The sequence below is a fragment of the Passer montanus genome, unplaced genomic scaffold (genome assembly GCF_014805655.1).
Source record: "Passer montanus isolate IOZ18808 unplaced genomic scaffold, ASM1480565v1 scaffold45, whole genome shotgun sequence".
In the NCBI taxonomy this organism is placed as follows: Eukaryota; Metazoa; Chordata; class Aves; order Passeriformes; family Passeridae; genus Passer; species Passer montanus.
In genome coordinates this window covers 6,981,652-7,125,830 of record NW_024369373.1, presented here as the reverse complement: position 1 = coordinate 7,125,830, position 144,179 = coordinate 6,981,652, and the positions used below count along the sequence as shown (strand labels likewise).

The following is a 144,179-nucleotide window of genomic DNA, read 5'->3' as shown; positions in this document are numbered from 1 at the left end:
TGCCACTCTCCCAGATGTCCCCATGGAATTGTGTGCATATTCTGTTGGATTAGACAGCCCACTTTTTAAAGAAGATAATTTTTGGTACAATTCCAGAATCATCTGCTTGCCAATTATGTTGTATGTTTGGGTAACAATCCCATGGGAAGAGTTCAGGGAAGCAGTTAAAGATCTCATTTGACAGTTCTAGAAAATATTTCCTCAAAAGCCTTTTCTTAATCTGATAAAGGAAGCAGCTGTCATATATCAGTATCTCTCTTCTGACCTTTCTTTTGACCAGTGAAAAACCTGCCTGTGATCCATAATGTTTCATCAATCCACAGAAAGTTAGTTAAGACCAAGGAAAGAGACCCTTCATTCTCTCTTTGTACCCTTCCCTGCCATCATTCAGGCACATAATTCTTCACATCCTTGGAACTATTCTAAAGCTACATCACTAAAACTCCACAGATTTAAATTTCTGGAAGAAGCAGTGGGCCTTTCAAGGCAATAGTCCAAAAAGCACTAGTACTATTTATTATTGTGCCCCTGTTTGACCAATATCTTTTTTATCAGTCCTTCTTGTGTTCAATTATGACCTGAGACATACACCCTGGCAACACTTGAAAGACACCTAACCATAGTGAGGGATTCTGCAGGATATCCAGGATCAAACATGATATTTTAAATTTAGAATGCAGGAGAATTACTTGGCTGTTACTACTGTGCATGTTCCCTGGCTGCACGTGCAGTGTGTGTTGTATGTACTTTTCCCAGAGGAAATTTCCTGTACTTGGTCAGTTCTCCTCAGCAATATACCATTTAAGTGTTAGTATTTAAAAGGGGCAAGCCCAAACACTTTGTATATACATTTACTTCTCATGCTATTGTTTTGATATTGATTGAGTTTATTTTGTACAGTTAGGTTGTAGGAGGCCACATCAAAGTTATTTTGCTTTTAATGTTTCTTTTGCAGTTCTTTCAATTCATACAGCATTAATTAGCAGATACTTGCTTTTATGGGAGTAGATAGCTTTCATTCATATCCTGGACTGCTTCACTAAATTTCATGAGGAATTGGCAAATGCTTATAAGAACCAAACTAAAACTGTAGTTCAACTATTTCAAAAGAGGTGGGACTTAAACATATTTTATTTGCAGTGTCATGTTCAAACATTTTAAAATGAGCCTGAAGGACCCAGACATTAGAAAGCTGCTACAGTTCAACAAAGGTCAATGTATAGCCCTACCTGCAGAAATTGTGTGAACTCTGAGCCTCTTGGAGCAGTAAACTAGGAATTTTTTGTTCTAACACAGTTTATTTTCTCAATACTGGGAATATTTGTGGTCCACAGATCACCTCATGTAAGAACCCAATTTTCTTAATGTGAAGGCTAACATGGTGTTTCAGATTAAATCCCTGAACTACTTGGGAGACTTTCTCAGCTACCTTCCTCTGACTTATGTCCACATTCCTGTTGGTGATTGTGAGCTTACCTAGCTAATCAGTGGAAAATTATTAATTTGTACAGTGGTACTGGTCAAATTTAGACCAAATTTAGGTGCATCTAAATTCATCAGAGACTACTACAGAGAGCTACGTGGGCAATAAAAGTATTCAATCAGTAAAAACATAACAGGGTAATACAGTCACTTTTAAGTACAGCATTTGCTTGGTTTCCATCACCATTAAAAACCAGAAAGTGCTTAGACAGATTGCAGTCACTGTGTGGCTGAGGAGCAGAAGCAGCCAAGGAAATGAAGACACCAGAAGAATATAAATGACACAGATATGATTGCGTCACAGATATGGTTGTGCTCAGTGAAATTGTGCTCTTTGAAGGACATGGAGGTCTCTAGGTCTGAGTGGCTGGGAAGAGCAGGGGATAAATGGAGAGATTTAACCCTTGTGTACATTTACCATGACTGCATTAATTCCCATAAGAACTGGGGGCCTTTCCTGTCCAAGCACTCACAGCCAGATTGAATCACCCATGTGCTTTTTGCTTTCCTCCTTTAAGGTGTTTCTTTAGTTGCTGTACTAAACATGAGTTGCCTAATTTCATTATAAGGAAACAGAATAAATTCAGTGAATTAAGAGAATTACTAAGCCTTAAGCTGGCTTTCTTTTGTAGGTGTCATGTTGTTTCTTGGTCACTGCCAAGAGGCATTAAGCTTGAAGGTGACCTGCATTTGTAATTTACCTTGCACTCTCTGTGAACCTTTCTGCAAGACTTAGCTCTCCTTTGCTATGGGCAATATCACTTACAAAGGGAGAACCTCCAAACAATACATTTTGAAAATAAATCCTAATAGGTCTAATGAAGATTTGCCTTACAAATAAAAGCTTTACAGTGAGCATTTACTTGGTTTACACCAGTGTTTTACTTAATTTTTAATGCCTTTTTATAGCAGTGACTAGAATTTACCTTAGATAAGGGTACCTCTGTATAGGAAATATTTTAATATTTTTACCAGTTTTTTTAATTTTCATAGAATATATGTGTATTGTAAGGCGAGAAATTCAACTTTGATGTAACAAGGTTATCACACAAGACCTATCTCTTCATTATAAGATTTTGTAGTCAGCCAGTCTAGTTCAATAATACGTTGGCCTTTGATTATAAATGTAAAAATGTGATACAGGAGAATAGAACATTACCTACAGCTAACGCATATTGTAGCACAATATTCTCCATTGCTGCCTTAATCTCATGGAATGAAGTCATGTGTTTTTAATTTATATTCTAAAAGAAAACCAAAAAATTCAGAGTATCTTTTGGCTGCAATTTTGTGTTGTTAGATGACTTAACATTGAACCAAATGTGTTAGTGTCCAGTAGATCTACTTCCAAAGCAAGAGAACACTTTGCAGTTTTCAGGAATAAGTCTTCATAGGAGCTCAAAACTTGCCACTAGTAAAAATACTTTCCAAAGTGCCCCAGTGACCAAAAGTGTCCAAACACAGCCACCATGTTTCCATGCCTGATTCCATTAATTGTGCAATCTGCAGGTGAATTTTGCCTTTTTTTTTTTAAAGTCTTTGGTTATCTGGGGGAAATGGCATTTCAAATTTTTTCATTAATTTTTGGTTTTTTCAAAGGGAGACACCTACATGCCCATGTGTATAGTTAGAAACAACTACATTTCTTATGAATATGGATATGGATGTGTGTGATGTGTGCTGGTTAACTATACTTAAAATGCTGATAAAGATGGTGAATGTAAAGTATTTGTCCTCATACCTCTGTCTTTCTGTGATCAGTGTAAATAAGAACTGTTTTAAGCTGTGCATTAATGTAACAGATTATCCCAATATTGTGTATAAAATTATTTAAATAAAATCTGACAAATATGCACATAAAGAGTATAAAGAAAAGGATTATGTACCAAGAATTTACTTCTGTCAATTAAAAGCTGAAATGAAATTTTTGGTTTTTCTTCAATACTTTTGAGTTAAAGCTTTGCAGGGGCAGCTGGTCCTTGGCTTGGCAGACAGCTGAAAACAAAATCCCAAAAGCTGGAAACCTGCATAGTTCTCAACCTTCAGGAGATTGTTCACTCCTTTTGGTGTCCAGTGGATGCAGTGGGCAGATTAATTTCTACATTTGAACTCCTTTCTTTCAGCAAAATAATTACAGTAATGCAAGGAAGCTTTCCCAACCACACATTGAAAGGAAATAATGAAGACCTTCTAGGAACATGAACCATGGTGCATATCAGACAGCCTAATTCTCCAAGCCTACATTGTTCTCCTTTTTACAAGATATTCTTTCTGCCTTGCTAATTTTGCCATAAGTAGTAACAGCCACAAGCACATTATTCTTAATTTACAGATCAGCCAGGAAAAAGTGACCCTTAACCCAACATAAATGAAGAATGGGTAACAATTATTTTATTTAACTGTTTTTACTAGAACTAAAACCACTTTCTTATATTTCCAGATCAATTTCTTACATTTCCACACCAATAATGAAAAGCACTATTTCCAAAGGTACATTTAGTTAGACTATCTCACTTGTCTCTATACAAATTTTATACTTGGAACATACAGAACCTGATGACCTTCCTTGGTGCTGTTTTCTTTAAGCAGATCTCAATATTATTAAGGTACAGCCTCCAATTGTTTATATTTCTCTACTGCCTTCAAGTAAGAAATGCATGGTTTAAACTATTTTAATACATCTGAAAGACTGAATAACAAAATTTTCATATGCCAGTTTTTAATCATGTCAAACACTTAAATCCACAAATTAGTATTAAAACAATTAAAATTTGAATGATTTCATGATACTCCAAAACAAATTTCTCTGAAACACTGAATCTATTCTACTGTTCAACAACAGCCTGTTTACAATATTTTAATTTTACCACTACTCTTCATTCTCCCATCAACTGTTTTAACCAAGCTTTAATCAATTGGCAAGTCTTTAGGACTCATTAACTTGCATTAACAGATTATTATGGAAGTAAAACTAGATAAGATTTACTTAAAATAACAGAATCATTCTGTCCTCCTGGAAGTATTATTGAAACCAAGTTTTCTATCAGTTTTTGGATACCTATGTTAGCTCTTCTGATAGCTCCCTAATTTACTCTAAAAGCAGGAATTTAAGTAGCACCATATTTCAACACCCAAAGCAGAAGAGGCAGATGAGGTACTGGATGCTACCAGCAGATCCAACAACTGTGTCAGCACCCCTGATTCTTCAGCATCTCAGATTCATACAAGTAAACATGAAATTTCTATTTGCTTTCTTACCTGGGCTAATATTTATAATCTAAGACAATTTAAAATTCAGAAGCACAACAAAAATTATCTTTGAAAAGAAAATTGAAGGCTTGGAAAACTCAGAAAACCTCTGGCTCTTTTTTATTAAAAGAGAAATCAACAATGCTGCCAAAAACCTGAAATATCCCATTCTTGTACAAGCAAAGAGAAAGAAGGGAAAACTGATAGGATGTGTTTAAGAGTAATAACTAAAGTAACAAGGAGCTCTTTCTAAGAGTTCCACAAGAAACCAGTTTTAAAAACTAAGAGTGAACTGCTAGAATTGAAAGAGATCCAGAAACGCCTACTTGCATAATCCACCAATGTGTAATTCCAGCAATAAATCAAAAGCAATTCCTAGAGAACAGAAAGGCCCTCTCCTTCCTCAGCTGTAAAAACAGTGATAACTCTGTTAATCTTTGTGAAGTTTTGAAGTATCTGGGACAGGCCAGAGCAATGGCATTGCACAAGCCAGATATTAGAGCCCTTCACTCCTACAATTATTAAAACTCTTTAAACAGCTTCTCTCCTTCCTGTGGTTTGCAAAAAAGAACTAAAATAAGTCAATAATTTTCTTTCTAGATGTCTACAAAGTGTGTGTGGAAACATTTGCACATTTTAATGAAAGCTGTTCTACATTACATAAATCCACATTGGACCAAACTGGAAAGTTTGACATCTGCTGGTCTTGATTTCTCCTTATGCACACACGCAGACTCAAAGTTCAACCACCCATTAATTATTTTCTGCAGGGTCAGGTTACAATCAAATTGTGAAATTTACTGTCATTTCAAGCAAAAATGTGTGATCAAACCATAGATTTCTCTTCCAGCAAAGATTTCGTTCTCAACTTACACAGAGAGAAATCAACTTTAACCAAAATATGACACTGCATACATTTTCAGAAGGCACCAGTGTCAGGGGTTCATTACTTTTAGCTACTGAGACTCAGAAAAAAAAAACCAACATAATTTAAGATACTTACATGCTGCTGAAACATTTTGAAGTGAAAATCCATTTTTTAATTTCCTTTCTCTCTGTCAAATCCAGAAAACAATCAAATAGGGAGTACTGTTGGTCAATACTGTTTTTCTAAATCCCTGATTACAAATTCTCCAAAGACAGGATTGGGAAATACTTGAAGTTCAAGTTGTCTTAACTAATTGACACACAGTATGATTTCTGATAAATTCATGAGATGAATGTTCAGAATTGTGTCTTCAGTTCTATCAAAAAGAAGCATTTGCTTCTCACGAATATCAATGTGAATGTTATTTTGTCTAGATAAATTTCTGCAAGCAGCACTTCACAACAGTATTAACCAATGTGAGCATGACAGTTCACAAACAGAACAAAATTGTTAAGTGGTTTCGTTACCTTTTAACAAAACCTTCACAAACCACTACAGAAAAAATAAAGCACATGTAGGTAATTGAGCATGACAGTTCACAAACAGAACAAAATTGTCAAGTGGTTTCACTCATTACCTTTTAACAAAACTTTCGCAAACCACCACAGAAAAAATAAAGCACATGTAGGCAGTAAAAAAAAAAGTGGTAATTTCTGGCAGAGAAAAAGTTCTGCCACCTTTCAAAGAAGAGATGCTTGATGCATCATTCAGTGGTGCTCATGAAAGCAAATCTTTAAAGAAATTTGATATTTTGACGTCGACCATGAACAGAAATTATCACAGTTGCAGCTATTCAATTGCAAAATTGAAAGTATCATAATGGATATTCCATATTTTTACCCATTTCTTTAACTTGTAAAAGTGAAAAAAAATTATAGGCAGGAAACATTCTGCTGACTCAGAATGACTGTGATGGAAAGGGAGATCCAGTCATGTTCAGGTGCAATTTCCTGTCCCTCACTTCCTGCCCATTTCTTCTTGTCCTCTTGCTTGCCCCACTGAGCAGAGCCTGCTCCATCCTCTGACACCTCCTGCAGGCACTGACAGACATTGAGGAGGTCCCCCTCAGTCACCTCCTGAGACAAATAAGGCTAATTCCCCCCTCCCCAAGAAGGGAAGTTTATCCTAAATCACACTTTAAGGTAAATATGGATGATTTGCTTGTGACCAAATGCACATTTATCTAAACTATTTCCTGACTTCTTTCCAGAACACACATTAAAGGAACCACAGAGCAGAATTTTAAGCCTGAGGTGAAACAGACACTGACTGCTAGATAATGGATCTTGTCCTGGCTTTAGTTCCTAGAACTGATTTATTTTTCTGCCACCTACTGTCTCCATTAGAACTCTGGTCCTGAGTTGAACAACATTCAGTCTTCCATGTTCTGAGGTCACTGACAGCTTCCCTTAAGCTTCTGCTTTCAAATGTCAAAGTTAATTAAGCCTGATTGTAAAGAGTATATAGATTGAACTTTATGGCCAATTTTGAATTCTTCCTCACATAGCTTTCACCATCAGTAATGACAAATCTGAAGGGGACAAAGGCCTTGTAGGGCTGTGTGGTGAAGAGCAGAGATCACCAGGAGTTTCACAAAGCAAAAGGAGAGCCCTGTAAATGAGCTCTCAGCATTAATGCAGTAAGGCCATGGCACACAAGGACTGCCATCAGCTCTGCCAGGGGACTCCAATGCTGTCACCAAGCTGCAGGTCTCTGTCTTGCCTCAGGTTTGCCACCTACACACCCTGTGCATGGGTTTCCTGGTCCTCATTGCTCAAAACAACTCAACTCAGCTATGGCTTTGAAACCATCTACTGCACATTTGGTGTAGGCCAAGCAATAGAAATACAGGAGTTGTACAAGAAATAGGAAACTCACAAACCTTTTAAAAGAACAGAATGAAGCATGGAGTTTTCCATAAAACATTCTATACTCTAAGAATACATAGATAAGTGTCTGAAGCTGACAAATGAATTTTCAAAATTAGAAAGAGCTGATTTTATATTATTTATTTTGTAAATACTATGTTTTTCTTCCCGCTGGGCTTCAATGGCCCCACTTCTATTGGGATAGCAAATAAGGCGGAGAATTAACCGTGAAAGAACTTTGATTTCTCATTTTTAGAAAAGAACAAACTGTCTTTCAGTTTAGTTGTCTCATCCAAAACAATGGCAAGAAAAGCTTGGGTGCTCGTGGAGTGCCACTGCAACCACCTAGAAAGGACAGCAACCCATATCAGCCTTGCTTCTGGTTTGGAATACTTAGGCAGCCTAGGAATTTCGAAAACAATTTTTAAATTACTATTTTGCTCTTTTGCTATTTCTTAAGTATGTTGCATTTACCTACTGAACTGACCTTGAAACCCCTGAACTATTTTGTTCTCTTTTTTTAAAATCTGTTTTATTCAGAAATTAAACCTGAAATATTATTCTCCCTCTAGGCATATAGAATATTCTTGGTTATTCAAGAAAAAATGACCTGTTTTCTACTCATCTGATCTGATGTTTTTGTCCTTGTAATATGCCAGTTCAGTAGTTCACATTTTCCATTGACTTTTCAATGCTTTCTGAAGCCAAAATGACATTACCCTTTAAGTACATGAGGTTGTTGTCATCAAGAAAGAGGCAGCACAGAAAAGTCACTGTATACAAAGCTAAGATACAATTAAGCAACTAAAAAGAGGAAAAACAAATGATTGACCATTTCTGCTCCCATTTACCCTTTCCATGCAGAGCCCACCTGGAGATACATCAGCTCTGACATTCCTCACAGTACAATGAAGGTAGGCAGGCAAGTTCAGGTCAGGAAGAGTTCAGTTCAGGCTTCCAGCTGTGGGTTGCTCTTCTATTTGGGTTTTTTAGGAGGGGTGATTCAGACACAGGAGTCCCATGTATGACAAAACTTCAAAGACACCACCTTTTGTAGATGTTCTGATGTAAGCAACAGCCCTTGAAAGACTCTTTTAGGCACTATGCAGGACCTGACCTAAAGAATTCTGAGACATTTCAGTTTCCTGTACTCTAAAGACATAGTTAATTTTCCCCTGAATTATGTTCTAGTCCATAATAACCAAGTGATCAGTGGGATTTTTCATTTGCCATCATAAGCACTTTCCAGCAGCACCAGCCTGGCTTCCAGGAATAATTTCAACCCCCCTACACAGACTATAGCTGCACCGGAATAGACTTTTTGGACTATTTTTTAAAGAACCTCTGTGAAAATGAGTATCTCAATCAAACAGAAAGCTTATGAGATAAATATTTTGTTAAAGAGACTGTATTTTTAGGCAAGAAGTTAGAATCTCTGTCAAAAAACCTAAGCTAACTTTCAATATTTTGCCTCAGAAATTATTTTTTTTACGAAGCAGGGGAGCTATTATTTACTGCTTTGTTCTTCAAAGCAGTTTGCTACAGTTTAAGAAAGATATCATCTTTTAATCTCTATCGAATAGCTAACTTTTGCTCACCTATTTATTAAGACCAAAGTATGTTTTACAGAATAAATACAGATGATATAGAAAGTTAGACAATTTTACTGGATCCTGAGCTCCTTTAGCTCATGCTATATTCCCCTTCCAGGGCCAAATACAGAATTATGACCCATAAGGATATTTAGTGGATTACATATACAAAACATTGTTCCATGAACATCATCAGTAGAAAGTTATTACTAGTACCTTCATTGATTTTTCTGCTGCTTGTGTTGGGCTTGAAACAATTCTGTACTCACAATGTAAGTTTGCAAAATCCTCATTTAAATCTATACCTGCTCTACTTCCATTTTAAGAAAAAATCCTAGAAAAGAATGCCACAGAGATTGTCAGACACTCCCAGGGATTTTCCTCCTTAATTTATGATATATTCTTTCCTTTATTTCTGATATTTATTATGCTTTGTATGCAAGCAAAATAAGCCATTATTAACTGGCTAGAAAAATGCATCAAGGTGGTAACAAATACCACCCAGTATTTCTTAATTTTCAAGACTTCATTTACAACACAGAAATTAAAAAAAAGTGATGTGAACCAAACACTAAAAATTAGAAAAATATCCCTTAGAATTATTCAAGAGCTTTCAAAGGTCTTCTGGAGTTTTAGCATAATCCATTCTCAAAAATGATCATATACTTGAGAAAATCTGGCTTTTAAACAGTTCTTTAGCCAGCTGATTTCCTTCCAAACACCTGCTGCTATCTGGTGTGACAAAAGGTCAAACTTACAAAATTCCTTAAAATTTATTTCAATAATGAAAGTCAGTAAACTTCCCATAAACCACAGCACAATTGCTGTGACTATGACAGTTTAATCCAATTCAAGAGGAAAAAACCCACTTTGGTTAGATGTCTGGTAACAAACTCATTCAGACAATTTGGACTCTAATCTAATTCACAAAACATTAATCTGTCTGGTTCCTGATCTAAAAGCTACCATTCTCAAAAACTCCCATCTGCTCTTGTTTGAATTTTTTCAAGATGTATAAAAACATGTCAAACATCTTCCAGCAGGAAAAATTATAATCAATCACACTATTTTGATCCTTGTACAAGTCTTTTCTATGATTTATGAATATTAAACACCACACCAAATTTCAGGCAGTTAAATATTCAAGCAAGAAAATTTATTCCTGATGCTAAAGTTCCTACTGTTTTTTCCTATATATATCATTATTAATAGAGCTTATATTATATAGTAATACATTATATCCTATATATAAAATATACAACATACCAAAAAAAACAAGAGTAGCCTGATGTCAAGCAATGCAATATTCTGATTTATAGGAAATTTCTTTATGAGAGGACTTCCATAAAAAATAACTTTGTAAATAAATCTCAGCTGCTGCTCCAGCTATCTCCTGCTCTTGGAAACAATTTATTCCAATTCTATCTCTATTGTGAATCAAGTGTGTAGAGTAAAACCTGCCCCTTAGTTCTTGTTTATTTACTTTCTGTGCCCAACCAGTGCCAGCTAGATTGATGAATGCTTCTGCCAAGAGAAAACTCTTGTATTAAACCTGGTTATAATAAACTACAAACTCAAATCCATCAATCATAGTTTGTATAATCCCAAAGAGGGCACTTCCATCTTTTCCTACAGTTTCCACAGCAGCAATAATTTCATTTACTATGAAAAGGTAAAGGTTCAACTGTGTGAGCATACATGGATTTGTCTGGTGAAGGCATTCAGAGGATCTGCAGAAAATTCTCTGCTTGGGCATTGCCCAAACAGCCAATCTCCCCTGAAGGGATCACACAGACAAATAAAATGAGGGCAGAGGAAATGCAGGGAAACAGCTTGCATGAATATCCATTGGAATTCAACATGCAACTTCAGATTTACAAACCTCTGCAAAATGAAAGTTGGGAGTTTCTGGCTCAAAGACTGGAAAAAGGCCCTGAAGGGAGAATTTCCCTTCTACCAATGGCATATGTTACAGTACTACAGAACAATTTAGGACCACCAAAGAAAAAGCACATATAAACTCCCAGAAAATGTCTCCTGGTCTATACAAGCACCAGGTTATTGACATACAATTGTGGTAACAAGGAGATGAAAGTTTATTAGTTTTTGATAGAGTAATTTTATGGTGAGTTTATTCCCTTTTCCATTTAATCTGGAACAGCACTATTAGAATTCTAAAAGGAAGCCTTCCTTTCCCCATTTAGGAATATTAGACTGCATTCTCTAAGAAGAAAGCCTGAACCATTTATAAATAAGGTTAATGATGGACAATGCAGTATATTTTCTAAAATTAGTGCTTTTCTTGTCAAATATGTATCAAAATTTAATACCAAAACATTATTAATTGTTCCCTAGTCAACAGATTAAAATGTTTAAAGGGTTTAGAAACACAGAAAGAAAATGTACTTCTGCTATACATGGGCAAAGAATTTCAAGCCTCTGACCTGGCAAGCAAATCTGAAGCACAAGAACAACTAAAACCTGTAAAAGTGACCAATCTCCCCTGGAAAAATAAAATGCAGACATGAAGACAACTGAACTACTAAGGGCTGCCCTGAGCTGCAGAATGGTTTTACTGCCCCAAAAAAGGAGCACTGGCAGTAATCCTGGCTTTGAAATCAGATGCTGTCACAAGCTGTTGTGGGGCACAGCTGGCATGGCAAGAAGGAAGAAGAGCAGTAACTTAGGGCTGCTGCTGAACCCAGTCTCACAGCACCTCTTTATCACTCGATGTTGATGTGAAAGGTACACAAACATTGTGACTTGTGCCTCCTGAGACTCAGCATCACAGCTGTGTAAGAAACACCCACATGGCAAAAATAACACCAGAGACAGCTCTACTTGAGCTCATCTTTTTCTCCGTGTTTTGCCAGGCCACGCGTTATTTCTTACACAGCAAAATATTTTTAAAAGTTGCAGCTGCACCACAGAGTGGGATTCCCAAAAGAAAAGTCATGGCTGAAAAGTTGGTGTTTATGCTAGGGGTAAGCTGTTAGGCACATGCTTTTGGTGCATAACATGACAATAAACAAAGCCTGCTCTATATATTTTCTGGCTCACAGACAAATACCATGCAATTAAATGTCAAATTAACTTGTGCAGCAGCTGCTAATAGTTTTCACATATTTGGAAAATAGAGCATTGGTTGTCTGTTACAAATTATTTAAGGCTGACTCATTTTCAAGGTTCCTAAGCACCATAGGGTTCCACAGCTTTTTGTGACACTGGCTGGCTTTCATGAAAATAACAACCAAGAAATTTTAGGAGTAATGATAATAAACAAGCCTGACATGACCTACTGGAGCTTTTTATTACAGAAACTATTTAGACAACAATATCTAGAGGCAAAGAGGTTTTGAGCAATAAAAATTAAGTACTTTTACCCTTAGTCCATTCCTTTCTAACATAACCCAGCCATACCAAAATCAGGTGGTAAATAAAACTCAAATACCTAACAATAAAAAGATTTTTTAGATTTGTTTATTTTTTTTAAACATGGTGTAAGTATTATGCAATTTTTAGTCCACATCACCACAGTCCAAATGTTACTGGAAGGAACATTCAGGCTCATGGTATAGCTTTAGGTAATCCTGCCATGTCTTATTCTTCACCTATAAAGCAAATGCAGTGATATTTAATTCCCTAACAGAAATCAGCATATTCATAGAAGACATATGAAACTTCCAAAGGGAAAAAACCCAGTGAATTTAATACAACTGCTTAGTTTTTCTGACAAATATGCGGTACCCCGTTGCTATTCTTGATTCATTTCAGTTGCTACCCTCTGCTTGGGTAACACTGCTCTTCTCTCACATACAATTGAAGATGATAAACTTAATATTGTCCATATACTTGTGAATATATTAACCTATAATAAGTTTAAGCTCATTCAAATTCCAAAGATTAAAAAGGAAAAGGATGCACACACTTATGTGTCTGAACTTAGAGGTGTCTAGTAAAGAATCAAGAGGTGTTTAGTAAAGAATCAGTGCACATCACCCCACCCAGATCTAACATTCCTACAGCACAGCTTCTTCATGTGTGCACAAGACTCAGATGGTCCCTTGCTGGGCCTGAAACAGGGGAGAGTTTAATTAATTTGAAAGATAGCACTATAAATCATTTTTTCCAGCGATTTAGACATCTCACTTAGGGTATAAATAAGGTACAAAAAGCATGTGTACAAATAAATCATTTTTTGAAAGTTGCCATAGAGCCACACTGCTTACTGTTGACCAGAATGACAGATCCTGTGGAAGTAAACAGAGCTGAGAAGACAAGAAGATAATGGAGCATTGGATTTAAAAGCTAAAGCTGTGTTAATCTACCTCTTTAATAAAACTCATTAGCTACACAGAAATTAATTTTGCGCTGAACGTTCCTGGGCCTGTTGTAACTCACTGACTTCAATGAAGTCACCTCATGGGTGAATTTCCCTCTCAGTTAAACTGAGCTTCTCAATCCCTGATAAACTTATCTGCCACTGTGGAGCTGACCAGGAGGACTGGGTCAATAAGAAGACATCTCCCAACTTCAACTATGGGAACAACTCTCCTGGCCTTAACAGGGCCTCAGAACACATCCCCACAAACCTCATTGTCAGAGCTGCTAAAATATAAGTGGGTGCCAGAGTTCCCTTGAGTTCTAACATTTTAAATGCCTCTTGCAATTCAGCAGATAATTTTGTGTTCAAGCAAGAAGTTTTTTACAAGCTTCAACTCCTATCTTCAATTTCTTCACTCTGCCTTTTCTGCTAACTCTGATGGTCACTTATACATCTGTTTACTCAAGATTATTCTCACATCTTATCAGTGCCTTTCTCTTGGTGGATTATTCAAAAACTCTACCCAGCATTGCTGACACCCTTAACAGGCTGGGAACAGTGCATCTTCAGGAAAAGAGACCAGGATCATTCTATTCAAGGTTTAAATTGATACCTCTAATAATGTAAAAGCCCAAAGCACCAGGAAGACATTTTACCACCACCTCAGAAATTTAATGTGATTGGGTTCAGACCAGTTAAGTTCCTCATATTTAAGGAAGGGATGCACTGACATCCAAGAGAAGAGCACATTCAGATAAGAAAGCTTCCACTTCAGTCTGTTTTAAAACTATCAGAGCTAAAGGTACTTTTCTAAAAGCAAAAACCACAGGTATTCCTGCTGGCTCCAGTTGAAATTATTCCCCAAACAAATGTGACTTCAAAACGGAGTTGTACTTATTAACAACAAGACCACAGCTGGGCTGCCTGTTCACACAAGAGTGTGCCCACTACCAGCCAAAGAGACTTTAGACAAACACCAGACACCCAGCAGTGCAGTCAGCAGAAGATAGTGGTGAGAGGACATCAGCAAGCAAGGAAATCCTTTTAGATGTCTGCAATCTTGCTACAGGAATTTCCTCCCATCTCCCAAAATTTTGAAGTCTTCACAACTAAATATGTATTTTATATAAACGGAAAAATTCTAATATGTTGCCGTTATCAAGAAAGGACCCACAGCACCAGTCACAAAAAATACAATATTTTGTTTTGAAAAGAACTTTATATCCATAAAGGCAGACAAAATCTAATCAAGTGATATTACAAGATTTGCAGACACATGATGTTTTAAAATGGAAACAGTCTGTATCCTTCAAATGTTTTATAATATTTTTTTGAATGAATAAAGGATTTTAAAACAAATAAGGCTAATTTTAAAGTGAAGATAAACACTTCTGCACCAAACAAATTAGATGGCTATAAAATTGCACATAAAACTAAGCAAAAACCTTCCTACTTCAGACTGATTATATTCAAACTGAAGTAAAAAAATTAATAATGCAAAAAGATATGGCTTTACAGAAGTGTGCTGAAAATGAAAACACCTTTTCAACATTTAGTCCCTTCATACCAAACTCTCCTCAGTTCTGTGAGTCTTTATAAGCAGAACTTTGGCTCTAGAGGGTTTGGTCTGATTCAGGCTTTTGGAAAACGTAAGAGGAGTCCATTACAGCTGCTGTATTCACTTTCTGGCTGGGGGATTAGGCTGGCTCTCCCTTTTCCCTGTCATCAGTAGGTTATGTTGGTGTTGATGTCACCAGGAACTTTCCTTTATGAAGGTCTTTCTGCTCTCCTTCTAGACCTTATAACCAAAGACAAAAAGGAGCCTTGCCTCAGTGATCCACCATAGCAGTAGCAATAATCTTCCAACTCTAAGTCCCTACTGAAAGCTGCCTCACATCGAAGACATTGCCATAAAAGGACACCATTTTAGCCCCTCTGCATTGCTGAGAAGTCACTGCACTATTTGCAGGATCCTGCAAGAAGATAATTGCTCATTAAAAACAAGAAAGCCGGAGAGCAAGCTTATCTACCAATTCCAAAAGCCATCATGGGGCACACGAGGCCAGCTTATACTCTTATGTCATGAGTCTCACAGCATTAATCTTTCCATGACACAGACTGAAGCTGCTGGGAAAACCTGCAGGCACCACAGCGTCTCCTGCAGCATTTCAAGGCCACTCACACAGCACAATTACTCAGCGTGTGCAAAAGCATGCTCCACAGAAGTTATTTAAGTCCATCTATATCTTTCCTTTCATAAGCATATACTCACACCTCCAGTGCAGCACAACTGCACTGGCTTCCCAACAGCTGGGAAAGGTGAGGGACAGCATCAACAAGGGGGAACAGAAAGAATAGGTTCAGTTACAGCTTTTTCCTGGGGAATGGCTGTGCATGACCTTCCTCTCCTGACGCTGTACACACAGAGACAGCCCCTTGCTCATCCCTGAGTGTCTCTGCCAGCTCCTCTTCCCCCTGAGGTGTGTGCAGGGGCCATGCCACAAGCTCTGATTTTCCTTTAAGAAAGAGCCACACTGATTGAGTTTGCCAGAGTTTCACAGCTTTCACTTCAGGGATCTCATGCAAGTTACACACCATTTCAAACAGAACTAGAATTATGACATGGCACGAGAATGTATCTATAGACTTCTGAGATTATTCTAGAGCCAGAGGCCACAATGTTTGTAGTTGCATGGAAGAGTAGGGAAGGTACAAACCCTGCTTTCCTTCTCTTCTGAAGAAATTAAAGGATGAATTCCAAAACCTGTTTCTGATGCCCCACACGGATTTCACTTGGGGAGGTGACTCCCCTTCGGTGTGATTCTACCCTGCACATCCAGTTGGCCAAATCAGTCATTGCCACTTTCATCTAATGCCCACAGAGTTCTCCCAACAGCCTCCTCTGGGGACATTGGTGCCCCACTTCAGTTCTTGCTTCACCTTCTTTAGCCCTTTCAAGATTCGTGTGTAAATACAAATTTTTGTTACCCTATGAGGTAAAAACTATTCAATGTATTTGTCTACTGCTATACTAATTTTGCTTTCCCATTCAGATCTCTCCATTACATTTTCCTTCTCATCCACCATATTCTACCACACACAAACCCTTCTGTTTTGCCAATCACTTTTAGCACTCTTGTGATGCTAAGTCCTGAAACATTCAACTTCCAGAGTGCATCTTCCCTCTATTACCTCTGTATCTAGACAACAATTCAGGCAACAGACTACTTCTCCAATGAGATCATTTAGCAGGACCTATAGGAAATACCTCATTTTGATCCCAGTTACATAAATGGCAAGCTTCACATCTCTGAACATTTTGGGGTTTTGGTCACCAAAGGAAGATGTTTCATACTGAACTATTTATATCAGAGGGTCGTAAATTCTTTTATATAATTAGTACTGGAACCAGCTACACGTCCATTTGTAATAGTACTTTGTATCCCAACAACAGCAAAGAAACTATGCCAAGACAAAGGATTTTAAACTCTTATCTTGTAACTTACCAGACAAAATTAAGAAGTCTTCAAAACACAGATATTCATCTATGCATCAAGGTTTGGTAAATGCTGCTTTAAAGTCATCATCACAGCTGAGTCAGAGATAATAGCCTTTCATGTGGTGTCTTAACTCACAAAAGATTATTTAAAGAAATATGCCCATAAATGTGCAATATATCTTATTAATGTCAACTGAAATTATACTTGTGGAATACAGATCTTTGACTCCTTAACCTTGAATCAAAATTACAAGTCATATAATTTATAAGATCATTAAAAAAAAATCTTAATGCATTTAATTTGGTAGAACAGGAAAGACAGAAATAAAACACCAAACTGGATTTTGGTAGAGGTCTTTTATTGTACATAACAGCTCTCTACATCAGGATAAGACCACAGTAAAGCCAAACTATTTCTTGCCCTTTTCATACATAATCCTTTCATAGTGCAGCTGGTATTTTGCAGGGGCAAAATCATCAGTAATTATTAATTTTATTACCATTCTGCCATAGCCAATGCATTTGGGTTAAGTGGAATGTTTGTCCCTGATGATAGAAAAGAAATAAAGACCTCAAAACAAATGGGTGGTACTTTCTGACCAGCCCAGCCTTCAGAACACCACTGCTGCCATTTTCCTTAGAGCTCCTCTTTGTGGAAGTGGCAGAAGAGAGGAGACTGAACCATCTTCCATGGCACTGAATGGAAGGAACTGGTTCAACATTTTGGGTTACAAGAGTTTCTCTTGGTCTGAGTAGGAAAACAGACAGCTGCTGCCCTTCAGTTCCTCCCCTTTGCTGGCAGCATCCAATGGTGAAATTGAACCACCAGGTTTATTTTATCATTCACACACCTTTTAATTCAAGCTTTTTGTGCAATGTTTAAGATATGCAGTGAAATCATACCCAGAGAATACAAACCAGAACAAATCCTTCTGTCCATGAAAATAGAGACAGATTTGGCACAGGCCCCTTATTGAAGAGCTTTTACCTCATAGGGTAAAAAGCATCACCTTAAATTTCATGAGGGATTTCCTTCTAAAGACTGAAATACTGTAAGATCCAATATAAACCTATTTGTTGAGAACAAGTAAAGAACAACACATATTCCACTTAAGTGAAGCAAATAAGGTCATTTGGCAGTGTCCCAGTAATGACTCCCAATGCCTTAGCAAGCTCTGAATAAAACTCTAAATTAAAGCAAAGGTGATAAAATCTCCAGAAAAAGGTTTGGTTTTTTTTAAAGTGAAGCAAATAAGGTCATTTGGCAGTGTCCCAGTAATGACTCCCAATGCCTTAGCAAGCTCTGAATAAAACTCTAAATTAAAGCAAAGGTGATAAAATCTCCAGAAAAAGGTTTGTTTTTTTTTTTTTAAACCATATTTAAGAAAAACCACAAATGCTTAAACTTAAATTTAGCATTTTGGAAGTTATGTGTGGAACCTAATTGGTTTTTTATACTAGTTCTACATCAATGAACTTTAACAGGCATTTTTAAATTAAAGACAGATTTGCCATTATCAGCTTTTGTTCTGCTGCAATGATAAATTTTTGGATTAAAAACTCTTCAACACTATGGCATAGGGTCACAAAACACTTTTATAAATAGCAGTAATAGCTTATGGTGTTTCTTTTATGAAGAAAGCCAAGAATAGCAACAACCAAAATATACTATGCATTCACAGAAATTCCTCATTCTACACAAAAAGCTGCAAGCCAGCAGAATTTCATGGAGAATAAGTATATTTTGGCAAGACATGCTATGCAGTTTTCTTCAGCCAAAAGGCATTCACATGTACTTGTTTCACTTCACCCTATGAAACTGAGGATGGGGATTCCTTTTACTGTGCACATGGTGTAGATGTGAAACTTTGTGAATGGATCCTCACACCAGACATTTTACTTAGTTCAGCTAAAACAAGCACACAGGAAACACTGCAGAAACTGTATTAGAAGTATATGCAAAACAAGCATATGCACTGGAAGTGAGAATGGAACAAAATTAATTATTTTTGTGTCTCCCTAACAGAAAGGTTAGCTAAGTGTCATAATATAGAAAAACTTTCAATATGAGTCCTTCATTAGTGCTCATAAAACACTGAATAACTGAGTATAGATTAAGTTCTCAATAGGGAAACCATTGAGAACTGATGATAACTGTCATCTTTTAAAAGAGTTTGAGAAGACTCTACAGTCTCAATAAACATCATTAATTTCTCCCTATCACTGATGTCAAGATTCATTTTAAATATCATTATAGAAAGGTTTTCATCCCCATTACATTTTCAGAGAGGAAAAAAAATATTACCTCTTACTCAGTTCTCTTACCTGCCCAGAACAAAATGCAAATGCAAGCAGTAGGAAATAAGCGCCCATCATTGGCTGACCTCATTTCACTGAGTATAACCAAAAATTAAGAGCTCTGTTTCTCCAATAGCTCTAGCCCTAAAAGAGGATGCCACTTCTCAGAGATGACCAGATTACCAATAATTTGCTAAAAGAATTTAAGTGAGGCATTTGCAACAAATAAAAGCTCAAATGGTCACTATTAAAATGTCAGAACTTTGGTCAACACCAAAGCTATTGACATTTTAAATGTCAACTATTTTGTCTTTTCAACCCTATAAGCAAAGCCCTTTATCATTTAAAAGGCACTGTCCATTTCTCAAAATTTATTTGTGGAATTTCTTTTTAATTTTCATCAGTTCATTCAGAACAACATTACATCCTACTTAATTTAAGTATGTATGTCCCAAACATAGATAATTTCATTTCACCTTTTATGGCAGCCAGAACAAGTCACTGCAAAGCCTTTTTGGTACCTTTTCTTACACTGCCACCACTTGCCTTCCTTCTGTGTAGAATACATCATTGCTGATGTGCAGAATTCCAACTGTGCATGACTAATACCAGGATGCTAATAATCTCACCAGCTCCTGGTGCAGTGATATTTCCAAAGGATTAATTCCAAACTCAGCCTCTGTTTTCCTTCAGATTGTTTTAATGAGAAACAGAGGACAATGCTGACTATGCCTGGATGGAACAAACAGGGTTAGTAAAGAAGCTTGTTATCTCTGCATCCTTGCTCAGTCTTCACAGCCCACATTGTTAAACACCTTAAAATATCCTAAAAAGTGTCAGTGACTGTAGTTGGTCACTACTAAAAAAACAGATGTGTTCCTATTGACTGTATTGCCTTCGATTTTAGCTGTCACTTCTGTAATCTTTCAAGTGTGCAGCTTAAATGCTAAAATTATTTAAACAGCTTAAAGGTTGGATGTTTTAAGAATTTTGCTTCTGCAACAGGGAAATTTTAGTTACAGCTGAATCAATGTTTCTGTTAACAGTCTTCCTTCATGGAGAATCCTTTATCGGAAGATGAACATTTCCATGGAGCCAAAAATGAAATGCTCATGTTCTGTACACCACCTTGGTTTTACCCACAGTAGGAGGACAGCTGATTGAAACTTTTAAAACTCAAGATGCTGACTAGCAGCAGGAAACTGAGAATTTATGGGTTCATTGATATTTCAAGTTCTTCCCAGAAGCAGAACTCCAATCCCACCCTTGATTTTAAGGCCCAGTGAGCAGAATCCTCCACAGCATACTGTGACTGAGTCCCAAACAGATCAGCATGCATTGCTAATGATGAATAAAACCTCTGATTTTAGCAATGCACCATACACCTCATGTACATTTTCACATATAGAACCTGTGAGTCCTGTTATTTTCTGAAGCATATGGTCATTTTCAGTCTGTGTAAGTAGTGCTGGATTGTTTTCAAGGTGCGGAAGGCCATGAGTTATGCTTCAAGTGTTTCACCTCTCAGAGCTGAGAGATCTCCAGCTGGAAGAAGGAAAAGTCACCTTTTTGTGGTCACCAGAATTAGACCTGCTGTGTCTCAGCAGACTGAAATCAAAAGACCACAGAATCATAGAATGCTTTGGGTTGGAAGGGACCTTTGAAGCTCACCTAGCTCCAAGCCCCCTGCAATGAGCAGGAATATCTTCAACTAGATCAGGTTCCTCAGAGCCCCATGCAACCTGACTTTGAATTTTCCCAACCACAGCTTCTCTTAACAATCTGTAAAGACCCCTTTATTCAAGTCAGCAGGCACTCATATTTCTCTCCTGTGACATGTAGCAATGGTTCATTCCCAAAGAGCCTTCTCTAGAAAGATTTTGTCCTGCTGTAGGTTTTGATGTCAATTTTGCATCTTCTGAAAAAATCTCCAAGGAATTATCATTGAATCTCTTTGGGGCTAACTGGTTTACCTTACAGAGAAATGTAGAGACACATGTAACTATTTTTCATGTTCCTTTAAACAAAACTTGAATTTTACTTCTCCAGCAGAACCTCATTATCATCTTCAGGTATAAGTCAAGCAAGGGACCAGTATGCAGACCTTCATTATTTGCAACAAAAACCATCCCAGTTGCCACCACCTCTGGTTATCTTGCAAATCTGGAGTTCCAAATTAAATACAACACAGATCTCAAATGGAGACCAAACATGCACAGCCTGACCACATTTGGAATGGAGATGACAAGGTCTGAAGTGAGTGAAAGGGTAAATTCTCAAGCTTACAGTGCTGGACTGGCACCAAAGCCAGGAAACACTTTCAGATCTCAGCATCACCATCCCCTTCTGACCTTCAAATGACTATAAAAGGAGAGCTTTCCAGTAGGCCAGGCTCCATATAGGAGCTCCCATTGTAAGGGGAGAGATTCTCAAGAGATGATAAACATGATTAGATGCTGGCTCAAAATCTCTGGTGGTTCATCTGCATGCATAAAGTTAAATATCATCTCCCCGTTAAAATATCATCTTCCTGCCAGGTCTGGTTTGTCAGAATGCTTCATGCTGTAAACTTCAGATGTTCTCATTACACATTTGTAGCTCTGCACAGCACAGTGGAACTAAGATTTATTAGGGCTTCTGGCCATAACACACAGAAATATTCCAAATAAACTCCCTTTCCCCCTTCAAGTGGTTCTTTTACTTCACTCACTGACAATACAACCCCAGGAGAGAGGTAACAGACAAAGGAGAACAAACACAAAAATATTTGCCTTACCCTTTCAAAGCAGTAACCAGTGTCCCACTGTTTTCATAATCTTTGCTATGTCAAAGGCCACTTATGTTTAACTAATTAAAAATAAAGCCAAGAAAGAGCAAACCAGCAGGGAAAAAGAAAATGAGAAAAATAAAATAGATTTAGGAAGTACAAATAAAATGGACTAAATGTGAAAAAGAAAGGGCTAGCATGACTCAACAATAGAACTCCCAGATGGTATAAAGAGACATTTTTGGATAGAAACGTATGAATGAAATCACATTAAACAAATATTACCCTTGACATTTCTCAGTCATCATTTTACACCTTTTCCTGGAATTTTCCATAGCAGCTACAATTCAGTCAGTAGCCCAACAATTTGAAAAAAGCTTAATTTTTTTGGAAGTAAAACATATTCCTGGTAAGAGTAAGTAATTGCCCAATTGATTGCTTTTAATAATGTTATTTCTAAGTAAACATTATTTCTACATGTCCAAATATGAATTTTAACCAAGCATTTAAAACAAAACTTCAGAAAATCCATAAAAGTTTGATATTTAAAGAACAACTAACTCCTTAGCTGGATCATGATGAGCACTAGAAAATCTATTACTTCCCACAAAAACTATTGATACCACTTGAGAGAGAGCAGAGAATGCAAGAGATTCATTTATTCCAATAGACAAACTGCTTTCCAGGTGAAATGTTGACAGTAAAGTCAGCACAGCAAGTAATGCCATAGACCATAGACCCGTGCATAGCAGCCTGCAATGGGAATACACAAAGAGAGCTAACACTACTTGAAAAGGCACTGCAGCAGAAGATGCCCACACTTCTCCTAAATCAAGATATGCCCATAGTCTGAGCTGTGGCAAAAGCTGCCATAGCCTTCACACAGACAGTCAGGGGATTTGTTTATTCCCACTAACCTCTGTCATCTATTTTTTTTTCTGTAAGAGGATTTCTGTTTTCCTGTAACCATCTAATTCACACATATTCTGACCACACTGCAGTTCAGACGGGGGCTTTCCTCTAAACCAGACTTCTGCACCTTTCTGCATCGAGTTCCACAGACAGGAAAGACTGACTCCACTTCCACAAGGAGTTAAAGTATTTGCTTATTGGGATTGAGAGCACAGGTGACACCCTTTGGAGGCTTTGCTGTGCCTTCTTGCTATAGCTGCAGTCATAACAAGGCTAACTTTATTCAGTGCCTTAGAACAAATGCAAAAGCTGCCCTGTGAGCGTTCCGTCAGTGCCCAGCAGGGAATCCAGGCCACATTCCAGCATTTGTTATTTCGGCAGAGGCAGCTTGCAGGTCATTGTCTCACACATCCTCCATAGATGCAGCTCTCCAACAATTTCAGGGGTTTTTTAACTCTGATGACATCAGCAATCTGGCTTCAAGAGTGTTTCCAGAAAAATAGCCTCAATGGAAAACTACAGCAGTAGGGGCATGGAGGGGTGGGAAACTGCAGCCTGTGAGGGGGGTGGAACCATGGCAGCATTTCACAATCCACTCCTCTGAACTATTGAAGTACCACATCAACACAACAGGTATTTAGGAAAAAAATAATCCAAGCCACTAAAAGAAGCTTCTGCAATACTTCTGATTAATCTGGCTGTTGTAGCACATAGCACAGTTCAGATGGCCACAAGACACAGAAAATCACCACATAATTTCAGAAGGCTTTAAGCACTTTAAGCACTTTAATCATTCCCCCAAACAGATAACACCTTATCACATCAGCAGGCTTCAGGTAGCTGCCCATACAGCGTAATACCATGTCACACAGTTTGTGTTTGAAGCCACCTAATATTTGAAATGAGCTTATCTGGAAGTCCTGTGCCATAACAAATTATAGATAAAGGTTTTGAGCTCAATTTTTCAACTGTGGTGAAACTTCCAAACTAATATTAGCTAAATAAAGGCCTACTGACACAAGCCTGTGCATTGTCAGCACACAGAACACATGGGGGCACCCATGTTCAACGTGTCACAAAATGCTCTCCTCAAAGGAGCTGCTTTGGTAGCAGGTCTTGAGTCCTTCCATCTCCCTTCCTGAGAAAAACATAATTGCTTTGTTCCATTTTATCATTTTATGCCCTCTTCAAACCACTACAAGAAGTTTTTCTATAAACCATAACATTATCACAATGTCATACTTAAAAGTTTTTAGATCCAGATTTAAAAGCAACTTAAATAGTCAAGAAAATAAGAGCTGAGACTGTCAACAGCAATCTCTTTAAATTCACCTGTTCACCTGCTGTTCACAGTTGTAGCCATTCCCAATTACCACAAACTGTGTGCCTACACACGTGAACAACTAGAACTAACAAAAATCTGCATTTGTTGGGGGTTTCGTGTTTAGTCTCAAAACACATTTCGTGATAAAATATGACAAGTGTTCTCAAAGAATGAACACTGCAAGAAAAATTGAGATTGAATTTATTCCTACACAGATACCTTTTAATTTGATTGCTCTTTGGAAAAGCTTTTTAAGAAAGTCTGCAGCCAGCAGAGCCACAGCTCCATACAAGCTGTCAGAGAGATCAAAGCTCTGTGCTCAAAGGGCACCATATAGCACCTACACATGGATGATCCTTTTTACAGTGTCACAAGGATATTTGCAACTATTTGCTCAAGCAAGCTACATCCAAACTCAAACATTGCTTCCTGACATGCCGACAACTTGTTGTTCTCTTCTGAAACTATGGAACAGTTTTGCTTTCACATATCACAGAAGGAAATATTTGTCTGTCCAATAAGCAGCAGAAACAAGGTGAATACTCTGTGCATGGCCTGCAGACATGCACCACATTGAAGAGTGCATAGCTTACCACTTTCATTAATCTTGAGATTAGCTTTCTAATTGCTAGAAAATTTCATAGATGAAGTGTAGTTTTGTTGGGTTCTTCTAGAATTTACATTCAATTCACAAGATCTACTCCATAGAAGTGTTAACAATAGCGATTAAAGTCTCTTTAGCTCACCATGAATAGAAAATATAACTTTGTAAGAGGAAGTAATACCAAATTATAACTGATATATTCTGCAGTTTTCCCTTTTTCTTCCACACACAGTGAAAAGCTTGAGTCTTCTACTTCTGAAGCAGATCTTTCCCTGTGCTTTTCATCTGCTCTGCTTCAGCTGAGGGAACTGAGCTCCATTTTCTTTTAATCACATGCACCAAGGACAAACAAGATTGTTTATACAGTTTACTCACTGTTGGAAAAGCAGTTGAAGTTTGTTTGTTGTTGTAGTGTTTTTAAGACAAACTAGAACTTGAGTATTTAACCAGAAGTTGCTGCCTTTTCTTTCCTTAGTGTTGCACATGATCTAACGAGGGAACAGATTATGCAATAATTGTCTGGAAGTCAGTCAAGCAAAAGACTGCTGGTTACTACATTATCAAATTATAGGGCCTGTTGTAGGAATTGAAAGCAGCAATTTCCTGTTCTAGATTTGTTTCCTTCTAGACTTGGTGTGTGAGTTAAATCATCTTTAACTCAGCAGATACTTCTTGTGATCCTGGCTGCTCAAGAAGTCACAAAGGAGTCAGCTAGACAACTGAGACAGCACATCTCTAATCAGCAGCTGTCAGCTGAAGGCACTCTCAGCAGCACCCACAGGTGTTTTGGTTTGAAAGACAGGTGTCTGCCAAGGGAGGCAGGAACTTCCTTTGCAAAAGGAAATATGATCCCCATCCCTCCGAATTATTATAACTTCAAAATCACAGGGCTTTCAGGAAAATATATAGGAAAAAGAATAACAGTTTTTTCTTGTGTGTATATATATATGTATAACAAGGCAAACAAACAGCAACAACAAACAGAATCAGAAACCCAGTAACAGCCTTTTCCCAGCTCCTGGCACCTTCTCCTTTGCTGTAGTAATATGAAATAAAAGATGGGCTTACAGACTGTTACTGTCTGCTTTGTTTTCAGTTGTAAAACAAGCAGTATCAAGTAACAAGCAAGATCATGTATTTGTGCTGCCAAGTGAAGTTTCTAATCACGGTGAGGAGTTCAAACAAGAAAAACTCCAGCATCTTCCTTTGATTTAACAGTGGTACCTGTACAATGTTAGGGTTTCTTTTTGTTTGTTTGTTTTATTTGTGGTACAAATAACCTATAAAGAGTACCCCAGTTTTCATCCAAGTTCCATTTTAGTCCAGTAACTCAGACTCGCAGTAGTGCATTTGGAGTAATTTCTGATTTTAAGCTGATCATCAAGTGTTCATTTTAAAACCCAACATTTAACTGAAAAGTTGGCCCAGACTAGGATGATGACACCTGAGTTTTGTATCCTGAGGAGTTCAATGATTTCTGTGAACTATCTCCAGGAAATGTATAGATGTCACAGAGCAGATACCTGAATGCAGTAGATTTGCAGTTGCAGTCTCTTTGTAAGTATTGGACATGGCTTTGATGATGCCAATATACAAAATGGCTTGGTCATGTGGGGTTGAAGCGTGTCTAATTATTTAGTTACAAAGGTGAGATAAATCTCCTGGCTAATTTTAGTACCTTAAAGCAAAAGAAATATCAGCATCAACAGAAGGTCAATCTTGCTAAAATATGTGAATTTTTCTCCTTTGTACATCTTACCTATAGGACTATCGACTTCTAAATTTTTTTTTTTCTAAGATGCCTTCTCTGCTTTTTAGAAGATTTGCCACTGTATGCCCACTTTAAAGACATTATTGAGTTTCCCTAAAAATACTGACGGGCAAGTTGCAATACCCAGGATTTGACTGTGGGCATATGGTTAGTAATGACATTCTAATTAGATTTTGATACTTAAGCCTGGTGTGAGGAGGGTCAGTCTCTTAATCGTGTTAGACTTTGAAGAGATTATGAGTGACTTTTTCCTCTTCACAGACTCTGCACTAAAATCTGCCTCTCTTTAACTGGATTGCAACACTAAATGTAACTTGATAAAACACTGGCACATCGCTGTATTAGCCAAAAAATCATACAGGCAAATTTAGTCATTTCACAACCCCACAACACTGAATTGCAATATGAAAAGACACCCCACACATAGTCCTGCTGAAATAAACTTGGCATAATCACAGATGTCCAGTTGAACAACTACTGTGAATTCTAACAGGATTTGTTCTCTCTGCAGCCTTCACTGACAGAGGTGAATTTACACAGAAATAAGACTACTTCTAACTTCAGTCTCCCAACAGGTTTTCTGTAACTTGTTCCTTCTGTGTCAGTGAGAAATAATAGTAAAAAGCATCTCTGTCACTTCCACTGTAATTTTTGTTCTGACTTGGTGCAAAATTGGTGTTTCAGGAAAACAAAGGCCATTCTTATTATCAGAGGAAACCTAAAGGGGAGGGGAAAATGGGGAAACATAAATGCAATTCTTTAGAGTGCACATGGTCTAGAATGTAGGACTTGGTATTCTTATATCACATACCTATCCTTCCTCCACTTCCTCTCCAAAAGCACTCATCTTTGAGACACATTTCAAGTGACTAGATCTGAAAATCTGAAGATTTTATGCATGAGACAACAGAAGATGAAAAAATCAGATGTGGACTTCACCACTTAAGGCTGTACTGAGTTCCAAGACAATGTTATCCACTCTCAGTGTGCTTTCTTGGCCTGACTGTAGACACTGAAGTGAAATACTTCTGGTTTGTCCAATGATGTGGGGCTTATACCAGTTTTCATTAATTACTGACACAACAGGTGGCAGAAAGAATAAACAAGATGAAACGTGGGTTCTGTCTCCAGACACAAGAAATAAATCAGCCCTGTTTGAAGTAGCTGATTTTAAAATCTGAGAAAAAAAAAACAGCATTGTAGAAATTATGCACTACTCTGATACTTGCATACCTACTACGATTTGCTCACAGCAGAGTCTTACACAGCTTTAACTTTAGTGGGTTAAAAACTGGGCATGAAACCAGGCATAAACAGAATCACCTAAGAGACAGGCTAGAGAAAAGCCAGTCTCTCTCTTTCTCTCTGCTTTTTATTTTCAGTTTGTTCATTTAGTTCACTGACCACATTTTAGTTCACTGACCACTTCAATAGGCTCTTTTGAGGTGAGAAATATCTCCATAAATGCAAGCAATTTGTTGAAAATGGCAACGAGTAGAGCCCAACTAAACACACTGTTATGGAAAACAGAGCTGAAGCCACTCTGACAAGAGTTGTGCTAGTTTAAAGTCCACAAACAATGAGCAGGGCCACGCTTCACCCCAGCACAGCTGGCCTCTGAGGAGGCTGATTGTACTTGTCCCTGAAAGAGAAAAGAGCAGATAAGCCACAAAGAATTATATTGTGGGGACAGCTTGTGTGGATCCTGGTGAAGGACATGAAAGCAGCCAAATAAAAATATATTCAGTCCTGATTGCAGCCAGCTTATTTTGATGGGAACTATTTACATATTCCACTTAGATCTATAATGTTTCTGGAGAGAGTTTCTTTTCTTTTTTTTTAAAGCCTCAGCAATTGATTTCTTATTAACCAGTTTGGGGAGAGGGGGATATTTGTTTAAGAGAAAGCAAATCAAAATTTTAATCATAACTGTAAATTTAAGAGCAGGATCAAATTAATTGCTACATTTAGCAAATGGTTTCAGACATGTAACAGGAAAATCTATGTCTTTGGATAAGTAGAGGAGGTAAGTTTGACAATTACTGCTTTTATAGGACTTGCTACCTTGTTACCTGTAAAAAGACTTGTATTTAGAATTTATGTATCTTGGTTTTAAGCTGTGATTCTTATAATCTTTGTTGATTGCAGATTGAGAGTGGGTCTTCTGTAGAAGTAACTGCCTGACCCAAGCAAAACTAAACTCTCAAAAACCAATTATGAGAAACTGAGGAGCAATAACAAGAGTGGTCCATAAGCTTCTTGATTTTGACTTCTTTCTTTTTTAATTTCTACAAACTATTTTATACTCACGTGCTCTGCTGGCTACTGGTTTTTCCTCTTGTTTACACACAGTGCAGAGGACTGAATTGTCAGAGAGGAACTGCTCATCTTTAGCACTGACAGCACCAAATACATCATAAGTATATGTGATATAAATCACAGTCTGTACAATACAGGCACTCTTGTATGAAGGCACATGGAAATCAGCATTTGTTGGTGGAGGCTCACCTCAACTATTAAATAATATTTCAGTTTGTTGAAGAGAGAGCTTTTCAAAGGTACTGCTTTTTGAAACTCAGATGTCTGGGTTGTGTTGGACTTTCAGTCAGATCCACTGCCCTGACCTCCTGCAGACATACCAAGGACAGGCCAATCCCATCTTGCAAAAGACAAAGCTGGTGTTTCCCTTGAATCCTCCCTCTGAGTGTGATCCATCCCCTGCACTGTGACAGCTATGGTTCAAATCCCTCAGATTCTTTGCTGTGCTTGAACCATGGAGAGTTCTTTATGTCTGGAGGTGTATGGACAATATTGGCTTCTCCCAGCAGTACAATTTTATTGGCAAGAGAAGAAGTTACATTAAAAGGACATGGCCCAGCTTGGAGCTGGCAGGCAAAATATGTGCTGGATTGTCTCTTTGGTTCTTAAAAAGCATCAGTTTATGAGGACTGACATTGCCAGACATTTAAGTTCTATCTCACATCCAGTGCTGCAGTTTAAATAGGCAAAACATGACCCTGCTGCCAAGAAGCATGGCCTCAACCATTGCTACATGGCTGGACAGCTGCTTGTGCCTGCACGGAACAGGCAGGGGTTTGGAGGAAGGGATGTGCCCTTAATGATGCTGCTCCCAGCAGCAAGAGCCCTACCTGCACTATTTCAAGTGTGGAGAGAGAATTTTGGGCAGACATTGCCAACCACGGACTCCATTTTAGTCAGCTGTCCACTAGCAGGGTGTATTCTGTTCAGAGAGCAGAGTACAGACTGTGACTCCAGTGGGCAATTTTCTTCCAAACCCACCACCTGCTGTGGGTCTGCCTATGCTGGGTGTATTCTGTTCAGAGAGCAGAGTACAGACTGTGACTCCAGTGGGGAATTTTCTTCCAAAACCCACCACCTGCTGGGGGTCTGCCTATGCCGTCTGACAAATCCAGAGCAGGGGGAACCACTGCCCAGGGAAAAGCAGCACTTTGTATTGGCAGCACCTGCCTACAGATGCCCCACCTGAGCCGAGCCAGGGGCTCTGCAGGGGATCGTTACTCCAGAGCGGAATGAGAACCTAGGACCGCCCGAGCACAGCACGAGGCAGTTTTCCCCTTCCCGGGGGAACTACTGAAGAAGCAAACATTACTGCGGATGACGCAGATGAGAAAATGGGAAACGGGGACGGGGGAGGAGGAAAGTAGAAGTGGAACTTTTTTAACCTCGCACGTTTCGTAGGCTCTCAGCGCACGCAGCAGGGAAAAGCGCTCCCGGGGACAAGCGGGGCCGTCCGCACACGCGGAATGCGCGGAGCGCTCCCGGAGCGAAGCGGGGCCGTCCGCACACGCGGAACGCGGGGAGCGCTCCCGGGGACAAGCGGGGCCGTCCGCACACGCGGAACGCGGGGAGCGCTCCCGGGGCCAAGCGGGGCCGTCCGCACACGCGGAACGCGGGGAGCGCTCCCGGGGCCAAGCGGAGCTGTCCGCACACGCGGAACGCGGGGAGCGCTCCCGGGGCCAGGCGCGGATCCCGGCCGGAGCCGCTCCGGGAGCGGCGGCCAGCGCCCCCTGGCGCGCACGGTGGGAACGGCAGAGCCGCGCGGGGTGAGCGCTTCCCGCAGGGAAACGGACTGGAAAGGGAACTCTGACCCTGCACAGGGAACTCTGGCACTGCACAGGGAACTCTGGCCCTGCACAGGGATCTCTGGCACTGCAAAGGGATCCTGACACTGCACAGGGATCCTGACACTGCACAGGGATCTCTCACACTGAAAAGTGATCTCTCGCACTGCAGAGTGATCTCCGTGCTTCCACAGGACTGTTTGTAATGACTCACCAAACTCTTTTAAACTGCACCCTTCATGTTTTAAGCGTAATTCCCCAAGAGGTGAAGAGTTTAAATCAGCTCTGTCACGCTGTATTTTAGTTGCTGTGTTCTCATCTCCTTAACAAAAAAGGTCCTAGCATAGGAACAAAAATGGAAGATGACCATTTAGGTACCCTCACACAAGATGACTCGGATAGAAATTACCTTTTTTTTTTCCGCAATCGTCTCTTACACAACCTTTTCCATGCTACTTTGTTTCCACTGCTGTGAACAAAGTCTCAGAGGAGCTTATTATGAACCTTCTTGTGGATGTAATGAAGGCTTACGTAATTGGAAACTATAAAATCCTTAGGGTCCCCACAATGCTGAATTAATGTGAAGGTTTTTAGTCCCCATGGTCTGTATTCACCTCTGAAAACCCAATATACTGTATTTGTAAAGAGATTCACTTGGTTTCTTTGATGTTAAAACACAATGAGCCACAAACAGATTACTTGGGTCAGGTAACAGATGGCACTGAAATCCTTTTGTGAGGTGGAGTCATCATCCAGTTGCATGAAACTTCATAAGAAAAAGGTGGATATATTTCTCAGAGTGCCTGAATGAGATCACATTTGGTAAAAGGCTAAGGAACAAAAGATTTCATATTATTACTTCTATAAAAGAACGTTTGCAAATAGGTATGAACTATCAAAATTGCTGTACACTTGCAGACCATTACTTAGTGCTCTGAAGAGGTAAAAGTAATCTGTACAAATAGCACAGTAGTTGCAAATAATAAAGCTTTATTCTTTTCATTGGTTTGAAAGCGTGATATTAATTTTGGCTTTCAAAATCAAAAAAGCAAAGACTTGTTAAAATAAAAAAATACCCAATAGAGAGCACACCCCAGAGGTATTTCCTGGCTGTTGTCTCTAAGGGATCCTGGCACAGATAAATACCATCCTGATCCCATCAGGTATGTCCTTTACCGAGAGAACAAACAGGCTTTAACTATAAACTCCCATGAACTGCATTGTTATTAAGTTATTCAAGATAAAAGCCTGGATATTTTCTCAGATTTGCATCTCTCAGACAAATGGTCATGCTGTGATCAGTGAAACACCCAGGAGTACCACCACAGCAGAACTAGCACAGCACCTGGCCAGAGCCCATGGGACAGAAGTGTGTCAATCCCTTCCTTTTTTCCAGGTCCCTGGGATGTTAGTTCACCTGCCCCTGGTTTGGATCACCACTCTCCCAGACACAGAACTCTTGAGGGGGTACAGCTTGTGTGTGTGTTCAATATTCTACAATAGCAGAGTTCTGTGTGGCTGGGGGCTCTGGCAGTGCCCCAGAGCCTTCACTCCTCACACCCACACCCAGCTGCTCTGAAGTCCAAGCTGGCAGCTGCCCCTTGCAGCCCTTGTGCCATCTGGGTGAGCACCAACACAGCCCCAGCCCCTTGGCCCTCACCTGGAGGGGCAGCAGTGCCAGTGTTGGACCAGGGCAGGGCAGAGGCTCCTCTGCACAACCCACCCCACACACAGAACAGAGAGCGGGTTCAAAGTGTATGCAACATTTTATTGAAAAAATACGAATGTTCTGTACATAAAGTACAATTGAATGGGCTTGATAAAATCTCCAGAGACTTAATGGTTAATATAGGTCTTCTTTTTTTTTTTTCTTCTTTTCCCTCTAAGGGCATAAAGCATACAATGCAGCAGCAGGTCCCTGTACCTGTGCAAGTGCAATCCCCTCGCTGTGCGTGCAGCTCAGCACCTGGCTCTACACGGGACTCCAACATGCCCAAAGTACTTTTGATGGATGGTCTGCAAGAAATTTAAAGCATGGAAGAACTGCACAGGACTGGTCCTTCAATCCACTGGTGATTCAGAATTTATTGTGAGATCTCTGCTCTCCTAAACAGTGTGCATCTGCATATCCAATATTTCTGACAAATAAATACAAAAATAAATAGGGATCTGGCCTCACAGAACCTGAAGTCTCAGAAGCAACAAAACTTATAGCAAGCTACATACATAATTTGAACTATGTCAACATAATTTATTTAAATCTCTATCAATAAATGTATTAAAAGTATAAATTCTTACCCAATACTGAGAGTTTAGTTCTGGAAATAAACCCAGAAAAGGAAAGCTTTTTCAAGTCCTCTCTTACTTCAGTGTGCTCTTAGAAAATGCTTTATAGCTGAACTTCAGCAGAAACTAGCTGCTATATAATGCACTTCTATTCCCCAAACCTAATATAAAAAGCTTTTTAAATCTTTTTACAGTAACTGGCTTTCATGTCCTAACTTTACATACAGTTACTAAAAATACTGCACACAGCAGTGCTGACTAAAAATAGGTTTAGTGTTAAAACTACATGCACAAATGCTGGGGTACCAAAGCAGAAACTGAATAATGGGGCAGCTTCACAATTTATGTTGCTAATTGGATGGTGTAACAAATATTGCAATCCCAAAAGATATGTATGTTGCAAATGGAAAAACAATGAACAGGACTGGATGAGGAGAAAGTTAGGCAAAAAACCTTTTTTTCTTCTCCGTTTAAAACTGGAATGTCCGTAATGGCCAAGAAGGTAAATGTAGACCAGGGCTGGAAGCTTCTAGATCAGGAGTAAATGGTGATGACTTCTCGGCCACCACCTCTCACAAGCAGTACCCTCTCCAGACCCTCAGTCAAGACTTCGAGAAACTCCATGTCTGTTTCAGTAAAGTCAAGGACAAAAAGCATCAAAACCAAAATACACAGGGGTTAGACCAGGGCCAGCTCACAGCTCTCAGCTCTGGTTTCACTCAGTGCAGATACCCCTCTAAGGATCAAAATCCTGTGAGTTTGTGGCACTTTTTCCTTTAAGCAATTACCACCTTACAGCCACAAGCCAGAATTCTCCATTCAGGGAAAACTTTATCACATATTACACCTCGACAGCACTGGTGGCCAAATGAAATCAAGAGAACAGATTAAAGGAAAACCTTCGGTGTGGCCTGGGCCTTGACTGAAAGGATACAGTTTTCATCTCCATCAGTATTCTTTGGAGGACCAGGCATGTTGAGGAGCACAAGTCTGGCATCATGGGATCTATTTACAATGACTTCATTGAGCTTCACTGCTGTGTGCATCCTTCGGACATTGGACTGGTTCCTGGAGAAGAAGCACATTCAGACTTACTGTTAGAAACACGCCTCTGAACACTGAATTATTAAAAAGGTCCTCTAAAAGCACACTCAAATCTCCTAAATACCCTGTTAGATGTCAACTCAACACACTGATTTGCTTCAAACTTTGTGATAAAGATACAAAAGACATTTCCCAGACTTACTCAGGTACAGCTAGCCCGCTGGTTTTAAGATCTCTGGAGTCAAGTCCAGTTTAGGAAGTTACACTGCTCTTCAAAAAGCACACTTGATAAAGATGATTTAGTGTTGCATAAGAAACTACAGCACAGTTGCAGGAGGGGATGTGCTCTTCAACCAGGCACAGTCGTGACTGCAGGGCCTTCCATGCAGGCAGCCCTGCCAGGAGCCCTCACCTGCAGCACAGGCACCTCTCCAGAGCCAGCAGCACCAAGCTCTCCCAGTGCCCTGGGAGCCAGCACCAAGCTCTCCCAGTGCCCTGGGAGCCAGCACCAAGCTCTCTCAGTGCCCTGGGAGCCAGCACCAAGCTCTCTCAGTGCCCTGGGAGCCAGCACCAAGCTCTCTCAGTGCTCTGGGAGCCAGCACCAAGCTCTCCCAGTGCCCTGGGAGCCAAGCAGGAGCCTGGCACCATGGTGCTCAGCCACACTGGCCAGGAGCACACTTCTCTCCTGGTGCTGAACAGCAGTTGGCACCTCCAGAGAAAGGCTGGGCCACTACAGACTGCAGTCACCTAATGGGGAAACACAGGATGGCAGCCCAGAACAGGCTGGATGCAAGGGGCTTTTCTGGGGGGTTATAAGGATGTTAAGCTCTTCTTCAAGACACTAATTTACCTCTGCCTGGCTGTTTGCAAGAAACACTTTTACCCAGGTGTCTTTAAATCTCAATCATACTGTCAAACTTGAGCAGCCATTTAGTTCAAAAGTTAGGGGAGAAAAGGGAAATAGGTGCAGCATAATCTCATACACCTCTGCTCCATAAGAATCCAGGCTAAGAGGGATGAAAGTATTAATTATTTGGAATATATTAACACAAAATAACATCAATTCATGCAGGAACAAAACTCTAAAGTAACCTTTGGGAATGCTTCCTTCTCACAGGAAATCAACCATTATTTTGGTAACAAAAAAGGAATACAGAAATAAATAAACTTTTCAAAGTTTACATATTAGAATATATTTATACTTTGAGGCTTTTCCACTTGAGTTTTTGTCTTCATTTTAATGTAATAAAAATAAGTATTAGTAGAAACAAATGAAATATGAATCTGTGCTTTCATTGATTCAGCTTTGCACAATGAGGGAAACTCTTTAGTAGCCTTGCTGCTCTTCTGAATATTCGGATTTGCAAAGAAATAATTTATATGCACAGAAAGAAGATGTGGTGGGAAGAACCATGTTTATTATGCTAACAGAATAATTTACCCACTGTGAATTACCTCTCTGTTACTTCATGTTCTTATTTAATTTGGAGCAAGGACACCCTCTGTCTTCACCACATCAGTTTCAGAAAACCAGGGACAACACTGAGGCCAGATTGTGTTTACAGAAAGTGAGAAAAACACAGCAGCAGGAACATAACAGTTGCTAGCTATGTATAGTTAGGAAAGGAAGCTGAAAGCTAAACGTGTGGTTTTCTCTAAGGTGATATTTAAAACTGGCATCTCCCCAGTGATTTGAAGGTGTAGGCTACAAGAAAGGGCTTGTTTAGTGCCCAGAAACTGCCAGCACTAACATCCTAGCAGTGTTGTGCAATGAGAGCTTCTTTAAATGAGTAATGTTTCCTCCTGCTTGTGTCATTCTCCAGAAAATAGGTTCAGACTGGAATTGTTTTCTATCCTTAGTTCTCATCAGGACAACTCTTGTAGTTTGTTACATCCTACTTATAATGATACTTAGCTTAAGTAGCTAATCCTGCTCCCTTTAAAACATTGCTAAGACTGCTCAACTCTAGTGCCTTTTTTTCTATCAGTACACACAGTTTTCCTGTTTTTATCTAAGAAAATTAAGTCTTTCCTCTCAACCATCTTAATGTACTTCTAATTTAAATAACAAACTTACAAGATTTCCCACCCTCTGAAAGCATGGAAGAGGAAAAAGTACAGGTAGTTAACACCAAATTCAGCAGAATTTCTACAGTATGATTCTAAAACAGATTTGAATTCTGATTTATGAGGAAAAAAATCTGGAACTTTGCCAAGTATGCAGAACTGACTGAGCTCTTCATGTAAGATGCAGGACATCAAAGAAGTCACAGGAGATTCACACAGTTTTACACAAAGCCAAAATAGACCTTTACTTCTCACTCTTCAGTGGCAGTACCCAGCTGCTGTTACATGCCAGTGCTCCTGCAGCAGCAAGTCTCAGAGGGTTTATCACACACAGATGCTGCTCCAAGTCATTCATCACCATCTCCACAGCTTCTTCCTTTATGGGTTAAACATCCACACTACACACTAGACAGTGAAATTATCATCTTTTGAATTCTGATTAGATCAGTGAAATTATCAGTGTGTTTTATTGAGGGATTTGGGAGACAGTAGGGAAGTTGTCACAGGATTTAACACCTCCAATTTAGCATTTGGCTACACCAAGTGAAATATTGAGGGATGTGTTAGAGGTTTCTGAGGAGGCTGCTGTCTTTTCACTCATAGCCAGGTCTCAATGTTTATAGCACAAGTCCAAACCAAGGATTAGGAAACAAAAGATAATTAAAAGCACAGCACATGTAGAGCTTCAAGAGATGCAAAGTGTAGACTTAGACAAGACTCACGGCTTAATGCTGATGAGATCTCTAAAGCTCCCCACAGCACTGCCTCGGTTCCGCTTCTCAGCGTCACATTTCTCTTTTGTCCAGGTCATCTGGATATTCTCAGGAACAGGGTCTCCCTCATCTTCCTCATCTGAGTAGAGGCTCTCCAGACGTGCTATTGAATGTCTGTCCTTGACGAGCTGAGCCTGGAGGGCACACGAGTGACAAGGTGAACTCAGAGATTTTATTTTACACTCTCTGGTGCTCTTTAAATAATTATAGGCATTTTGTTCCATTGTGTCTTTTATTTTGCTCACTCAATTTAGCCTTCAGGAGAGTTCTGATACCAGGCATCTGCCCTAGCCAAAAGTCTTATATATCAAACTGACTTTTAACAGTTTTGATGGGTGTAAGCCAAGCAGAATTTGGACTGACAGAAGCCTGTATTTATACTAGAAAAAATGTCAGCTCACGTCATCACATGGTCAGAAACAACAGACAAGACCAGCCCAAAAAAAAAGTTTTTTAGTTTTGACAACTAAAACAAAAAAAGCTTAACAAACACATGCAGAGAAGATGGATCATCTTTCATAGCTACATGTCATAGACATCACAGTCACATGTCCTATAAGTCCAAACTAGAAAGACATCTTCAGTAGGAAAACAGGATATGCTATAAATTGAGACAAATACCGGATATCCCATATAAAGAAAAAAACAAGAACTACATGCAATTTTGGGAAACAAAAAAGCTACACTAAAAGTATTTCCTTACATCTTTAGAGCACAGGAGTTAAATTTAAGCAGCAGCTACATAACACACTGCTAGGAAGGCACTTTGTGTCATCCCCCTCAGGAGCCCATAAAGAACAACCACAAATGACATACCTCCCTTTCCCTCTCAGTTTTTGTCAGCCTCATTTGCCTCAGCATCTGAGATCTCTGCTCCATCATAAGAGTTCTCTCATAAGTATATGCTGAGATATCACTATTGTGCTGCAGAAATAAGAACAAATATTGTGTTTGTAATCAAGTCACAACCATACATCACCCCCTGTAAAATAAAGTGAAAAATGGGCTCAATTCCCTTACCATTTCTACCACTTCTACCTCTGCCTCTATTCGGAGCTGATAGAGGAAAGTAGCCAAATCTTTCTTCATCTGGATGCTGTTATCATCCATCTGAGCAACAGTAAAAATTCTCATTTTGCATTTTCTCCAAACCTGGTGAGGGAACACCAACTCTCAGTTATCTGAACCAACAATACCTTGCTCTACAAAACAGAAACTTAGCAACATGTCCACTCTCATTTATCAATCCAGGCTCTACAACTGAACCATGTTTCTTTAAACTAAAGAATGCAGAAATAAGTGGGGAACATTCTCTGTGTAGCTGCTTACTTTGTGCTGTTTGAGAAGAAAAGGAAGCAACATCAACATGCCTCCATCATGCACAATCCACCACACATCAATGTTGCCTTCGTTGTAACGCTCATGGTTGCTGGGGTAGAAAGAGACATTTTTGGGAACCAGCAGAGCCAGATGAGCTGCAGTTGTGCAGCGAACAGTACCTGCCCAGGAGGGGAAGAACACAGTTACTCCCAATTCTGCAAGAGTCATTTATGGTTAGAAAAATGCCACTCACTGAGCAAGTGTCAGCAAACCATAAAGTCATCACTTAAATAAAGAAAAGTATGTACAGCAAGGCTTGCACAGACAGGTCAGTCCAAGTGACAAAGCCAGGAAAAAAAGACTCACAGGAACACAAGACTTATTTCACACTGGAAAGCAAAGCAGCAACCTTCAAAGCCAAGTATGAGGAGACAGCATCTGCTCTGTTCTGATTTGATTAAGTAACTGGATCACAGTAGAAGGAGAGAAATAGAAGCAAGGAGAGAGTTATCCACTAGGGAAGGATAGGATAGAACCACTGACAAAACAGGGATTATCTAGCAAACAAACTATAGTTTGCCACAAAACCAGCATGTCTAAAGCCCATAATTTTTAAGCATTCATTAGACACATGAGTTTTAACTGCTAGATTAATCTTTGAAGAACTTTCTTAGGTCTTTTACCTAAAGGAACTAGTATTTCAAACAGAGCAGTTTTGTGAGAAAATACCTGCTTCTCCATCAATACTGGAAAAAAAGACAAACTCAAAACCAATCTTACAAGGATTCTGTTAAAATCCCATGCAGTAAACATTTCTGTTCACAAAGTCTGATCACACCAAACCTTTAAAGCTCACCTATAAATGTCTTCCAAGACCTTGGATCTTCACTCTGTCTCCAGCCATAGGGCCACCCCAAAACCACAGTGTTGTGCTTCATGCCACCAAGTCCACAGGACTGGATCAAGTGAGCAATTCCTTCTCGAACTTTATTGGCTACAACTACTTGACAAAATCCTTTCACCTTCTCAATTTCCATCATATTCTTAATAGTCTGGAAGACAGATAAGGAAAAAAATCTCAGTTTTCCTTTCCAAAAGGAACTCCTTTATAGACAAAATACTTCTTTGTCATGAGATTACAATGTAAATTCCTGGTTCACATGTCCATAGGTAAAGCATATTACAATAAGCAATGTTCTGGTCATCATATTTCCTTTATAACACAAAAGACAAAACACCCCCTTGCTTAAAACACAGTTTCTTTCCAAACATCAGCATTTCAAACAGATTAAAGTAAGGATTTTTTGGTTTGTGGTATCATCTCTTATTCATAGTAGTAGATAGTGATATCTGTGTTACTATTTTACTTCCCATTTTCTAATCCTGTAACACTCACCTTTTTAAACCCAAGGCCAATTGACTTCATTTGCATTTCCAGTTTCAGATTGCCATATAATATGCTGTGTTATATTAAATTTACAAATATAAGCACCAAATCCCACACACCAGCAAGTATAGCTTTTATTGGTTTAAAAACTAAATAAACTTCATCAACAGTTTAATTAATTAATTTTCCTTTTGTAACAATTTTCCTACAGAAAAAGTCTCTGGGGAAGAAAGCAAATATCCTGATGCTATACAGATGTAAACAGGGCTATGATGTCATGTGTACACAATGAGGGAGATTAAGCAATTTATTTTTAAAATTTCAGGACAATCCTTCAATGCTTTTTGCAATAAATTTATCAACACACTGAAAAAGAACACATTTGCTAAGTTTAACAGTTACTGAAATCACAGAATCACTAGGTTGGAACAGACCTTTAAGATCACCAAGTCCAACCCATGCCCTAACACCAGCTCAACTAAACCACAGCACCCACTGCCACATCCAATCTTTTCTTAAATACATCCAGGGATGGTGACTCCACCACCTCCCCAGGTAGACCATTCCAGTACTTTATCACTCCTTCCATAAAAAACTTTTACTTGGAATATTCAGAAAACTAAATAGTCCTCTTGCCTCCATTAAGCAGCATACAGAAACTTCTACAGTCATTACTTCCTATAAATGAAGGCAGTTTTATGCAGTAAGGCTGTTTACAATGGTGAGCATTGATCTGCATTCCCAAAGGCACAACTGGCAGCTGAAACGTGTGCAAGTCCCTTACTGAACAGCTGCAGCACTGCTGAACTTGTTCTGTGTCTCATGGAAACCTTATTAAGATGCCTTTTCCCATGTATGATTACGAAACAAAATTTTGCATGACCTGCCCACTCATGCCTTTCTACTTCAGGATTTAGGACACTGACCTGCTCAGCAGCCTGGGCTTCTCCGTAAGTTTCCAAGAAATTCCCTTGGATGACTGATCCTATGATAGTCAAACCTTTACCAGCTTTCAGCTGGGATGCAAATGTTAACAGCCTAGGGTATTTTACGTGCAAATCTTCATCAAGTTTCAGAAGCACCAGCAACTGAGGCCTGGAGAAAATAAAAAAGACAATGTATTTTTAAACTAAAGTTTTAACAATAACAGATGTAAAAAACTGCCTCTTATCACTTATACTGTACTTGAGTATTATTAACTCTGAAACATTCTGTGTCTCACACATTTGAGGGGTTTTACTTAATATTTTGTTTCTCTTGGTTAAAAGTAGATGTGAAACTGCGGGAATTCTGCTGCTGCATTGCGCTGAGAGTAATAAAACCTGCTGATATACTCAGCTTGAGAGGCTTGCATTAGTGTTTTATTTACAGGCATGCTTTTCAAGGCTCTTTTAAGTACTATTGGAGCCCACATAGTGTTCATACTGTAGGGCTGTTCTCCCAGATCTTTCTGGATACTTGTGCCAAGAAAATATCTGTATTCTGTCTCCAGAAACTTGGCACATGGAAAACACAAATATTTCCATCTAAACACAGATCCCACCTGCCTGCTGCTCCTTAAGGTATCGCTACACAATCAATCGAGTTGCTGCCTGTCTGGCTGAGCAAGTATAAAAAGATTTATAAAACTCTGTCTTTGATAGATTCCTACTGCTCTTGTTCAGAGCCCAAGGGTTGTGCAATGCCCAACCAAGGAGAGTGTTCTTGCCCACTCTGTTTTCAACACCAAGAAGGGATGACATCAGAAGGAAGAATGCTGGCCACTGCTCATTTCCTGGCCTCTACACCTCTATACTCACAGACCTCCAGTTTGCCCAGGTTCCACTTCTGAATTCACCAATTTGGAGTCCAGTTAAAGATCCAAAGGTCACTAAAGGTCTGCCCACACAGGGTCCACAGAGTGACAGCTTGGCAGTGACAGCACAGCTTACTGCAAACTCAACACTTTTTTAAATATCCTGGGCATTTAAACTCATTCACACATCTTGTTTAGAGTCCAGTTTAATTCCTTGAGTGTAAGCAGATAACCATGCCAGCCATTTCACCAGTGCAGGGTGAGTACCTCCAGTTCTTGGTGTGTGGAGGGCCCTCCTCCAGCCTGAGCAAGGCGTATCTGGCTGCGCTGAGCGACAGGCCCCGGATGCCATCACCCCACTCCTTCTCTGCACTGTGAAAAACAAACACTTCAGCCAACACATGGCTCCAGGAGCACTCCCCTGCACACTTACATCAGATTATAGAGATCTGAGCACCTTACAGTGACTTTAATAACATGACATGTATGCCATCTACATTTATAATTTGTGCGTGAACGTCTGAGATATCACAGGTCACATAAGAAAAGTGAAACGTTTCAGTAAAATATATATGATGAACCACCATTCTGGGCTTAATTTGTAATTAACACCACAGAGAAGGCTTCCCAAGCATATATAAACATCTGGCATTTCAACACCCAATTTAGTTAATGGACCAAATTAAGTTAGAAAGCCACACTACAGCCTGACTCCATCCAACGTTGATCTCCAGCAACCCAAGCAGCCAATTCAACTTTTCAAGAACTGTTCTAGACAGACTTTTGCACCAGATAAATTGAAATACAATGGTTGGCATCAGGTGTTCTGGACCTGAAGTAATCATGTGCAGTACACAGCAGATAGATCCCAACCAGCTTTCTGCTTCCTGTGATTAATGTTTCACCTAACACCTTTAGAGGCTAAAAACAAAGTATTTCAGAGGCTTTTGCTTAGGAGTGACACAGTAAAATAATGAGAACAAAAATTAACTAATAAGGAAAGCCCTCCAAATCATCTCTGGACAGTTCTTTTTCCAAATGTGAAGACTCTAGAGATAATTCATTACAGAGTTCCAGCCTCCCTCTTACCCTTTCTTATCCAGGTAATACTTACCCTTGGTATTCAATGTACTTGTAAATCATGCCTGCAATAAGCATAGCTACCAAAGCATAATACCACGATGAAATGAACATCAGTGCCAGGCAAATACTCATGCCTAAGAATGAGAGGGCCCTAAAACAAAAAGCAAAGGTATTAATAAGTCATGGGGAGAAAAGCTTAAAAAACAAGTCAATTACATTCTTGCTCTTTTTTCCTTAAACTGTCTGTGCTGAACTGGCAGTGAAAGCAAAGCCTCCAAAGGATCTCCCCAATCCACCAGTTTCAGTATCCTGCTGTTAAAATGAAACTCTTGTGCCATGACATATCTGAGTCTGGCTCCTGCATACAACTGCTACCCAGAGCAATAAAAGCTACTCCCTGCCCTCCTGGAGAAGGTTCCCAGGTGCAGATTGCAGGCTCAGTGAGGTGCCAGCCCTCCACTCACCAGTGGTAGTATTTAAAGCGGGGCCTCCAGTTCGGGGTTCGCAGAAGCGTCTGGACTGCACATGCAAGATTAACAAAGAGGTAACACATCAAGAAAAACCTGCAGAACAGAAGTGCAAAACCTTTTAGCATGCACATTTATAGATCCTGGCATGTATTACGATTACATGATTGATTTCAAGTCAAAACCCCATTGCCCTGTTCCATGCCCTGTACCCCTACCCCTCTGATTTTTATTAGCCTGAACTATCAGCATAAAGTAGCTAGAACAATTTTTTAATTGGATCAAGTTAGATCTGTTCACAACATAATGCTAGCATTGTTCTGTGATTAGAATGTTTTTTCAAACCAAATAAAAACATAATAAAAACTTGTTTATCCACAGAATACTCCAGAGCAGAAACAAATAGATTTATATATAGAGCCTGAAGTCAGAGCATTCATAGAAATTACAGAAGTGGAACTCAGGCTCTGGGAATTTGCTTTACTGGTTTAAGATATAGTTCTGAAAGACAACCAAACCAGCAAAAGTCAAGAGTACTTCTATTCCCCCCCAAGACAGCAACCAGGCTGTTTCTTACATTGAGAGAATTGGAGCCACCATGTCAAGTGAAGCAATAAGGATTCCCAGCTCAGCAATTAAGGCTGTTAGCAGAAGAGCCCAGGTCGGTTCACCATTCGCTTTTCCATGACCAAAGATCTGAAGAAACAGAAACATTAAGCTTATCTTCCTGGTATTTCATAAGGTTGTAAGGGGAAAAAAGGAAATTACATGTTTTAAAATCAACAGTAATTCTCCTACTAGCAAGGAAGGAAGTAATACTTCCTTCTCTAGAGCAAGGAGTCAAATTATCCTAATGGCTTGCCATGCTTTACAGAATTAGATGTTCAACTTCTAGATAAATTTACCCCACGAGACTAGTTAAAAATCCTTCAAAGTATTCTTTGTTTTCAACAAAAGAAAAAACCCCATCAAAATTAAAAATACTGCCCCTCACTTCAGCGCTGGGCAAAGTGGGGAGAATAAATCTGATTTTAAGGGCATGAAGCCAGGCAGCTGGTGAGGCAGCACGAGCAGCAAGGCTTTGCAAGGTACAAACCCAGAGGAAAGGGATGATGTTGTCCTTGGCGATGGCCTGCAGCAGCCGGGGCGCCCCGGTGAGGCTCTGCAGCCCTGCCCCACAGGTGGAGAAGAAGGAGCCGATGACGATGACCCAGGGCGAGGGCCAGGACAGCGTGCCCACCACCAGGTTCTTGTTCACCGCGTCGCCGAACCTGCGGGCACGGACACGCCCAGGCACTCATCAGGGACATACTCAGGCACTCATATGGAACATACTCAGGCATTCGTACTCTAAGGACTATTTTGACACTCATCTTTGGCGTTTTCAGGTCACTTTTAGCATGTCATTTAAATACTGTTATTAATAATGCCATATTTTTAGTATGTTGTACTGTATTATTAATAATACTATATTATTTTCTTAACTAGAGAACGCAAAAAGTAGCAAATAATCTCAGTTAGTTCTGATATACAGATTGGAAGTGTCTGCAGCTTGATGTCAACATTTGTTTTCATTATACATATTTTAAAATTATTGCATTATTATCATAACATATCACAACATATCACTAATTATATTTTACAATTACAAAAAGATGCAAGAACTAAGACACAAGATGGAAAATCTAAGGGTGCCATGTCAGAAAATATCAAATAGAATACAAGAAGATTCCAAAAACTATGCTTACAATTTACATACAAATATGGTTTAAAAGGCACCCAGAAGTAAAAAAATTTTTTAAAAAATTAACAAGAAAAAAACAACAAGAAGCGGAGTGGGGCACACAGAGAAAACAGGCAAGAACACACCTACACTGCAAAAAAAAAGTAAAACAAAGGAGAGCATTAAAGCAGTAACACTTACTTATCTCTCAGGACAACACCTTCTATGCAGGCTCCAAATAATAACACACAACTGAAGTCTGGAGAACAGAGTGTGCTAAGGAAGTAAATTTATTTAGACATGGCAGATGAAAGTACTGTGGAAAGGACAGTATGTGCCTCCATCCTGTGGCACTTGCACTCCAGCTTCTCCACAAGTACGTGGTAAAGCTGGCAAGGAAATTAATGTCTCACTGCTCACATGCATCTCCTAATGGTACAGAGAAAGCTTCTTATAAGTTTTAGTTCTTAAAAGGACTGGTTTAAATGCTATGATAAAAGAGAAAAAATCAAATGAACCATTTTTATATTAAAATGTCAATTTAGTCTTCTACTAATACAGAAGCTGACATTAAAATCTTTCTTTTCTTTCTCCATCTCCTGTGTCTGATATTTTGAACATACAGCAAACCATTACCTTGCACATTCTTTTTTTTTAATCTCTGCTGGCATTCACATCACCAATAAGTCTTTGGCTATCAGGTTTGTTATTAACTGTACTGCTTCTGCATTGGGGAGTACAAAATATCTCAAGCTTTTTGGATCTGGCATTCCAGTAAAGTTTTTGATGTTCTGAATTAAGTTCACACAAATGGTTAAATCTTGATTTCTACCCCTGAAATGCAATTATAAGTTACAAACTACAATCAAAGGCAAAACGTTGCTCCTGAAAGTGACAGTGTCACCCTGGTGTGGCACGAACAGGGACACACATCCAGTCACCCACTGGGTGAGGCCAGAGCTGCCAGCAGAGCTGGGGGCTAAGGCTGGGACCTCTTTTAATATTTATTACATCCACAGGAAATGCTGACTTCTTGGTACAGGGTCAGTTCCCAAAGTGACAGCAAGGAAATGCTGCACTCCTAAAGAGCTGGGACAAGCAAGCTGCATCCTGATTTACAGCTTGGCAAGCTTTGGCAAAAAAACAGGAATGAAACAGCAGAATTTCCAGGAGAGTCACCGTCACAGCCAGCTGCCCTTTGGTGAAACTGATCAGTAAACTCTTTTGACTTATTCTTTTTAGTTTTCTATGTTGATAAATTGTCTCTTCGGACACCAAGAGCTAGATAAAGCTGAAGGATCTTGGCTCATCTCTTCTTGAGCAGGAGAGCAGAGATGAAGACAGTCTTTCCTAAGAAAAGCTACTGAGGAGCTGAAAAAACACTTGGAAACACCGTTTAATTTCTGACTCCAGTTGTTCTAAAATGTTCAAGGAAACCTATATTCCTTAAAGTCACTCAAAAGAAAAGGCTTTTTTGTTTTAGAAAAGGAACTGAAATTTATGAACTCTCCTATTAAAGTCTCGTCTCATCTTAACGTTTCACTGAAACCTTAAAAAAAATCTCCAAGTACACCAGCAGCATGAAAAGCTAGAGATCACTGTGTAGCAAAGAACAGCAATGGGAATGCAAAAGAAAAGAAACTATCACAAAAAAGGGGATGGAAAGTAATGGGATAATAACTAGAATTCTTTCAGCTCTAGGATTAATGTTCTGTTGTTTTGGGGGTTTTTCCCCCACTGGCCAATCATACTTGCACTGACAATTTGGTGAGCTGAAAGCAGTTCCAGAAATCAGATGCGATGTCCCAGCAGTCCAGTAATTTGAAAAGGATACAGACTAGTGACGTGGTGACAATGGCAAGAATGGTTCCAACAGGGATGGACTTCTGTGCATCTTTGAGGTCCCCTGATCTGTTTGAACCAGCCATGATACCTGAAAGCACATTTTGGTAAGATCACAGGGCAGGAGGAAGCTCAGAGCCCCAGCAGCCCCCTCATGGCAGCATCTCACCAGTCACTGAAGGGAAGAAGATGCCAACCAGCACCATGAACGACGTGGTGATATCTGAGAGCACGTACAGGTGCAGGTTGTTCTTCTGGCCTGCCACATCCACAGAGGGCTGATGTGCTCTCTCCAGGATCTCTCCTTTCTCCAAATAATTGCTCCATAAGTTATCTTCAAGGTTATTAACAGACCACAGAAAAGAAAAGCATGTTTCAGTTCAAACCTGTTCTCGTTATAATGGGTTTACAAATGTATTTACAATTCAGTGATCAAAGCAGGAAAACCACAAATATGTATCAATAGTCTACAGAAATCTAAGCAACTTAAACTTTATTATTACTAAATATTCTTTTAACCTCATACCTACTTCAACCCAAGGAAATAGACTGAATATTTTTATGAGCCACCACACGACACAGCAGCTCAGAGCAATATCAACCAGTTTTCTAGGTTTTCTATACAGAAATGGGTTTGTTCTTCAGTCAGTGGAAGAATTACAGAATTATATGTTTGGCATTTGAAATTTCACTAAAAAAATGCTGATTCTTCTTGTAATCTTAGAAATTAGTCTGCTGGTTTCTGTAGAAATTGGACTCTTTGGCAGTCTGGTGTTCATTTCACCTGCTCTCTGGTGCTCATTTCAATAATGAACACTTTTCAATTATACTTTATTCAGGAGTGGGCAAAGAAGGAGACATACTATTTCTATACAAGTACTTTTATCTTTCAGGGCAAAATCTTAACCTTTCTAAAGAAGAGAGCTGTCACTACAGAGTTCTGAAAAATTTTAATAACTTATTCATGTTAATATAATTTAAAATTACAGCTGACTTCATGCTGAAATTATGAGATGAACAAGGGAAACTTAATCAATTTTCAGGAGACAAGTACTGTATCAGGATAAAAGTTCCATTTCCTGTTTTTAAAGGTTATAAGACTTTATTGAAGATTGTTTTCTTCACTGTAATTACATTTCTTCATTCCTTTTTCCTTAACCAGCAGGGAAGAGTTTGACCCATTTCAGCTGCTCAGCATGCCACCTCTTTAAGGGAAAACAAAAGGTTCTACCATACCTATTAAAATGCCACTAGCAGCTCCTGGGATTCCTGCTATCTCCGAGACATTGTTCATTAGGAAATATTCATCACAGTGTTCGGTGGTCAGGTTTGTGCTGTGGCAGAAGAGTTCCCAAAGCTTGGAGGCCACAGTCACGTTATCCTTAACTACAGTTTTGGCACAAACATCAAACTGATCTCTTGACAGAGTCCTGTTGCCCAACATGCAAATCCTGGAAGGGAAACAAGAACACCAGAGTTACTGGATGTTAATGGGAAAATGAAATACAGGCTTACCCATACTTATTCTTTTATATCATGTGGAAACTTCCAGTGGCTCTACTGTGCTACACCATTTCTCACCTTCAAAAGGAAGGCTGTAGCATGACAAACACTGTATCTGTTCCCTTTAAGGGCCAGAAATATAAAGCCACTTTTTAGATTTATGGAATTTGATTGATTTATGTTAAACAATAAAAGGGAACAGTTGGGACAACTTTTGGGGTTTTTTTGTTGTTTGGCATTGGTTTCTTTTATTTTATTAAACAGAACTACTGAAGTGGAAGAAATGTAAAGAGTACTAGAATTCAAATTACTAGATACTTAGAATATCTAAAGATATTTGGAATCTCATTAGCCCAGTTTCTATATTGCAACACTTGGATTGCAATATAGCCATTTTAGATTCAGAATTAAGAACATATTTTAAAATCACAATAAGCAAAGGTTCTTCTTGTCAGCAGATACTGTCCTTAATTGCTAAAATCCTCCACTGCCTGTTGTGTTTCATCTAACCACAAACATCATTTATTTCAGCACTGGCGAATTTTTAATCCACTTGTCTGAAGACAATTCCACCAGACAGTGATGTAATGTAACATCTTCCTTCTCCTAAAAGTTCATTCAGCTTTTTTTCCCACTGTCAGAAAACACCCACAGGAAAATAAAGCTTTTTTTCATTTTAATTTTATTTAATTTTTAATTCCATTTTCATTGTTTCACAGGTCCTATTGATCACCGAAGACAGGAAAATGGAAAACACAGGGCTGTTTTTGCACAGTTTGCAAGCCTGTGAACTGTAACGTCCAAGCCTTCCCCTACAAAATTAAAAGTAAATACACTATCTTGTTACTTCAGGAAAAAAAAAATAAAAGGATTACACTCCAAGAAGAAAGATAGGGAAAACATTCAAGAACAATCTAAGAGATAATGAGGGGAATGTAGAGACATTGTTTTACTTTTACTGCTGTAAACCTTCACTGTTGTAAAACACTATAATCACTGGGCCTTAAATATCCAAAGGGAACACTTGAGGGCTGCAAGTACTTAGTTATGGTCAAAGCATTTTAAGATGTGAATAATTATGCAGATCCAACTGCCCTATTCCCATTCCATTCATCTCTTGTCAGTAGTATCAGAAAACACAGTTTGCATTCCTGGTAAAACACATACATCCACATTACTGCTGCTCCAGCTCCCACTTCAAGAAGCTGATTCCCTGTTTAGCTGCCAAATTGCCAAGGAGCTCCTGCTGGGTCCAGGGCAGGGAAATTTCCTCACAGAGCAGGGAAAGCTTTTGTGGAGCCTCACACAGCCCCACATCACACTCCCAAGAGGTGCCTGTTCCTCAGCAAGGATTTGATCACACCATGAATTTCCAGCCACAAGGGCAGCGTGTGGTGTCTGACTGGCCTGGGGAAAAGGGACTTGCCAAACTGCTCCCTGAGAACTCAAAATAACCCAGCAACACCATCACTCATATCCCAGCAGCTGCAGGCCAAGAGACTGGATTGGCTTTGCAGGAAACAGAGCAGCATCAGCCTCCATCAGCCTCACCACGAGACTTCCTTCTACCAAAACAGTTTAAAAAATGTAATAACATGTTCATTTTAACCCAATAAACTTCAGTTCCATAAGGTCTGCACACTGTCATTATACACAGCTAAAAATATTGGAAGTAATTCTCAAAAAAAGGAGCTTCAACAATGTATCAGGCACAAGCTTTAAGCAACCTACATTACAGCCCAAATTCCAGACCCACAGGCAAAGCTACAAGCCCCATCCAGGAACATTACTCACGGAAACTCAGGTGGATCAAAGATGGACTTGATAGCTCCAGCATAAATGGACAGGATGGATATCACTACACAGGCCAGGAAGAGGGAAGCAAATTTGTTCACATACTTCACACCTACAAACACCACCACTGCCATCAGGATGAGGAACACAGTGCCATAGACCCTCATGTTGTTCAGCATGGCACTGGATGCATCGTGGGCACCAGAGGGATGAAAAATTGCTGCTTGTGGCACAATATATGTCTGAAACAAAAGAAAGCAAAAGTGAGCTGGAAGAACACCAGCACAGAACTCTGGGATTGTGTACCTGTATTAGAAAAGTAAATCACTTTGCATTCTGCAGCGTGCTCTTCACTGGGAATCTTTTACAGGAAAAATAAGAGATAACAGCCCTTTCTGTGCCAGCAGTACAACTGAGCCACCTTTACAAACATGAGCATGAGTCTTGGGTTAAGCCACACTTTCATCTGTTTTGTCAGAAGAGCTCCCAGTCTGCACACTCAGAGTGTGCAGCTTCCAAAGGGAAGCACTAGACGTAAAGAACTGGACACCAAGGAACTGGAGACCTTCCAGTCTCTTCCAGTAAATGTGTATGCAAATATGGGACAAGTATACTGGGTCACTTTCTATATCTTATTTGTCTTTATAGCAGAATTACTCTGGTACTACTCACCAGTAAAATCTCAATGGCACCAAGGATATACATGGCTCCTGCAAATGTTGTTCCCAAATAAAAACACAGCCCTACAGCTCCACCAAACTCTGGGCCCAATGACCTAGAGATCATGAAATAGGAGCCACCAGCTGTGAAACAAGAAAAGTGAGAGCAAAATTATCATTTATTGCTATAAATGTTTAAACATTCACAAAAATAATACAACAGAATTATATACAGTGTATCTGCTATTTTAAGGTTCAATTGAAGTATCATTTTTGCTAGCACATGGGTAAAAAACCAAATAAATTGATCTTTAGCCTGATTGATAACAAGAAGAAATACTAGATATCAATTCAGGCTATGTATTCTGGATTATGCAAATTTCTCCAGAATAAAACCACATTAACAGCTTATAGCAACTTAGGTTTTGGGGGTTTTTTACCTGTAACACAACTGAGACACTTGCTAACTACACTTACCTGGAACAACACCGTTCGTGGCAATTGCACTCATTGATATGGTTGTCAACATAGTCTGGGGAAAACAGGGAAAAGGAAGCAATTGTGTCAACAACATTTGTTTTTTAAAACATAACTTATTTCTTGATAAAATAAAGCTGCCACTGCATACACGATACAGCATTTCTATTTATTCTGCCTGTCACTATCTAAAAGAAAACAAGGGCAGCAGGAATTTAATCACTGAGCTGTTGAGACTTCTGTTTGAGAGATGGCCCCTGCTTTATCAGGTCCAACAGTGGGTGTCTGCAGACAAAGCAAGATAAGGGAATGCAGGTGCTCCTCCATCTGCACAGCTGCCATTCCAGCCAAGGCTGGTCCAGCAAAGCAGGCAGCCCACACCTGGGGCAGGCATGGAAAACAGCTATTTGCTGAACAAACACTATTTGTAAGACTGTATTTACACTACAGATTGCCAGTTTAGAAGTAACAGTAAAAAAAAATTAAAATCCTCCAGCTACGAACATGGCAAAAGTGCCTGGCTTAAACCTGACTTTTCTTTACACAAGCACCCACAATGACACCTCCCCAAGTTTCCCAGTAGTTTCACAGAGGTTTTGTCACATGCATTATTGTATTAAGTACTTACACAACAGCAGCACAGCAATACAATCAGGAAGGACTGAAGAACTCCAGCCATTCCCACCATCCAAGTCAGCCGAAGGAAGAGAATAACCCCGAAGATATTCTGCATGCATGGCAAATACACCCCCATCAGGGTGCCCATGCTGGGTGACTGGAAAAAAATAGTTGACATTCATCAACTGAAATTATTCAAAGCAGAGGTAACCAAAAAGGCTTTGAAGTTCATTTTTTTAAAGGGTAGAAACCTGGGAAACCTAAGGTAGACACATTCAAATACTGTTGTGCTGGACTTCCACAAAACACAACATAAACTCCAAAATCATTAATTTCCAAACAAAATGCTGTCCCTGTCACAAACTTAACTAATTAACCTCAACATTTAACACTGACTAGTAACAACAGGAGATACATTTATTTGGTTTTTTGTAGACCCATAGAATTTTTAGTATGAAATGTGTCAAGTGCTGCAGGCCTCAAGATAGATCCTTACCCTACTGCCCAGAGTTCACAAATTACTTTTAAGGAAAACATACTTTTGTCATGTTACAACTTGAAAATATTTGGAAGCAATCTGGAGACATGGATAATGTATTTTCCTCCATTTTACATATTTCATATAAAACTAATGGTTCTAACCTTTCTTAAGTTTAATGTCAGCATCAGACTCTGAATTGCTTTTGACAGTGACTGAGAAAACACAAGTTACAGGAAAACACAATGACTACAGGACTGGCCTACAACATAGCATCCTGCAGAATCATCCAAAATAATGGCAACAAAATGCCACTGGTGAGGGCTTTATTCCAAGGAATATAAAAATGTTTGTTGCATTGGTACACCTGGCACCAGCAGCACTTCAGAGTCCCAAATCTCTGTGGTTTCCTGCCAAGACATTTCATTGCTTCTGCTTTTTTAAGGTATCCTTTTGCATTTAAAATTATACTGGATTCTAAAACACAGGGGCAATACAGAGTGTCACTTCTAAAAGACACATCCTTTTTCATCCCTTCTATAAATAAACATGAATTCCAAAACACAGTACATAGACAGCATTTAAAGAAGCCCTTGAACAATCATTCAAATGAGAAGGATATTAAAGGGAGATGCCAAAACTTGTTCAAATTTGACTCCCCACAGCATTAACTAGATGCAAAAATAAATAGAACTTTTATAGACAAATGAAGTCATGAACCCAGAGCAACAGTATGTCAGACAAGCAATAAAACGTGTGCCAAAAACTTTACATAAGGTAATTCAAGAATGTATTTCATTACACAAAGCAAAACCCTTAAAGAATCACATGTTTACAAGATCACCAGGTCAAAAGCAACCAAGGAATTTTGTGCTTCAACTTGCAGTTACATGTTACAATCCAGAATTTCCTCATCTCACTAGAAACCTGCCCTGCCAGACATGAATCAAAACCGTGCCCAAGAACATGATCTGAACTGTTCTTCGTTAGAAGTGCCAGGAGCTGCTGACTGAATTTTTTGAAGTCAGCTTTGAATTCCTTGCCTGACAAAAGCTGAAACAGATCAACCAGACTTTTCTCATACACACCACAGCTCAGGTGAACCTCCTGAAGGAAACTTGAATCATGTGCTGAGGGCTTGCAGGGGAGTTACCCTGTGAGACCTGCAAGCACAGGGCCAGAGCTGGTCCTCAGCTGTGCCAGTGCCACAGTACCAAAACAAATTAATTCCCTAGACCATCACCTGCCATTTTATATAAATTACCATCCTAAATATCTAACCTGATCAGCTTTGCCAGGTCTATGTATGAGGACAAAATGAATTGTTGTCTGATAGTAACAGAAATTACACTTGTTACACAAGTGGCCTGATCGGGGCAAGGTAAGGATTTTTTACTGAGTTATTCCAGGGCTAGAATTGAGAAGGATCTTCATGGAGTATTATTTACAGTGCACTTGTTTCCTCAAGGAAGGGAAGGTGTAGATACTTTTGACTCCAACACCTTCATCTGATTCACACTTTGTCTCTAACTCCATAAACACCGAAAGGACTAAATAATGTTGCCAGGCACTGGGCTGATATTGCCCAGCACAGGGGCTTCCCACTGTCACATTAATGCACACTTTGCCTCTCAGGGACACATTCCATATAATTTTATCATCATCTATCTGACCATTCATCCATCAACCCCTCCCTCATAACATCTCTGAGCCCATCAAGTGAATTTAGCAGATATGTGGGTATCTCAGGATAAAGGAGTTAAAGAGTTTGTCTAAACTGGCATCTGGGAAAAGAAGCCCATCCTGTTGCTCCTATTATCATCATCTATCTGACCATTCATCCATCAATCCCTCCCTCACAACATCTCTGAGCCCACCAAGTAAATTTATCAGATATGTGGGTATCTTAGGATAAAGGAGTTAAAGAGTTTGTCAAAACTAGCATGTGAGAAAAGAACCCATCCTGTTGCTCCTGCACAGGAGAAGTAAATGGACCATGGTTATTGTGTTTTGTACGTGACAGTCCTCCACACACCATGAAAGCAGGTGAGATTTCAGCCTGCCCTTTACACGCCTCCCAACACCTGCTTCCTTTGCATAAGAATCCACTTTAGCTCAGCTCTTTCCTGCCTTCTGCCCTATGTGGTCCCTGCAGCTTTGCTCCACTGCTCCATTATCTTCTCCCCCACCCTCCTAAATGGCCTCTTAAGCCTATCAAGTTACAAGCTCACTTCGACCACAGAGGAAGAGAAATTGTGCATTAGTGGTACACTTGTGAGACCACTGCAGAGCAGAGCAGCCTAGGAAATTCCCAAGTGTCTGCCCAAGCAAGTATTAGTAAGTGTATCTCAGGAAAAAGAATTTAGTCTGGATTATTTTATCCTGTGGAAAAAAATACTCATATGAAAGAACAATTTACAAATATTACTTGAACTACCTCATTCACAAAAATATTTAATAGCAGTAATCTGCAATGACTTGATCCTTTTTTTCATCACTAAGTGACACTAAACCAGTGCTGAAGTTTTAACAGAATGTGATCTTAAATAAGGGTATTATTAAGTTCAGCCTCAACAGCAACCACATGAAAAAATGTAACACCCCATGCTGCATAAAGGAAATAAAAGAGAGACAATTTGGAGAACACCATTTTAGAACAACCAAGAAGGGACAGAAAAGTCTCGAAAACAGTCTCAATTTCAGTGATGTAGATCATGTTTCTGTTCACTCTCATCAGCTGCAGACACATAATTTATGTAAATATTGATCTGAGTCTGAAGGACATATTTCCATTGTGCCAGTGTGATGGGTTATTAAAGCACTTGGCTGCAGGGCTGAGGGACATTGATCAGCAATGACAGCTCTCATGGTTGCTCTGCAGCATGAGGACAGACAGCAGCACAGAAATTAACTGCCTTGTTAAAGATACATGAACCAAAACAGTATATCTAATTTTTTCCCTCATAAGAAGGGGATATATCTATAGCACAGTGACTGGTAAGTGCTTTATTTCAAAACTGTGTTTAGAAAAGGAAAAGCAATCCAATTTCCACCTTATTACATTGGAGTTCTGACAATTTTACCTGATGTGTACCCTAAGAGGCAATGCTACTACCAAAAGTATTTAGTGGGGTTGCTGAAACAAGATCCTAGGTTCATGTCAAGATGTCTTGCACTGAAATGAATTTGAAAGGATGTGATTTGGCAGGCAGGGCTGTGCTAGGTCCCAAAAGGTCCTCACTTTGAGACCTGTCTTACCTACTCAGAGAATTACAGTCACTTACTGAAAGGATTTCTTTCCTCAGATCATTTTTTAAAAATATCAGATTTAGAGCCTGCTCATCTGCCTTGCTCCAGCTCTTGCCTATGAGATTCCAATTCCAGCAAGTGACAGGCAGGTCACTCTTTGTCACAGCAGCTGAGCACACCCAGTGCAGCACCCACCAAGGGAGGATCACCAGTGAGCTGCTGGTGCTGGAATGTGCCAGACCTCTGTTCTCATGCTCAAATGGCAGGATAAGGCAACTGCAGCACAGTGATTTATACTTCAAAGATGACTAGAAAGAAGTATGTAGAAGAATTCTGTTTGCGCTGTTCCTGAATACTTTCAATCCATACCCTTGTCCAGTTACTGCTTTTAAACTTCCTGGGTTTAATGGTTATAATTATTGGCCAAGGTTTTCAGTAGTCTTATATTCTGCATGATGTTCAAAATTTTATATTGCTCATGGCAAGAGAGGGAGAAGAAATTCAAACTGCAGTTATGATATTGCAGCTGATGAAATTTATCTCAGAGACAGACATGCAGACAAAGGTTTGCCAAAGGAAACTGCAGTGTTTACACAGAAAACACTGAGATATTAATACAGCATGATACTGTCACTTTTGGAAAGGTCACCAAACCCATCCTACAAAAAACATCTGAGAAGTCTGTGAACACACATTTTTGGGACATGGGAAAGCATAATTCAGGAAAACACAGTTATTAAACCTGAACTCCATTTTGCCATAGAAGTAAAGCTTTAATAAAGATAATAGACCTTTTTAATGGCAGTAAACAGCTTGAAAACATGCAAGCATGAATCATATCTAAATGCAAAAATATTAATACCATACCATGCATGGTACTCTACCAGGGATTGAAAACAAGTTCTCAGTTTTCTGGTATTTGACCCATTTTTACCCTGTGAAGTTTTATATACATTTGCTTTAACCAAATGTATACTACAGTCCCATTGCCAAATTCTCCCAATCCTTTTTCCATCAGGGAAGCAAGGGACTAGCTTGCAGACTGCTCTGCATCTTACCCTGGTATTCTGGTCAGGCAATTAATATGGAAATGAAGAACAAAAGTGATCAGAACTTCCTCAAAATCACAACAACTGTATCTGTTGTATCCTTCACCATTCTGCTTTTGTCAGAGAAATAACCAATCTGCTTCTGAGGCAATTAATATGGAAATGAAGAACAAAATGATCAGAACTTCCTCAAAATCACAACAACTGTATCCACCATTCTACTTTTGTCAGGGAAATAATCAATCTGCTTCTAATAGCAAGAGGATGAAAATTATTTTAGATTATGCAATAATACCATATTAGCAGCTGATGCCTGACACTATTCCCACCAAAAGCATGCTAAAACGGAGATGCAGCTGACATTCCCTATTAGTAATGTGAAGGTAAAAGCTTTGGACAAGACTCAGCCATTAGTATAATAGCAAGTACCACACAAAAGAAAATCATAATTAAAATGTTTAAATTACTTTTTTAATGTCAGCTTATAGGACCAGAATGCAGCTACTTCACCCAGGTGACCTTAGCTCAGTCCTGTCATGATGTAACATTAACCATAATATTGCAGCACTTTTAGTGGATGTGGTTTCAAATAAAATTGAATTTTAAGCTTCACGTTAACAAAACAATTTTGTTATACCCAGTGTAAAACTGCAGAGTAAGGAACTGGAGTGTGAGTAAGGGCATTCAGCATGGGGTAACATGCATGTTTCTTGAGAGCACTATTGCTTTGCAACATTATCACTGCCATCTCTCTCTGAAATGGCTCAAGCTTTGTAGGGCAGTGCCAGAAAACCTGCAGAATTCAAGTGCTATCTCAGCTTTTTTGGAAACCTTTCTTTTGACAGAACTTGTAAACAAACTGACATGCCTGCCAGCCATAAAATGCAAGCAGACCACTTGCAGGTGCAGCAGTAACCAAAGCACCTGCAGCCCTGCCAGAGGAGAGAGGAGCAGTTAAACACTGCCCTCCTGATGGAAATCAACAACCAGCAATCCAACCTCACCTGCTGCAGGCCCTCCAGGGCCAGCCCCATGGGCCAGCCATCTAAATGCAGAATTCTGCTTTGGGGCAGAATTCAGTTGCCTAAGTGCCTGACACCAGCATGACTCCTGAGCTGCCCCAGGGTGTCCAATCTGACCTCCACCCTCCAGTCCAGGTGGGTGTTGTCTCCTGCAAACCCTGTGTCATTACCTACCAGCCTTGTAGAGATGTGTCAGATCAGGGCAGCTAAAACAGCACTAGGGAAAAGCTGGAGGGTTGTTTAGTTTTTATTTGTAGTCCACTAAAAGCCTTCTTATCTAAATCCACACCAAGCATAGGGAATGGCACTGCAGTACACAGTTTTAACCACCCCAGCTCTCTGTAACTGGCAGCTAAAACAGCACTAGGGAAAAGCTGGGGGGTTGTTTAGTTTTTATTTGTAGTCCACTAAAAGCCTTCTTATCTAAATCCACACCAAGCACAGGGAATTGCACTGCAGTGCAGTTTTTACCACCACATCTGCCCAGTTCTCTGTAATAGCTGGTTCCCTACAGCTTCTATGGCATTTCTTTGCACCATTGTCATGGCTCCTGAGAGAGGTTAAGAACAAGGGGAGGCCCCAAAAATCACACAGGGAGTCATCCCATTCATCAGTTTTGGCCATGGAGAGAATCTTCACTTACTTTTGATACTTTCTTCTTCGCTCCATCAGTATTTTCTGCTTCTTCATGTTCCTTGACACCTTGAGTAAGATTTGTGTAGTTGACCAACTTGCCAAGCAGAGATGACACTTTTGGTCGTATATCAAGTTCTTCCTGTAGAAGAAGACAACAAGTCAACTTCTGCAGTTCACAGCATTGCTGAAGAGTGGCTGGGATCACACCTTCCTGGGCATGCCTGAGGCCACCAGGGAACACACCAGAAAAATCATCCAGGAAATGACAAGAGTATTTCACTGTGCCTCAACCACTGGTGAGAGGTTTTAATTTTCTGAAAGGAAGGCAACTCTGATAGGAAAAGGCCAAAATTATTCACATGGTGCAGACATTCTCCTTAGGTGCTGAAAAGCAATGAAGTCTGAGCCTTAGAACTGTGAGAAAATGAATGTGTAGCTTGCATGTATCTCTGATGTCAACTTACATCAACAGATATACTTTTTAAAAGGTCAAGCTGCCAAACAAATCAGAGATTTAGTGATTAAACTCTGCTTATTGTAGACATGTATTCAGTCTGATGATTTTATTACATTTTCCAAACTATGTTATCTAATTCATGTGGATCTAGACAAAATTCCCAAAAGCCACACGTATGGAGGGCCTGCCACCTTTATATTCATCCCATCCAATTTCTGTTTCTGGTTTTGGAGCAGGGGGGATAAAAAGAGACCCAGAACAAAATCATTCCATTTCCCTTTCAAAGTAAAGTCTTGCATGTCTGCTAGCACAAGGAGGAATTGCATGGTGAAGAGAAACAACTTTCCACACAGGAAATAAAAACCAGTTGAGAAAGATTTCACTGTCTGCAGCTTTATCATATCTTTAGGTATCACCTTGAACAGTTTTTGGTAAGATCAGTAGCATTATGTGCTTTGTACATGATGCAGAAACTGAGCCCAAATGGGATCATCCCTTAAGGGATGACATGAGCCAAGCACCCCTTTTCTTATTCCTTCCTGTGATCTGACCTGCAGTTGATATGTTTAAAAACCTGATTACAATTCCTTCCAGAAAGGGGCTGAGATAACATGTACCTCCTGCTCAGCACAGCAGCATGGCCTTTGGGATCCTGGTGCATCCTCCCTCTCCTTAGTGCCTGCACACCTGGTGTGGTCCCGTGCTTATGGAAAAGGCCTCCAGCAGGAGTGCCTGCCCCTCCTTAATTGCAGATGTTCACATTTATACAGAGTTATAACTCTGTCTCACAGACCCAGCTGTCACCACACCTGAGCTCTGTCACCACACAGGATGTCCCTGTCTGCTGATGCCCCTGACACCCACAAGAAGGCATGTGGGGGAGAAAGATGTGCTCAACCCCTCCCATCAAGGAAGATCACAAATTACAAATCAGAAGTACAAAAAACAGCTAGAAATTACCTCAAACAAGGCCAGATTTCTGTCATAGTAGTCGCCTCCCTTGCCAGCTTCTGAACTGTTCAGGAAAGGACTGTTTTCTTTATGGTTGCCATGACCTGTGAAGAAAAAAAGAAGGTTTTGATAACCACAAAATGATACTGTAACCTTGAAGAATCCGTAGGGAAAAAACTCATTTCATTAATTGAACATGTTTCTTTTTAGTATCTCAAGTCATGCAATGTTAATAATATCAAAGGTGTTACTCTCAAGGTAGAGTTATTTCTATTTCTACTCCTTGGTTTCATTAAAATAGAACAAGAAGTCACCTCAAAATAAAATTTACAAGTGGGATCACAGCAACAATGCTATATATGCCTTGTGTGTGCTCACTTCTGTAACTGTTTTTATATAGAACAGTGGCAAGCACTGGGACAGCTCCTGTGCATTTAGAAATGACTCCTAATGACAACAGCATCCTTTGAGCTGTGTGTCCAACCCAGTTCAGTACATTTAGTAAGACTGAAGTTTTCAAAGACTAGTAATGACAATACAAAAGAGCCCTCAAAGCACCTTTTTAGCTCTTAAATGCTGTTTGTTATTCATTATGCCCACTAATCCCCAGACATTCAACACCCTTACTGTGTTTTGGACATTCAAGATGCGCATTCTTCAAGCTCCTCTTATACTCTTATATTAAAACCTAATATAATATACATTAAAATCAGAGCATTCCCATATGCAATGAACAATATTTTAAAAAAAAGAACATAGAAGATCTGTAGAGTTTTCTGTAGTGAGTAGTAAAAAAAAAAAAAAAAACCAAAAAAAACCAAACCAAAAAAAAAAGCCACAACCAAGGGCACTATAGTTTAAAACAACCTCTGAGGGGGAAAAAAATTAAATTAATTTCCATCTTCAAAATAAGTTCTTGAACCTAAGTCTCCCATTACCTTCTGCTCAACAAACAAAAATTCTTCTCTTTTGCCTGTACCTCTTCACTCCCTGCTCTCCCAGCCAATACAAATGAATTATTTCCAAGAGCATCTCCTTAAGAGAGGATTAATCCAAGGAATACCTTTTTCTATTTACAAAAGATGTAACCACTACAGAAATTAAAAATGAAAGAAAAAGACATCATTATCTCAAATGAAAATACTACAAGTTAAAATAGTCTACACTGAATACACCAAAAGCAAGAAATTAAACATCTGGATTTTTGGATGCATCTTTTCAATTATTACAGCAATCAATTCAACAAGGCTACACTAAAATATTGTAATACAATTCAAGTGAAAATCTCTCTGCAGTTTGAAATTTGAATCAACTTACAAAATTAACCTAACAGGCAAAGAGGAGAGTCCTCCACTACATACAGTGATCAGCACAAACCACACTGTTACAAAAGTAATTGTTATAAGCCGAAAAATTATGAGAACATTCAGTCCTACTCTTACTGAGGGGAAGGCATGCATGGAAAGCAGCACAATTTTCTGGAAATTGCTGACAGGTGCTTTGACCAAAACTGTTGGAAAAACAATATTCACAAAGAACAGAGGGATTTTTAAGCTTCTGTAAGTAAATACTTAGATGACCAAAATATATGAAAAGAGCAGCCTACTGTGTTTATGTGCCTAGTGCCCTTCTCACAGCTCTGACAACTAACCCCAAAATATTAATGAGCAGCTGCCTTGAACAAGGGGGCTCAGCTTATTTGCTGACCCCACCTACACATAAGTGATGCTCACTTTGCTGTAATTGTAGAATTTTTTACATTACTAGAAAAACACCAGTAAGCTTAACAACACAGCATCAAAATCAAACCGTTATCAACTTCAGCAAAGGTTAAAATCTGCAAAAGCTGCTTGCTTGCTGTATTTGTTATGCTTATACTGGAATATACCAGATCAATTTTGCTGCAGTGTGTGCTGCAGTCCCCCCATCCTGTTGTGGTTGAAGTACATTTACAATTTTTGCTGAGGAAATGGAGTTATCTGCCATACACCTTTTACTTATTAAATTGGACACAAATGATGGTGCAAATTATGACATCAACAGAAATACTGTCTGCTTGATTCTTATATACCCTGGTCTCTGCAGTATCTTCTCCATTACATTTATTAAACTTAGCAATGTCATGAGCAATTTTGGTTTGTTTCCTCAATTCCTATATTATGCACTATATAGGAAATCCTATATATTGGCTCTGGTGACAGTGTTTGGAATATCAGCCGGGGGATTTTTTTATCACTGAATGATTTTTAAAGCAATTCTTTGCTGCCTTAGCTTTCCTCCTTCCATTGGGAACCCTACTTTATCACTGCCTCAAGTCAGGGTGTTCTTTTACTTATAACACTTGGAGAAACTCAACCATTTTATGTACAAAATTCCACTGTTGCCAAAATACATTCATACATTCAATCTCAGTTATTTAAGCAAGATGATAATTCTTTTGCTCTTTCAAAATGTCCTCGTTATCATAATCCACATAACCTCTCCTCAGTTAGTTAAGATTCATACTATCTCCTTGAGCCTGACAAAGACCAGTAACTTAAAATGAATGTTCAACTTGATTGTTATTATTTTTCAGATGCATCTTCATTTTACCACCAGTGAATTTTTCACAACTGATCTGTTCAGAAGACCTCTCTCTCTCTCTAAAGAGCTTCCATCTTCTCTCTCATTCTTCATTTATATGTTCAATTATCACTCAGACCCTTCCCATTAAACTGTCCTTCTGAATTTGACCCCTTGGTCAAATTTATACACCATCCTGCACAGAGGAAGCCCAAACTGAATAGGAAATTCAGTAGAACTAGTAACTGGAAATATAGTATTGATTTTGCAATTGCTAGAGCACATTTTCTTCTTGATGGTTCAGATGATAGAGGAAAAAAAAGTACAACTGGCTTTTTACCACATTCACAGCACTACCTCCATTGTCCTGAAATAACATACATATGAATTACTGCAGACAATGCAAAAATAAAAGTGAACTTCCCTGCTGATCTAATGAAGTGCCACTTTAAAGTCCCTCTCAAACACTGTAGGAAGTGAAGGAGTGTGAGTTTATATGCAAGTTCTTCACAATGACATCCTAGCTCCACATCCCCAATAAGCAGAACTGGAGCTGCAGAGATGTGTGCTAATTCAAGCTACTACATTGCTAACTTCAATACAGCTGATTAAATGACAGCCAAAAATCACCTCCATTACAGCTGCACATTCAATGCAATCTCGTCTTTATGCACATGTTCTAAACCAAAGCATTCCTCTCACTTTCTCTCTTCTCACATTGTGTTTCCATTTCAGGAGTAAAACCTCCAGCAAATCACCATTTCCCCAACAACAATCACAACTGCATTTCAAGAAAACACACCAGGCTGCAGCACAGGGCAGGAACCTCACTGCAAGGAAAAACTTTCTCCAGTTGATTCCCTGTGCCAGTGAGCAACAGCAGCAGCTTCAAAGAGACTTACTTGCACGGGAGCAGGGCGTTATCTCCATCAGTTTGGGGAGGGAGCGGATGTGACCTCGGAAAGCTACTCTGGGGAATTCTGGCCCCAGCTTCACCCCAGGACAGTTCACATCCTGCAGCACGGAGTCCCCGGGGCAGGCACCATCCTGTGACATGCGCACAGTTTTCCTCATCCTTAGTTATCAAGTCTTTGGTCCTGGCCAGTAGCTATGGTGTTAGTTTTCATCATGCAAGATTGATTTGCAAGGAACATTTCTCAAAGAGGGAGCTAAATACTCTGCAACAGAGAATAATTTATTTGCCTTAGTCCCTAATTAATCTCAAATTTTGATGTATTCAAGCTGTATTCCAAGCAGTTTAATGTTTCCTCTTCACTTGTTTCATTGCTCCTCAGTCTTCATTATCTTTCAATAATTAAGGCATTTTATTTCTGAATGCTACTAGTTCTCTTCCAAACCAGATAATTCTATTTACAAACACCACATCAACTATACAGTTTATCTAAACATCTTCAGCAGAGTTCCCCGAACATTCTACTCTCCTACTCAGATATGGGCGCAGGTCCAGGGAACAAGTTCCTCATCCTGTGGATCACCTGAGTTCCTTAAAACATCAGAGATGATCCATGGAACAAAACCTAAAACTCTCAAGTGTGCACGCTCCCACACATTCAAACACAAGAAGCTCAGGAAACACAACAAAAGCAATAAATGGATGTCCAAACTTTTGCGTCACAGCCATGAAAAAACACTGGGACTAAACCGTAGCAGATATTCTACTGACTAGCTTTACTTTGTTCTTCTCCAAAAGGTTAATGTTGTCTTTACTAAAAATAAAATTTAAAAAATTTAAAAAGTATTAAGAACACGGAGGACATTATTCATGTTACTGGTCTCCTTCTGGAAGAGGATTAAGCCAGACAAACAGTTTCACTGCTTGAGCATGCTGAATGCAAGCCTTTTGTGCAAGCCATTGTGTTTCCTTAAGTAACTGAGAGATGAAATCCAGAATTTAGAGACAATTACAAACAAAAGGCATACATGAAAGTAACTAAAAGGCAGATTAGTGAGGATAAATGAAAGCTGAACAATTAGGCACAGTGATACATACTTTATACAGTATTGTAAAGAAAAGACCAGGAAGCTTCACAATGATAAGGCCTCCTCTGCCAGACTAAAATAATCATTGAGAAGGTGGCAAGAGCAGTTGCATGACTTGACCTGTCAAGGTTTTATTTTTCTCTACTGCCAGTTTCTAAACACCCTTACAAAAAACCACCACTCCCCTGCTTCATCATATTCAGATAAAGAAGCGGAAATTAGTACATCTTTAAAAAAACTACAGATTCTTTCATCAGGACATGACTAACCCAGAGATGCTCACCTACTTCTTATGGAATCTTCATCTACCTGGCAAGTTAAGACGTGCTGAAGGCACAGATGGACAGAGCTTTAGTCTCACCCACACAGACAACAAAGTGAACAGAGAAATGACAATTAAGCTACAGCAATATTAAAACATTAAAGAAAAAGCAAATTCTGAAGAGGGCTGAACTTTGATAACAAACTTCTGCCACTTTGCTTCTCCAGGCACATCATAGCAGAGCTCATGCCAGCTGGCAGAGGCACACACAGCCTGCTCCCAGCATCTCAGGAGGAACACAGCCTCCAACACTCTGGAGGCAGGAAAGCTGCACAAAGCTCCAGACACTGCTGTGACAGAGGAGGGTGGCACACAGGGCTGCCACAATCCTCCCTGCCTCAAGTAGCAAGTCTTAAGTGAGGGACTAAATTTCTTCAGATAATTTCAGTATGAATCAGAGTTCAAGTCAGAGCTGGAACTGAAATGCTCAGCTTGACCAATAAACACGTTGGTTTATTTACCCCTTTATAACCAACAAACAGCAGGTATTTCCTAGAAAACCAGCTCAAAGACAGCCCAACACTCCTGCCCTCAATGTAACTTAATTTCTGGAGCACTGTAAGAGTTAGTATCTCACTTGTAATTGTACTATGCATGTACAGGCTCCTTTGTGTCCACCACAGTAACAAACACTGTGATGAAAGAGCCTGTCTAGCAGCTAACACCACATTTTGCTGTTATTCAGACACTATTTCACAAGTATTACTGGCTACAAAACCTGTGATAGTTAAGGGCACAAACTGAGCCATTTTCATGCAAAGGGAGCACTACTTGATCTGCCTTTTTTTTTTTTAATTACAACAAAAAAAATTCATACTTATAAGATTTCATCTACCAGTAACACTGGAATCTAAGATTAGAAATCAGAGTTGATACCCAAGTAGTTGCTGCAGGTTTCCTTTAATATAAGCAATCTAACAGCAGGCTGTTAAAGCCAACTAATCACACAGGCTCACTTCTCTCTCAGAAGGAGATGACTCAATCAGCTGACCCCTGGAGTGCCTTGATGAAATAGCCTGTCTAGCAGCTAACACCACATTTTGCTGTTATTCAGACACTATTTCACAAGTATTACTGGCTACAAAACCTGTGATAGTTAAGGGCACAAACTGAGCCATTTTCATGCAAAGGGAGCACTACTTGATCTGCCTTTTTTTTTTTTAATTACAACAAAAAAAATTCATACTTATAAGATTTCATCTACCAGTAACACTGGAATCTAAGATTAGAAATCAGAGTTGATACCCAAGTAGTTGCTGCAGGTTTCCTTTAATATAAGCAATCTAACAGCAGGCTGTTAAAGCCAACTAATCACACAGGCTCACTTCTCACTCAGAAGGAGATGGCTCAATTAGCTGACCCCTGGAGTGCCTCTCCTGTGCATGCACCTTGACACGCTGCAAATTACCTCTAAAGAGAGCCTAACCTAAATAAAACCCAAATAAAACCCTGATTTATAGATGTTTTAAGACAGGCAAAACATATCCCACTTTGGAAAGCAAGTTAGTTCTGTGTGATTTATTTGTGCTTTCTCAGATTTTCATGTGCCAGTATGTTCTGCAAATTTCTACACAAGTGGCAATTAAGACACAATTTACTTTGATTTTTGATCACAAAATCAAAATATGTTTGCTACATTTAACTGTTCTCACAAGACCTAGAAGCAAATTAACACACCCACGTTAGGTATTCTATTAGGAAAAAAAAAAAAAGGAGAAACAATGGGATTGCCCCATTGCTCCAAACAGAAATTATTGCATAATCAGGTTTTATTAGTCAGATTATTTTGAGGGCATTTGTTCACAGCCTTATGGATAAAGTTTAATATAAAAAGTTGTCCAGGTCCATTTTCATCACACTTTGGGGATTTGGTTTGTTTTTTACAGCTCTTGAGACACAGTTTCCCAGATGTCACTGAGGATCATGCTCATGCTGCTCCTCCCAAAGGCTGCGTGATGTTCACAGTGCTCATCACTCACAGGCCATCAAGACCTGCAGGTCTGGGTATTGCTGAGAAACAGAAAATCCTCAACAAGCTTCCTGGACTCTGCCAGCAGTCCAAGAACCCAGGGATTTGCACATCCCAGCAACCAAGTCCTTCTAGCATAACCTAAGAAACATGCAGACAACAATTTGATTTCAAATACATTCCAAGTCTGCTTCTATTCATGTGGTTCTCACATGTGTTTGGACTAAACAAAACTCATTCATTCTCAGAGCTGTTATGGAATATTTTTCTTGGCTCATTCGTGAGACTATACCAAATAATTTAATGCACAATTATGCTTTTGCAGATATCGCCACCTTGACATTTCATTAACAGAAATCAGACATTGCTTCTTTTCTTAAACTACTTTCAACAATTTAGCAAAAATCCTAATCCAACATCAGCAGCAGTCCAAAATAAAGATAACTTTAAGCAATAATAAAAAAGACAGACTATTAGAAATACTTGTTTCTCCATGGACAACACACAACTAGCCAGAAACACAAAGAATTTCTAAGATGAAAATTCTGGTTACAAACTCATTTATGGCAGCAGAACAGGCAGCTGGCAACATGGGATCTGATAATGAGAAATACTTATTTTCCCTTTAGCTACAAAGTAGTCAGTAGCACCCAAAACACTTTTTCATGAAAAAACTGAAAGTCAGGATTTAACTTTCATATTTTTAAGAACTGAAAACAATAACTCCTTTATTTTGCAGTAGGAAAAAGACAAAAGTAGCAAAGTGACATTCCAAGCTCAGGAAAAAAAAACATTTCTCAAAATGTTTTGAAAACTCCACTAAGTTCTTGTTTTGAGGCTGGGCTGGTTTAGGTGTGGAGGGTTTTTTAATAGGATTATTGTATTTACACCAGAAATAGGAGAAACAGGAAATAACCACTATTGCATCTAGTTAGACAAAACTCATTCACACTACAAATAAGGCATTGCTAATGAAATAACCAATTGAAATCTGTTAATGCCAGCTCACACAAGACCTTGGGCTACCAGGTCATTTTCACTGAAGGTGGCAGAAAGCACAAGCTGTAAAATCCCAGCTGTAAAATCCCAGTATTTCATGAAAATAAAGGTCAAAGCCACACTAGATAAGAACCCACACAACAATGAGGCTTATGAGTGGGAAGCACTGCAGAATGAAAGGACGGACCTTTCCCTGGAGAGCTTTGAGATCCTCTGTACTTGAAACACAGGCTCAAACAATCAGTTTCACTGAACACTCACATCCCTGTTCCAGACACAATTCCCATCAGAAACTGCAGCTTAAACACCAGACTACTGACATCTGTGCTCATGTTAACACTATATGTTGTTCATTCACTATTATAACATTATTTACTTTGTTGTTAATTGACACTGTCAATATAGTTTGAGTTTACTGGATTTTATCCAACTGTTAAAGCTGTGATTCTTAAGACTTATTACTAACTACAGTACACATTTATTATCAGCAGCAGTGATGGCACAAAAAGCATAATTATACCCAAAAACTAAAATAAAAAGCTGTATTATTGATAATACAGTCATTCCTCTGAACCAGTTCAGAGTTTAAAAGAAGGCACTTGCTTGTGCTTTGCTTGAAAGGAACAGCCAAAACTTACCCAGACAACATCCTATGCAACAGATAGGCTGGAGCAGAGTACCAAATTAAGTATACAATTAAGCACAGATCTTAGATTTATCCCTAGATAAACATGTGTGAAGACTTCTACTGTACTCTTCAAAACTAGATTAGAGAACAGCCTTACCCATCAAGTTGTCTGACCCTACACAACTCGAAGGATTTAACAATTTAATAACCCTGTGTTTCAGAAAGTATTATGACTTTATTTTTCAGTTAAGATACATTGATAGTTTCAGAACACTTAAAATTCTTTGTAGGTGCTAATATCAACATAAAATACTTACCCTTTAGCAATAGTTCTTTGACATTTTCAGTAACTTGGTTTACCATTATTCTTCCAGCTCTTAGCACATACTTCAGTAAATGCTTCCTCTGTGAAGTCTTGAGGATTGGTCAACTTTAATAACGTTGTATTTCCAAAAGAACTGTTTTTACCTGCTCTGACAGAGTGCTGGCTGCAATGCTGAATTGGACTGATCTCTTCCAAGAAGCAAGAGGTCCTTACAGAAAGTTAAGCTGACACTGATATAATCCTGGCATTATAATCCTTTCAACACCGAGAAAATACACAAATATCAGGATCTTAGTGAAAATGCTACTTGTGAAATCCAAGCCCAGCCACACTCAAGAGGCACATTGCAGTTGTTTGCACACTAAGAAAAGCGTGCCACAAATCTGCTGCTTGCTGAGTGTGGAACCAGACAGGGTTTTAAACCTGCTAGTGCCACCAGAAGTGTAGCTCTGTGACGTTAGCCCTGCAGGCATTTCAGCTTTCAAGTGATCTGATTCTTTCCATCTTCAATACACTGGATGACCCATTAATGGATGAACCACACGTGAGACCACAAAAAAAACTAGCAGCAGGATGAAATGGGAGGTTTATATAAGACACACAAGAAATACTAACTTACTGATTCTAAGCACTTCATAATTACCAGAGCCCCCACCATCCTGCCCATCCACAAGGAGATTCTCTGCATACCAGCACACACCTCACCAAGACTTATCTACATGCTGAGGTAGGTGCAGTCACCAGGAATACCTGTGTAATTAAAGATGCCAAGTCACTTTTGAGAGATTGGATTTAGGAACTCGCATCACTTGGGAGCTTTCATAATATAACCTGTCACTGCCAGATGAAAAAAAACCACTATAAAAACAACCTTTATTTCACCGTAATCCACTTCAGAGGTTCTTTCATGTGGAATGACTCCAAAACCATTTCTCACAATTATCCTTCCCGAAACTCCATCCCTTCACATGCATGAGGGCACCTCAGATACAACACACCTTCTATCAAAATAGAGGGAGCAGCATTCTGGTATTTTCCCTACCTCAGGAAAAGCCTCTTATCTTGCTGTAAGATGTTCTCACTTTCTTTGTTGAAGGACTGCAAAATACATCTATGAGACCAGTATGCAGATTCCATGCAATATTCAACTCATATTCAACTTTCTTTCTGATACCAAAAACAGAAAATTCTTTTCAGCCCTATACATGTTCAACTGACCATGGCTTCACAGCACAAAAGAGAGAACAGAAAAAAAGCCCAAAAAACACACACCACCATTTTGGACGTACCTGTTCCCTCCTCCAGCTCAACACAGAAAAAAAAAATACAATTGCACAGGCACAAACCTTGGAGTGAGAGGAAGCAGATGGGAACAGTGACCACTAAAAGCCAGTATTGCCACCAGCTCAAAAAACTTCCTACAGGGAACAACTGGAAAGAAATAAGATAAGAGCTAGGATGCTAAATATGCTCCAGACATGCAGAAAATGACAGAAGAAGGGAGATTTAATAACTTTGAACATTTCAATGTATGTACACAATGGCCATTTACAGACATCTATCTGCTATCATCCATTCCTGGAAGACAGCAGAAAGATTTTGGTGACCACTTACAAGCTGATTGTGAAACCCTGAATGTCATTAGTTTTCAGTCAGTTAACTCATACAGAAAGTGCTGAACATCAGATATTTCTTTCATTTGAGAAGTACTGTGTTCCATGTGGAAACCAAGTTCATGAGAGTTTGGGGTTTTTTTAAGGCAAGGAAAAAGGAAAGGGGGAGGGTGTTTCAAGGAGGAGGAAGAAAAAAGAAAAAAAAAGTTAAGCAAATCCAAGGATGACCTTTCAGTGTGAAGTGCTACAAACAGCCAAAACTCACTATAACTCTGGTCAAAATACTTAGAGAAATTACAAGTCAGCATGATACTTCTCCAAGTAAAGGGAGTAACTCCTTCCCACTGAACATCTCAGAGGGTGGAGAGAGATCTGACACTGCACATGATAAAGAGCAAACCACTGTTCTTCTAAAATGCAAATATTTTGACACACATTTACAAAGAGCCCACAAGTCTCCCAGAACAGCACAACACACTTCCCACAGTATAACACAGCACAGACCAAGAAGTAGTTAGATATCTGGAGAAGCCACAGTGGCTTTTACCATCATTTTACAGAAAGTTCATCTGTTTGCAAGAGCATCAGAGCAAGTGGGTATAACACAATAGCTTAGAGAAACTCTTCAAAGAGCAATCAACAGCATTAGATCACTCTTCTGCTTCACCAACCAGGAATTAGGCAGCTGGAACACAATCTAAGTCAGAAAACACTCCAAGATGTGTAATAGTGAGTTTGCTCCCACTAAATACATGCTTCTACCAAAAGGTCTACAATACAGTGTCTTAAAAGGGCAAAGGCAAAATATTGCAATTAAATAATTCTCTCTGTGTTGCCTTGAGTTAGAGCTTTAAAGCTCATTGCATGTGTGCTTAAAAGACATCTTAACACAAGGCAGATGATCATCCCACTGTCTGCTTACACAGAATTGGGATTTACCAATCATGGCTCAGCTATCTCCTTTCATGATTGGCCACCATGTCACAGAAATTAACCCCTGACATTGTCACCAGATTTCCTGGAACACAGAAACACAACAAGAGTGAGTGGTTTGTGTTGGCCTAGACAAAGAAGACAAGACAAAAGTTCCACGCAGGAGCTGAAGCAAGGGTTGGCTTGTGATGCTCTCGAAACAGCCATGCCCCAGCACAGGGTGCAGAACACAAACAGGAATCAAAGGAAAGGAAGGGATGTTGTTGAGGGGATGGGAGTGGTCAAGTGGTACTACTGCCAAACACTTCACATTGTGAAATCACAGACTGGACATTAAAACCTTAGCAGAACAAAGCCAAAAAGATACAGGAGCGGGAGGTTCTAAAATCAGATCTGCAAGACAATTAACAAACTTCTACCTTTGTGTCAGCTCTGGACACAAATATATATTACAGCAAGTAGTAGAAAAAGTAAGATTAATTATACTATTCAGAAGAGGATCAGCAAGACAAAGCTCCTGAATGCAAAGGCAGAGGAGAAACAGTAATGTGCTGTCCTCCACCAGAGACAGCAGCAGCTATGCCATCCTCTTGAATTACTCCCAGTCCTGACTCAGAACTGACCTCCTACATGGAAATCCAGAGTGGACTTTGCACACAGTAACTAAGCTCAGGGCTACTCAGCTTGCAAACAGAGACAGGGCCATAAAATAAAACAGCATTGCTATAGATAATTTTATGGAAAATAATTATACTCCAGGGCATAAAAACTGTGTTTAACTGCAGCAATCAGCAATGTAAAGTATGCAAGAGCAAGTCTCAACAAGTTTGCCCTTCTTAACTCAGCAAATGAGCAGCTTCTAATGGCACACCATAAAACTCCTTTTTTCCCTTTGACATGGAAGTGAAAGTCAGAAGGTTGTATGGTCTGCTTCATGATAAGAGGGTAAATGCAGTGATTGAATGATGTTCTAAATCCCTCAGATAAATAGAAGAAATTGCTGGCTACTGGTAGGAGATGAAACTGAAGGCTGGTAATTAGACTGCAGGGGGAAAAAAAACATGTAGTCTTGTTGAGGCATAATTACCTTGAACCTGTCCGTAGCACAGAGTGCCTCTGCCCTACACAGAGCTCTGCATTGCTCCCCTGCAAGGATCTGGTTACACAATCCCTGCCAGCCAGCCTCCAACAGCAGCTCACAGCTTTGATTCTCGTTCCTAAAGCAATCGATGGATTGCATCCTCATGACAGCACAGACCACGTGCCAATCAATGCAAGAGCTGGGCTTCTAGGACAATGCAGGTCACTTGGGTGGAGAGAAAGGAGCAAATGAAGCATTCTGCATTCAGGAGGATGGACCTGTGGGCCAAAAACCCTGGAGAGATTAGGCAAACCCAAACTGTGAATACCTGTGGAAATGCTGGCACGCCATGCCTTACACAGAGGAGCCTCCTGGAGCAGCACTGTGACCTTCAGTACAGAGGAGGGATGACAACCACCCCTTCACCAGCCCCAGCCACCTCCTCCCTCACGCCCTGCCCTGCCTGGCACTGGCCTCTCATCTTCTGCTCAGCAAAATGCCATTTCATTTACATTTCCAATAAGTCTAAAGCATAACTGCCAAGTTATCAAACTCCCCATTCATCCATAAGCTAATTGAGTAAAAGCTTTTTTGGGGGCAATTAGCACTTTATTCTGCATGTCAAATTCCATCTCTCTGTCCTACAGAGCACAAAGAAGATCAAAAGATGATTAAGAAAGAACTCCACCTGGTACCTTTAACAGCAACAAAAATTTGAGAAAATGTATTCCCAGAACTGTTCTGACCTGTACCTCTGCTGCTCAGACATGATTTAATACTGCTGGAGAGTAAACAACCTTCTTTTCCAAGCCATACCTAGAACCCACCTCAAAATCTAAAGCCCTATTAAATGCCTGTCAGGAAAAAAAAATGCTACTCCATTCACTCCAGGAGCTTCTTTTTATGGTTCAAAAGTGACAACTTGAAACTTGTGAAACAGTGTTTAAAATAAAAGCCATAGGGAACAAATAGGCAGTAAACAGGCTACAAAATAGCCTCCACACACAGTTACATATATATATACAGATATATATGCAGTTACAGTATACAAAATGTTGTCATATTCAAATTCCAGAAAGTTTCAAATTCACTACACGCATTGTAAGGGCTGTATTTTTGCATAGACCTTTTAAATTTAAAGACAGACATATTAACTGTCATGTATTTGAGTCTGTGAAAAGACTAATTTTTTTTTGTGTATGTATTTTATGTTGCTTGCTTAAAACAAAGATATTGTTTGGCAATTGCTACAGCAGCCACTGTGAAAGATGCTCAGTCCTCCATGCATGACAAAATCCAAGCATGCTGAAAGAAATCATCCAAAGCAGCTCAACTGAAAGAGCAAGAACAGTACTACTCATTGCTAAGGGACCACTTGGCAGCACTTAAACAGTTGCCTATTGAAAACTAATAATTAAGAAAGAGATTTTACTAAATCAAACCAAAAAAAATCCTGGAACTTTATTATCTGAGAATAAAAAATCAGCTTAGTAAAATTAAGAGATGCAAAATTTCCAATTCAGAGGTTACTGAAGGCAAAGGAAACTCCCCTAAAATGTAATTCAAATAGGCTTTAACCATGTCTGAAAATGGTGCATTTTTTTTCTCTGTAATTCAGGTCACAGAACAAACTATTTAAAGAGCAACCTTGAACCAACAACTCGAAGATGTGGACCTTTTGATTAAAGAAATCTTGCTCCATGCTAATAGCAATTTTTCTGTAATTTAAAGCAGTCTGCACATTATTTGCTGCATCACAATAAAAAACAGATGTAAATCCTTAACTTGGTCTTGAAAGGCGAAAAATCACCAAATGCAGCTTTTCTCTGCCTGTGGCACTGGGTATCCCCCATCCTGTTACTTGCACTTCAAAACAAGGCAGTGATCACTACTCTGATCTGTCTCAAGGTGGTTGTTCCACCCTCAGCCAACAGCATTTATTAGGATACGTTTTTAGGTTTGGCTACATTTACAAGGCTAAATTGATTAGGTTTAGCTACATTTCCTAGTCAATGGGACTGCAAACTACCCTAGTCTTCATTCTACACTTTAGAGCAAAAGCCAAAATTAAATTTTACATTGAAAAGCACGCAAAAACTTATGCTTTAATTTTGTTGCAGCAGGGAAAAGAAAGCAGATGTCACTATTTTCTTTGAGGAAGTGAAACACTGAAGAAATTTGTAAGGGGAATTTGAATAACACACACAGATCAATTTCATACACAAGAGAGATGTAACACAAACACAAGACACCCAAAAACGTACTTAAAATTCTTTAGAAAAGTTCAGAGATTGTATGGGAGATATCACTTCAGCATTATGAAAAATTTGGAAATTTGTTTGCCTAAATTCCCAAACTTAGTCTCAACTCAAGTTTCGAACGGCAGCTTAGCGAGCACAGGCAGAGAGAATTAGGTAGAAAATCCATGTCTTTTCATGTACAAAGGAAGGCTTAGCCAAAAGAAAGCTTAGCCTTTTAATGCAGGTGTTCTCCAAAACACCAAAAATCTGCAGCTGCAAAAGAACAACCGAGGGCTGTTTGTATTTTTCAACAATCTTCTCTCGGGTTTTTGCACCATGCAGACCCAGGCACACACGGGTACGGGAGCTGCTTTCACATCACCCAGACATATCACGAAGATTCTTCCCAGAGCTTTTTCAAATAACTGAAATACCAGAGAACCCACAAAAAGGCCCATGTTTTCCTATATTTAGCTAAGTCTCCTGTCCACCAGCAGCTGGCACCACGATCCCCTTGGTACTGGACAGCTGCAGCCTCTCCAGCTCAGTCCAAGCCACTGCACAATTAGAAGAAGTAGGAGACATTCACAGCAAAAGTAGTAGTTTATGCAGCAACAAGAACTTTTTTGTTTTTCTAGACAAGCATTTTAACAATTTAAAGCTTACTACACTACAAGCCAATAAAATAAATTAGAGGTATCGACCATGGGCTCCAGGAAAATGAGCTCCTCAGAAAAATTCCTTTGATTACAGGGTATAAAGAAGTATATGCCACCTCCTTCACCCACCCAGCTATTATAAACAGCTAATTATGTCACAAAGCACTTTTCCACTCTCATTTTTCACATGCCAAACTCTTATCTTTCCTTATCTGAAGCAAGAGTCCACTCCTCTATGCACCTGTATTGCTGAGAAAAGCATTCTGGAATTTAGCACAGCAATCAGTGCTGTGCTAATTGCTGATTGCTCAAACAGAAAGAAAAAGAATTTAAAAAAATAAAAAAGAAAGAAAAGGAAAAAAATCCCTAACAATAAAAAACCTTCCAGGACTTCTAAAGCATGATCCTGCTGCTAAGACCCCTTTCAGGATCTGCACTGAAACCATAACTACTGCTGTGGATCCCACAAGTACTCTTTCTGAAAAGAAACAAATATTGACATATTTAGCACTGACAGGACACCTTTAATATTTCCAAATTTGAACATCATACTTTCACAGGGGGAAACCAGATGCCAGCAGAACAGAAAAAAAAAACCCTTCCCATCAAAATGCCACTACACTGAAAAAGATGTGGTCTCCATTCCATTTTCAGTAAGAGAACAGTTAACAAATCACCAGAAAAGACAGTTCACTGACATCAGTATTGCTATTCTCAGGTTACTTTCTTTTCTCTGCAACAATTCAGAGGTTCTGCCTCAACTCCACCCCAGGCTGCCTCCTCTATGACCTCTTTCTGCAGCTTTTAGACAACACAAAAAATGCTGAAGACGCTTGTTCTACAGAGGTTATGCAAAAATATTCCACTATGACCACCATAACAGTGTCATTTAACCACACTGCTGCCAGCAGAAGTTCTTAAGATAACTTAAATGAAATTTGGACATGTTTCTGTCATCCTATTTAACCCTACTGTCTAATTTATTACGTGACTAATTTTATCTTATCTCTGAGCTTGGCCAAAACACACCTACATGTAAGAATTAGGTACTTTGAAGAAGAATTTTTGAGTGATTTATGTGTCCCCATTAAAAGTATCTTCAGACACATTTCATGTGAGTTTCAAGTCTTGCAAAAGACTAAAAATCTTTACTAGTAAGTTACCACACATTAAAGCACTGAACCAGGAAGTTTAAAGTAAAAGCACACTGCTATCACAGCAGAACTTTACCCACATTTTCCAAAGCAGCTCGCTGCAAATGAGCAGCACAATCTGCTGCTGCACAAGAACACTGAACACACTGACCCAGAATGTGAGCTCGAGGTAAAGGTCCCAAGCCTGGTTAGAGAACTCTGGGCTTGGGAGGAAGCCATGTGATAACTGCAACATAAGCAGAGCAATTCCTTGGCAAAACCAAGGGTGGCAGCTGACCAAAGCTAGTTAGTGACACCAAGCTGATTAGTGTCTCATTTCCACACAAAAGTCAAGGGAAGATAAATAACTTCCCACAGGACACATGATATTGCCACACTTTGGTTAACTGGGTGCACAATGACTGTGGAGCTGAGATTTCTATTAAAGCAAAGTGTATTTGGTATTTTAAACACTTTCAGACCCCACTGTCCCTCTTTTTGCCCTGTGTACCCAACCTAATATGCTGGCTTTATTTCAAAGACGGAGGGGATGCCAAATTCACATTTCTCATCCCTGACGATCCATGAAGAAGGGCTCACATGTTTATCATAGGATCACAGGATAATTCTTTGTACTTCTTTTTCTAAATGAAAGATGTCAAAGTCTATTACAAGCAGTGGCAGCCAGTGGAACCTACTTAGAAATAAAAGGCTGATTTTATTCATAAGCAAGTACTGGAGCTATCTGACAAGGCTAAATTATTGCACACTGACTAATGTCTTCTTATGGAAATGGTTGACAAGAAATTCTGTTGCAGAACAGTTTCACATCTGCAGATGTGAAACTAGATGTCCTAAAAAAAGCAAAATTCAGGGGGGAAAAAAAAGCCTTCAAAACCAGAGATATGACAAATGAAGGCAGCGGTAAAAAGATCAAACCAAAAAAAGAACCCTCCAGAATCATAAGCAACAGCCTAAGATACTGTGCAAGGAGTACTGCACAACAGAGCCACTGCAGACTGTTACAGAGCAGCTATAAACACTACAGTGCCATGGGCACACTCTGCAAGGGCCACGTCCTTACTGAGTCACCTCAACCAATCCAGCCAAACTGAGCAATCCCAACCAGCCTTGAAATCAGGCTCCAAATAGCAAGCTGATAAAATAAAATCTTCCCAGCAGAAGGTTCACCAGAACAACTGCAACCAGTTTCTCACCCAGCCTGTGGTGGGGGTACTTGAAGGCACAGACAGCCTGGAGCACGGGCACTGCTCAGGCAGCTCTGTGTGCATCCATCCATGTGTCAGAATCAACTGTGTGCACCTCGAGAAGGCCACAACCTGCAACTTGAACTCTGCACTCAAGTCAAACAGTTTATCTTATCTCGAATCAGGGGCATCCCCAACACCAACAAATCCCTCCGTGAGCCCTGTAATCAGCTGCCACAGAAGGCTCTGCAGGGTCACCCTCTTGCCTCCAGTCTGCAGGCTCCAGCCAGTGCTGAACAGCTCTGAGATATTCTGCCTTCCATCCACCTCTGCTCTGTCATATCATCAACACCCCCCGAGTGAGAGGCCAGGGTAACTGCACAGGATGTAGAAACCAGCACCAAAACTGAAAGGAATAACACAAGATTGAGTTCAGATTCCCTTCTACAGAGCTACAAACCCAAGAAACCTAAGGAAAAACAGAAAAGGCTAGTAAGGAAGAACATGCTTGTCAGGACAGGTAGGCAAGACACAAATCTTTATACACACACCCCGAGGATATGAAACAATAATTACTGTGAAAGTAAATTAAAAAATAGAAGGCAGTTAGAGTTCAAACAAAAACAGAACTAGCTACCATATATTAGTAGAGAAATTACTAGATATTTATCAGCTTTAAAACAGAGAGACTCAGCTAACTTCCAGCAGCATGGCTGTGCACTGCAGCTGGGACAGCAGCACGTTAGAGGCCACAGCTTGCCAGTGACTGATGGACTGTGACAGGAGCTGAGTGAGTACCCTGAAGTGTGCTGGTTGCACACATCCTACAGGCAGCCTCATACCTAAACAGGAGATGGTTTGAGTTGGCCTTCCCTTATCCACCATGGCAGCAGCTTCCACAAGCCACACTTACCAACCCATGGCCAAAGCTAGCTACTGGAAAAAGCACTCCACGAGGTGTCCACCTCGACCTGCTGAGACGGGTAAAAAACACCTGTTACTTTCGTACACACAGGGACATAGGGTAAGTAGCCTGAGAGCAAAACAGCCCTATTTTACAAAACAAATTAAAGGCCCTGCACAGCCTTCCGGGCTAGTGCCTCAAACTGTCTGTAGTAATAGACAGCTTGGGAAAAGCGCCTCCCTTTCATCACCCTAAAACACCCACACGAGGCATGGAAAGAACGGGCGCTGGGGCTATGTAAGCTAGTTGGTATTCAAAATCTAAAATTTCCTTGAAAATTATACAAAGAAAGAAAAAAACACCCAATGCACACGTAATGGAGATTGAAAAGCATAATCGCAGAGAAATGAGCAAGTTAAGAAGGCAGGAACTGAACTTTGTTCCTATGACAGTTGAGTATCACTCAGCAGAACAACCCTGTTGCCTTCCTTAAGCACAGGCCTGAGCAGTGCAGGCTCCCTTCAGGGATTACTGTACATTCAGTAACATTTGCAGCCTGAGAAGTTTGACTGCACGGGCAAGGAAGATCAGGTCAGGTGGTTACTGCTTTTTCTTTTGTTGCCTAGAGTCACTCATGATTCACAGAGGGTAAGTCAGATTCACCAGATGAGCCCATGGGAAGATCCTCTTCCTAAAGGTTGCAGAAAGCTAAACATAACCAAGGCAGGGAAAAAAAAAAAAAAAAGAAAAAGAAAAGAAAAAAAAGGAACAGATTGCACAAAGAGCTAAAACAACCTTGTACCAGGACTACACTACTGCCCAAATCCAAGCGTCCTTCACATTTCCACTAGAAACACTCACTGTATTTAAAGTGATTTATATCTAGAAGTCACAGCAACACACCAAGACAGGCAGAACACTCATATCAGCTGCCTAGTTAAAGAATGTTCTTCTCACCACCCAAAATCCCCTCCTACTTACGTGATCTTCTTCTGTAATTGGAATAAATTAACCCCTAAGAAAAAGCAGCTCTGCCTGGCAGAAGCACTTGAGAGCCACACAGGCACAAAGCACTTGCTGTAGTATTCAAGGGCCCGGTTTGCAGGACAGAGACCTTGCTGGGCAGCCGCGGGTTTTAAGATGATACAAACAAGGAACGCAGACACCGTTAAATTCGGCTAATTTAACTGAATTCTCTATCACCCGGTTATTTTGGCAGCGGAGCGCTGAAAACATCTGAGCCTATCTCCACGTACTCTTATCACCTCTGGAGAAGGCAGCTTGTGGGAGCACCGATAAGAGCCATACCCCGGGCCAGCCCCGCTCCCCGCCGCACCCCGGGCTATCACCAGCGGCTGGGGGGCGGAGGGAACCCCGGGCTGGCTCCGGGGAACCCCGCGTCCAGGGCATCCCCGGCTGCCCCCGCTCGGCCCCGCCCGGCCCGGGGCAGCGCTGCCCCGGCGCGCCGNNNNGGCGGGGCGGGGAGCCGGGCTCCCCCAGCCCCGGAGCGCGGGCACCGCCGCCCCCCGCCCCGGCCGTGCCCGCTCACCGTCGGAGCTGACGGTGTCGTAGGAATCGCCGGGGGCGGGCGCCGCAGCCGGCTCCCGGTAGTCCACCCAGCTGAGCCCTTCTACGCTGTCGTACTCGGCGCGGGGCTTGTCCTCCACCGGCACCACGGTGAAGTGCGGCATGGCTGGCGGGGCGGAGAGGGCTCCCCGCGGCACCGCGGCGAGGCAGGCGGGACGCGGCGCGGAGCCGGCGGCGCATTCCTGCCCCGTGCGGTCACTTCCTCTCAGGAAACCGCGCTCCTCAACTCCACCCATTCCAGGGCGAGCGCCGGGGCGGTGCGGCCTCCGCCCGCCGCCCTCCCTTGCGGGCGCTGCCGGGCCGCCTCGGGGAGGAAATTTCCCCTCCGCCGTGGCCCGGCTCCCTCCCCTGCTGCCGCCGCCGCCATTTGCTAGGCACGAGCGATGAGCGAAGAGCGGCGGCGGGGATGGAGCCGGGTGGTCCCGGAACGCCCGGAGGGACGGGGTGGTGCGGGCGAGCATCCGCAAGTGAGCGCGGCAGGGCAGCCGAGAGCCCCGCAGCGAGAGCGCTACCTGGGGATGTTATCGCGGCCCCAGCAGCCGGAAGGCGCAGCGGCACCCCGAGAGCCGGCTGTGTGCCGGTACCGGGCGATGTGCCGCTGTCCCCGCTTCCTGTGCCTTCCCCGTTTCCCTGGAGCTCGCTCTGGCTCCGGCGACACCAAACCCCCGGCAGGGACGCGGAGCGAGCCCACGGGAAAGGCGGAACGCGGCAGCGCCCAAGGCGCGCGGGGAGCGCTGCCCGCGGGTTTGCATGCGGGCCGGGGCTGGGGTTGGTAGCTGTGGCTGAGCAGCCAGTAAGGCGCGCGGGGAGCGCTGCCCGCGGGTTTGCATGCGGGCCGGGGCTGGTAGCTGTGGCTGAGTAGCCAGGTGCTAAGGCAGCAGAGGGATGGACCGTGGCCCTGCCGCTCACACAGGGGCTGCGGAGCCCGGGACACCATTGTTCGGTGCCGCTCTGGAGGCAGAGCGGTGACATCCCCTCCGTGAGGCACGCCAGCCCCCCCGCCTCTTCCCCCCGAGTGAGCAAAATTAGATATTGCCTTCACATTTGTAGAAGCTGGCGCCAGCAGCGGGTATCTTGGCCTTCATTTTGCATGTGGTAGCCTTCACGTGGCGTTTAAACTTGAATTAATGGGTGATAATGCCATTTATTGTCTGCATTTGAAAGCTGGCCTTGACAGTAGAAGGATCTCTTTTTAATGTGTTGGGTAATCATGAGAAAAAAAACTCTGGAAAACAGTTTATTTTACTGTGGACTGTCAATTCATACTAGTTGTGTAGATTTCTGTAGACTAAAATATTCCCTAATCAAGAAATGGGTGTACAGTGACAAGACATTCCAGCACAGATGTAAGATTTGTCTTTGGATCACACAGGAGTCTGCAGGAGGATGCAAAGCTTAGAGCAGAGGAAGGGGCTAAGGCTGGACCTTTCCTGTGCTCCCACCTTACCCCAGCTTTCTGAATGTGTCCTGCCTTTCTGACAAAGCACCCCCCTGGTCACTGAGAGGAAAAGAAATTTGTAATGAGCAGGAGAGAGACAAACATGAGGGAGAATGCTTTGTTCACAAGAACTGACTAATAAGTCTACTTTTAATTAGTTGGGGTTTGAAATGAACATGAGGGATCCATGCTGTGGAGTGGCTGCTGCCAGGGGGTGCAGGTCTCTCAGTTCACTTAGCACAGGGTTGCTGCTGGACCACCTCTGGGGCAAGTCAGAGTAATTCCACCTCTTGGTATTGATCAGACAGGTGGAAAGACTTCTAAGACTCCTGTGCTTTCATATAACCTACATTTTACTTTTGACACTTAGCTCTGCTGGAGGAAACAACAAGGATCTTCATGTGGCCTTGTGTATCTCTGTAAACAGCGTTATCTCTTCTGGAGGAGATGGGAAAAACAGAACAGAATTTCCTCTTTTGAAAACAGCTAGTTTCTTGAAGACTTAGGGTGAGATTTTTTTTTTCCAGTAACCCTAAAATGAGCATGTTTGTAAATGTGGTCCCCTGAGATCTAGAAAGTTTTGCTTGCAATTTCTCTGAGCAAGCAATAATTTTATTGCCCAATGGAAAGCAAAACAATGGGCCAAAAAGTAGCATTTTCTGGCTTACCCTCTATGGTTGAATTATATTTCATTAGTGTTCATAAAAGTTTGACCTAACAAGATAAACCCCACCAAGAAAACAGGAGTATTAATTGGTAGGGGACAAATAATTTTATATAGAAAAGGGGCAAGATGCTAATTCACCATTAAGCATGCTTGTTCATGTTCAGTCTTCTTTCCCCTGTTTCACTTTATAAAGTTTTGAGTGAAAGTGTCTGCTCTGAGTAAGCTGGCCTAGAAAAAGAAGGCAGGGACTGCAAGAAATAAGTCTCCAAAGTTAGTGTTTTTGGAGTCATGTTTATTCAGGAAGAAGCATTAAAGTGGGTGCTTCCCTCTCATGGCACTTTTGAAAAAATATGTGGCGAGGAGACACCACTCTTTAGGCATCAAAACTGCATCTATGCTACCACAAAACATTTAGTATCATAGAATCAGTGGTACTGAAATTGTAACCCGTGAGCAGAAAAAGTTTAAAAAAAAATTAGGCTCATGCACATATACCAGCAACTCCCTTCTCTGGAATGGAAGCTATATCCAAATGCCTTACAGAGAATTGAGCCCTAGGAAACCATTCAAGTCTACTGAAGCAAAAATATTTCTTTTGTCTAAGGACAAGGGTGCTTTACTGGCCTGCAGAAAGACCATATTTAGAGCTGAGAAGTTATCTACCCAGATCAGCTTTGTTAGCATCTGGTTTGTAAGAGAACAGAATTTCAACCTGGGTGATTTTTTTTTTTTTCAGAGGATAATAAGTTACTTTGAATGGTATGAGTGGCCATCAAAAGTTGTCTGAATATGATGCTGGAATGAAACTGGATGATCTACAATACTACAGTATTTACCTGAAACAACATTGCTCTCTTCTCATTAAATAAAAGGGGTGAAAATTAGCTGGTTTTTACAAAGCTAAATAGGATTTTTAGGGGTTATGGTTTCATATCGGTACAGACAGGTCAGCAAAAACAAAAAAGCAGAGACAATAATTTTAATTTCCTCTTTTTTTTAATCTTTCTACACATCCCACGCCAATATCAACAGAGAAAAACTGCACTTCTAAGAAAAAAGCCTGGTGGTTTCACAGCAGAAAACAATGAGTTCAGTTCTGCAGAATCTTATTAGATTATTAGAAGGCTTATTAGAAGAGAAAAGGTCTGTATTTTCAGTAGTCTAGTTTACATTTACAGCATCAGTGAAATCAGCAGCCTGAAGATCAGCAAATCCATCACCTCCCCTCTGGTACACAACCAGGAGCTGCTTTTAAATTGGTCCTAACTACAAATCCTGTCATCAAAGGCACAGTTCAGCTCTTCATTAGTAAGCCACTGGATATTTGTGAACTACCTTAAGCAGGTAAAGCTTCCAGCTGAAAGGTCAGTGCCCCTCCACAGCAGAAACTGTGTTTTCAACTCAAAGCCTGTGTGAGAAACTGAGTCTGCCAGAAGGGTAGCTCAGCCAACTGCTGTGGAGCCTGATAGAAATCCTCAGGGCAGGCAAGTGAGGTCAAGTTCGCCTTGAACACTTCTTACTGCAGGTGCCCACCTCTGCAGCACTAAAAAGGAGCTTGGATTTTACAGAACAGCATGAGCCAGGGGCTGCACACATCCCCAGCTCTCACACAGGCTTGGCTGTGTGCAGGGGGGTTCATCCCTTCCCTCAGAGGTTCCCCCAGGACAGAATTACCATCAGGATTTGTGAGCACTTCCAAGGGTTCAGCCCTCGCAAGGGTGTGGTGCACACCCTGGTACAAGCTCTGGAGTGTTGTTAACTTCCAGACTTGCAACATGTGATGTTAGCCTCAATCAAACAACAAAAAGCAGCATCATTTCAATTATTATCAAAGCGAGTGATTTCCCATTTGTTTAAAGGATAAACACAGCATCTGACACTATGTTTGAAGACAGCTTTTCTTTTATTCTTCCTGAATTTCATGGAGATATATCTAATTTTAAATAGTTTCGTTTTTTCTAACTAGGAGACTCAAGGCCAAGCAATAAGTATCATCTGTAGAAATAAGTAATGACCTACATTGCAATTCAGATTTTTTTTTTAAATTCATCTCTGTGTTGTCCCTAACACATCAGGGAATCTGTATCTGTTATTTATTGGTTTGAAAGATTTTTCCCACTAGAGTGGAACCTGGGTGACAAATGGGCAAGAGCTGACCATCAGAAATAAAATAACAAAACAAAATTCACCTCTGCCAAGGCATAGTTTCCCAGGACATCAAGCTTGGCAGGAACTCTGCCAGTTCATGGCCAGCATTTCACCAGAGTGAACTTTGGTTTTCAGCACATTCCTGCTTCTCCACGTGCGAGGATCACACCAGCCTTGTGGACAAAGCAGGCTGGAAGGGTGTCCCATCACAAAGAGCAGCACCCAGTGCCCATGGCAAGGACAGGCAGGGGCTGGAAGAGATCCTTTGGAGAGCACCACGAGAGGAACATCCATGTAATAAATGCTTGTAGGAGATGCAATGTGCAGTCCTCCACGGGCCATTTCCAGGAGAAAAGTGAGGCAAGGAAAGGCCACACTGTCGCAAGACAGGAGCTCTTCTGCTAAAGACAACTGGAAATTTTGCTATTCTGCTAGAAAACATATCACAGCTTAAACATTAAAAGACCACAAGAGGACACTATGGTGCCACTTACCTTCAAAGTTTATTTACTTTAAGGAACTTCTGTTTCACTTGTAAAATTATTTGTAACTGTATTTGGTACATGGAATAGCCATTTCTATAAAGAATCCTTGATCTCATCTTTAGAAACTAAAAAGTTGCTTAGTCTTTGAGATACCATTTCTTTCCTACACACCCAGGTTCTGCACATTCGAAAAAGAAAAACTATATCAAGGTCTTCTACAGCAAACTTGTTAAACATGGCAGTAATTTTTAGTGTAGAATTAAGATGCTGGAAAAAAATACCACTCTGTGGATCAATTTTCAGATCAGTTACATTTTTAGCATGGGTAGATTTGTCATGGTCTGTTTAATTTTTAATGAAGGGCTCAGAGAGAAAACTGAGCACAGGCCTAGACAAGATCCTTGAGATGCTGAGTTTACAGGAGGAAACTCAGGAAGATTAATCCAAATCCAAAGCTGTATTAAACTTTTTTCAAATGTTTGTATTCCAGGCTAAAGGGACCTTCTTTTGATTTGTGTGATGAAACTTGTATTAGCTTAAGTTTTAATCTCACTTAGTTTGATCTTTATTTTGTTTCTCAGCAGCAACCCTCAGGGGAACTTGAATTCTTGTTTCCTGGGCTTTATATTTTCCTTTAATTGCAGAATCGACAAAAGAAATGTTTTATGAAAACAGATAGGCCAGGTTCTGACAAAGGGCTTCAGAGGAAATACCCATTATACAGAGGAAAGAATCATCTTAATGGAGTTTAAAAAACAATCTGGGGAGAAGCAACAGCAAAAGAGCAGAATTAAGTGCCCTCTTGTTTGAGTTCTGATTGTTAGGGCCAGAGCCTTAATTAGAAGCAGCAACATTTTTCTGTTGTAAGATAAATGCTGAACTTTGTTTACTTAGCTTGGAGTATTTTTTCCCCTCCACGATTTGTTGTCTCATGACAGAGAAGCAGCTGAACCAAGTCCAATACCTTTCTGAGGTCACAGTTTTGGAAAGGGTTTGTTGTTGCTTTTGTTTGCAAACAAAGAAAAAAAGCCATAATGAAGTTATAAATAAACGTGAAGGTTAGTGAGGAACTTTTTCCATTTCTCTGGTGTCAGAAGATTAAAAAAAAGATAATTATAATACCAGCAAATAATCATTCCCATGTCAAGTTGTTCTATGTAGATGTAAGGCTTCTAGGTAAAATAGCAGAACAAAAAATGAAGACCAGATTTAAAAAAAAAAGTAACAAAAAAAGGAAAAAGATAATTCTTGAACCACTGAATCAAACCTTCCAGAACAGTCCAAGTAGGGTTATCCAGGACCACAGTCTGCCCTGGAAATGGTTCAAGAAGATCAACTAAAATACTGCTCTGGGTCTGGAAATTAAATCCAACAACTCTTAAGAGCAAATAAAAGCCACTATTAGTGGGAAGTATCTTCTGGTTATTTAATTCTTTTGTAGTTTAAACATGTTATGTTTTCAGAACTTGAAGCAATTTGATCATTTCCATATGTATAAATGCAGAGAAGAGTAAACAGAACTGTTGTTTTCAATAGGAAATGGAAGAAATCCAAGTTTCTGCAGTCTCGCTCTGCTTTTCACTCCTCCCCACCCCAAACAATGAGCATGGTTAACCCAATCACTGGCACCATCAGCAGGAAACTCATCCCTTGGAGGAGGAGAAGTTTTCAGCTTAGACAAACACCAGTGCTGTCCCCAGGAGCAGGGGACACAACCTGCAGCCAGGGACAGAGCAGAGCACACCCACAACTGGCTCTGGCATGAGCTGCTGGGGCACTGCTGCTCATTCCACAGCTGGAGGACACAACATCTGGCTTGTCAAAGTTGGTTCTGTGGGGCAGATGCCCACTGAACCTTAGGTGTGCAATCAAACAAAGTTAATGAGCTCATATGCATATGGGTGGTTAGACTTAAGGCACAGTGTTTGCTGAGCTTGAAACAGAAATATGCTGGCATGTTGCTTGAGCAACTCAATGACACGCAAGAAGGAGTGTAGGTGTTAAGCAGAGCTGAGCAGTTTGTATCCAATGTAGAACACGCAGGAGTCCTTCCATGGCCCAGACAAGTCACCTGCTGGGGGGAAGTTTGGTACAGGAGCTGAACTACTCAGATTTTAGGTGGCAGAACTGTCATGTGTGTCAGACCAGCAGCAGACTGGAGCTTTGGTTTCCAGCATCACCACTTGCCCAGATGAGACAACTGAGAAGTGAAGTTATTTATTTCTGTGGATGCTACAGTCCATTAGTCAGGAAAAGGATAGTCCTGGGGGAAGGGCCCTGGCACCAACCTTTTAGAACCAAATCAATACTGTCTGCATCAATATTATCTCTGCAGTTCTTGGCTGCTCATATCACATACATAAAAGCATGAGCATTTGATTGTTTAAGATGCCTTCAACTTTGGGTCTTTTGAAAATCAGCCTAAGGTGCTTCATAGTACATAGATTTTGACATTTACAGAAATATTAATAAATACTTTCAGAATTCATGTTAGCACAACTCATTATTTAGAATTACTTGCATTCTTTCATTTGGCAGCCAACAGAGCTTATTACAAAGTTTGTATCTCAATGACATCTGGTACTTCACTGATACCAGCAGCCATAATAGAATCTGTTAGCTGAACTTGAATGCATTCGAATTACCAATGCAAATGGCTGTTATTAATTGGGGCAGGGCAAAGGCATTCAATTGCAACATGAATCATCCTCCCATTGGGAGGCAGAAAACAGAGTACAATCATTTTGTGCTTGAGTTGTTACAAATGCAAAGTTGTGAAGACTAAAAGTGGCTGTCAGGGCTGGAGACACTAGCACCAGAATGAAGGGTCACTAGTTTTTCTGAGAGCAGTCATAGCTGTAACTTACATGATTTTACTTTTGAAATAAATTTCTAATAAGATGCCTTCCTACCATGTTTCAAGTTGTGTGGTTTTGATCATTTAAGAAAAATAAATTAGGTTAATCTATTAAATAAGCTAGATAACATGGATAATCAGTGCACAAGATTCCATCTGCTGATTTTGACTTCTGATTTTGTTTCTCACAAGCAGCTTATTTGAAGCATTCTGAATTAACATTGTGACTGGTAATGGAAAAGGGACTTTTAGATCACACACACGTGAGAAGTGCTGTGAGGCAGCATTATCCTAACCCTGACGCAGGCAGCCCCTTTTGCCTTGTCCTCCATGCCTTGGCAGCTTGAGCAGGGGTTTGCTGCAGGTACCACTGTCCTCATGGACCCACTGCAGTGACTGATCCCTTCCCATGGGCACTTGCTTGGATGGGTTTAGCAGTATCTGAATTGAGATGAAGCTGACTGCCTACATCCAGGATTAAACCTACTTGAATTTCAAGCAGGGGCTTGAAGGGCAACCCTTCCCTTTGTTATTGACCCAGAGTTCTCACGTTACTCTGGCCTTCTTTCTGCCACAAGGGTCCAAGGTTGTTTCAGAGTCTCATGGGGCTCTGAACATCCACACTGTTCTGTGAGATTACACCAGTATCCTTACACAATTTTAAACAGTATTTTATTGATATTTCATGTCTCTGTTTTGCCACAAGGTTACAAATGACTCATTGCACAAACAGTCAACAAAAAAGTACAATACATTATACACAAGAAGTCACAGAAAAGTATTGTATGTACCTTTAAGAAAAGGAATATATGTTTTTAGTCAATGCTGTAGTATGGGAAGGTAAAAAAGTAAAAATTAGCAGGCGGTAAAGTGACAGAACACTATGAAGAAAACAGCTGGAAGGAATAAAGAAACATCTTACATTTTGTGTAATGAAGCAAATATCAGAGCCCTAGTTCTGAGAAAAGAGACCATGTATGGAAATGTTCCAATGGCTTATGAACCTGTTAGAAGAAGTACTGATGGGAATTAGAACTAATCATTTTACCAGTAAAACATGTTCTTATTACAGTCAAGCAACATCAGGAAGGCCAGCCTTCTGAATCAGTAATTCCCCTTTCTACCTGCATATCCAGGATCAGTATTTATTGAGAAACTATTCTTTTAAAGTTGGTTTGTGTGCAACTAGGTTGTTCCACATGATTTATAAAGAATTTGGTAACATACAGAAGTGTAATTAGAATATGTTTATCAAGGAGACTATCTTATCAAAAAAATTAATGAAGCTTAATTTTGAAGCTATAAAAGAACAGGGTCCTTCCAGAAACCCGACTTGTACAGAGAGCACAGAAATGGATGGTAGGAACAGTCTCAAATTCCTCTAGAAAAAAAGCTAATGTGCTGGTTTTTGATCCTGTTCATGCTCAGCCTTCTCTTGTTGTTAAATACTTCTGTGTTTACAAATGCTTTCCTTAGATCAATTACAGGACTTTTATTCTACACTAAGTCTAAATTCTGTAGATGTCACATGAGTAAATAAAAATTGGTATAATAAAATTACCATTAACAGCAAGTATCATGGGAAAGCATTTACCAGCAAGCACTGGGAACTGACCATACAAACATGTGGTGCTGCCATCTTATAATTTCATGTTAAATCTCAGTATATTTGACTAAAATGTCGGTTTTGGATGTACAAAGAGCAGGCCTATTTCAATATGTGCTCTTCTCTGCAACAGGAGTTTCTAACCCTGCATACCTTGTGTATTCCAAAGGCCAAAACAGCAGATTTATAATAAAAAGATTTCTGTCTAATCTCAGTCTATGAATCCACTGGCCATGGTCTGATTTTAGCTACAATAGAAAAGAAATAATGAAACCTGTTGTTGATACGGATAATTGTTTAAATGTCAAAAAGGATTTCCACAACCCTCTTGTTGTTCTTGCTCCCATCATCATGAAAATGCTGCAAACAGCTGTCCTCAAATTATAGAAAAGTATCCACAGTGCTGCCTGCACCTGAACCTAAGAGATCTACCTCCACCCTTCAGTAATTGTCCAGTTGCCCACTGTCCTGGTCAGGGTTCAAAAATAAGAGTTTAGCACCGTAGGATGGGTCTCTAAAGCTAGGTGTAGGCATGCAGTTCAAACTGGACTAGGCTTGTCACTCATCTTGTCATCTTAAAAAACAAAACATAACCCCAAGCAAATCAAAAAAGCACTTCTCTCCATATGGCAGGGGATGATCTTCTCCCATCTCTGATGAGTAAGCCATCAGCTATTGATGGAAGTTATATGATTTAACAAGAAGGAATATTTGAAAACTACTTGGCACAGATCTCTTAATCATAATCTCTAGTTTCCTGTGTGAAACTGGTCGTTCTGGATTCCAGTATTTTTTCCACAATATGGGTACCAAAACCATGGATCAAGTATTACAGAATTTATTCTTTAAATTTGAATATTTTCCATTAACAATGTTGGTCCTGGTCCAGCCAAGGTGATACAGAATTTATCACTTCAAATTCTAAACATTTTTACTACGTCATTTATAATTTACTTGATTTTTCAAGTATGCAGATGAATTTATAAAAATTATGTTTAAAATTTATTATAGTCTTCCATTAACGAATCATAGAGAGATAAGTAGTTGCACTGCAGAATATTCCATAAATCTCTAGACTCCATAGATCTTATGATACATAACACAGCATTAAACATGATACAAGTGTGAGACTGAAAGGCTGTGCCACAAAAGGAAATCCAAAGGACCTGGATGGCTGAGGCCGAGGCTTGCGCAGGTCTAGGCGACAGGAATTTTGTGCTTCTTGCAGAATTTCACTTTCACCTACGTCCATTGCTCCAAAAGTGTTCCTCACCTACAAAAATTCAAAAGGCTGTCCCTGAAAGCCAGACTGGCACAACAGCAAAAAGCTTTATGCAGCTAGCAAATTCAACACTGTTTCAAGTTACCCAACTCAAACTGTATTGCAAAACCACATCTGAATGTGAGGAAATCAATGTCATTATTCTGCTGTTTGCATTCCTATGAAGCACTTCCCAGAATTCAGCACATTACAGGCAAGAGTCACAGGTCTGGCCCTTCTTTGGCTTGGCTCTCCCTACATATGGAGCAAACAAACTCATGAAAGGAGCTCACACTCTCAGGACAGAGCTTCAGTGTCTCTAATTTGGAAGGGAAAAAAACATTACTAAATCCCACAGATTGGTTAGGAGTGGTGAATTTGAACCTCTTCCTTATGTCAGTCTGCCACACAAGGAGGTCAGCATTATGGAGATATTTTGGCAGGTTAACTGGAATAGTACAAATTTCTCTCATTTCAGTTCATCCAACATGCCCAAAAAAGACGAGTGGAAGAAAGGTCACTGTGAAATATCTGTTGTCTATAAAGCTTGTTATGTAATGTCTACTTACATATCCCTGACAATAAAAGTAGGAGGCAAGCAGTCTGGAAGTTTCAGCAGAGGCATTTTAAAAGTTACCGTTGAGGGGACCCTACTCTTATCCAGTCTCCTTCCCTCCTCTCCTCCCTCATCCTTCTGGATTAACTTCTACCCTTTATACTTAAAGCACATTGGGATCTAGTTGTTATGTTTATGGCTTGTTAATGACATGGCCATGGCAGAAGCCTTTTGAACAGCAGCCCAATCCCATGACAAGAATTAAAGTGATTTGCAGGAGTCAACATTCCTTCCTGCCCCAGCGAACACGGCCAGACTGTGATGCTGGTACATCTGCAGCTTCTCCAAACCATGAAGTGATTCCATTTAGAAGTCACTGATGTGTGCTTATCAGATTACTGCAGAGAGAAAAACTTCCAAAGAGCTTTGTCTGCTCTTTCTCATTTTCCTTTATGCTGCTAACACTCTCTTGCCATCTTGGTTTCATTCCCAGCGTTTGGATTTACTGAATTAGGTGCTTACATTCCCTCATATCTCTCTCACTTGAAAAAAACCCCTCCAAAACAAAATACATAAAATTGAAAAAAAAAAGCCAAAGAAAAAAAACCCACCCAAAAAATAAACAACAAAACACCAACAGTTCCTCTTTCCCTCTTGGTAAGAATCAAGATTGAGGTTGGATTTAAATCTTACATTTTCTACTTCCCTGAAGACACGGAGAAAGTTCTCCCTTAAGACTCCTTTCAGTTCAGTTTCATTCCATCCTCTTCTGAGAAGTTCTTCTATCAAAGAAGGGTATTTAGAGACATCTTCCAATCCCTCTGGAAAACTGTTGGCAAGAGTCACACAAGAGCATTCAACACACATCACTAACAAACTGGAGAAAAAGGGTTCTAATTAGTCTTTTGCACATATTGACTTTTGTAGTGAGCTGACTTTGGACCAAATTCTTCCTTTGAGAATTCAGCTGACAAACAGAAATGGGACTGGGACAAAACAAAAGTGTTTTCTTCACATAGGACCCAATAAACAGAACACAACTGGAATGAAGATGCACTTCTATAGAGGCAAAACAACAGCATGGAAGGATATAAGAACAAAAGGGGAAAAAAATAACCAGAAATTCATGTATTTGGCAATCCACACTTTCCATCAGGCCTTCAGAGTAAGAGGAAACATCTGCATCACAGATGAAGTTGGGGCGAGCCACTCGCAACTGAGGACAAAAGGAAACCTACAAACACATGGTGAGCTCTGGAGTTACTGGCAATTTTGTAAACTCTGTTCTTTACAAACTATTTTCAAAAAAATCCCAATTAGAATAATAATATTAGTTTGAATTAAGCCAATTGTTTAAGCAGTAGAAAGAAACCTATTCAGAGCCCTCTACCAAAGGAATTACAAAAAGCAAAACTGATCTATGCCTTATGCTAATTCTTGTCAGAATAAAAAGAATTTAGAAATAAAAAGCTGCAAAACCTGCATTAAACAGCTGTTTTAAAGTGTATTTCCATGAGACTTTGATGTTGTTTTGAGAGAATAATATTTTTATTACTTTTCTATTCCATGAAGGTATAGTGATAAGCATATCTCAAAAAATCTGTAGCAGTACTACCAGGAATTAGGACTCAACAACTCCAACACCAATTTAACTGATGTTCTTTGAGAAAATTAATGATAAAATGTGTCCTTTTGTTGCAAACTGTGTTTTTATTTTGAACATTATCATTTCAGAGCTATGATATCATGGGAGCTGACTCAATGGGTTTGTGTTTGTACTTTACAGATGGGGGCCTGACTCTGACTTTCATTCACAAGCAGGCTGAACTCCAGGAGAAAAAGAAGAAAGAAAAAGGAGATAATGATTTAACAAAAAGATAAAAAGCAAAAAAAAAAAAGGTTAAAATTACAGCAGCAAATACCACCCAATCTGCATTTGTTTCCTGTGCTGTAACTGCAGTAGTCCAGGAGTGAGGAGAGGTTCTGTGGCAGGCTGCTCACCAGGTTCTGCTTGCCTCAAACACTTCCCAAAAGCAGGAGGGGTTTCACAGCACCAAAACTCTTTGGCCTTTCCCCAAGGATAGTGGAGGAAAGAGTTTTGCAGCACCTCTCTAGACTGAACCATTTACCATAGAGAGGTTTAAGCAGCTTTTCTGTCATTCATTGATGGCTTTTGGAGAAAAACAACTCCTCTCACTGGTTTTGTATGCCCAAACCACCACCTAGAACACATGGCTTCAGAATTCAGAGGGCATGAGGATCCATTTGTAGCACTGCTTCATGCAGTTCTAAAAAGCAATCATTGTGCCCCTCTTTGATAAAACTTGGGTTAGTCTCATAACAAGACAATCTGATACCAGGTTTTTTTAGTCTGCCTTCTTTTTTCCCTTAAATGAACCAATATGAACCCACATAATTTAAGGAGCAGATATCCATGTTTGTACAACTTTACTCACCGTTCCACTCCATCATAGTCACCACCAATTCCTATCGATTCTGAGCCTGCAATTTCCTTTATATGGTCAAAATGATCTGAAAGAAAATATCAAGATAACAATATCTAAGCACCTAGCAAAAAAGAAATATTACAGTTCACACATATTGGCACTGGGTAACAGCTCTCTCCTTAATCATGGGTTCTTGATCAAATCCTTTCTAAACAAGTCCAAAGACATCCCAGCAGGCAGCAACCTTCAAGATAACACCTACACTGATGAAATGCCAATGAGGAAAGAGACATTCATTCCTAACAAGCAGCCCAATTATACCAATAGAATTTTCATTATCCATTACATACCTATGTTTCCCACTCTTAATTACATAGGCTTAAGGTGTTTTCCAGAAAGTAACAACTCCTTTGGGATTAATGGTTGTTGGCTCTGTTTGTGAGCATCCTGTCCTCCAGCTACACACACACCTTGTACCTCTTGTTATTGTTTAATGGGTATTAGCTCATAAAGTACCTAGAGCTGGGCTAAGGTGTGGATGGAATAAACAAGCAGGGTAATTTACACAGCCTTGAAAATGATGCATGCCCCAGGATATTCACAGAATTTATACAAATTTGTAGAACCCATAAAAACTACAGTATATAAACATCAAACCTGCAAGGGTAGAAATATTAACAACTTTTCTGCCACAGGCCAGTACATCTGCATTGAAAGTCACCATGATAATTCCCTTGTTCTTTTTCTGAAAGATATGAAGAGACAAGTGATGAATGAACACTCATGCCCTGCAAACATCATAGGCAACTTATATAGAATCTTCTACACCCATCCACCAGTGAGAACAGCAACACTAAGTCAAAGTTCAGATGGCAACATGAGGTTTTGCCTCCCTGTTCTTTCCCCTGGGTTCATTTTACTTTCACGTCGACTGAATCAGCAGAAGTGCAGTGACTACATCAAACAAACTCAACCAGAATTTCAAAGTATTTGCAAACACTTCATTTTTGTAGTCAGAGGCTAAACACAACCCAAAGAAAATGCCTCAGAAACAATTGTAAGCTGCTGCTAAAGGATCTGCTTCTAAATCAAATTCAGGGATGAGGAGGTGGAAAGTAAACATCATGATTTGAATGTACGTTTGTGGCAGCCCATGCAAACATTGCCATTAAAACAAAAACCAAAACCCCCAAGAAGCAGAACCAAGAAATTCCTTCCTCCAGAAACAAACCCAAGATCCCTATCACTCACCAGTTGCTGGAGGATATCATCAGGAACATTTCTTGAGTGATTACAAACAGAAAATGCTGCCGAGTGGCTGAAAATTACTGGTGCTTTTGAGATATTGAGTGCAGCTTTTACAGTGGAGTAGGAGGTGTGAGATAAATCTATCAGCATACCCAGGCGATTCATCTCCTTTACCACTTCCTAGAACAGATGTACAGACAACAGTGTCAGTATTAAGTTTCCTGAAAGGAAACTGTTTAGCTAGTATATGGAAACAGATAGATTAATTCTGCAGCTGCCAGCTAGTCATAAACATGCTGTGCCTGTATTGGTTGCTATGTACCTATTAATTCATTAGTGATTTATTCACTCAAAATCAGCCAGCATGCCACCACATGCTCAAAACTTAGAAAACTTAGGCAATCTAAAATAAGTAATTGGAAATGTTATTCACATTTTATTGCTTGCACATATGAATTCATACATCTAATCTATATTAAATCAACTGTAATTAAATCTAACACTTATTTTACCCTAAGAAACATCACAGGGAATTTGATGATCACCTCCTAACTATCAAGAACTTCCAGAAATTAATTTTTAATGTCAATTTGCTTTTGAGAAGATAAGGCCAGAAGTTGTTAGTTGCATGACAGATTGCCCAGATTAGCGTTTGAAAGAGATCCTTACTTGGCCAAATGCAGTCAGACCAATAACATTAGGATAAAAGTTGTGTATTCCTTTAGATGATGATTCAGACCTTAAAAAGGGGAGTGAGGGAGAAGAAACATCTTATTATTCTGGAGAATACAGTATCAGCAGCTGAAATCTCTTGCACTACACAAAAGAAAAATGTCACATAGACAAATGTGTGGATAATGAGTTACGTAATAGGCATCTTTTTCAGGCAGTGCTTTTTTTGTTTATAACTGCTTCCAGGTTGACTAATGTTGATTTTTGTGAAGGAATTTAAGACAATCAGATTGTCAAGGGTCCAAATTATGATTATAACAAGCACTACATAATGGGTGGAGTCTCCTACTGTATACATGGAAAATTATTTACCCCCAAAACCCATCACCTTGACTTGGTTCAAAGTCGTTCACAGGATAAGTTTGTGTCTGGATCCATAGTTCTCCCACCATGCAGCTGCCACTCCTTTGCATTAGACAGCCACAGAAAAATGTGCACAATAGTTACCAAGGAGTGTTGCAGGAGTGTGTTAGAGTCATGTAACGAACACCCAAGTCATAGTACATCCTCAGTGCTGCCAAGCTGCTGTCAATGGAGTGGCCACCTTCTATTCCAATCAAACATGCAATCCTGCTACTGTCAGAGATACCTGGAAAACACAGAGGGAGATGATTCCAAAGTAATTCCATGACAGATAAGAAGCCAGCACTCCCAAGCAGCAATTGTCTGTGTAAATTGCAAGCAGTAATTAAGATATTTTCATAGAATTGGAGCGTACAGAGTGCATGTTTATATGGCAAATTTTCTCATGACTGCGTGGACCAGGGCTGTGCACAGTCAGTGGCTGTGGTTCAGAAGAAACGTTGAAGTTACTCTTTAAAGGAGGACAACTTCTCTGCTTGTCTCTCTCTGTACACATCTCCTGAAACCACATTTTAAAAAATTCCTTTACAAGAAGGAGCATCACCTTGGGAAGTCATCACCAGCTCCAGCTCTTCATAGCTGTTGCACATCCTCTTGACAGCATCGATTTGCTCTAAGGTCAGGCGCACAGCATCCTTGTTCTGAGCGCTGCAAAGAACATACACTGACCAAAACTGAAAGAGACATTGACAAGTAAAACAGAGAATTTGTGTTTTGACTTGGACTTCCGTTTGCTCATAGCTCAGGAGCACAGACCAAAAGGACTTCCTGCAGTTTACAAGGGAGTTGCCACTCCCCAAAGAAAGCTTTTTCTCCAAAGAAAGAGTTATGATACAAGCAAGAGCAGCCACTCCAGACATGATTAAGGCCTCCTGATGCACTCAGCTACTCTACAGTACATGCAGGAAAGCAAATATAAGCTTTCTTTAATTTATGTATCACAAAACAAATGCTGCTGTTTTGACTAAGAGTATCTGAATTATAAAACCCAAACATTTGAAACACAACTGTTGTGAAAGAGTTTTTGTGGCTTTTCAGTTCTATTTTTTTTTCTTTTTCAACATAAAGAAGCAAAATCAGGGCTAGGAAGGAAGCAAGTGTAGAAATATATTCTGAGCCCTGCCACCACAGCAGTACATACCTGAGCTCCCACATAACCAGCCTGAAGTTTCACAAGGTTTGTGTGGGTCGTGTTGAGTTCCCTTAAGTTGACTCTGCTGAGTCTATTTTGGTAAAGTATTCTCAGCTGCAGTACAAAGTCATTGTGGCTAAAATGGAAAACAAACAGGGCTTGTAACAGAAATAAGTTGTTCCCTTTCTAACCCAAGTGTAATTTCTTCCATTGTTTGAAGTCCCTTAGACCATTAATTGCCAATAATCCTTCCAGCAATAGACGCCTAAAAGTCTCTCTTATTTTCTGCTTCTCACCCCCTGCCACCCATGAGCAGGTTGGGGGTGTACAGTAAGTTGGGAGTGGACACAGCTGAGACAGCTGACCCCAGCTGGCCAAAGGCTATTCCAGACCATATGCTCAGCATATAAAGTTTGGGAGTAGAAGGAAGGCAGGGGGCATTCATAATCCTGATGTTTATCTTTCTAAGAAAATGTTATGAGTGATGGAGCCCTGATTTCTGGAAATGGCTGAATGCCTTAGTCATGGGAAGTAGTGAATTAATTCCTTATCTTGCTTTGTTTGTGCATAGCTTTCCTTATTAAGTTGTCTGTGTCTCAACTCATGACTTTTCTCACTTTTCTGATGCTCTTCCTCATCCCACCAGAGGGACAAGTGAGCAAGGGCTGTGTGGGGCTCTGTTGCCAGCTGGGGTTAAACTGTGACACCTGGCCAGAAAATCAAATGATGTTTAGGGTAACACAATCCTGCATTAAGTATAATCTGAACCAAAATTCTTTCCCAATGTATCACTGCAATGGTAGCTCAGTCCATGTCTCTGCTAATCTGACACTTCAGCATTTCCTCCTCACTTGTCAGACTCACAAAAAGCTGAACATATTTTATATACCCGTCAATCAAACGTGCGTTTCGCATCAGCTCAATAGCTCTTTCTCTCATTGATTTCTCACAGCTGAATGGCACAATATCAGAAAAGGACATCAGCAGCCACAACAACTTTGCCATATTTCTCTTCATTTCCATTTTTCAGTGGAAAAAGTGCTAGAGCACAGATCCCACAATTGTTCACTGATGACAATGAAACACCAAAATTTCCAGTCTGCAGAGGATGTAGGTTTAACAGTGCAGGCAGAGCTGAATGCCCCTCCTTCTGATAAGGCCACTGGGAACTCTGGAGGAGGAAAGAAAAAAACAAAGAAATAATAGTAAACAGAAGGGAAGATAGCATTGGAAACTCTGAAACTGCTACATTCTCACAAGGATTTTAGGGTCTCTGGCTATTGTGCTCTTGCACATATACCTGTCCTAAAACTCTGCTGCTGCCACCAGCTCAGTGCTGAACCAACTGCTCAGTCAGAGCTGGCAGGCTGAGCCTGCTACACCCTGGACTCACAGCTCCCAAAACCAGCTTCCAAAACAGCAGAAGAAAATAGTGTTTTTAATTATGCTAACTTGTTTGTTCTCTTTCTGTGGGAATCTCACACTGAAATGAGCACTGAAACTGTTTTCTGAGAAAGTTGAGAAGTGAACTGCTTCTGAGTAAACTGTCTTAAAACACACAGAACATCAGATGGGATGAGAGGAACAGTAATAGCTACAAACAAAACCATCTCAAAATCCTTCCTCCAATAGCAGTACAGTCTTAGAAGTTTTTCTTCCATCAATATGCATCAGAAATATACATGCATTGTGAGACACAAAAGCTTTAGTGGCACAGCACTTCTACAAACCCATAAAGTTTAGAGAGCAATCAGAAGCTGTTCCTTTTCTGCTCTGTGGCAACCATAGACATCTCCCTCAAATGTCAAAGCACAAATACAAACTTACCCTTTTACCACAAATGCAGATTTTGTTACCACAGGGGAAAAAGTCTTTGTATCTCCAATCTAGAAAATGTTAAATTTGTTTGTGGCAGCTCAGTATGCAAAATGTTAAAAATACAAGGTCACAAAACTGCCCAAGCAGAAGAATTCTGACAAGTTAGTACCACAAAGGCAAATTAGTTTCTGTAGGCATGTTTTGGTTGCAAATTCCTCAAGCTAAAATATAGGAGAGAGCTACAGCCCGAATCTCTATAGAGCTCTGCCAGATCCTGACAAAAGGACTCTAAAGGAAAAACTACGATTTTATAGCTTATTATCTGCTCTGGCCTCATATACATAATGAAGTTCGTATAATATGTCAGTTCAAACTGCTCTAATGAGAAAGTAGCAAATGTTTTTCACACAATAAAACTGTTCTGGAGCTATAAAAACTGATACACGCTGTAGATTTTGGCCCAAATATTCACAATTTTTTCCTGAATTCAACAGTAATTTTCAGGAAGATTTTTCACCAGGAACTAAGTGTTCTTCCAGTGGTTTGACAGCTAAAATAAATTATTTTCGTCTATATACATTAGCAAATCCCCTTTCTGTGTATGTGTACAAAAATACAGTTCTTTGTAGCTACAAGAATTTTCTATCGATTTGCTATATCAAATTATCTTCTCAGTTTCATGCAAAATATTTTTTATACTTTGACAGTAAGACTCATTTGCCTTTGAAACTGTTTAGGTATAAAAAAACCTCATAATTAAATCATCATTCAAAGATCAGTACTTGAAAATTGAAGGAGTATTGCAAGCACTACACAAAATTAGGAACATGGTAAGTTAGCATCCCTGTTTAAACAACATTTGAAATACAAAACCCACAGAGCTTTTTCCCATGCTGACTGAGCAGAGCTGAAAAGTGGAAGCTGAAATAAGATTTATAGCTTTTCTTTTGTTTATCTAGAGGCTCCTTGGAGCAGTTACCTTCTTCAGATAATCCAGCCGAGTCGAAATCCACATTTCACTGTGCTGGATCCAGCAGCTAAAGCTTGGCACTGGAACTGCTTGGCATCACAGCAGCAACCAAGAAAGCTCCTGTGCTTCTTTAGCTCGTGTCACAGGCTGCACACACAGCAGGCATCTGGAAACTGCCACTTTCTGAGATGCAAGGGCTGTGCACGAGCTTTCAGCTCAGCTACACCCACGGGGAGCCCCACCAGGCTTCTGCTGTGCCTTGTTCCAAACCCAGCATTTCCTCCCTCTCGTGGCAGCCTGGCTGTGCAGTGCACAGTGCCTCTGTTCACTAGCAGATGATGTGTTAAAATCACTGTTTGTGTGGCTCAGAAATAGGCACCTCTCACCACAGAATGATTTAGGTTGGAAGGGGTTTTTGGTGGGATGTCACATTGGTGGGATGTTACCTTACCTGGTCCCAGGGAACTTCAAAGATAGATCAGGTTTCTCAGGACCTCCTCACTCAGTGGAAGATTTGATATCTTCAATGAAAAAGAACATACAATCTTTCCAGCCCCTGTTCCAGTGCTTGCTTATTCACATTGACTATACCTCAGCCAATAAGTATCTACTTTGTGTTACTATACCTGCTGTACTTTATTCAGGACTTACAGTGTATTATATTTACAAAGGTCAAAATAGTCACGAGGTACAGGTGACATTTCCAAAAATAATTATGTCTCTGAACCTACTGTGACTTTTCACTCCCTTTCAAACATGAAAATTTGGAAACAAGGAAATATGTGCAAAACCACGATGCTAGAGTTTCACAAGAAGTGGTTTGCTTATCATAATTTTTATTTCACTTGGTATTTTTTACCAGAAACCAAAAGGGCATCATGCTTTTGTTTATGATTCCATAGCAGAGAAATTACCAAGTCTCATGATCCAATCTCCCACAGTCCTGTTGTGCAAGTCCTGTCTTAAGTGAACACACATTTCTCATCAATCCTCTAGTTCCCACTAACTGGAAAACTTAAACAGAACCCCACACATTCCTGGGAATTCTGCTGCACATTGCTGATTCGGTGAACTTCATTTATAAACATTTACTATCCACTTCTCTGGACTAGAGAACCCTAAACAATACAAAGGATGTAACAAGAGAAAATACAAATGTTTTCTCTTTCTAATCTGAAGTTTGATCCAGGCCAGAGCCATTATTATGCCTATGAAAGAAACTATATTTCATATTGAAATTAAAGCAGCAATCATCAAGCTTAGACTCCTTTTCCATTTATGGTCTAGTTCTATCCCATACTTCATTGTTAATTTTAAACTTTTCAGGTTCTCATCACTATCTTCCAGAGTAATTTAATATCACATGCCTTGCAATTTATTTTTCCCCTTTTATGAATCTTCTCTCCTTGCAAAATCAAGTTAAATCTCTGATCTGATTTCTACCTGATACTCTTTTCCCAGATGTTTGCAGTAAAGCTAAACTCACCAACTCCTTGTTCAACAACAGTGTTTGCTGATCCACTGAACACCTTGAGCTTTTAACAGCTCACTTTTTTGCAGATTCAGCAAGTTAAATCTCTGATCTGATTTCTACCTGAAACTCTTTTCCCAGATGTTTGCAGAAAAGCTAAACTCACCAACTCCTTGTTCAACAACAGTTTTTGCTGATCCACTGAGCACCTTCTTGAGCTTTTAACAGCTCACTTTTTTACAGATTCAAAACATAACTGATTTTTAAGGCTGCTAAATGCCAAATGCTTCCTTTGGCTCATCATGAGCCATATAATGAGTTTCGTCTATAATTTTATTCCAATAACCCTGTATTAGTGTTAGCAGCTGTTTGTGTATTATAATTCTTACCATGTGGCATTTGTGATGTACATCCTTCCTGCAGAGTTTATCTGGCAGGACTGGTGTCTTGATAAGTATCCCAGGAGCTATCTTTATTGTCCAGAATATTGATACACAGCTGTCTCTCCCTGATAATAGCTATCCCTCTGTTTATAGCATGTTTTATTCACCTCACACATATTTTGGAGCAGGCTGAGATGCTGTAAAATAACTGCAGCACTCACACTCAAGTCAGCTGCTGTCAGGAGGCAGAGGGATAACATTATTGTTGGAATTACTTTTCCCACTAGGAAGGTTTGTTCCAGCCCAGAGCCTCTTCATTAATTTCAGCACTTACACATCTAAAACACTGATAGATTTTACTACCAGCACAGACTGGGCAGTAGATGACTGCAGCTGGGAAAGTAGGACTTTGTATGTGCAGATGCCTATTGCAGCAGTCATTTCTAACTGCAATTTTGTATTCTATCAAATTCTTCTCTTCTACCAGCTCCTGGAATCAGCTACACCACATAACAGCACTTCAGCATTTGGGATGGATATAGTTTTTTGTGTCAACAAGCATCAATTGCTTAGGGACAGGCCACATTAACATAGTGTTGTAAGTCCTGCTTATCAAGTATTCAGACTTGCTGTCCTACCTCTGTGTGAAGATTGCAATCTCCAGGGCAGTCAGTTTAGCATTTCTTGAGGGTAGGTATCAGTGTTTTAATTAGAAAATGTTACAACATGTTAGGAAGAGGAAATCCTGTGTATCAGGATTTCAGTTTGCATAAAAATAGCAATACAGGCAGAATTAACTATTGCAAATTGAGTTCCATCTGTTTCTTCTACTCATCACAGCATTAGTTTCAGGTCCTAAAATGAAGTGAGTTCACACTCAGAGGGGGTGGTGATGGGAGGTCTTTGGTAATTTTTATCTGTTTAAATCAGCATGGTTGCAACATATTTCTTAGACGAGACCTAATGAGAAATATTCATCTTGGGAGATCAAAATGGTTAAAAACCAAGTCAATAAAAAACTTCTTTTTGCCATGTTGCTCTGCTTTGGGGGTGGCTGAAGCTGCCCCAATTTCATGAATAATTTGACCAACATCCTGAAGGTAGTTCAGAGGGTGCCATACACTCTCAGGACATGAACATACAGAACCACATCAACTGGCACCAGTTACCAAACACAAAAGAAACAGGAAGTACCAAGACACGTTGCTCTCTTCACAGAGGAAAGCTCTCATGAAGCACATGAAGATATCACCAAAGATCTTTGGATGGAATCAAGAGCTGAACATTGCCTATAGCTGAAAGCAAATAGTCCAAAATGAATGCAGGTACCTTTCAAGGTGAACACAAATTAGTACTATTCTGACACCCATCAATGTGCCTTGTCAACAGTTTTTCTAAAAATACCAAAGTTGCTGTGGATTCTCCTGGCTCAATACTCTGACAGAATTAATTTCTGTACTTTCTTGGAAAGAAAGGTGGAGAAAGCAGCAGTGCAAAAAAAAATAGCTGCAAGAGCTTATCTAGTAATTTATATTATGTTTATTTTAAAATAGTATTAATATTTACAATTGATAATGCCCAAATGGCAAAGCAAACCAAGCAAGGCTTCTGTTTGTTTAGCTATTCACTTGTTCTACAAAGGTATCAGGTATCGAGTTTAACTCTTTTGATTCAAGCAAGGTGAAAATTCTTGCCACGAGGTGGCAGGAGCTTCCCCATTAAAATAATGCATAGTCTGTGATCTGATGACAGATTGCTAATTGGCAGGACTGAAGATGACTTCTGAGAAGCAGGATTTAAACCAGATTGCTTCAGACGGATGGGCTCTTTTATTTGGAGGTTGTTCCCCCACGCAAGAAAATAAAAAGAAAAATATTTTTTGAAAAGCAGTTGAAGAGGTCACGAAAGTCTCAAGAACAACAGAAGTTGTTGCCTAATCAGTTTAAGAATTTTATCTGAAAAGGCTTCCAGAAACACTTAAAAAAGAAAAGAGGGGGGAAAAAAGACTTTCCTGTTTAAAAGCAGAATTGTCAAAGCTCTATTTCTGCCACTTCCCACTTCAATTTTTCAGGAAGAGCAAACCCATTCATTTCTAATTAAAGCAGCTGCTGCCCTTGTGGCATTAGGCACCCACAGCCAGGCAGGGCTCCACTGAATGCCACGTTTCCTGCTTAGCACAGGTTTCTGAGAAGAGCCAATCGTTTTGGTATCAATGAAAAAATCCCATTTAGAGCAAGTACACTTAGCTTCATTTTTGCCACCTAATAACGGGTCCATTTTTTTCCTTTGTTTCAAAGACTTTGCTTTGAGTTTTGGAGGGATACCTAAAATGTGCCATCCTTGCCTGATGTGCAGATGATATCCAGGTAATCCTTAAGGAAGGCCTGATTTTTTATTCATTCCTATGCTTATGAGTAGAAGCTCTCAACCACCTTTAACTGCAAGGATATTAGAAGAGTGTAGGTTCTTATACCAGCTTTCTAAATAATCAGTTGTGTGCCAGTGTCTTCCTTAGCAGTTCTGAAAGGCTTAAGCAATGCCTTCTCTTTGCTGTGTACCTGCAAACACCTGTGCTCAGCCCACATACAGTTACTGTTTGTTTTCCTACCTCAGAAGCATTATGAAGTTAAATGGAGCATAGAAATAAATTGACTGGTTTTGTCTCTTGTTCAGACCACATTGAACAAACTGGAAACTAAGTAAAGTTGCTCATTCAGTCTGTCACTTTCAGAAAAATTTAGAATTTGCTGCAATTGTTTTGAGTTAGCTGACTCAGAATCTGACAGGAAGCACAATCAGATGCTTTTAAACATTCAGAGCTGTGAGGAAATAAGAGACCCTAAGTTTTTGGGGTTTTTTAACATAAGTTTTAAGAAACTTCCAAGTACTTTTGTCTTGGGATGTTTTTGTTAGACCAGAAAATTTATCAACCTAGGATCCATTATTTCTCAATGATCCATTATTTCTGAGGTGTTTTTCTCAACATATTGTGATGCTTAATAAGAGGTTTCTTTATTTGAGGAATTTAGCAGTAATTTCAATGAGGCAGTAGACAGAAATTTGCCATGGTTCTATTGGAAAGAGAGCTCCCTTGCAGCAATGAGAGCAAATCACCATGGAAACTTTTTGCTAAGATGGTATTAAAGCACAGCATGTACACTTACATCTCTCCTTTTGTAATAGACAGCATTTTGTGATACAGTCTGGAGTGACTGAGTAAAAGCGTTATTTGTACATGGGGCACCAGGATTTTCCCAGAACTGTTGCAGGATTTTGTCATGCTGCAGAGCTGGCCAGTTGACAGCACATCTTGTTACACATAGAGAAGTGTTAAGAGATGAGAGGACAAGTGATTTTACCCAGTTTGGTACCATCAAGCTGATACACACACAGGGAAAACAGATTTGTGAAGAGGCCTTAAATCAGTTTATCACCATGGGAAGCTAACTAAATGTTCTCATGTTGTCCTAGAATGATCTGCTTTTCAAACCAGGATGGACCAAGGTCCATTGAAGCTGCAGTATGTCCTTACCTTGCTTCTCATAAACACCAGGTCTGGTGCTGAGCAGGGAGCAGCACCTCTCCAGGGTGACATTGTGCTCCTGGCTCCCACAGTGTGTCTCAGACTCTGCCCTGGGGTCTGGCTGTCCTTTGAACAGAGAGGCAGATGTATTTATGAATATATCACATCAGGCCCAGATAAAGACATCTTGTTCTCCTGTGTTAAGGCCAAACTGCGAGAGATCACTCACATCACTTTGTCTCCTCTGACTTCACAGAAGAGCTGTGCACAAAACCACAGGAGCACACAGGAAGAGATACATTGTCTTGAATCTGTTAGCATAAGCCAGAACACGTTCCTTATTCCCTACAGAATACTAAACAAGTATCTACAAGCATCCTGTTTTGAGGTTCATTATGGTTTTGACATATTCCTCTCCTAGTTTTCTATGTGTCTGCCAACACTGGATGCCAAACAGACTTCTCTTTTTGCAACTTTTTTCTAGCATAACTTCTGTTAGAACCAAAATCATTATTTTTTTAGTCAGTTGGTTGGTCATAAATGAATAACAAACTTTATTAAACAATTTTACCTGCCTCATCAAAAATTATACTGCAGAAGAAAGTTTGGAAATGGCGTGGATATAATGTTTTTGACTGTTTAAACAAAGTTGTTCTGTTTTTATTATAAATTCTAGGTAAGGGAAAAGGAATTTGCAGGGTATTTGTAATCAGGTATCTGTCCAGTAAGGCAACACACAAAATTGTGTGAGGACTTGATGGCCAGAGTGAGGTACATAAGTTCAATTTTGATTCTTCACTGGAGAGACTCAAAGGTTACAGCTTACAAAAGGTGAAGAATTTACTTATTTCCACCATAGCTCCTCCATCAGCAAGGCTACCCTGCACAGCTTGGCTGGGGGCCTGGTGGACAGGTAACTTCTAGGGGGATGAAGGTTTCAGTTCCTTCAGGAGCTGTCAGATGCTGCTCAGGAAAAGGATTATGTGGAGTTGGAAAGGAATTGAATCTGGGCTCTCATTTTTGGGGACAAATATGCAGAGCAGTCAACAGGACCTGCTGCCTCTCCTGGGGTCACACTTCGACAGGAATGGCCACTGCACCTTCTCTTTCCAGTCAGGATCACAGCTGGGAAGGGTTGGTGTGGGCCAAGTGCACAGATTTCTGACCTACCACTGCTTGTTTCCCAGTTGCATCCAGGTAGCTCATTAGTCAGCCAAAGGGCTTTTCAGCCTGAATCAGCCTTTCAAAAAGCACCAAGAGCTGCTGAACCTAAAGCCACAAACAGGCTTTTGATCTGGATGTTTGTTTTTCTTTAAATGGATCTGAATCTGAGATGTAACCCACATTCTCCAGAGAGAGAGAACAGTGTGAGAGTAAGGTTCTTGCTTGCTGTTATGCTTCAGGACCCTCCTTCCACTCCAGAGTCAAGAGGCTTGGAGAGCTAATGCACAAGTATCAAAAAGCTGAACCATGACTATCAAAACAGTAGGAGTGGTTTACAACATACCTGATATTCAGTGCAATTAGGAGCTGAAGCACCCATTAGCAATCAGAAAATGGACAAATTATTTTGTACCTAGACAAGCTAAAAATATTACCATTTAAATACTACTATTTAATATTTTGGGGTTTTTTTCTCCCCACCCTTATTCTTAGGGTTGACATTTTCCCACTTTTCTCCTTACTCTGGGACTGCAAATTTTTTCATAGATGTCCAGTACTATCCTCTCTCAAAAAGACACATCTAATGCCTGTTTAGTCAGGGATGAATATCCAATGCTTTTAGCCCAAAACAACTCAGACAAAAACAACAGCATCTGGCCTCCAGTTCATTCTTGATCTTGATCATCAGTGATGGTTGTCAGACTTCTACAGTTTTTTTCCTCTCACAGAGATTATTCAGCGTCCTTTTGCTACATCCTCCCACTTGTGTTTAAATATTTGTTATCCTTCTCTAAGAAGCAACAGAATTTCTAAAGAACAGCAGAATTTTTACAGCTGAGATATTTCATGCAGCTCAGTCCACAGGGCATTAATTGTTTCAAATTTCCAGATGAAACACTGTGAATTTTAAAATACCACACATAATGTGAGTGTTCCCAGCAAATCAGACACTACAGGTTCACTTGCTGTTTATGCTTCTGTACTTATTCAAGACTTGACCTTCTGCTAGTTGGACTAATGAACAGGTCTTATGGCAAGTACTTTGTCTTGGCATGGTCAGCTCCCTTCTGAGTGTATTTGGATTGGGAATTCTCAGGGACAGGAGGTTTCTCACTGTCAAAACCAAATTATTTAAAGCAGCGGAGAAGTGGCACAATATAAAAAACAGAAGAAGAAATGTTTTCCTCTGTGAAACTTTTGATTGCCATGGTAAACATATGTTCAGGATAAGTTTTCATCAAAGCATGTAAATTAACACTGGAAATTACTTCCTCGTGAGTAAGGCCAGCCGGGAATACTTCCACACCAGCCAAGCTCCATTTGAAATCAGATTTGCATTAGTTCCCTAATGAAAACAAGCTGAGTTCCTACACATAGGTTTCTGGATATCTAATTCAGCAGGTGACTGCCACTTTTTATCCAGAATATTCACCTTTCTTCCCCCTGCCCCAGTTGTAACACTTGCACAGAACTGGAATGTTCCTTCTGTAAGAATTTAAGTAATTGTTGAATTTTATTTTTTTAAGAAATCTAAACAATTCTATGATCTGTCCCTCCTCATTGCCAAAACTGTGTTATTTTCTGCCCATATTCTGCTCAGCATGCCATGAGATCTTTCAGATCTGCAAAGCTGTGTTTGTTCTGCAGGTGACACATACAAGCAATTCTTAAATTCCTGCTGGCATTGTCTCAAATCCCCTGCAGCAGAAACCACACATTCTGCAGTTTTTATTATTCTTCCCAAACCCACTAAAAGACTAAAATGCATGTTCTCATTTGCTGTGATTGTTACAGGTTCTTTTTAAATAATTCTTTCTGGTATGACTGTCCACCAAAGAAAAGAGGAAAAAACAAAACCACAAAACCCCCAAGCATCGAAAATACAAAGATAGCCATTGAAATCACTTTCAATAGCCTTTTCTAAAATGCTACGTGTAGCATATGAGTAATATGACAGAAGTAACTACCAAAGAAAAGAGGAAAAAACAAAACCACAAAACCCCCAAGCATCGAAAATACAAAGATAGCCATTGAAATAACTTTCAATAGCCTTTTCTAAAATGCTACATATGAGCATATGAGCATATGCTACAAATGTAGCATATGAGTAATATGACAAGAAGTGACCTTACAGTGGTCACATATTATCGCAAAAGGAAAAAGGAAAACATATTTAAGTTTGATGATTTAAGGGGGTGGGGAGTGGGTGTGCATAAGGACGAGAGAGAACCACAGCAGGCAGAGGCGAGTAGTGAGCTGGCAATGTTTGAGGGAAAGAATGGAGCTGCCTGAAGGCAGCTGAAGTGTCAGCAGATGGCACTCGGGCTGCAGCACAGCCCCACGGCTTGCAGAAATCCCAGAAACACACAAAACATTCGGGAACTGGAAGACTGAGAGGAGTCTGTGGTCCTGGACCACTGAAAGGTGTCTGCGGTCTGCAGGTGGCGTCAGGTCCAGCCAAGATTATCTGCTCATGACAAGGGGAGATCATTGTTTCCACTGCAGCTCAGACATTTTTCCCTCCCTGGCATCACCCCGTGAGTACCCCAAAGCTGTGAGGGAAATAAAGGATTGAGCTCCAGATCAGTTTTAAGCAAGGGTATAATCAGAGCGGGCTACAGAAGGCAGCACTGTCACCTCTCAACAAGAGCTTAAGAAAAAATCACAAGGCAGAGCAACTCTCAGTTCCTGAATTTCCTTCCTAGGATTAAGGGGCTCCCCCCAGTCAAACCCTCCCATTCACAAGAGCCAGTGGTGCCCCACTCTGGCCAAGTGCCTGGAGTTGTAACCACTCATAATAGAGGTGGGTACTCTTTGCAGGCAGCGGTGCTGCATCCATAAATCACTGTGTGCAGGTACTGTTAATGTGTGTCTAAACTTTGTTCCCTCCTCACTGCCTGAAGAATCTCTCAAGAAATGTGAGGAAACAAACCATTAGAACTAACCTGTTTATTACCTTCCAAAACATATGTGCTGTTTCTATAAGTAAGCATTATAACCACAGTAACTCAGCCATTAATCTTAAATAAAACTTCTGTTTAAAAAAACCCCAAACCTGTCTCTCTGTTACCTGACAGGGAATATTACAGCTGCTCTCAGCTACTAAGACTGAACATTTCCTTTTCCAGTGCAGATGCTGTTGGCACTACTGGGCTGAACCCAAAATGTCTTCAAAGCTATATCAACAAGGTCCATGAATATTCAGGCACTAAGGAATTTGGGCAGATATCCCAGAAGTGGCAAGACCCAGTGCTGAATCTAAAGCTCTCCCAGGTTTTTGTGTTAGAAACACTATTATGCTCTATTTATGCTCTAATGGGAGCATTGAAGACTGTGAAACAAATAAACAACTAAAATCATTCTATGCTGATTAAAATAAAGTGGTTTAGCTTTTTTTCAGTCTTATACAGCCAGTGACAGTTCTGCCCCTCACAGCACTGCACACACTATTGTTCAGCAGCTGCTGCTTATCCATCCCTTTGGACGAGAACTGCTGCTTTGCTCTTCCCCCTCGTGAGCAGTAATGCATGGGGACAAAGCTGGCCAGGGATTGTTTTCTGAAGGGCTCAGATCACAAACAACATTTGTTCTCTCTGCCACAGCTCAGGGTGGAGCTGGGAAAGCAGGTATGACAGCCACAGATGCAGGCAGTGTGGGAGGGAAGCAGAAGAGGAGGAGCATGTGGAAAGCCGAGCTGCTGCTGCTCCGCTGCTGCTCCAAGCTCCCAGGGCAGCCTCATCCTCTGCTCTTCTGGCACAGAGTTTTTCTCTGCCACACCAGCACCAACTGCCAAACCTGGATGTCACCTCTTGGAGGACACAAATTCCTCAACTCCTTTTTTTTTTAGCCAGTCCCTGGAATAAACTGCACCAGAGACAGAGAGAACTCAGAAGAATCACATGAAGAAAATTACTCCTCAAAGGAAAGACACAGCATTGGAAAAGGCAAAAGTTCACCTCTGGCCACCCCTGCCAAACACAGACGTAGCTGTCAGCAGTCAGGGCTGCAGCAACTGTTCCTTGCCTGGGTCCATGGAGGAGCAGGAATACAACTTTGTGCTTTCCTTTGGAGCCAACACCAGCAAGTGCAGCCTTGAGACCAACCAAACAGAGGCGCCAACATGCTGGGCAGGAGCAACCAGGGGCGGCCCGGAGGTGGTGATTGTACCAGTGCTTTTTGGGTTGATTTTTCTCCTAGGAATGGTGGGAAACACGCTAGTGTTGGTTGTTTTGGGGCGTCTCCGGCCCAGGGGACGGCCATCGCGCAGTGCCACCAACATCTTCATCCTGAACTTAAGCATTGCAGACTTCTCCTTTCTGCTCTTCTGCGTTCCCTTCCAGGCCACCATCTACTCCCTGCCAGAGTGGATCTTTGGTGCTTTCTTTTGCAAGTGGGTTCACTACTCGGCCATGGCGACGATGCTGGTGAGCATCTTCACCCTGGTGGCCATGTCTGTGGACAGATACATTGCTGTGGTCCACGCCAAACGCTCGCCCTGCATCCGCAGCAGGCGCAACGCTGCCCTCGGCGTGGCTGTCATCTGGCTGCTGTCCCTCCTCATTGCCATCCCCGTGGCCCAGCACCAGGCCCTCATGAGTGGCCATCAGCAGGCACCCAACAGCTCTTTCTGCTGGGAGCACTGGGCAAACGGCTCCACAGCCAAGCAGATGTACAAGATTACCATCCTGCTGGTGGGATACCTCCTGCCCCTGCTGCTCATCACCTGCTGCTATGCCAAGGTGGGTGCCAGGGGTGGGAATAATGCTCAAATGGATGGAAAGGTCCCAGACTCTTGGTGGCCTGTGTGTGTACACAACTACACAGCCAACCCTTTCCATACCCTCTCCTGGGACAGAATAGTTTTTTGAGGTGGGGGGAGGGAATGAAAACAGAGAATGAAATTACACCAGTACACAAAAAGGATTACAACTACCAAGATGACACCCAGCCTGTCACCCAAACCCCCTAAAGACTCTTGCTGTTTTTCGTATTTATCATTTTGTTCTTTCTAAATAACAAATATTTGCTACTGGCAAGAGGAAAAACCTATGAAGGGATAAACATTTCCAGGTTATTGCTGTGCTGTAATCAGGTTTCAAAAGCTACATCTAGATATTGTTAAGTGAGAATTGCCTAGAGTTCTCCAACACTCCTTAGGACCCTCCCTCTGGAGGGTGACCCACTCCTACCACTGCATTTGTTTGTGCTGCCTCCAGGAGCGACAGGACAGTCCCACCAGGGTACAGGACTGGCAGCCTGCTCTCTGCCCATGAGTATCATCAGCCTAGGGAACAAATGAAGACAATCTGAGGCTCAATATAAAATTCAAAGTCCATCTGAAAACTCCTGTGGATTTTAGCATAGTGCCAGCTGAGCTCTTAATATATGCTGAACGACTGAAAGCTTAGCAGGTTTAGTGCTCTTTGCAAACCTTGTTTCTTGGAAGAGAAATTGGAGAGCTTAGAATTAAAAATTTGAAACATCAAATTCATCTTTGAATCATGTTAAAACAATTACTTCAAATTTTTGCTGCTTGTATGAGGAGTTCAAATATTAATACACAAATTTCAATTTCCCATTAAATATATTGCTCCTTTTTTCTCCCCAAGGTTTTATACCATCTCCATACGAAAGTAAAGAACATTTCCAAGAAGTCAGAGAGATCAAAGAGGAAGGTAAATATCTTTGGTTTCATCTGTATATTGATTATAATACAATAGATATGCTAGGTTTATTAAAAAATCAGCCTGCTCTGTGCTGATTCCAGCTGATATAGAGCTGTTACAGTTTCTGCCAGTCCTTTTTGCCTATGAATCCTAACCACACTTAACTGTATATTTAGTTTCTACTGGTTCATTACATTCACTAGTATACACTCAGTTTTGTTTGCAATATACTTATGAGGACCAATTCATAATTGTTGTTCATAATTCTTGCACCTACACTGTCTGTAAGGATACAATTTAACAGGTATTTGCAATATTATCTCATAACACAATAACTATCAAAGTTATAATACACCACAAACAATATTTATTAGACAGCTGTTACTTACCCTTTCCTCTCAGAGTGTTTTGAACATGTTTTCTGTGTTCATCTAACTTCAAGAAGGTTCTGATAAACATTCTTTTCACCACTTTTTCTAAAGCAACACATTATGCAGCAATGAGCTGCTGAGTATTGCCTGCTGCAGGAACACCACCAGACCCAGATGGAACAGACTACCTTGAAGAACACCATGTCTTATTTTGCCTACTGACTTTTTGATAAATGCTGATACTTCAGCAGATAAACTGTGAATTACAATGTCAAAACCAGGAGTATAATTTCTGGATCAATAGTGAAGACTACAAACAGAAAGCAGAGTCAGAGTTTTGTGTGTTTAACAGCTACTATGAGAAAAGGCAACCAAGATGTGCTGACAATTTTGATAACGTAAAATGCAGCAAATAAAGTGCTAAATAGAATGACACTGTCATTCCACATAGAATCATTTCTCAATTTCACAAGTTTGAAAAATTAATTTAGGTCTCAAAATTACAAAAAAATCCCTAAACTGGTCAGTTTAAATTTCCCTCTAGAATTTCCTTACTTATGTGTGAATGGCATTAGCAACATTTGGTTGCTAATTTTTAAGAGAATGCTACCAACAGCTGAAAACAACTACTGTTACTTTCCTGTAAAGAAGTTAAGAATTTCATTTATGACATTTTTAAATGTATCCACTTGTTTTATTTTCAGATTTGCTCTGTAGAGTTTGATGAAAAAATAGCTGCGCAGTTTTTTCAGTCTCAACTTTTGGTATTAGATATTGCCAAGAGGATCAATTTTAAAAACACATTTGATTTTTCCTGTTCAAACAAGTTAGTGGTGCAGCACTTCTTCCTCCCTCCCCTTAAGTATTTCCCTGGCCATAATTATGAAACACCCAACAGCAATTCTTGTTCCACGTAGCACAGTCAGACCTAGTTAAACAGGTGATCCTTTCAGATAGAAGAAAAACTAAATACATTCCTCTACACACGCACATCATCCTTCACAACGTCTTCTTCCAGCCCTGTCTGTGTAGAAATTGTCCATCTAGCCTTAATGCATGCCAAACACCTTCTTTAGTGTACTTAAAGGGTTTTTTTTGTTGCAAACGCTATTCAACTTTTCTTAGGGAGACTTCCTTGGCTTGGTTGCAGACACACTCAATTCTTGTATACGCTTTCAAAGCATACTTGAAACTCAGGAGTGAGAGTCAGTTTTTTAAAACACATCTTCTTGAGAACACTTTGCTTTAGAGCCTAATGGGAAGCTCATAGATGGCTGTCAGCTCTGTTAATCTAGCTTCCTTCATATGTACTTAGTTTGTCCACTTGGGAAGGTAGCTGTGTTTGGGTTTAATTAATAAACTTCATCAGGGATTAAGTGAACAGCTTTTGTTTATTTAAAAAGGTTTGAAAAATGTTTGACAAATGAATCTTGATCCACATTTGGAAGGTAAATTTAGTAAATACAGAACACTGAGTTTGTTCTGAAACAGGTGTGATTTCAGTGGCTAAACCCTGATTGCCTTGAGCTATGAGAGAAAGTGTAGCACAACAGCCAAGTCTTCCCACATGAGGTGATAAAATTGTCTGAGTCACATCTGTTAATTCACAGTGTGCATCTTCACCAAACTGATATGGAAAACAAGATGTCATATTCATAAAAAAAAGGATAGTCTGAAATTATGGCCATACAGTTCCTGCTTCATTCCTATAAATTCAAGAAAACAGGGCATTTGAGCTACTGTCCTCCTAATACCTCCAAGAGATTGGGGTTTGGGTTTGCTCTTTTTGGGGTTTCCCCTTTGGGTTTGGTTTGGGTTTTTTCTGTTTGGTTTGTGGGTTTAGTGTTGTTTTGTTTTTAAACAGTTAAAGAGCAAATTTTGCAAGCAACTTTTTGTTCAAATCTCCCAATGCTTATCTGGGCTCTATACTTGAGTTAAGGTCCAAAAGAATCAAATTGCAGACTCAGAATCCTTGTTGAACAAGATTTTCCAGTGAAACCATTGCCAACATTACCACTGCAAACAGTTTGCTCTGTCACTCAGCATTTCAGAAGCTATAAGAAGTCTCATCAAGATTGAACACTTCAAGATAAAACATAGTTAAGAAAGAAAGCAAATGACATAGAGCTCAGGGAATGGTCTTGCCATGTCACATGCTGACTGGGAAACACATTGCTATTATTCTCCATTACAGGCTGCTTCTGAAAAAATAGCATTACCAGGTAAGATTTTTTTTTTAAATGTCAAGACTTATTTTAGGATCTTTAGCTTTCACTGACCTTGCTGGAATTTTGGTGTAATACCAGTCCCTCCTCACCCCCAAATCCTATAACACTGATAACAGGCAGAAGAGACATCATTCTTACTCACATTGTTTGAGCCACAGAACACAGTAAGAAGCATTACTGGGACAAATCCAAGTTAAAGCCACCTGAAAGGTCATAGAGGAGCTGGTATTTTATCTGCTTAGTACACCCTGGAAATCTGGAAACAGCATGTGAACCTCAGTAAGAAAAACATTTACAGAATAAGTGGGACACTGCTGGATGCAGACCTAAGGTGATTTCTAAAGAGATGATGATGGCATGGCCAAATGAACAGCCCCAGTGCTGTGCAAGCACATGCATGATTTTCCTAGTTGCAGTGCTGTAGCAAAGAAAGCAAAATAATCCTGGATTTAACTGACTTTAAGTATGTGAAGCATATTACTGGAGCCCAGGTACTTGATACTGTAGCTCAACCTCCCTCTTTAAAGGTCATACTGTACCAGTAATTTGTATCTATGCCTTTAAAATGGAAAGAAAAAAAAAAAGCCTTTTTTGTTTAATAAATCAAACCCATGGAAACAGGAAACAAAGCATAATGAACTACATTATTAAGAATTCATTTTTCCAAGAAGTCTCTGGCGTGATCCTCTACCCCTTTCTGCCTTTTTGTGCCACAGCATGGTTCCCAGTGCCGGCTCCCTCCAGCTGTGCTCCCTTCCCTCCCTGGTGTGTGCTGCCTGCTCCCAGCAGAGCAGCACCTGCTGCCCCGGGCCCTGCAGAGCTGCACGAGCAGGCAAGTGTGTGATAACTCTGTCTGTTATCACAGTACGGAAACAAAACCCAGCTAAAAGTGCAATCAGGGCTAGGGGTTTGGCTATCCACACAGTTAAGAGGAACTCTGACATATACACCTACAGAGTGGCACTGCTGCCCCATTTCCTCTCAAAGAGGTCTTGTCAAGAAGTTCCCAGTATATGCTATGTGAAGCATCTTCTCTAAACAAAAGTCTCCAATACCAATCTTCATTCCACCAGGATCTGAAGACCCAGCTGTTGTCTCCCAGACCACGGTGCCACAACATATAGCTGGGCTTTCAGCATCGGTTTGATTTCCTGTACAATGTTTACAAAGTCTCTTTTCCCTTCTCTTCCATTACTGGTGATCTTTCTACTGTCTGTCACTGTCCCATTTGCCACAACATTGTACTCAAGGTCTGTTATTTGAAGATATGTAGGGGCTAAAAGGACAGCCTAAGAGGGCCCTGGTTTTTAGGACAAATTACTCATGGGTAATGTTTAGACCCATTATTGTAAAGTCAGTTACAACCAGATTTTGTTTGAATGGGCACAGTTTATGAATAATCCAGAGAGCTCTGACAGCTGTCACCCTCTCCACATCAGTGTTCAAACACCTGCTGAAAAGAGCAAGTTTGCATTTGCCTTTAGCAGAATCCTACAAATGCCATACAGGCACATATCATGAAAAAAAAAAAAAAAAAAAAAAAAAAAAGTTTTGTGTTTGGGTTGTGATCTTTAAGCTTTTAAGTTATGGTTATGTTCAAGCAACAGCAACCTTTTCAATTTATGCACACACGAAACTTTGCAAAAATTTTCCTTGCACAAAGTTTGCTGCATCCTGACTTCACATTTCATTATCAGAAGAATTTGACCCTTAATTCAGATTCCCACTTTGAAATTTTTATATAACTTTGCCATCTACATGTCAAATGTTGGACATGCTCAATTTAAAGTGTTTTTCCAAATTTAAAGTATTTTTCCATTTGTATCATCTGCATGATACAGCAAGGAAGATGTTTAGAACTTTTTGCATGCCTAGGCTGAAATTCTTCATGATGAACTAAGACTGTGCCTACAGAAGAGAGATATGACTGGCTGTTTCCCCATTTAATGCCATACTAGCTGTACAAGTTTGCCCGCCTTGAAAATCAGATGGTGTGATGCTGCAGGATTCTCCTTTGAAGTTTTGGATAATTGTTTTTTGAGGCCAGCTGGCAAGACTGCATACTAAGAAATTAGTTTGTGAAATTAGAAATTCTGTGCCCCCTCTATGACAATGAAGTATATTTCAGTTCTGTTACCTCTTTTCTCAACTATGCAGAGTACAGCAAGTCTGTAATTTGGCTCCAAAGAAAGTTAACAATCCCTGTCTGACAGTGTTGCAAAATGTTCCATAAGAGCCCAGCCCCAGGAACTCTGATCTTACATCTGCCTTAAATAAGATGATTTAATGATGGAAATTAATGCAAACTAAGGTCTAGCATGGCCCTGTGGTGTTTTACTGGCCTCTGGAGCACACCAGGGTTCCTCAGTGTTTACTCAGTTCTGAATTGTGCATCTTTAAAGAACAAATGACAAGCTTTGCAAACTGAACAATCTGAAATTCTTTTCCAAGTTTAAGAACGTGTCTGGTGATGTGAATTTCACAGCTATTTTGCAAGCTCCCTTGACAGGATAGTAGAAGCTGTGGCACCTTGAGGACAAAATCTTCAATTAACAGACCAAATGAGCCACTTAAAGATAACAAATTAGTGCTATGTTTTTCTATTGATTAGCTATAACAGAAAGGTGAGCCGTGCCTGCGTGGTGGGTAAGGAAATCAGCTGTTCATTGCTTCCAGAGCTAAGTAAACACAAAGCCACACCGAGTTTATTTGGGACACTCCCTGGAGTGCTGCACTTTGAAGGTCATACAAGAGCCTGAGGTAAAAGATACAGAATTCCTTCAAGGCAGATGGGTATTCCTGAACATCTTGGCCGAGAGAGGCAAATAAAAGTTGCTCTGTGACTGCTTTCCTGTAGCTAAGTGAATTATTTGTCTATTGTTCATGCAGATTGAAGGTTTTCGTGTAGACAATGAATGTGATGTTCAAGGCCTTGGCAGTTGAACAACAGTAAATACAGCAAAGGAACATGGAAGATCCTGGGATCATTGAGCAGAAGAATATAATTCAGAAGTGTCATCCATTGTTTGGTTAACAGGAGCCCAGGGCAGCAGGAATTAAGAGCATCATTACTAATTAGGGGGTAATAGAAATATCACAATGCTCATACACATTTATGAATAGAAAGTGAATAAATTTCAAGGGCACCAACAGAGAAGATTAGTGGCATAATCCCAGAATGAGAGATGTGCAGATGAGCAGCTGGAACAGTGCAAGCAAGCTGCTGGGAAATGAAGAGTCCCTCTTAGCACATAAAGCAAGTAATCAAAATGAGCTGATAATATCTGAAAATATATTTACTTCAGTCTCTCCTCTTCTACATGACATTCAGCTGCCACCTCTGGCTCCAAGAAAGAAAACAGAGCAATTAAAAAGAATACTTTCAATGTGCACTGAAGAGTAGAATTAGACTCAAGTGTAATAAAAAAAAGACCAAAGGGTAACAAGAAGTGCTTCAGTAGTAATTAAAAGATGTGTGCGCTCTGAAGTAGAGACAGCTGCTATCCAACATTTAAGCTATTAAAGAATAGGTATGTCATTTTCTAAACATTTTGCACTTATCACTAAGCTATGGGCATATTTCTGGAGATCAGATTGTGCTTGGAACGTTTCTGTTAGAAATTTATGTGCAAAAAGGAAAATAATGTTTGCAAATCCATCAGGGCAAGTCAGATTTGCCAAGAAAGCAAACAAGAACGTGGCACCAGGAGTGAAGGAACTGGCAGTTTCACTTTGCATGCTGGCTCACAGATGGACTCTGAGCAAAGGGATGTTCTCCGTTGGGTATCCCTGAATTTAAGCCACAGAAATTGTCTTCCTCAGAGGCTGGTAAGTTCCTCCAGCAGGACAGTGGTATACTGCACTAAGCCACATGTCTTTCATGGGCACTGACACTGGGTACCTGCAGTATCTAAAAACAAAAGCTTAAGGTCACTACATATTTTCCAAGTCTTCACTACAGTAAATTACAAGATATAATGAAGTCTGTAACTCTGTAGTTTACCATAGTGAAGTCTGGGCAGTAAAAATCTGCACCAATTCTCTCTCAAATTTAAGGAAAAGAATCTACAAGTTAGAGACGAGCATATCAGGAGAAAAGATTTATCAGTAAGTCACATAATCAGATATCTTCCTAGAAAGCAGTAATAAAGGAAGCATCAATTGTAATTTGGTGATAAGAGAGTGTGGAAGAACTGGCATAGGCATCTTTATGCTTCTTCATTTAGATTATGGAAGAAAAAAGGACAAAAAATAATCTCACCATATTCAGGAAACAGCAGTTGTCTCACTAATGAAGCTCAGTTTGTCTGCAAGCCAGTACTGTTTAATAAAAACCTAATTGAATGTTCTTTCCCATTTCTGTGTGGCTGAGGTACACAGTAGAAAGGGATGGTCTCATCACCTCTGAAAAATGATGAGCAGCTGGGCTGTCTCCAACTGGGACTAAATTAGGAAAGTGACAAGCCCTCTACGCCTCTAGACTGTTCTGTCCATTTTATATTTTAATCTTGGGAATGTTTATTAATCTAACATTCAGGTGGTTCTTCCTAAAATGTGTAAATCCATGGAATACTTGAAGCATTTGAATCAATACAGGAAATATTAATTTTGTCCTTGACAAGATGCCTGACAAGTTGAAGCAAGAAACTTCTTTAAAAGCGTATCAAGGATAACAGCTCTAAACACAATTAAATGTTAAAGACTTCATCATCCTCCTGAATGAGGTATCTCACCCAAAATGTTTTTTAAACACATTTTCCAATGCTTTTTGAAGGATGGGGGAAGGCTAAAAGCAAGAAATATCTTGTCCAGGGCCAGGAGAAAAAGCAATCAAAGGGCAAAACAGACAAAGAAAGGCTGGAAAATATAAGTGAGAGGCAGATGACCTACAAAGATAACAAATGAATAAGCAAGGAAATTCAACACAATCTGCACATGACAAACGAACAAAAGTTCATCTAATTATCTGACAAACAAAAACATCTCCTTGTCTTTGCCACCATGCTATTGATTCATTGTATAGCTTCAATGCACTTATTTTGCCTGTACAACAAATACACTATAAGTTATATCCTGGAGCTGCTTGCAAGGCTTCTAGGAGTAGTAAGAGAGATTTAAGTGGCCAGTAGTGGCCATTATACAGGTCTATTATGGACCCAGAAAAATTTCAGAGTCGAACCAGAAGGTTTGCATTAAGTGGGGACAGCTTGATCAACAGTAATGCAATAACTGTGCAAACTATCCCACCCCATGGAAGAAGCTCAAACAGTACACAAACTATTTGGATCAGTCCTTCACAGCTGGTCACAGTCTACACTAACAGCAGTTTAAGCTACAGCAAAGTTACCACACTAAAATCCAAACAGTGGTTTTTTTCAGTTTTCTCTGTCTTAACTCATATCCCTAACTTGAAAAAATAGACACAAGTTCCACTTCCAAAACCTGTTTCTTGAGTCATGAATTATATACCTTAATGCTCTAGTATTGTCTGTGTTTTCCATCTGCAAAATCCCAAAAAGCTGGACCCCAGAAACAGCTCGGTGCTATTACACAGCAACTGCAAACCCATTGTGTAATACTCAGCCCTACGTTACATGCACAGTTTGTTATTTCACAATAAAAGGGGGGGAAAGCTAGGTATATAAGCCTTATTCAAAAGCATATTTCAGTGCTTGTAGCCCCCTAATTTAAGCAGATGGATGCTATGAAAGGTTGCCTGGGTAACAAGCCTAAGCTACTTAACATTGCTAGAGGGTAAAGAAGTAGCACCATTATTGCTGGTGAAAGCTAATGATGGGACCTGTTTATTAATCATTTCTTTGGTACCCATCATACCACAGCGGGTGAGCCAGACCCCACAAGACCACTGGGTCTGTGTCTTTCAGTGTCATCAACTTACAATCATTCCAGTCTATTTTTAAGGACATCATCTGGCTCCCAGCATGGCTGGTTTGAGGACACTTGGCAGGGTAGTTTGTTCACTCTTAGGGGAACATCATTGTTAGCTCAGTTGTCTGACAGCATTCTGGTAGGTGAAACAAGGAAGCACCTGGAGCATGCCAGGTACACAATGAACATACAGGTTATTTTCTTTCAAAGTTAATAGAACCTTATTTGAGAGACCCATTTGACAGAAATCCCTTTTTTTTACTTGTATTGTAGTCTTGATCTAACGTAATAACATCTTCCTTGGAGAGGTTAATGGGTTTAACTAAATGTAGCCATGATAACCACTGACTAAACAAATTTCTGTTCACTAGAAAATTATCCTTTTTCTAGGAAAGTAACTTTACACTATTCACTTGAAATCATGCAAGGGAATTATTGACAGAAACATTGACCTAAACTAGTAAGGCTGTAAATCTTGAGCTGAAATGAAACCTGAATTTTAAGTTTTCTCCATAGCTTTTCTGCTACTTGTACAACAATTTTCCTTAGGGGGAGGATATCATCAGCCTGTTTGCAAGTTGTTACATTTATTAATATGACAAAATAGAAATGAGAAACACTAAATACCAAAGTTAAAAAGCAGACATTGTGCAGAGAACCAAGTGGGGCAAGGGGAAGGAAGTCACCAGCTGTGCATCTGCTACAGAGCCCCAAAACTAAGGGATTAAATACAAAGCAATTTCTCACTTTGTATTACCATTTGTATTTTTGAAAATTTGTGAATTCAGGTGGAATTAGCCCTACAAAAACATAAGGAAAGGACCTTAGGGTACCCCAAGTCAGTAATCTCTGAGACTTGCTAGGCATTCACTGAGGGTTCTAGAAGTAGAAAGTGAGAGAAAAGCAACACTACCAGCTTTCCTAAACTTGGAATGTGTGGTCCTGCTCCCACAGGCCTTGGGGTCTTGCAGAAAGAAAGTTGAAGTGAGTTAGAGCTTAAATTTTTTTACTGTCACTGTTAACCTTCATTTCGTATGGAGATTTCAAAGAACACTGTTTTTAGGAAAATTTTACCTCAAGTCAAGCTTTGGGTCTTACAAATGCCAGACTGTTCCAGAGGCTGGCCAGCTAAGTGGGGAGCAAGCACTGCAGGGACACACGTCTAACCCAGGCAGCACAGGCTGGGATCCCACAGGCACAGGGATCACTCAGGTCATCACCCAGCTAGGAATGTGTCTAACCAATGAGCACTGTGTATTTAAAAAAAAAAAATCTTCTATGCATTGGTTTTCTGAGTTTCTTCCATAATAGGGACAATACTGGAAAAACCTTTGTCCTCAGGGAAGCCTTTGTTACTGCTCTCAGTGGCGTGCTTACTTGGAAGTTGTTTTCCCCTGCTGTTGTTTTCAATAGCCTCAATGTTCCTCACCCTCCAAATGTTAGAGACTATTATTTCCACTCTTCCTTGTAACAGTTAGCATTGTTGCAGCCTTTGAACTGTGTGAAGTTTTATGGGCATTACCTCAACTGTCTATAGTTATTTGCTTGAGCCAGAACCAATCAGTCCAAGTTTACTGGGTTTTTAGCATCCTTTTTCATATTGTCATGATTTGCCCACCTGAAATGTTGTCTGTATTACGTGCCTTCAGTACTGACGGAGGAAAGCAAACTCACTCATTCCACAGACTTGCTTGCTCACTGTGACCATTTAACACACGATCCTCTCTTCTCCAGACAGCGCAGACAGTGCTTCTCGTGGTTGCTGTGTTCCTGCTCTCCTGGCTGCCACACCACATCATCACCATGTGGGCAGAGTTTGGCCACTTTCCCCTGAACAACATCTCCTTCACCTTCCGCATCATCTCTCACTGCTTGGCCTACGGGAACTCTTGCATCAACCCCATCCTTTACGCTTTCCTCTCGGAGAATTTCCGCAAGGCCTGCCGCCAAGTCTTCACCTGCAAGCTCTTCCTGCGGCCGGCGGCTGCTGAGAAACTGGCCAGAGTGCGCATGGAGAACTTCTCTACCACCCACTCCACCACAAACGTGTAAGCTGGGCTCACAAAGACGTTTCAGGAGGAAGAGGAGGGAAGAGGGTTCTGACTGGGGAGAACATGCATGTAAGAGCATTCCAGGGACCAGTGGAGTCTGCAAAATTGTGGACCTGGAGTGGTAGGAGACATATTTCCCTCTCGCTGTGATGACGTGACAGAACCTGTCCTAGGGTACCTTGCTATACACTGGGCTATGTGCAACAGGATTACCTGAATGCCCATAAGAAAAAGCCCAAATGAAGTTGTAGTTACGACCATAGGATCTAAAGTAAGATTTACACAGAAGGTAGAATATGTACAGACAAGAAGACAGCAAGTGAATTACATCTGTAGACAGTCATTGAGAGGTGAACAAGGAGTGATGCGAGGGTAGTTTGGGAGAAGTCAAACTGAAGTCTTTGGATATCTTTGTTTCTTCAACAAATTTGACCATGTATGAGCTGCACACACATTTAACTCACTGCTGGGTGTGAGGGTCTCTAAATCCCCTTGAAGGCTTTTTTGTAGCATTTACTTATTGAGCAACTACATCTTTCACATGATGATGAGTCAGTGGTGTGGCTGTCTGCATCTGAGGCTCTGTATCAGCTTTTACATCCCAGTGTCAGTGTGCTCCTGTGTGTGATTACTGCTTTAATCACTTGCTCCAGCAACTGTCTCTTGGTGAGCAAAAATATGAAAGTGATATTTCTCAATATATGCTTAAAAACTGTGGCTTTGTTTGCCAGTGCTGTCTACAAAAGGTTTTGCTGGTAAATACAGTGTTCTCTTCAATCTATCTACCCAAGGCTTTTTACTAGCCACTTTAGTATATAAATGCCTGAAATTTGTGGTGAGGGTTTTTTGGGTTTTTTGACAAACTATTGTGATCAACAGTGCTCTAGTAACAAAAGGTAAGGGCATTTGTACCATGTTCAAGGTTATTACTTGTAACTATATGAAGGGCATATTACTTCAAAAGTAGGAAGCAAATGGCTGAAATAATTTCATTATTTCACTGTGTTGTCTAATTCAGTATTTCTGTGTCCTGCAATCCAGATTGATGTGTTCATAGACTGTAAAAATGTGAGTTACAGAAGGTAAACTACAAAATATTTGCTGTCCATGCAATGAATGGGTTTCCAGTCTCCCAATGGATCACTTTCACTAATTTCTAAAACTTGGGAGCCATTGTATTAAATAATTTTACTGTCGTTTGTAACTTCCTTTAAGAGCCCCCTAACTGTGCAATATGAACAGAGCACAGGTACAATAAGATAAAGTCACCGCCTGATCCTTGGATGACTCTGTGCAAGTTTTCTCCTTGACTTTATGGATACAAACTAGCAGCTAGACATGAAAGAACCTCAGCCTCCATCAACTCTCCTGGTTGGAAGCAAAATAGGACAAAGACACAACATTCAAAAGAAATCCTACATTCACTCTGTGACGTGAGAGTCACCAGAACCTGTGAGTCAACACACTTCTGTTATTTAACAGAAGGCATCTTTCAGTGTGCTGGGGTTGGGGGTTTTTAGTTTTTTTGCAGTCAGTTAGAAACCATACATGTCACTACAGTATGCAGAAAAAAAATGTACAGGAAACACTTTAGGGCTTTTTATTTAATATAATATGAAGGAGCAGATCCCATTTCTCAGTGAAAGGTAACCATAAAATAACAAGGCCTTGAAAGAGTCTCAAGCATTATTGTGCCTTCTCATTCCCACTGTACTTTACAGGCATCCAGTCTAGAATTCTCTAAATGAACTGCTACATCATCACGTATCCTTTGTCCTTTAGTCCTTTGTGTCTGTAACTGGACAGGTTTTTTCTCCTGCCACAGTAGCAATTTTTCCATTTTAATAACGAATGTCAGCTGATGGTGGTGGGCAGTAATGAAATGCACTAGTATTCTATATCATACAAACATACTTTAATTTGGATTTGAATTTAAATTATGTCTCAAAATAAGTAAACCAAATCAACTGATGAACTCTTCAACATTCTCCAAAAGCATTCTGTTACTCACTTACTAGTTTCCTTTGGGAAAGCCACATGTTGTGATGGCTGTGCAAATGAATACTGCAGCTTCCAGAACAGTGCACAAAGTTAACCTGATCACCTGGTTCTGAAACTCAACCCTATTCTTTCCATCTGCCTTACATACAGCAGCTCATTCACTCTGCCTTAATGGCCTCAAGGTAAGCTCCTACCAAGGAATGCCTGCCAACCTGAATCAACCTCCTTTAGGTGAAGGTTTATTAATAGAGTCCATTCCTGGGAGACCCGTCCTTTTCCGGGCTGCAGTCTCTATTTTCCGTACCAGGTCCACGTCCCACCGATGGGTGACAAAACTAACCACAGCTCCAGGTGCCTTGCTCCCAACCCGGCCAACTCTCCCGGCCCGGTGCAGGTAGTCCTGCAGGGTGTCTGGGAAGTCATAGTTGACCACCAGCTGCACACTGCTGGTGTCCAGCCCGCGCGAGGCAAGGTCAGTGCAGACGAGGACAGACACGTCACCCTTCTGGAAAGAGGCAAAGATGCCAGCTCTAGCAGCTGCTGACATCTGCCCCTGCAGCCTCAGATGCTTGATTTTGTGGTCGTCCAGGATATAGCCCAGCCAGTTGACGGTGCTGGCACTGTTGCAGAAGATGAGAACAGCCCCGCCAGATGCCGGGCGCTCCTTGAGCAGCTGCAGCAGTTCGGGCAGCTTGTCCCGGCCTTTGAGGCGGACAAACTTCTGCTGGACGTGAGGCGGCAGGCGGTGCAGGCTCTGGGTGCTGAGGGTGACAAACCGGTCCACGTCAGTGAACTTCGCCAGCGTCTCGCTGAGCCCCGCGGGGAAGGTGGCTCCGACCACCACCACCTGCATCCTCTCCTCGTCGGGACCGGCTGGTCCGGGAGCGCCGGCGGCCAGCGGCGCGTATGCCAGGATCTCCTCCAGCAGCTCCGTGAAGGACTCGTCCATCAGCGAGTCCGCCTCGTCCAGCACCATCCAGCGCAGCCTCTCCAGGGCCAGGAAGCGGCGCCGCAGCGCCTCCCGCAGCGCGCCGGGGGTGCCCAGCAGCACGGCGCGCCTCCGCCGCCGCCGCCTCCGGGCGGCCGAGCAGGCGCTCCAGCAGCGGCAGCAGGTACGCCAGAGTCTTCCCGCTGCCCGTCTCGGCGGCGCACAGCGCGCTGCGGCCGCGGCGCAGCGCGGGGATGGCGAGACGCTGCACGGCCGTGGGCCGGCTGATGGAGAGCCGCTCCAGGCCGGCCAGCAGCGCCGGCTGCAGCCCCAGCTCGGCGAAGGTCGGGCCCTGTCCCGCCTCAGCCGGCAGCGCCTGCAAAGCGGGAGCGGCCTGCTGCGAGGGCTCCAGCTGGAAGTAATCCCCGTACGCCTTCCGGTGCTTCCAGCCCGCCGACACCAGCGGCGGCTGCTCCCAGCGCCCCACCGTCTGCCAGCGGGGCTGGCTCAGCTCCGGCCGCCGGCTCCTCAGCAGCAGCTTCCCGGAGCGCGGCGGCGCCGCCTGCCCCTGCTCGCGCCGCCGGCGCTGCGCGCCTGCCCGCCGGCCGCCGCGGCAGCAGCAGCGGGAGGGCGAGCGCCGGCCCGGCCCTGCCGAGCGCCATCGCGGCCCCACGTGGGGCTGTGGCGCTGCCCGATGACGCCTGAAACAGGCGCTGGCCCCGGTTCTCCCCGCCCCGCGGAGCCGCGGCAGAGCCACGCGAGGAGGTGAGTGCGGCGGGCGCTGCCGCTCCCTCCTTTCCCTTTTTCCGCCGCCGGCTGAGGGCTTTCCCCGCGCCGCCACCGCGGGAGCGGCCGCGGCCCTGAGGGGCTCCGGCAGGGGCGGCGCGGGGCCCCTCGCTCGGTGAGGAGCCCGAGGGCGGGGAGCATCCCCGGCGCCCTCACGCCGGGTGAGCCCGGTCCCCGCTGCCCGGCCAGCCCTGTCACAGCTCCGGGGCACCCACCGCCCCTTCCCCGCAAAGGAACGCCTGTGCCTGCGGGTGGAAATGGCACTCCGTGTCAGTCCCCCTGGGCTCTCTCTTTCAGGTGCTGCAGCAACAGGAATGACGGTGAACACGCCGCTGTGCTTCAGAGGAAAGAAGATCCTGGCTCCAATGGTGCGGGTGGGGACGCTGCCAATGCGTCTGCTTGCTCTGGACTATGGTGCCGATATCGTGTACTGTGAGGTATGGAGAAGGAGCAGATGAGGCGGCTTTTTCTGATAGCTTTATTAGGGAAACTACAAGTGGACTTTTTCCATTGTATCATTTGTTCTTTTTACACATCGTTTTCCATTAAAAATGAGGAAAGAAGAATCTTTATGTCTTGAGGAATTTCTCTGAGCCATTCTCAAGTTATGGCAAATCCATATTTTAAGTCTGTTCAGTAACTTTAAGTAATTTAGACAAAACACCATAACAGTTTCCTCAAGTTATACTTTTATTTGTGTTTGGGGGGATAGGTTGGTTTTTGGTTTTGGGTTGTTTGGTTTTTTTTTTATTTTGTTTCAATAGAGTCAGAAATTTGAAGGAACTTTGAAGACTGACTTCATGTCTCACCTGGTTAGTTCTGCTGTACATCCGTGTATCTCACTCATAGCATTGCTCTCCTTGTTTCTTAAACAGTTCTTTTAAGCTGCCTGAAATTGAGGTGTGGGGTGCTCAGCATAAGAACTACGTGGACCTGTTAGAGTGGATCCAGAGAGGCCAGTGTGTGGAGCACCTGTGCTCTCAGAGTGCTGGAGCACCTCTCCTCCAAACACAGGCTGAGAGAGTTGGGATTGTTCTCTCTGGAGAAGAGAAGGCTCTGAGGAGACCTCATTGAGCCCTTCCAGTAGTTAAAGGCAGCTTTTAAAAAAGAGGGAAAAGAATATTTTACAAGGACAGATAGTGATAGGACCAGGGGGAAAAGTTTTAGACTAAAGAGAGGAGAGCTTTAGATTAGTAAGAAGTTTTTTAACCAGAGGGTGCTGAGGTACTGGGAGAGGTTGCTCAAAGAAGCTGGTCTCTCTAGATAATTACTTAATACAATGGGTGACTGTTTGGACCTGAAACAATTTAACTCACTGAGATTTTTTTTATCCTTTCTACTCAGGAGCTGATTGACATAAAGATGCTGCAGTGTAAGAGGGTTATAAATGGTAAGTATGGCATTTCTTTTGATAATACCTGTAAGTCTCTTTTCTAGTTAAGAGAAAGGGTAATTATTTTTCTGAAGCATTTTTCTAGGGATTATAGTGATGAATCAGTACATACAATCTCACTGAATTGTGTGTAGGGGCTTACAGTAAGCTTCTCAAGTGCTACCTTAGACCTGTCTGCTGCTCTATAGTTTCAAACTTCCAGTTTGTTTGGATGCAGTAGAGACAGTTTCCAATCATGTGTCTTTTTAAATGTTAGCATTAAATGTAATGATAATATACACACCCACATACAAGACCTCACTGTTTATCATTCAGTTATTAACTTGGCCTGGACTTCGAATAACATGATTGTCACTGCAAGTTCTTAAAAAGGTATCTTTGAGACTTGCCTTGTTTGAGTGGCAAAGAAAAAGTTGTTTGCAGTGTCCCTGCTGGGAAACAGACGCTCACTATATATCTCCTCTCTTCTCCTGCCCCTTCCCAAAAATAGTGCTGTTCATTCTGGCTGAGTCATCACTGGGCTTTGATACTTTTCAAAGAACATCAAATTACTTTGATGGCATTTCATTTATATACAAATTACATGGTCATATGACTTTTAAAAAATTTTTACATTTGTACAGAATTTTTGCCTGTTTTATCTGCTTCTCATTTCATACAGAAGTACTTGAAACAGTGGACTTTGTTGCACCTAATGACAGAGTTGTTTTCAGAACTTGTGAAAGGGAGAGAGAGCGTGTTGTCTTCCAAATGGTAAGAAACCAGATATTCTTCTAACAACACAGTTAAATGAGGTGGTTTCACACCAACGATGTGGCAGAATTTCTGAGCTGTTTGCACAAATCAAGATTCTACATTGTAAGTTCTCCTTAGACCTGTTTTCAGAAGAGGTGATTAAGATAACCTCTGTGCTCTCCAGCACTTTGGTTTTGTAGGAGGTATCTTAGATATTTCTGAACTTACGGATGTGGACATAAATTGTGCTGATCTCTGATCACACGTTGAAGTTTTGCACTGTCCTGTGAACAGTCTCACTGGAAAGACTGAACAAGGCAGCATTGTTTAGTATAGATAAGAGAGGATTAATGTGTGCATTGGCATTGCAAAAATGGATTAAAGATTCTCTGTGCTGAAGAGAAAAATACAGTAATTTGCTCTTGGAGACCACTCTGTGTAGGACAAGAAATGATGGGCTTGGAGGGAGGGGGAAGCATGAGTGGACTGCATTAGATACTGAAAAGACCTTTTTCAGTGGTAATATAGCCCTGAAATAAGTTGCTTATAGAGTCTGTAGAATTGTTATTAGGGGAGCTTCTTAAGAGCATTAAAATAGATACCTGTTGCTGAGGGGCTAAGAACATTTGGTTTTGCTGTAGGTGAAGAGGGCAGACAGACCTCTTTGGATCCTTTTTTGTATCACCTTTTAACATCCAGTGGCTGTAGGTAAATGTTTTAAGTATCCAGTAGGTCTCTGTCTATATTAAATGTTCACAACAAATATAGTTGTACACGTGTGCAAGTAAGCACCTTGGTTTTTTGTTAATTTGATAATTTATTGTAATCGTAAATCCTCTTCTTTTACCAACAGGGTTCAGCAGATGCTGAAAGAGCACTGGCAGTAGCTAAGCTTGTGTAAGTCATCTTCTCTCACCTCCTTCCCACCATGGGTTTGTCTGGGATTTTTTGTACAGAGGAGTTACTGTAGAAGACAGTTTTTTATGATTGAGAGCATCAAGGTAGCTCTTGATAGAACCAGGAAAAGTTCAGCTGCATAAGTTCTGTACTGGGATGGCTTCTTGTTAGTGAAAGTGTGTCCTTGATCTCTCCAGTATGAATTTCCCTGGGTATTGCACAGCTGCAAGACCAATACACCAGAAAATGTCCCTTATTGTTTGTGGTTTAAAGCCTCCAGTAATGTATTGTGCAGAAACCAAAAGTGGCTCTTAAAAAGGTGGGTTTAAGCCTCCATTTAAATAGATGGAAGTTTCAATAGGACTTAGTGTTGTCATTAATTTAGTGGTGGATATGCTTTATATGTGATTAAGTATAGAAGGTATTTATAGATGAGTATTTGCAGCTTCTGCACAGCACTGGTTATTGAAACCTTTGAAGAATCTGATCTTCAGACCATCATTAAGATTTATATATTTAACTTAAATAAGTGAGGGGCTAAAAACTCAGAAGTTCAAATTTACGTTAAGTTCTCATTTAAGCCTTTATGATGATGGAACAAATTACCTGGCAAGATATCTCTTTCTTGATTCTTGTTCTAATATGCTAAAAAATACTTTGATTTTCCCTTCTCTTTCAGAGAGAGTGATGTGGCTGGAATTGATATCAACATGGGATGCCCAAAAGAATATTCTACTAAGGCAAGTGGATTTTGGTTACTCTTAAATGAGTCTTTTCTGTCTTGGCAGTATGGAGTGTGGAATACATGGTCTGGTTTTCAAATTCAAGCAGTAAAATTTTGATGAAAAATTAAATTTAATTGTTTGTAGTAAGCAGAACACTCTAGAAGGTGTCATGGTCTTAATACAGTAAAATAACATAGGCTGTTAGAAAATACAGTTCTTAAAGGCTAGATAAAATGAAGTGTTTAGGATTTTTTAATATTTTTCTGAAGTCATTAATTCGTTGGGTGAATGAAATAATTTCTGCCTAGCCTTAATAAAAACTGAAATCGCAATTTGTCATCTGAGCAAATGATTAGCAAAATGCAGTCACAGCTTAGCTATGCTAAATTCAGTTCTTTGTCAGTTTTAAATGGAAGGACAATGGATCACTTAAAACCTTTTTTGTTTGTTGTTTTGTAATAAAGCAAATGCAGTTCTAAATTAGTCCTGTATCTGGGACTAGAACAGAGCATTCAAACTGGTTGTTAGGACTGTTAAGCCACTTGGTGTAGAGATAAAGGATCAATAAATTGAACCATGGCACTCCATTTTGATGTCAAATGCTCCACAGAAACGTAATTAACAACAAAACACCAAAATATCCATCTTGTACTAGGGTGAAAGATCAGGAGTATAAGTGTTGGTGAATGGTTACTCTCCAGCAATAGTTATGGGTCAAAAAAAATGGTTCAAAAATGTTGTTGGACTCTTCATCTATGTATGCAGATGAAACAGTGTGGGAAGAACAGCTAAAATATTAAATAGTTCATAATTATGTTATGGAAAATGGATGATTATGTTTGCTAAAAATAGCTTTCTGAAATCCTGTCTGCTCCCTAAAGTGATGAGAGCAAGTTGATGCCCTGAATTACTGCTTAATTATTCTGATACAGGTCTAAGAAATGTAGCATGAAGGTGTTCAGTAATGCTCCTGAATTTTACATTTTGACATTTTTCCCTTGTGCTTTTGTTGTGGTCTGCTATTAGGCAAAACAATTGAGTTGTAAATGTGTTTGCCTAGTGGGTAACAGCTTCTCTCTGTTTTGCAGGGAGGTATGGGAGCAGCACTGCTGTCTGATCCTGACAAAATAGAGTCTGTAAGTATCTCCTGGTGGGGTTGGAGCTGCCTTGGGAAGAATTGTGCACTGTGCTCTACTGGCAGCAGAAATGAATTGCATAGACAGCAAATTTGTGATTGCTTGAGTGGAATACTCAGTTAAGGACACTGGAGTGAAGGTTTTAGATAAATATTCCTGATTTAGTTCTGCTTGCCATTATCTGGACTATAAAGCTGCTACTTTTGGGGTTTTTTCAGTTTAAAAACTTTCAATGTGGTATAGTATTTGTTAGTTTGATGTGTCTATTCATGTTTTTGAAATCAGAGTTCACTGGTCACGCCATATTAAAAGCAGTGTTGAAACTCCAGCAGCAGTTAATTGCTCTCTAAAAATCCAGTTCAAATCAACAAAGAAGTGGCAGTAAAAATGTCTTAGACTATAAGTAGTCCTGTGTATCTACTGGATAAAATTGTATTATTCAGTTACACATTGTATATGTCTGTCTAGCATGTAAGACTTTATAGAGGAATAGTAAACAGTGTTACATTATTCTAACTTACTTTCAAGAGAGGAGGAGAGTTTCAGTAATGTCACTGTTGTGATCAGATTTTTGCCTTCTCTCTTTTTTTCAGATATTGACCACCCTTGTTAAAGGAATTTGTAAACCAGTAACCTGCAAAATCCGCATTTTGCCCTCAGTAAGAGCATAAATTGTTGTGCTGAAGTGTTCAGCTGTTATTGCTCTGGTTTACTATCAGTTATATCTTGTTCTAGTATGTCTCACTGTATGCCTGTTGCTGTGAAATAGCACTTGGAACTTACAATTTCTGTTTGGGATGCTGTCCCAGCATAAATCTGACCTGCAGGTGCACAGAGACTAACTGTGGACTTGTCAGTTTCTGTGCTAGGCAAGGGCACAGAGGCTTTTATCCTCTAAATTCCTCAACTAAGTCATTTTTTATGTCATAGAGGTACAAAAGGTTGTAAGCACCCTCGAGCAGCCAGTAGATGCTGTTAGTTCCTGTTTTTCACATGGGGTAGCAATAGGTGATTGGTTTCTGTTCTTTCAGACTAATTTTTTTTCCATACTGTTTTCCTGTTCTTGCAGTTAGAACAGCCAATGAAATTATGGGGTGTGTCCTTTTCAGGATTTTTTTTTTACAGCTGATGTCAGCTGATGTAGCTTCCTTACTGGGTTTTTTTAAAGATGAATTCTCTACATACTTTTAAACCTCCAAGAGATTATGTGCCTTCTCTTTTAAAGACTGATTACTTAGCAATTGGGTATTTAATTACTTCCCAGATACTATGATTGCATATGACCAAACAGATATATCAGTAGATGGATGAACTGTACCTGAGCCAGCTTTGTTCAGAAGTCATATAGGTGTTGGGATAAACAAATGAAGCTTGAGTGAAAAGAATCAGTACTCAGATCATTTTGGTTCTGAAGTATTAAATTATAGAACTGGCACCTTTCTCTTACAGCCTCTTCTTTTTTGTTTCAATCTTGTTTTGCATAATGTCATCCATCAGAGCAGCAGGTGAGCTTCTGTCTCTGCATCCCTGCCAGCTGGCACATGTTGCAGTTTTCAGACTGAATCTGATATGTTTGGGATGAGGCACAGATATTCCTCCAGTTTTTGAAAGGAAAATTCACCCTTTTTTCATTCTCCCTTTCCCTAAAGATGCATAAGACAGGCTAGTGCAGCAGTGTGTCAATTTTATTTCTGCTTTTTAAGAGAATTTTACCTCTTTGAAGGTACTGGGCATGTATGAATATCCTTAGAATTTTTTAGATGCTGGTTAACATTTTTAAGACACGTCTGAGAGGAATATTTATAGTTGTGTGATTGCATGTTAGGTTGATTTCAGAAGGCATCCTCTTATTGAAAAGCATTTCAATTACAATTTACAGAGTAGTCATTAGAGAGGATGTGCTAATCAAATGTTCCAGTCATTTTCAATTGACAGTCTGAAAACCTTTGGAAAATATTCTCCTGCTACAGAGTATTATGTTACCTGGTTTGAGATTTGTAGGTTCAAGGAAGCATTGAAAATGTATTTTTTTTTTGGCCATAGCATGTAGTTCTTTAATTGAAGTATATATTAAATGGTTGTACATGTTATGCTGTTGATGAAAGACAAGAATCCTATCCCTCTTGATTAAAGAAGACTTCAGCATTTGTTTGTACAATGGTCACATGATAGTTATTCCTTTTGCTTTGAATTAAAATCATGTCAGACTGTCTTATCCCTCAGGTGGAGGATACTGTGAACCTGGTGAGGAGAATAGAGAAAACTGGCATTGCTGCCATTGCAGTCCATGGAAGGTAAATTGATTTTAGGCAAGAAAGACTTAGATTTTTTTAGTTTGATGACTGTACCACAGTATGATATGACTGATATGAGTATAATCTATACTCTAAAAGCAATATGTGGTTCTGATTTCAACTGTTAACTGAATTGGTGTTCTAGGAAATCAAGTCAGTAATTATGGAATTAAACTGCTTGCTGCTCTTTTCCTAAATATTTTTTCTCGAAGACCAAATAAGACTAAAATTATCTTGCATACTTTGTATTTAAAAATCAAAAATATAAAATAAATAAGTTGAAACAAGTATATCCCAATAATCCTTGTGTCATGTCTGCTGTGGTTTAGAGATAAATTCCACAGGAAATCTTTGGTCTTGTCTTTTTCTTTTTTTTTGTTTGTTGCAAAGGAAGAAGGAGGAGAGGCCTCAGCACCCTGTCCACTGTGATGTGATCAAGGCCATATCTGAAGCTGTCTCCATTCCAGTAATAGCAAAGTAAGTTGGACTAATTAGCTCATTCTGGTCAGATGCTTGTACTTAAGATTTCCAAGTGCAGGAAAAAGAACCATGATTAATTATATTAGTGTTGTTAATTTTTAGTGGAGGATCTCATGACTTCATTAAGGAATATGCAGACATTGAGACCTTCCAGCAAGCAACAGCTGCCTCATCAGTCATGATTGCTCGTGCTGCCATGTGGAACCCCTCTGTCTTCAGAAAAGAGGGGTTTTGCCCCTTGAAGGATGTCATGCAAGATTACATCAAATATGTATGTTTTTATGAAGATCTTACTTGTAATTAACATTGTTTAGAATTGTTAATTCAAGTCCTACTGCAGTATCTTAACTCCTCTTCAAAGACTTGGTTCTGGGGATATTTTAACATACTGCATGTTACATGATCCTTGCAAATCAATCCCTGCTTCCTCTGTTTGATTTTGTTCAGAAAAAAAAAAGTTCAGAAAACTGTATTCAGAAAACATGCTTTTTAGCCCTAGTTTCTTGGGGACATTTATGAGGCTTATCAGGCTATCTAAAAATGTAAAGAAATCTAAAAATATGTAGTCCAATTCTTTCAAAGTCACAGTTGTACAAACTGAGCAGATTATTATATACAGTATACAATATTAAATTTACAATATTGAACAGAAAGGTGAAGGAGTATTAAAAAATCAGTTGCTCCTAGATGCACTTTTAGAAATTAATTACTTTTCACGCATACTGTCCAGAAATATTTGCAGTAGGGAAGCAAAGGGAATGATTTGCCAATAAAGTAATGCTGTATTGTAGTTCTGTAGCTCCATTAGCTAAGTCATCTAATATATAAAGTTTTATCCATTATTCAAAAGACAATATTTTAATGACATCCTGGGAAATTAGTCAGAGATCTGTAACTTTGATCATGTCATCAATTCAAATTCTTTTTTTTTTTTTTATTTGAGCTTGCTATTAACAATTTACTTACTAAAATATCAGTGCATTTCTAGTCAGTGGTGTGAACAGGTCAACTCTTTCTTCAGAAGTATATGAGTCAGTTGAACTTTAGTTGGTGAAGTCATGCCAAAATAATCAGACTATAGTCACATTCATGGCTAGTGTTGAATTTGTTACTGAGGAAACTGCACGGTGGTTTGCCTTTCAAAAATGATTGTGGAAGTCATCAAGACACCATGTGCAGTATAGAAGATAAATTTGTTTGGTGTGGTTTTGAATTCTTTGTCTCTCTCCATCAGGCAGTGAGGTATGACAATCACTACACCAACACTAAATACTGCTTGTGTCAGATGTTAAGAGAACAGCTGGAAACTACTCAGGGTAAGAAGCTGCACGCTGCACAGTCCACACAGGAGATCTGGTAAGCATCTGGACTTCAGAAAAGGAGTTGTACTCTGTCAAACTTGCACATCACTTCTCTATTTAGCACTGCCTGGCATTTCACACTGTCAGGAGAAGATGCAAAAACCCCAAAAATAACCCCCCAAAAAAATCCATATGGGAGATGTGCAATATCAGAGTAAATTTTTTCAGGTTTCCTCCATGCTCAGATATTAAATCTTTAAAACTCTCTATATTCAGCATACTAATTTGAGTGGTGCTGCACTGAGTGACAAGCATTTGTCAAGTATTTACATGAAGTGATTAAGAAAAAGTTCAGCTTGTCTGAAATTTTGTGGAACTTGTCTTCTTCCAAAGATTTGATTTAGCTTTCCCACTTGCATGTGAGGTTTATAATGTTACTGGAATATTTATTACATATTTGTTTTAAAATGAGCACTTAGAAACTTAAAAGCTTATATCAGGGTTGTCTGGTTATGTGGTACTTTAATGTCATTTTTTGTGCTGCTTTTCATTCCTGGTATACATTAATGAATGATGGCAGCCTTTTTGAGGAAATATAGTAACTTTAAAGAATCTTATCATCCTGCATATCTGAAACAGACTGGATGAAATTTCTCAGGGGGAGAGACAGAAATGAAAGAGCAAAAATTTTGAGAGAAACCATAAAATAGGCAGATGAATAAAGAATTTGCACAGAATTAGGGGAATTCAGATTTGGACACATCTCAAACTGAACAAAATAAAGCTCTGAGCTTGCATGTGTCATATCCATGTTGTGTGGCTTCTGATAGAAGGGAGGGGTCTCCTTGATTTTTATAAAATGAACAGTCTGAAATTGTTTGATATCTAATGTATATGAAAATGGATAGAAATGTTGAAAGCTTGAGTTATTTTGAAAAAAAAATGTCTTGGTTTCTAACAAACTCTAATCAGCATTCTTTTCATGTTCAAAAGGAAATGCCTGCAATCCTTTTGCCATTTTATTGCCTTTTACCAATTTTGGCTTTCTAGAAATAATTCTGTCCATGATTTTACATTCAAGTACAGTGAAGGGAGTTTGCATTGCATATATGAAGGGAGCTAGACTTCATTATTCTTAAAGGAGCAGTGGAATACATGAACAACATTTAAACTTTGCAAGTTACTTTTCACTTTGGCAACTTTAAGATTTTAATGGGTTTTAGTATGCTAACATACTATCTATTTTGAGTATAGATTTTGAGTTTAGGAAAAAAGATAAAGTATAGATTGGAACTCAAATCTTTTGCAATTTCAATAAAGTCTTAGCCCAGAGGGTGGTAGTGTTTTCTGCTGCATGAATAGCAATGCATAGTATGCAAAATAAATACTGTGAAGTAACAGTTTTACACAGGTAATTAAAGGTGTCACAGTTCATACACATAAACACTGGATAGAGATCTAGTGTAAAACTATGGGGTTTATGTGCTATGCCTAGCAATTCTTTAGGGGCTTCCAAAATCAAACTCTCTCTTTTTGTACGTGTGATGCAATACCAACTTCAAAAGGCCATGTGTGTGCAGGAGAGGGGGACAGGGAGAGCCATTTGGAAATTTATGAAACTGCTTTCTGCCAGCAAACTTGGTCTTTTAACCCCTGTTCTGAACAACCTGTTTCATGTCCAGATAACTGAGGAACATTCAGTTTTTTAAAATGCACCAGTTTATCTTCAGACGATTATAGTGCATAATTCTGCTGTCTCCTGGTGGTGAGGATGGGTTACAACCATTTGAGCTTTAACCTCAGTGCTGAATGCAAGGGAACAGCCTGCTGTTCTTCCCACAAAACATTTATGTAGCAGTGTGTAATAAATTGCCTTCCCTTAGAAGCATAAGTTAATATTGTTCAGCTTCATTGCTTTTATGCTTGGAGCATTGGAGAGAGCTTTGTGGGCAGAATCCATTTTGTCATTGAGCAGCCCTGTATCAACCAGCATCTTCATAACAGAAAGTAAAAGTTTCTTTGATGCTGCAGGTTTTATTGCCATTATCATCTGCAAAAAATCAATAGTCTCAGTTTTTCAAAGTAGATCCAGCCTGACTTGAGTTTGAAATTTAAAAGGGTTTGAGGCTTTTGCCTTTGACTAAAATCATGGTTGCTTCTTCTCTTTATTTGGGCTTGTGAATAATACTATGAAGTCAGAAAATCTGAGATTTTGAGGGGTTTGGATGCTATAGGGTTTATTGCTTAGAGTATTTTTAATCACTATAATTAGAAAAATATTCTTTTTCCTACTTTTTGCTTGTATTGTGGAGCTGGTGTACCAGGAGTCACTGTGTTTGTTTGCTGATTCATCCAACTGCAAATTATTAAATGAACTAATAACTTGAACACTGCAGGATCTGTATTTCTGACTGATTCTTCCTTCACTTCCAGGCTATAAATTACATATGTAGTGCTGGAAATTAGAACACCCTTTTCTTACTTGTAGCAGCAATGTAATGTCACTGTGCAGAATACAGCCACACTTCCACTTCATTCTCTGTACTCTTAACTATACTGTAAACACAATTGATTTTTACATTTTCTTTCTCTGTCATAATGTGATACAAAATTTATAAACTGATTTCTGACATAAAGGAATTCTGTTTGAATAGTGAAGCCTTTGAAATGGGTGACTTCTATGAAGAAACCACAGCTATTTTTGAAGCAAAGAAAACATCTTTAGTAACCAAGGTGCAAGATGAGGATGACCAAATGGAAGATCCAGATGTAATAAAAATGGCTGTTAGATTTGACAAGTAAGCATACAAATCAAGTTTTTCACTATCTTGCATCTCTGAATAATAACTGTGAGGTTCACAGTGTCTTAACAGTTTTTTGAAAATGATGATTTGCAAAACAGCACTTACTGGGTGAATTCCTATGAAGCAGTAAGTGAACATCATGGCATAAGCATGACTTTTCCTGTGCTCTTTGGATGTTGTGGGATGTTCTTTAGTTCCAGGCTTCCTGGGACTGCTTAATTTTCTCACTTAAGTTGTTGAAAGTGCTGAGTGCTCTAAAAAAAACCTTAAAAAATAACATCTCTATGTAGAAAAGTGTATTACAAAGATGTAGAGTTCAGTTATTTTTAGTGAATCTTGACTAAAACATAATTTTTCTATAAGAAGTCCTGAACAAACTTCTTGACACTCTTCTAAGCAGAGAAGATGCTCATCTGAAGTCTTCTTAATGTGTTCCACTGATAAGCTATTCCTTGAAAAATTAAGTCACGTAGTTGAATCTGTTTTATATAATTTTTATTTATAATCTCTGAGGCCTATAGAATTGCTGTTACTTTCCATGTTAAACTCATGTTTGCTGGTTTTGCTAATAGGCCTATCAAACAGCTCAAGAAGAGTATCATATGTCAAATCCTCTAGAAATGCAGTCATATTGCTTTAATATTTAGAGGATATATTACCTGACTCCTTGAGAATTGAATACAGATTTTTTGGGGGGTTATTTGGCCATGTATGAGGGTTTGTAATTCTTTGTCAATATCTGACTAAATTCCTGCATTTTTTATGCTTTTTTCATTTGATTACTGCTTCATAACAGAAGCAGCTTCTCCTTTTTTCTACTAGTTTTTAATTGGTGCTTATAATAAGCAGTACCAACCAAACTGTATCTCTCTTCTGTGTCACCTATTTAGTTAGAATCTCCTTTCTGGTGAGTATCTCTTCTCTAGCTGTGCTACTACAGGAAATAAATGTTCGGGAAAACTTTAGAGTTTATTTTACATGTTTTGTCACACCTATTTCTTTAGTTATCATCTAATGAAGAAGCATCTTTTTCATAATTTGAGCTGTAAAATTAAACTTCAAATAACTGGTAGAACTAATACAATAAGCAGCACTGTCTTTTTAAAATAGAACTTTGTGCACAGTTGTTGACTACAAATTTTTCTGTGTAGACGAGAATATCCACCACAGATCACTCCAAAAATGTATCTTTTGGAATGGTGCAGGAAAGAAAAGCATCCTCAGCCTGTTTATGAAACTGTGAGTCAATGAAAAACCCTTTCAAACCTCTTCCTTTGCATTGTATATGAAATTCAGTATTTTAGGACACAAAGTAGGAGAAATTCTGCTTTCCAGTCTACTGTAGCTCTTTCAGAAAGCAGCTGCAGAAATGGTAATGCACACAGGTATGACAACAGCAGCTTATTTTATTAGAAAATAAAAAATTAAAAGTCAGACCCTTCAGTCTGCCTTTGATTCGTTTGTGAAAGAAGTTGCTGTAACTTCTTGGTCATTATATAGGAGCCCATGACTGACTTTCTTTTACTGCTTCTGTGAAGCAAAGAATTAAATCTTGGGATGTTGTCTCTGTTGCACACTGTTACAGATAGGGACTGTATGGGACAGGAGCACCTGCTTGGTTACATGGGGACATTATTTGATTACTTTTTATTTTTATAAAGGGAAAATATTTTTAGTTTGGACAGTTTGCTGGTTTTTCTTTATTTTGAATATGTATGGTGAAATTTGTGGTGTGAATTAGAGTAATTTTAAAGTTATGTTACTTGTTATTCTTTTCTTTATACCTGTGAAGGAATGTTGATGATGTTGTTTCTTCTGTAAATTACATGATTGGTTTTTGACAGCCCCTTCCCTTTTAATTCTCTTTGTCTACAGGTTCAAAGACCACTGGATAGATTATTCTGTTCAGTAGTGACAGTAGCTGAGCAAAAATACCGATCAACTCTGTGGTAAGCCATCCTTAATGGGTTTTTCAGCTGGATTTTTGTTTCTGAAATGTTGCTTAAAAACTTGCATTAAAAGGATATTCCAGTTTATTCCAGTTGGCTTTGATAAAGGTCAGCTGCAAGCTACCTCCTAAAGCTACTTCTAGGAGGGAGAAAGGATTAAAAACTTCTGAGAATTGACTGTGACAAGAGGAAGTAAGCACTGGCATAATCAAGTAAACTGTTACAGAATTGAATTCACTTTGTGTTAGTCCACAAGCTGTATTGGAAGGGGAGCAAATAGGTGACCCAGTTCCATTCTGTGTGTGATGAGTGCAGAGAGGAGCCAAGGGAGGCAGAGGGGAATGTTGGAGGAGGTTATGTCTTCAGCCACTGCAGCAGATCCATTCCCAGTAAGAGGTCAGGACTAAGTGTCTGTATCCATGGAGCAGAGGACAGTGCACTGAGTTCTTGGAGATCACAGTTAATTAGCAGCTCCATCCAGGCCTGCTCTAAAGTTTCTTGATGGTATTTTATACAATCATCTATTAATACCAGAGTTGATTTGAGGCATTTGCACCTAAGGTGATCTTGATTTAACTGCAAAGCTAGAGCTCAGCATTGAACATTTAAACAGGACAAGTGCACACAACTGCTTTGCAGCCTTCCAGTTCAGAGACTTTAGGAAGTTATGCTCAGCTGATATGAAATTTTGAGAAGAAAATGTTTTTGAATACTGACTTCCACAAATGTGTGATGGGCAGTCTTTCTCAGAAATGACAGAATTTTTATTATTACAGAAGACTTCCTGCTTTTGTCAGCATCAATGAACTTGTGCAGCTGACAGAGTATACTGATGCCTGAGCCTCTTTCAAGAAAAGTGATCCTTCATAACTCAGTTTTGTTTAGTGATCAGATTTGTAAAAGTTACCTTTCTGTGGGCCAAACACACATTGGCTGTGTACCTTTGACATGGAGAGTGTTCAAGAGACAAGCCCTGATAGAGACAGATTTTCTAGGAATATTGCATCAGGAGTGATGCATCAACACTTGACATCTAGCAAGATTGAAATAATTTCTGGAAGTGACCTGGTTTGTTTTTCTGCTGTGAGATGACTACAAATGCTGTTTGTTTCATGATGTTGCATCAGAGACAGGAAATTGTCTCTTGGCAGTGTGGAGACCTCAGTTTCTACTTTCACGTGTGCTCTGTGTGCTTGCTCTTCAGGGACAAGTCCAAGAAGCTGGCAGAGCAGGCTGCAGCTATTGTCTGTCTGAGAACGTTGGGTGTCCCAGAGGGAAAGCTCTGTGAGGGAGAAAATCACCTGATTAACAAACGCAAGAGAGGGGACCAGGAGCCCTTGATTAGCAGAGACCATGGAGAGGACCTTGCTGAGCCTTCCCATAAAAAAGCTAATTTTATTGAAGACACTTCTGACACAAACGTGCCGAAGATGCCACGATAGCATGGAATTAATGGAAATTAGAGGTTTCATGTCTATGCAGCTACAAATGAGCTCCTGTTTGTATATCTTGCTGTTCATATTTCATTTGGATTCTCTCAGAGACAGATAAATTTCCCAGTTGTGAAAAATGCCACTGAGATGTTTACTGTTTGCCACTCACTGTCCCTATGGTGCCTTTCAGATGATAATTAGGAGCTTGATTTTAAAGAACATGGAGAAGGTAAACCCAATAATAAACTTTTTTAAATATCAGGTATTTTCAAAGCAATTTTGTCATTGATTTCATTACTTGTTTTTCTATTTTTAATAAGTCTACAGTGTGCAGGTAAGAGATGTATTAATATATCATCCACAAACAGAGGAATGTAACTGTGTGTTGGAACTGTGTAGCAAATCAGAAAAATCAATGTAGGAAAATAATTAGTAGAAAAGTAGACATGGTTCTGTCAATTGAGATTTTTGCATATTTTGCAAGCTTTGTTTACACCCCTCATGTATCAAGAAAAAGTTTTTTTTTCAGAAAGAAGGACTTACAATTTTTAAGACAAGCATTAAAATAACATTCTTCTGTGATAACTTCTACTACCTTTTACCTTCAGAAATATGGCAGTAGAATTAACTGTCCTTTCCTGGTCTTAGGTGTTAACAATTGTGTCTTTCCAGTAAGGAACTGGAGCCAAGCCTGGTAGCACTGACTTTGTCCTTTTTGTCTTTTGAACTTGAAAGTCCTCATAAATGTCTACAAGTAATGGACATCCAAATACGGCCTTGTATGTTCTTGAAATGTGACCTTGTTTGTCTCAGTAATCAGCTGTTGGTGATACAGGGGTCTTGATCAAAGGCCCATGTTCTCTTCTTTGTTTTCCATCATCACAACTTCCTATTAAACTGTAAGTAAATACTATATGCCAGGAGAGGATACAGACCCTGTCTAATTCTTGGCAACTCAGCTGAGCTTGTCTGATTCAAACTAGAGTTCTGAATCCTCAAAAGAATGCCAAAAGAATTCAGAGATATCTCTTGTTAACAGTTTATTGAAACAGTGGCTTAGTTTCCCTCAACAGTGTGAGGGATCTTGAGATTATCAGTTCTGGTCTGAAAACAAATTGATGGGGCTGTATCATGCCATGATCTCTAAAGTACTTTGCATAAAGAATGTATAAGATATAATTCATTTGGTTGTAATTCATAAAGAATCTTTCTATTTAAAAATTCTATTCTTTTCCTTAAGTAGTAGTGCCAAATGAAACCATTCTTTTAAAAAGGAAGAACAATATCTCATCAGATAATATTCAGGGTTATGAAGTTCAAATGTCTGCTGTTTAGATTAATTTTCAGTAAATCTATACAGTCTAGGAAGAAGGAAGTTTTTCTTGTTCAATTTGTACATTACAGTAAACACACTTTAGTATGTTTACATTAGATATTATTTTAGTGCTACAATTTTACTATGAAGCACTAAAAATTTGCAGTATTAATCAGAAATTTCAGAAGCAACCCTTTTCCTATTATAAATTCTATCTTTTCTCAGAACTATTTGAAACCACAATAATAAAGAAAAAGTCATTTTTAGGTCCTGCTCCCAGTGTGATTTGCAGTGTCTAATGTGATAGAATCATGGAATGTTTGAGTGTGGAAAGGATCTCTGGAGACTGTGATCCAAACCCCATGCTCAAAGCAGGCTGAACTAGGGCAGGTTTCTCAGGACTGTGTCTAACTGGGTTTTGCACATCTTCAAGGATTGAGACTCCACAACCTTTTTTGGCAACCCATTCCAGTGTTTGAGCAGCCTTAAGGTAAGCAAAAGTGGGTTTTTTTTCCTTCTTCTACATGGAATATCCTGTATTTCAATTTGTGCCCATTGCCTCTAGTCCTGCCACACAGAAGGATCTGGCCTAGTCTTGTAATCATTGTCTGTCTAAAAGGAAAATTGAATCTTTGGGTAATACAGGTGGTGGTGCCTAAGTACAGGGTGGACTTGTATGGCAGCAGTTACTGTGGATCACTGGAAGTTCCAGTGGATTGGGATGAGTTCAGAGATAAGTCAGTCATGAGAAGCATGTTATTTCTCTTTTGACCCAGAAAACCCCAAAAAATTACTCAGGAGAAAGTGTGTCCCTACTGACTTGAACTTCTTACAGAAGTGAGATAGGATCATTGAATTTAGAAGCCAAGGCCTTCATAACAGTATTAGTACCTTGGGGGTGTTATTTCTGCTATTTTGTCATGTGGTGTGAATGTGCCTCCTCCTGCCTCCTTAGTGAGGTACAGCCTGTGCAGACTTTGCATATTGCTTCCTTCCAGCCAGTGCCTCCCTGCAATCCAGAGCACAGGTTTGTGGTGAGAGCTTGGTGTTCTAGTGCTGCTTGAGGAGGTGTAAATCTGGGGTTCTAGTCTTCAAATGTAGTCAAAGATAGATACCTTAACACAGGTTAATGAATACCAGCCTGAAGGTGCTTTACTGCTATATTACAGAATGTGTGCCTTGGCTTGGTTGATGGAGAGAGTTGGATAAAATTGGCTGCATAGTTTGCTATGAGTGAAACAAATTCTGTGTTAATACTTGCCTACAAAGTGTATTTATCAAATCAAATGGGTGCTTGCAGGGGGATGTTTCTGTTTTCTAATAACCTCGTGTTGTCAAATCCTTCCTGAAATTATTACATGGCTGCCAATGTTACACTTCTCTTAGCTGTCTGCAGTGGTAGTACACACTGATGGGGTTGTCTGTCCTGTATCTATGGATAGGCCAAACAGAGCCTGTGAAAATCAGAGTGAGGAGTCACTCTGTTGGAATGAACTTTTAATGCTAAATATAGAAGGGCTGTAATTCTGGCAAATGGCTAGAAAATGTAACATTCTACACCTTTGATCAGTTTCAGGAAGAACCAAAGAAATGTATATATATATATATATCTATGTGCTTGCCGGAATGTTTTGGTTTAATGACTTTCTGTTACATACTTTCATTCCTTGTAATTCTGTTACAACTAAAGTGTGACAACTTTGATCGTTCAATTCATCCTAACCAGTTCTGCAGATAGGATAACTCTATTTATCATGTGTGTTTCCTTCTCAGCACTGGTGGGAAAGTAATTATTCAGTGATCAGTGCTTTCCTCCTAGAAATCCTTACATTCAGATTGCTTTTAAAGAGCAACTGGTTACTGTCTGTGAGTTTCTGCACTGTTTCTCTTCCCTGCTGTACCTTCCAGAAACAGAAGGTGGCAGGTATTTTTACTGTTGGCACAAAAATCCACTGTCTTCTGC

At 40.1% G+C, this 144,179-nt stretch overlaps 5 protein-coding genes across 13 annotated transcripts; 2 read left to right on the top strand and 3 right to left on the bottom strand.

The window, feature by feature from the left end:
- Positions 1-32,468: 32,468 nt before the first annotated feature.
- On the bottom strand, positions 32,469-79,816 carry SLC12A4 (solute carrier family 12 member 4). Of its 7 annotated transcripts, XM_039721110.1 has the most exons (27): positions 78,960-79,233; positions 77,988-78,048; positions 62,866-63,141; positions 59,411-59,505; positions 58,001-58,132; positions 51,570-51,716; positions 50,942-50,996; positions 50,478-50,608; positions 49,806-50,047; positions 47,745-47,959; positions 46,678-46,842; positions 46,501-46,599; positions 44,868-44,925; positions 44,040-44,214; positions 43,521-43,639; positions 42,941-43,039; positions 42,508-42,627; positions 41,661-41,765; positions 40,525-40,693; positions 39,068-39,263; positions 38,221-38,390; positions 37,912-38,043; positions 37,708-37,815; positions 36,841-37,025; positions 36,129-36,143; positions 33,942-34,075; positions 32,469-33,633 (listed from the first exon to the last, which is right to left on the bottom strand). In XM_039721110.1, exons 3-27 carry the CDS (start codon positions 63,035-63,037, stop codon positions 33,542-33,544), a joined length of 3,330 nt encoding a protein of 1,109 aa, XP_039577044.1. In that variant the 5' UTR covers positions 63,038-63,141; positions 77,988-78,048; positions 78,960-79,233; the 3' UTR covers positions 32,469-33,541. The 7 variants fall into 7 exon arrangements, with proteins under 7 accessions (XP_039577044.1, XP_039577047.1, XP_039577043.1 ...); XM_039721113.1 differs by lacking the exons at positions 77,988-78,048; positions 78,960-79,233 and adding an exon at positions 79,528-79,666; XM_039721109.1 differs by lacking the exon at positions 77,988-78,048.
- An 8,047-nt stretch (positions 79,817-87,863) lies between these two features.
- Positions 87,864-99,527, bottom strand: LOC120508146 (dipeptidase 2-like). Of its 2 annotated transcripts, XM_039721527.1 has the most exons (11): positions 99,303-99,527; positions 97,395-97,676; positions 96,515-96,641; positions 95,918-96,047; positions 95,458-95,599; positions 94,948-95,017; positions 94,282-94,458; positions 93,688-93,775; positions 93,040-93,115; positions 91,277-91,412; positions 87,864-90,039 (listed from the first exon to the last, which is right to left on the bottom strand). In XM_039721527.1, exons 2-11 carry the CDS (start codon positions 97,526-97,528, stop codon positions 89,854-89,856), a joined length of 1,266 nt encoding a protein of 421 aa, XP_039577461.1. In that variant the 5' UTR covers positions 97,529-97,676; positions 99,303-99,527; the 3' UTR covers positions 87,864-89,853. The 2 variants fall into 2 exon arrangements, with proteins under 2 accessions (XP_039577461.1, XP_039577462.1); XM_039721528.1 differs by lacking the exon at positions 99,303-99,527 and having other exon boundaries at positions 95,918-96,021; positions 97,395-97,533.
- A 10,334-nt stretch (positions 99,528-109,861) lies between these two features.
- Positions 109,862-122,095, top strand: LOC120508064 (galanin receptor type 1-like). Its single transcript, XM_039721366.1, has 3 exons — positions 109,862-110,573; positions 111,444-111,509; positions 121,723-122,095. The coding sequence occupies exons 1-3, from the start codon at positions 109,866-109,868 to the stop codon at positions 122,038-122,040; spliced, it is 1,092 nt and encodes a 363-aa protein (XP_039577300.1). The 5' UTR covers positions 109,862-109,865; the 3' UTR covers positions 122,041-122,095.
- A 1,506-nt stretch (positions 122,096-123,601) lies between these two features.
- DDX28 (DEAD-box helicase 28) lies at positions 123,602-126,029 on the bottom strand (the record flags this gene model as incomplete). Its single annotated transcript, XM_039721547.1, is given in 7 exon segments — positions 123,602-125,095; positions 125,097-125,564; positions 125,566-125,638; positions 125,641-125,750; positions 125,752-125,883; positions 125,885-125,957; positions 125,960-126,029. Coding segments are annotated over 7 exon segments (1,764 nt in total), but the record flags the coding sequence as incomplete, so codon positions are not given.
- On the top strand, positions 125,575-141,178 carry DUS2 (dihydrouridine synthase 2). 2 transcript variants are annotated; one of them, XM_039721365.1, is made up of 16 exons: positions 125,575-125,733; positions 126,052-126,191; positions 127,099-127,144; positions 127,812-127,900; positions 128,736-128,779; positions 129,459-129,519; positions 130,593-130,640; positions 131,234-131,299; positions 132,864-132,934; positions 133,325-133,411; positions 133,517-133,685; positions 134,649-134,770; positions 137,370-137,513; positions 138,671-138,758; positions 139,395-139,468; positions 140,673-141,178. In XM_039721365.1, exons 2-16 carry the CDS (start codon positions 126,069-126,071, stop codon positions 140,908-140,910), a joined length of 1,470 nt encoding a protein of 489 aa, XP_039577299.1. In that variant the 5' UTR covers positions 125,575-125,733; positions 126,052-126,068; the 3' UTR covers positions 140,911-141,178. The 2 variants fall into 2 exon arrangements, with proteins under 2 accessions (XP_039577299.1, XP_039577298.1); XM_039721364.1 differs by having other exon boundaries at positions 125,576-125,733; positions 127,809-127,900.
- The last annotated feature ends 3,001 nt before the right edge of the window (positions 141,179-144,179 follow it).

Bases quoted from the DNA above. Each gene is read 5' to 3' on its own strand.
- LOC120508146 (XM_039721527.1), bottom strand. From the start codon at position 97,528: ATGGAAATGAAGAGAAATATGGCAAAGTTGTTGTGGCTGCTGATGTCC. The intron at 95,600-95,917 runs GTGATGCTCCTT...TGTGTTTTCCAG, and splicing joins GCTGGTGATGACTTCCCAAG to GTATCTCTGACAGTAGCAGG. The intron at 95,018-95,457 runs GTAACTATTGTG...CCCCTTTTTAAG, and splicing joins CACTCCTGCAACACTCCTTG to GTCTGAATCATCATCTAAAG.
- SLC12A4 (XM_039721107.1), bottom strand. From the start codon at position 79,801: ATGGGTGGAGTTGAGGAGCGCGGTTTCCTGAGAGGAAGTGACCGCACG. The intron at 38,391-39,067 runs GTGAGCTTTAAA...CCTCCTGGGCAG, and splicing joins GTCTTGGAAGACATTTATAG to GTACTGTTCGCTGCACAACT. The intron at 38,044-38,220 runs GTAAGCAGCTAC...TTCCCTCACCAG, and splicing joins TTCTTCTCAAACAGCACAAA to GTTTGGAGAAAATGCAAAAT.
- LOC120508064 (XM_039721366.1), top strand. From the start codon at position 109,866: ATGGAGGAGCAGGAATACAACTTTGTGCTTTCCTTTGGAGCCAACACC. The intron at 110,574-111,443 runs GTGGGTGCCAGG...TTTCTCCCCAAG, and splicing joins TCACCTGCTGCTATGCCAAG to GTTTTATACCATCTCCATAC. The intron at 111,510-121,722 runs GTAAATATCTTT...TCTCTTCTCCAG, and splicing joins CAGAGAGATCAAAGAGGAAG to ACAGCGCAGACAGTGCTTCT.
- DUS2 (XM_039721364.1), top strand. From the start codon at position 126,069: ATGACGGTGAACACGCCGCTGTGCTTCAGAGGAAAGAAGATCCTGGCT. The intron at 128,780-129,458 runs GTAAGTCATCTT...CTTCTCTTTCAG, and splicing joins CTGGCAGTAGCTAAGCTTGT to AGAGAGTGATGTGGCTGGAA. The intron at 133,686-134,648 runs GTATGTTTTTAT...TCTCTCCATCAG, and splicing joins TGCAAGATTACATCAAATAT to GCAGTGAGGTATGACAATCA.